Raw genomic sequence first — 144179 nt, 5'->3', positions numbered from 1 at the left:
TGCTAACAGTGTGGAGCCTGCTTGGGATTCTCTCCCTCCCTCCCTGTCTCCCCTTCACCTGATCATGTGCTCGCTCTCTCTCTCTCTCTCTCTCTCTCTCAATAAATAAACTTTTAAAAATAAATAAATAAAAAGTAAAAACAAGAAAATATCTTGGAACAATATGTACAAATAATTATTATAAATGGGTAACCTGTGTGCTAGAAAATATACACTTTATTTAAGGGATACAAGTATGTGTGACAAAAAGATAGGAACAATAAAAAATCATTCTACAATCCTATTGCACATGTACACTTGGCCCACTGAGTTCTTCTGATAATTTGGAACCCAGGTAAAAGCAATTCCCTCAACATATGGCTTAGAGAAGATAGTTAACCTCTTCAGTTCCTCTCCTTACACATTTGATTTTATAGGAAGTCACAAAACCATAAAGTATCAATCTCATTTGTAAATTGCATTTGTGATATTTATAATAATAAAAAACAATAGCCTCTACTCCTTTTGTAGCACAGAGATCCCCTAAAATATACGACATTTACCTTTTTTTTTAATTCTGTGGCATTAGTGCTGAGAAGCATCACATACATTCACATAACTGTGAATTAAGTGATGTCTCTTTTTTGTTGTTGTTGAAGCCACAGTTGTGCAAAACCACCATTCATCTCCAGAAATTCTTAGTCTTCCAAACTCAAACCATACCCATGAAACCATCACTCCTCATTTCCCCCTGCTACCAGCTCCACATTCTACTTTCTGTATTTACTAGTTTGCCTATGTTAAGTACCTCCTATAAATGGAAACACACAATATTTGTCCTTTTTCAACTTGCTTATTTCACATAGTAAATATCCCCCAATCTGTGTTAATCCATGTTATAGCATGTGTCAGAATATCATTCCTTTTTAAGGCAAAATTCTCTCCCATTGGATGCATAGACCACATTTTGTTGATCCACTGATATGTCATCAGCCATTTGGCTTATTTTTACCTTTCAGCTATTGCAAATTATGTTCCTAGGAACACAGGTGAGCAAATATCTCTTTGAGTTTCTGCTTCCAATACTTTTATACACAAAATGAAAGTATTGGATTATTAGTAATTTTATTTTCAATATCTGAAGAAACTACCATACTGTTTTTCACAGCAGCTATATAGTTTTACATTCCTACCAAAAGTTCACAAGCATTCCAATTTCAGCACTTCCTCACCAACACCTGTATATTCTGTTTTGTTTTGTTCTGTTTTTTTTTTTATAGCAACTTGCTAATGGGTATGAGTTGGCATCATATTATGGTTTTGATCTGTAGTACTGAACACCGTTCATGGGCTTATTGTCCGTTTGTGTGTATTCCCTGGAATAATATCTATTAAAGTCCTTAGCCCATTTTTAAAAATTTATTTTTAATTCCAGTATAATTAAAGTGCAATGTTACATTAGTTTCATTGCATAATATAGTGATTCAACAATTCTATGAATTACTCAGTGCTCATCAAGATAAGTGTGCTTTTAATCCCCTTCACCTATTTCATCCATCCCCTCACCCCCCTCTCCTCTGTTTATCATCTGTTTTCTGTAGAAGAGTCTGTTTTTTGGTTTATCTCTTTTTTGTTGTTGTTCACTTGTTTTGCTTCTTAAATTCCACATATGAGTGAAATCATATGGTATTTGTCTTTCTCTGACTTATTAATTTCATTTACTTTGGCCCATTTTTTAATGAAATTGTTTTTTTCCCCCTTAATTATACTTGTGTTGCAGGAATTCTGTGTTTTGGATACTAACCCCTTCTCAGGTATATGTTTTGCACATAGTTTTCCCCATTCCGTGGGTAGCATTTTCACTCTGCTTACTGTGCCCTTTACTACACAGAAAATTTTAACTTGATGTGATCCAATTGCCCATGCTTTCAGTCTCATGTTCAAGAATCATTACCAAATCTAATGTCATAAAGTGTTTCCCTGTTTTCTTCTAAGAGTTTTACAGTTTTAGTACTTACATTTAGGTTTTTAATCCATTTTGAGTTAATTTTTTTAAATGATTATTTTTGAGAGAATGAGAGAGTATGAGCAAGGGAGATGCAGAGAGAGAGGAAGAGAGAGAATCCCAAGCAGGCTCCACACTGTCAGCGCAGAGACAAACAAGGGGCTCAATCTCACCAAACGTGAGATTATGACCTGAGCTGAAATCAAGAGTTGGATGCTTAACCGACTGAGTCGCCCATGTGCCCCTTGAGTTCAATTTTTATATGGTATAAAGTCAGGGTACAACTTCATTCTTTGTCATTTGGATATTCAGTTTCCCCAGCACCATTTGTTGAAAACACTGTTTTCCCCATTAAATGGCTTGGGACTCTTTCTGAATATTATTTGACAATATATGTAAGGGTTTATTCTTGGGCTCTCTATCCTTTCCACTGGTCCATATGCTTGTCTTTATGCCAACACTACATGGCATTTATTACAGTATGTCCCTTGATTTTTATGAAACAGCCAAGCAGACCTCTTTGTTACCTGATTTTCCACACAGGTTTGACAAGGAAAAGGGAAGGAGTCAGGGTTGATGATAGCCACTCATGTTTCTTAGGGAAAACTCATAAATAGACTTTCTGGTTTCAATAAGAATGAGTCAGGGAAGGTTGACACATGATTCTGATCGTCCCTGAATATATTAGGTAATATGATTGAGAAATTAGTCTCATGCACAGCCATGCACAGCCTCTGTACAGAATATCAATATTCAAGTTCCCTTCGAACATTGGCCTGTTCATTACAAAGTAATCAATGCCACTTCTTTTTTTACCTATAGTTTCCCTCTACTCATCACTCATATCCCATAAAAAATGCATGTTGGGATTTTTAAAATAGATAAATCCAAAAGCCAACTTATTTCCAAAGAAAAATAAAAGGACAATAAATAGAAAAAATGGCAATAATCAAGTCACCTTCCTCTGCCAATATTATTTCCTCTGCCTGGTTGCCATCATTTCCAGCTGTGAGTGTGCATAAACAAGTTTAACTAACAATTGTTGTTGAGGATGTGTTGAAATTGGAGCCCTTGAGCCCTGTTGTTGGGAAAGTATAATGATGCAGTCACTGTGATAGGCAATATGCCAATTCCTCAAAACATTAAACATAGAACTAGCATATGATTCAGTAAGTCCACTTTCAGGTATTATTCCCAAAAGAATTGAAAACAGAGACTAGACTAGAGATTCACACAATCAAGTTCATAATAGCATCATTTATGATAGCAAAAAGGTGGAAGCAACCCAAGTGTCCATCAATGGATGAATGGATAAGCAAAAGGTGATGTGTACATACGATGGAATATAATTCCACCTTAAAAAGGAAGGAAATTCTGAGCCTTGCTATAACACGGATGAGCCTTGAAAACATGCTAAATGATATAAGCCAGTCACATAGGGACAAATACTGTAAGGTTCCACTTAGATGAGTGACCTGGAGAAGTCAAGTTCAACAGACAGAGAGTAGCATGGTGGTTTCCACGGGCTGGGAAAGAGTGGGATATGGAGAACCATTGTTTAAGGGATAGAGTCTCAATGTGAGAAGATGAAAAAAAAATCCTAAAGATGAATGATGGAGGTTACACAACAATGTGAATATACTTAATGCCATTAAACTTCACACTTAAAAATTATTTAAAAAATGGTAAATTTTCTGTTATGTATATTTTTTCACAATAAAGAAAGGAAAAGAAAAAATCTTAATCTAGCTTCTGTCTTCATACAGCAAATTGTGGAAGAAATCTTCCCCATTTTTTTTTTTTGGTTAGAACATCCATTTACTAAATTAACACTGTTCTCAACATAGAAACAAATAACTTCAGAAATTTTGTTTTTACAAGTATTTTTTAAATGTTTATTTATTTTTGAGAGAGACAGAGACAGAGTGTGAGCAGAGCAGAGGCGGAGAGAAAGGGAGACAAAATCCGGAGCAGGCTCCAAGCTCTGAGCAAGCTGTCAGCACAAAGCCTGACGCGGGGCTTGAACTCACAAACCGCGAGAACATGACCTGAGCCAAAGTTGGATACTTAACCAAATGAGCCACCTAGGGGCCCCTGTTTTTACAAATATTTTAAACATTGTATTACAAACATTACACAATGGTGTATACATCCATTCACTGAAATAACACTATTCTAATGGAGGGGAACATGCAGTACTTACAGTCTTTCCTTCAGCTTTATCGAGGTGTAATTGACATATAGCATTGTGTAAGTGTAAAGGGTACAACATAATGCTTCAATACATGTATATATTGCAAAAATGATTGATACAATATAAGAAGCCTATTTTAAGGTTAGAATTGTAACTTTTCTTTTGATAACTGACTTCATTTAACCCATTACATGTGTTCAATACAGATTTAATTAACTCATGTAAATCAGATATAGTTACCTACTGTTAATAAAATTAAAGTTTTATATCTTTAAGACCAGTCTATTTTCTCAGTGACTGTGGCTTTTTTGAGACAATGTTGTATAACCATGCTAATTTCTTTCAGTTAGCTCCTGTTCCCGAGCTAATGAAGGCATTAGCTGTCATGAAAAAATACAAGGTCTTGAATGAGGTCACATGGTGGTAGAACAAGCCTGCAAATCCACTTGCTATTTTACTGACATAAAATAGCTCATTGTTCACATACTATGTTGTGGAGATAGATGTTTATTGTGGAGATAGATATGTTTATCATATCTTTTACCTTATTTTTCCCCAGTAGCACTTACTGAATTTTGTTTAATTGGTACCTGAAAGCCTAATTTATAGTAATCAACAGGGCCTCAGTTTATTAACATCAATGTCATCTACTCCTCTCTTGATACAGCCTGAGCTAACACTGTTGCAACCTTTATTAATGCTAGAGCTAAAGATGGAGTTCAACATAACCTCATCAAATCGTGTGAGTTATAGCTGTTAAGGTTGACATGATTCAATGGATGGCATAACTGAAAACTTTTTAGTCACTTTTCATTTACTTCTCCTCACTTTTTCATTTACTTCTTTTTCAAATCAATCACTAAAGCGATCTACAAAAGAGTCTCATTACTTAATAATTAAGGCAAATATTACTTAATTGAAAGTGGTTTATATGTATCATGTATTCATTGTAACTTCCATAAACATATGAAAAGCAGGAATAAACAACATCGCACGTCCTTGATTTACAAATATTTGTTCAGCAGTGACTACAAAATATAATGCATATAGATGGGAGGTCATCCCTTCATGTCAAAGGAATCACAGAAGATATATGAACAATATGACCTAGTATTAAAAACAAATAAGTTCCAAAAGGTACACTAGAAATATAGGACTAGTGCCAGAGCAGCATAAAATGGATTCTGTTTAGAGACTTGGTAAGAGTACAACAAGTAGACTACAGGATATTAGGGATGTGACTGGTTCAGGAATGTGCAGCTAATTCACAGCCACTTGGTAAAAAAATATATATATATGTATGGATATATATACATATATATATATATATATATATATATATATATATATATATATATTTGTATAGAATCCCACATTTCTATCAAATTTGTATTCATTTTATAAAAATGTGAATGGCATGGTAAATAAATAAATAATTCTTTTTACCCTCATCAAAAATTAAAATTGACATTTTGTTGATTTTCTCAAAAATATTTGTGTCATGAGTACAGTTGAGATATAACATAAGAACGGGGTGCTTATGTGCAAGGAAGTGCCTAAGATAGTAATGAAATACTGTATTAGGTATAAAAGATAAGTAATATGCAGTCCCAAGGGGTGCCTGTGTGGCTCTGTTGATTGAACATCTGACTTCGGCTCAGGTCATGATCTCCCAGTTTGTGAGTTCGAGCCCTGCATCAGGCTCTGTGCTGACAGCTCAGAACCTGGAGCCTAGTTTGGATTCTATATCTCCCTCTCTCTCTCTGCCCCTTCCACGCTCATGCTCTGTCTCTCTCTTCTCTCAATAATAAATAAACATTAAAAAAATAAATAAAAATAATAACATGCAGTCCCAGGATATTCAGAGGGGAACAATGTCTAATGCTCATGAAGGGCAAGAGACAAATACAATTTGACCTACCACTCAAGGGAGAACTAAGCAAGTTATTAGAAAGTCAGGGAATCTCGTGTCCTGGGGGTGCAGCAGAGAGGGTGCTAGAAGACTTCAGGGACCACACACATCCAGTCAGTCAGGGCCATAAATGGATATCACTGCATGTGAGTAGGAGGCTTCGAGGCTGAAGAAAACAAAAGTCAGGACACCTAGTCGCAGGAGTACTGCCAGCCTATAAGACAGTGGAGTGTTTGGTTTGGATAAAGGGATGTAATCTAAGACAAGACTATAAACAAGATAGAAAGGAAGGTCTCATCCAAGGAGAGCCAGACACAATGCTGGTCTATATTTCTCAACAGTAGCTCAACAGAGACTCTTCTTGGCCTAAGTAACGAATAAGAGGGCCAAAATCTTCACAAAGGCTGAGGCTCCACATGCTCTTTGTGGATGGTAAATTGCCCTACAGCCCACACCCTAACCTGAGGCCCCAGTCTCTTGAATCAACACCATTACCAAGAACTTTCCTTAATGGAAAACTCTGCCCCAGAAAAGGAAAACAAAAATGACACAGCCAAACAAAACTCAAAACTAAAAGAGATAATCACAAATTTTAATGCTTCCTATTTCCCCTATGCTTCTCCTGTCCTGTTTCTGAGAACAAGGTCTATCTTGTCATTTTTTTTTATTATTTAAAAAAAAATTTTTTTTTAACATTTATTTATTTTTGAGACAGAGAGAGAACATGAACAGGGGAGGGTCAGAGAAAGAGGGAGACAAAGAATCTGAAACAGGCTCCAGGCTCTGAGCTGTCAGCACAGAGCCCGACGCAGGGCTCGAACCCACGGACCACGAGATCATGACCTGAGCCGAAGTTGGACTCTTAACCGACTGAGCCACCCGGGCACCCCAGTCTGTCCTGTTATTTAAACTGATTCATCATTGCAGAACATAACAAAATATCCCCTCACCCAAAAATGTAAACAAATACCACCCAAATTATAAACTTACCCTAAATAAAAGTCAACATCAACTTAAAGATCCTACTATAATATTGTACTACCCTAGGGTATTATAATCTCTTATGACCTATTTATAAAACGTCCTAATTCTGGGTGTTCTGGAAGTATTACACTCATTGTTATTCTCTTCTTGTGGTAGTACAAAGTCTTGAAACACAACAAATTGACCTGCTTTTCTACATGACCACTGATTAATAATTGTCATAAAAGGCCTACAACCAAAATTCTCATCCTTCAATTCTCCGATCAGATCATATAAACCTTTTTCCCTCATATCCATACAAATGAATCTAAAACTGGAAATACAAAAAGATTGAAAGTCATAAAAAATAAAACAGAAAAAAGAAACATAAAAAGGAATCTGTGAGTGGAACCACACAAGTACTCCAGACTTTGCTAAAGACAAAAAAAATTCACTTTGGTTTACAAAAGATTCAAGAATTTTCTAAAACATTCAAGAAATAATATGGCAATGCAAAAGAATGAAATTCTGCCATTTACAACAATGTGGATGGAACTGGAGGGTATTATGCTAAGTGAAATAAGTCAGTCAGAGAAAGACAGATATATGTTTTTACTCATATGTGGAACTTGAGAAACTTAACAGAAGATCACGGGGAAAGGGAAGGAGAAAAAGTATTTTCAAACATAGAGGGAGACAAAAACCATAAGAGACTCTTAAATACAAGAACAAACTGAGGACTGATGGGAGGGGTGTGGGGGAGAGGTGATGGGCATTGAGAAGGGCACTTGTTGGGATGAGCACTGGGTGTTGTAAGGGATGAATCATGGGAATCCACCCCTGAAACCAAGAGCACCTGTATACACTGTATGTTAGCTAAGTTTACAATAAATTATATTTAAAAATAAAAAACAAAAATAAATAAAACCAACATTTTCACACAAAAAAGAAAATCTTTAGAATATAATTTTTATTTTTAGAAGTTTGTAGTTCACATCTATGACCATACCATCCTGAACGCATCTGATCTTGTCTGATCTTGGAAGCTAAGCAGAGTCAGGCCTGGTTAGTACTTGGATGGGAGAAATTTATAGTTCACTAGCAATTTTTAAAAGGAGATTGATTGCTTTAAAATTTTTTTTTCAACGTTTTTTATTTATTTTTGGACAGAGAGAGACACAGCATGAACGGGGGAGGGGCAGAGAGAGAGGGAGACACAGAATCGGAAACAGGCTCCAGGCTCCGAGCCATCAGCCCAGAGCCTGACGCGGGGCTCGAACTCACGGACCGCGAGATCGTGACCTGGCTGAAGTCGGACGCTTAACCGACTGCGCCACCCAGGCGCCCCGAGATTGACTGCTTTATAAAAATAAGTATAATATTACTGAGAGATTAGTCTACTCTGATAATGAAATAAGTAACTACATTTGCTTATATTAATATAGATGATCTATCACCTCAGCACCCAGAACTCTGTACACACCATAGGTCAATATAGATTTCACATACATCATCAACAGGAAATTCAAATGAAACTAAACTGAACATGACTTCTTAAATGACTTATTAATGGACTAAATGATAGATTATATCTTGTGACTTACTTCAAAGTTTTTTTAACATCTCCAAAATTTAATAACCTATATTGAGATCTTCTCCCCACAGGGTTCTTGTTTCTCTAGGAAGATACACTCAGTCAGGCAGTCTTTCATAGACTTCCTGGATTTCTGAGTAGATGGTGTTTTCCAGGGTCTGGGTGGGAGGGTAATGAGGTGGTATTAGTCAAGGGGTACAAAATTTCAGTGTACAAAATGAATGAGTCCTAGGATCTACTATACACCATAGAGTTTATAGTTAATATTGTGTTATATACTTAAAAATGTGCTAAGAGGATAGATCTTATGTTAAATGTTCTTATCTCTCACACATGAAATAATAAATACAGAGAGCAGTAAGAAACTTTGGAGCTGATGGATATGCTTATGGCATAGATTATTGTGACGGTTACACAGATATATACTTATCTCTAAATTCATCAGGTTGTATACGTCAAATATGTACAGCTATTTGTATGTCAATCATACCTCCATTAAGTGGTTTTTTTAAAAAGAAAAAAAAAACTATAAAAAAAAAGACTTGCTGGAGAGGCAGTTAAGGGCTATCTGCACAAATAAAATCTAAAACACCTGGGCAAGAGAAATAGCAAAATATAGAATTGTGTGCACATATGTAAACATAGGTGAAAATTAATTCCAATAAAACAGAAATTTCAGGTTGACCTACATGTGGGGTGATATAGATAAGCATGGTGAAAGCATCAAGGGGGTTTCCCCATATAGGTCTTCTTCACATGCTGGCTAGACTTTTCTCCCATACCAACAACTATTAAGCATGACCCTCGCCCCTAAAAAATGCATACTTCCTGGTATGCACTGTCAACCTCTTCTACCACTAATATTATAATGAGAGATCAAGTTTTTCAATGTATTGGGTGATCAAGATTGGTCACTTAGGAGTGAATGGTAGTGTTGTCATATGTCTAATCTAATAGAAGATGTCATCAATTTTATAATACATATTTATTATATAGGTCAACAAAAGGAAAAACAATACTGCTGAATGTCTTCAATTCCAGGAGCATCCTGATTTCAGAGAAATTAAATTGTAAGAAAAGCATAATGTATTTAATATGCCTGATATCACTGCAAGTGTTCAAAATATTTCTGGAAGACCATGTCAAAACAATATAATTAAGATACGTGTAAGTAAAAAGATAAAAGTAAAAAAACCTGATTTAATTATGCTGAGATTAAATGATCCCTTAAGTCACGTGTATATTTTTTTTTCTTTGAGTTTCTATTTAAACTAAAGAAGTTTAGCAAGGAAGCCCAATGTAAGATCAATCTATTCCCATAAACAGTGTCTTTTTATATAGGCAATAAATACGAATAATATAGAAGTCAATTTATCATTTATAGCAATAAAAACTCTAAAAACTGTGACCATTATCATTAATCATCATGGGATTACAAATTGAAACGACAATGAGATATCACCTTACACCTGTAAGAATGGCTAAAATCATAAAGACAAGAAACAACAAGTGTTGGAAAGTATATAGAAAAAAAGGAACCCTTGCTGCAGTGTCAGTGGGAATATAAATTGGTGCAACCACTGTGGAAAACAGTGTGAAGTTTCCTCAAAAAATTGAAAATAGAAATACCATACAATCTAGTAATTCCACTACTGCATATTTACCCAAGGGAAACAAAAACACTAATTTGAAAACATATATGTACCTCTATGTTTATTGCAGCATTATTTACAATAGCCAAGATTCAGAAGCAACCTAAGTGTCTATGGATAGATGAATGTTTAAAGAAGATGTGATACATACATACAACGAAATATTACTCAGCCATAAAAAAGATGAGATCTTGCCATTTATGACAATATGGATGGGCCTAGAATGTGTTTTGGTTAAGTGAAGAAAGACAGAGATAGATAAATATCACATGATTTCACCTATATGTAGAATTTAAAAAACAAAACAAATAAACAAACAGATGAAAAGCAGAAATAGAGCCATAAATACAGTGAACAAACTGATGGTTGCCAGAGGGGTTGGGATGGGGAATGAGTAAAATAGATGAAGAGACCTGGGAGGCACAGGCTTCCAGTTATGGAATGAATAAGTCATGGGATTGAAAAGTACAGCATAGAGAATATATATAGTGACTGGTATTTTAGACAGAGGGTAGATACACCTGTGGTCAGCATAGCATAATGTATACAGTTGTCAAATCACTATGTGATATACCTAAAACAAATATAATATTGTGTATCTGCTTTCAATAAAAATTTTTTCAATAAAAAATAAATTAAAAAAATAAACTACAAACTGTTATAAAAGCTCCCTTGCCCAATATCTAGCCTACAGCTTCCATAAGATTACTGGTAAGGAATAAACACAATTTTTTTCAATTAGAAAGATATAAAACTGTGATCATTACTTATTTAGAAAATGAGTTTTACTAAGATTTTAAGTCATACTTAGCTTGCCAGATTCATTGCTTTGTTTTAGACTTAAATTGCTGCCTGGCAAAATAAACTTTCCCAGAGCTGTTTTTTTTTTCTTTTTTAAAAAAATAGCCACACTGAGATTAACATTCTGATATTTTTTAATGACTTAAAATACCTTTAACTCTTCTATTTACATTATATGTTAGCTAGAAATAAAAGTTTTTGTAAAAAATCATTTTTTGTTTATTTTGATAAATGGGATCTCGATAAGAATCTTTTCCCTTGTATTTCATCATCTTTTTCCATTCTAGAAACTTAAAAAAATATTTTCTTGGTGTGAATTCAGCATATTAAAACTAAATTTTAATTAAATTTTAAATATTAAAATTCAGTATATTATTTCTAGGATGTTTGTTTGTTTCCAATGTTGGCTATTCTGCATATCATGTTATGTCTTCTTTTAACCTGAGATCTTATGTCCTTATTCTATCATAGGATTTTTTTTCAAATGTTTTATCACCTTCATACATTTTCTCTCCCTTTATGACTTCTCTGTGATGGATACTGTCACTACTGTTAATTTTCCACACCCCTTGGCTTTGTCCTCACTCCTCTTCTTCTTCTTCTTTTCTAGTGCATTATGTCAATATTCTTCTACAAATGATCTGATCACTAATTCATTCTTTAGTTATATGTATTTCTATTTTATTAAACAGCCCATCCCCTTGAGTTTTGTATTTCAACTTTTTTTTTGTCTAATATGTTCCAGTGGTAATGCTTCCTACCTGCTTCATCATCCTTCATATTTCCACTCTTTTTATTTCCCTAAGGTTAGTTTCTCATTTATTTTAATCTTGTGTTGAATTCCCATTCGTTTGCCTCCTTAGATGCATAGTACTATTTGTTGCCTTTCTCTCATAATGTGGAAACTCCTCAGATATATTGAAATTTTCCCCTTATAAATGCTTTTGCTGCCTTGGTTACTAATGTCTTTGGGGTGAGCCAAATCTCAGGCACTAAGTTCACTTGTGTGTGTGTGTGTGTGTGTGTGTGTGTGTGTGTGTGTGTGTTGAAACTGGAAGAAAATATCAATTAAGAGAGTCTCCTATACTGCAGTGGATGATTCCCTGTTCCTTGTTCCTATTTATACCATGGATGTTATCTATACTCTAGGAAATATTATAGTTCATATACTTCAATACATTCTTCTTTCCCAGATTATCAGTTGAGAGATAGAAACTGCCACACCTAAACATAATTGTCCTTGGCTCCACACTTCACCTAGACAAACATTGGCCTTACATTACTCTACAACTGACACACTTAAAAATGTGGGGGGAGGAGAGATATTTAAAAGTAATCTTTAAGGTACTGGTTTCATGCTTCTTGTGCACATTTATTTTTTTTTCTTTTTTGCCTTTGTCTTTCTTTCTTTCTTTCTGTCTTTCTGTCTTTCTGTGTTTCTTTCTTTTTCTTTTTTGCTTGAACCTTTATTTTGCTGAGCTGTGAAACCAAAATTTCAAGACTGTCCAGCACTTATCCTATTAGATAGAATTCACAAGATGTACTCCTTCCAACTACTATTCCAATGAAGTCCATCCTGATTGTACTCACTGCTTTGATGTCAACAGGACACAAGGGAAAGGTGAATAGTGCAACAAAAATCCTCTACAGAAGCCTAGTCTCTCTCTCTCTCTCTCTCTCTCTGGGCTTTGGAATTCCAGAAGGCTAATTCTTCTCTACCACCCCTTCCCAAGAAAAGCAGGAATTCAAAAATCTTCAACTCTTCTAGGACTCCTGTAGGTTTTATAGTTGCTAAAGGAAATCTATCTAATCACTACTGGCATCCCAAGACCAGGAAGGGACACAGAATGAAAATCAATTGCGCACATTTCCATCTTGTACAGAGATTAGTGATGTGTGGTCACATTTTGAATGTATATATTCTTCAAAACTATTTCTATTATGATAGGATTTCAAAATCAATTTTCCTTGTCCCCTGCAGTATTCTAATAACTCCCAATTTCTCTAATTTGTGCTGGAGATACAAAAACACATTCTCATTATTTGTCTCTCCTTTGGCTAGAGCTTATGCAGACTACAGTAGTCTCCTTCCTCACCTGTATCTCTTCTCTATGTCAGTATCTTCAACATGTTATAATGGATGAAGCCCCAAGAAATATTACAAGGCAAACATTTTTATTACATTAAAAATCAATCAACTAGATGTAATTTTTTTAATTGCTAAATAGGTTTTATATTATGCAAATCACTACAGATTCATCACAACTATGATAAATCAGTGGTCTTAAGAGATAAAAAGCTTTGATGAAAATTCAGTAGATGATTGCTCAAGAAATACCACATGTTTTCATTTTCTATTAAAAATTTTGAGACAGCCAGACCAACACTAAACCTTCCTGCACACTTAGAAAGCTGATCTGAGGATTAACACAACAGTCTGCACAACCTGAACCACAGAATTCAGCAGGTACACATTGCTGAGAAGTGAGCTGGTGGAGACAGAAGCCACGGAGGGCAGGGAGCCACTTTTGTGTGTGGAGTTAGGACGGAAACGTGGAAGGGGGCGGGGGGGGGGGGGGCAGGGAGAATATGAGAAAAGCTTCCGCCGGAAAGCAGCTAGAGAGAAAGTGGAAAAGTGGAAACAGTTGCAAGGAATGAACTAAAAAAGGAGAAAGGAGAAAGGAGAGGGTTTAAATTCCATTAAGACTGTAAACCAGGGAGTGCAGAGTCTGAAACTCTGCAACACAATACCTGGTGGTGCTCTGGTGGGAAGGGCGAATCGCCAGGAGCAGAGTGGAGTCCAGGGTTCTTCAGGCCACATGGGGAGAGGCGGTCCCCTGCTGGGAGGACACCTGGTAGAGGCTGTGTGGGTCCCCCAAAGGCAAGGCTCCAGTGGACCCGAGAGAACAACCACATTTGCTGGTGCTGAAACAAGGTCATTAAGGGTGAAGCCTGGCGCCAGACGTGTGTTGTGATTTTTTCATAATCCCTGAAACGCTGCTGCTACACTATCTCGCGAACTTTTTCTGGAGCGGGCTGGCACTCAGCTTCAGTCTCTGGGCACCGGTAGCAGCATGGTCCTGCAAACATTCCTGAGTGCGGCCGGCACCCAGCCATTGTTCCGTGAGACTCTCCTGCAGAGGGGCAGAATGGGTCAAAGCCACAGTCCCTCAGAAGTAAGGGGTCAGGAAAAACAGCCGCATCTGAGACAAAACTCAGGAGGGAGGTGCTGCCTGGGGCTTGGTCACGGACTGTGCAAAAGCGGGAAGTGGACGGAAGCTGAAGACAAAGGATGGATGTGCAATTGCTGACTGGGGAGAACAGAGTTCTGAAAATGGAGAACTAGGCGAGAGCTGGGCGACTCCATGGAGAGATCCAATGGAGAGCTGGGCGACTCCAGTGTCACTGCTCCCGCGCATGCGCATACACACCTACAAGCACCACAATCATCCACCCCAGTAAGTTAAGCAGCGCCATCTAGTGGAGAATGGAGTTATTACACTAAGCCATGCCGAACTGGGCCAACCTCGCACTTCAGGAACACAAGTCTTTCCGCCTGGTTAGTTTATGGACTATAACATTCTTCATAGTTTGACTTCTAGGGGAAAATGAAGTAATTTCAGTCATATTTCAGTCTGTTCGCCAGTCCATCTATTCAATTTTCTTTCTGTTTTTTTCCCCATTTTTCTTGTCTCTCATTTTCTTTTCTTTTTCTGAATACAAAAAGAGAAAAAATTCATTTTTATTTTTAATTATTATTAAAAATATTTTTGTTTAATTTTTTTCTACTATATTTTTACTGTTGTGTAATTTTTTTCAAATTCTATTTTATTTCCATCATTTCATTTTAGTCTACTTCAGTGTATTCATTTTTTTCAAATTTTCAATCGATTTCCTTTTTCTTAATTTCCCCTTTTTTCTCTAATCTATTAAGCCATTTTGAACACCCAGATCAAAACACACAGGATCTAGCATCATTTATTCTATTTTTTTGCATATGTGTTTGTTTCTAATTTTTTAATTTATAATTTTTTTAATTTTAATATTTTTTTAATTTTCATTTTTTTACCACATTAATTCCTTTTCTCCCTTCAAAATGATGAAATGAAGGAATTCACCCCAAATAGAAGAGCAGGAAGAAAGGACAGCCAGGGACTTAACCAACACAGATACTAGCAAGATGTCTGAACCAGAATTTAGAATCACAATAATAAGAATACTAGCTGAAGTCAAATATAGATTAGAATCCCTTTCTGTGGAGATAAAAGAAGTAAAAGCTAGTCAGGATGAAATAAAAAATCCTGTGACTGAGCTATAATTTCAAATGAAGATCACGGAGGCAAGGATGGATGAGGCAGAACACAGAATCAGTGATATAAAGGACAAATTTATGCAGAATAATGAAGCAGAAAAAGGAGGGAGATGAAAGCAAAAGAGCACAATTTAAGAATTAGAGAAATCAGTGACTCATTAAAAGGAACAACATCAGAATCTTAGGGGTCCCAGAAGAGGAAGAGAGAGAAATTGGGGTAGAAGGGTTATGTGAGCAAATCATAGTGGAAAACTTTCCTAACCCAGGGAAAGACACAGACATCAAAATCCATGAAGCATAGAGGACTCCCATTTGATTCAACAAAAACCAGCCATCAACAAGGCATATCATAGTCAAATTCACAAAATACTCAGGCAAGGAGAGAATCATGAAAGCAGCAAGGGAAAAACAGTCCCTAACCTACCAGGGAAGACAGATCAGGTTTACAGCAGATCCATGCATGGAAACTTGGCAGGCCAGAAAAGAATGGCAGGATACATTCACTGTACTGAATCAGAAAAATATGCAGCCAATAATTCTTTATCCAGCAAAGCTGTCCTTCAAAATAGAAGGAGAGATAAAATGTTTCCCAGACAAATAAAAACTAAAGGAGTTTGTGACCACTAAACCAGACCTGCAAGAAATTTTAGGGGGACTCTCTGAGGGGAGAAAAGATGAAAACGCACGCGCACGCACACACACACACATACACACACAAATAAAAAAAGACCAAAAGCAACAAACACTAGAAAGGACCAGAGAACACCACCAGAAACTCCAACTCTACAAGCAACATAATGGCAATAAATTCATATCTTTCAGTACTCACTCTAAACATCAATGGACTCAATGCTCCAATCAAAAGACATAAGGTAATAGAATGGATAAGAAAACAAGAACCATCTATATGCTGTTTACAAGAGACCCACTTTAGACCTAAAGACACCTTCAGATTGGAAGTAAGGGGATGGAGAACCAGCCATCATGCTAATGATCAACAAAAGAAAGCCAGAGTAGCCATACTTATATCAGACAATCTAGACTTTAAAATAAAGACTGTATCAAGAAATGAAGAAGGGCCTTAAACCATAATTAAGGGGTCTATCCACCAAGAAGACCTAAAAATTGTAACCATTTATGTGCCAAATGTGAGAGCACCCAAATATGTAAATCAATTAATCACGAATATAAAGAAACTCATTGATAGTAATACCATAATAGTAGGGGACTGCAACACCCCACTCACAGCAATGGACAGATCATCTAATTAAAAAAATCAACAAGGAAACAATGGCTTTGAATGGCACACTGGACCAGATGGACTTAACAGATATATTCAGAACATTTCATCCTAAAGAGCAGAATATAAATTCTTCTCCAGTGCACATGGGACGTTCTCCAGAATACACCACATACATACTGGAACACAAATCAGCCCTCAGCAAGTACAAAAACATCGGAATCATACCGTGCATATTTTCAGACCACAACGCTATGAAACTCAAAATCAACCACAAGAAAAAATTTGGAAAGGTAACACATACTTGGAGACTAAAGAACACCCCACTAAAGAATGAATGAGCTAACCAAGAAGTTAAAGAGGAAATTAAAAGTTAATGGAAGCCAATTAAAATGATAACACCACAACCCAAAACCTCTGGAATGCATGAAATGTGGTCATAAGAGGAAAGTATATAGCAATCCAGGCCTTCCTAAAGAAGGAAGAAAGACCTCAAATACACAACCTAACCTTATGCCTTAAAGAACTGGAAAAAGAACAGCAAATAACACCCAAAACCAGTAGAAGACAGGAAATAATAAAGATTAGAGCAGAAATTAATGCTATTAAAACAAAAACAAAGCAAAACAAAACAGGATAACAGATTAATGAAACCAGATGCTGGTTCTTTGAAAGAATTAACAAAATTGATAAACCAGTAGCCAGTTTGATCAAAAAGAAAAGGAAAGGACCCAAATAAATAAAATCAAGAATGAAAGAGAGATCACAACCAACACAGCAGAAACAAAAATAATAATAAGAGAATATTATGAACAATTATACACCAATAAAATGGGCAATCTGGAAGAAATGGACAAATTCCTAGAAACATATACACTACCAAAACTGAAACAGAAAGAAATAGAAAATTTGAACAGACCCATAACCAGTAAAGAAATCGAATTAGTAATCAAAAATCTCGCCCCCCCACAAAACAAAACAAAACAAAACAAAACAAAACAAAAAAAACAAAACAAAACAGGAGTCCAAGGCCAGATGACTTTCCCCCTGAGGAATTCTACCAAACACTTAATGAAGAGTTAACGCCTATTCTCTTGAAGGTTTCCCAAAAATAGAAATGGAAGGAAAACTTCCATACTCTTTCTATGAAGCCATCATTAACTTGATTCCAAAACCAGACAGAGACCCCACTAAAAAGGAGAACTATAGACCAATTTCCTTGATGAACATGGATGCAAAAATCCTCAACAAGATATTAGCCAACCAGATCCAACAATACCTTAAAAAATTATTCACCACAACCAAGTCGGATTTATACCTGGGATGCAGGGCTGGTTCAATATCTGCAAAACAATCAATGTGATTCATCACATCAATGAAAGAAAGGACAAGAACCATATGATCCTCTCAATAGATGCAGAGAAAGCATTTGACAAAATACAGCATCCTTTCTTGATAAAAACCCTCAAGAAAGTAGGGATGGAAGGACCATAGCTCGAGATCATAAAAGCCATATATGAAAGACCAAACGCTAATATCATCCTCAATGGGGAAAAACTGAGAGCTTTCCCCCTAAGGTCAGGAACAGTACAGGGATGTCCACTCTCGCCACTGTTATTCAACATAGTATTGGAAGTCTTAGCCTCTGCAATCAGACAATGGAAAGAAATAAAAGGCATCCAAATCGGCCAGGAGGAGGTCAAACTTTTACTCTTTGCAGATGACATGATACTCTATATGGAAAACCCAAAATATTCCACCAAAAACTGCTAGAACTGATTCATGAATTCAGCAAAGTTGCAGGATATAATATCAATGCACAGAAATCGGTTGCATTCTTATACACCAACAATGAAGCAACAGGAGAAATCAAGGAATCAATCCCATTTACAATTGCACCAAAACCATAAAATACCTAGGAATAAATCTAACCAAAGAGGTGAAAACTACACTGAAAATTATAGAAAGCTTATGAAAGAAATTGAAGAACACACAAAAAAATGGAAAAAGATTCCATACTCCTGGGTAGGAAGAACACATATCATTACAATGTCAATACTACCCAAAGCAATCTACATATTTAATTCAATCCCTATCAAAATGACACCAGCATTCTTCACAGAACTAGAACAAATAATCCTAAAATTTGCATGGAACCCAAAAAGACCCCAAATAGCCAAAGCAATCTTGAAAAAGAAAAACAAAGCAGGAGGCATCACAATCCCAGACTTCAAGCTCTTCTACAAAGCTGTAATCATCAAGACAGTATGGTACTGGCACAAAAACAGACAGATCAATGGAACAGAATAGAGAACCCAGAAATGGACCCACAAATGTATGGCCAACTAATCTTTGACAAAGCAGGAAAGAATATCCAATTGGAATAAAGACAGTCTCTTCAGCAAGTGCTGCTGGGAAACTGGACAGTGACATGCAGAAGAATGAACCTCAACCACTTTCTTATGCCACTCACAAAAATAAACTCAAAATGGATGAAGGACCTAAATGTAAGACAAGAAGCCATCAAAATCCTCGAGGAGAAAGCAAGCAAAAACTTTTTTGATCTTGGTTGCAGCAACTTCTTACTCAACACATCTCCGGAAGCAAGGGAAACAAAAGCAAAAATGAACTATTGGGACCTCATCAAAATTAAAAGCTTCTGCACAGTGAAAGAAACAATCAACAAAACTAAAAGGCAATGGATAAAATGGGAGAAGATATTTTCAAACAACATATCCGATATCCAAAATCTATAAAGAACTTATCAAACTCAACACCCAAAAAGCAAATAATCCGATGAAATGGGCAAAAGACATGAGTAGACATTTCTCCAAAGAAGACATCCAGACGGCCAATGGACACATGAAAAAATGCTCAACATCACAACTCAGGCAACAACAAATGTTGGTGAGGATGCGGAGAAAGAGGATCTCTTTTGCATTGTTGGTGGGAATGCAAGCTGGTGCAGCCACTCTCGAAAACAGTCTGGAGGTTCCTCAAAACATTAAAAATAAAACTACCTTACGACCCAGGAATTGCACTACTAGGTATTTATCCAAGGGATACAGGTATGCTGTTTTGAAGGGACACGTGCATCCCAATATTTATAGCAGCACTATCAACAGTAACCAAAGTATGTAAAGAGCCCAAATATCCATCGATGGATGAATGGATAAAGAAGATGTGGTGTATATATGTACAATGAAGTATTACTTGGCAATCAAAAAAATGAAATCTTTCCATTTGCAACTACGTGGATGCTAAGCAAAATTAGTCACTCAGAGAAAGACAAACATCATATGACTTCACTCATATGAGGACTTTAAGACACAGAACAGATGAACATAAGGGAAAGGAAACAAAAATAATATCAAAACAGGGAGGGGGACAAAACAGAAGAAACTGTTAAATATGGAGAACAAACAGAGGGTTACTGGAGGGGTTGTGGGAGGGTGGATGGGCTAAATGGGTAAGGGGCATTAAGGAATCTACTCCTGAAATCACTGTTGCACTATATGCTAACTAATTTGGTTGTAAATTTAAAAAATAAAAATAAATTTTAAAATTTTGAGCTTTGCACTAATAAAATTTATCTAATAAGTTGAATCTTCTGAATGTGTGTATTTTAAGGCAAAGAAGCAGGTAGTTTGAAAATTTTTTTTGGTTATGATGAAATAACTCATTATTTTATTTTAGAATAAAAAATATGCTTAAAGCCAATTATTTTAAGTTTTTGAAATAGCTTTAGAAAAACAACTCCTATGTTATTAATAAGTTAAAAATAACTTGTTATTGTGAATTTAAACTCTCTAGCTTTTAATGTATTTCAATAAAATTTTAATTGATGTGTTCCTTTTTGCAGCATTTTTTAAAAATATAAGTTTCAGAATACAATTTTCTTGTTACATAGGATAACAGCATCTACAGTTTGGACTGTTCAGGGAAAATGAAACAAAATCTAAGTACCACATCAATCCTTTTTTAGAAATATTTTAGGGGCGCCTGGGTGGCGCAGTCGGTTAAGCGTCCGACTTCAGCCAGGTCACGATCTCGCGGTCTGTGAGTTCGAGCCCCGCGTCAGGCTCTGGGCTGATGGCTCGGAGTCTGGAGCCTGCTTCCGATTCTGTGTCTCCCTCTCTCTCTGCCCCTCCCCCGTTCATGCTCCGTCTCTCTCTGTCCCAAAAATAAATAAAAAACGTTGAAAAAAAATTTTTTTAAAAAAAAAGAAATATTTTAAACTGGTGATGATTTATCTTATTTATTTAGTATTTACAATGTCTTTATTTATAATGTCTTATTAATCTCATTGTAATTAAAGTTGCTATCTTAGCCCTCACATCAAGAATTTGTCTTATTAAGTGCTTTCCTCTATTGATGATTAAAACAAAAACAAAAACAGATCTGTAGGAATTCAGTGTGTGTGAGTTCTAAAAAAATTATCTGTTTGATATTTGGACAACTTGGCCATTTAATTTGGGGCATATTTGTGTGTGTCCTTTGTATGTTCTATTAAAAAAATTAGATTATAAAAACAAAATGCGAAATAGTAAACTTTACCTAATATTTATGTAATAGAATTATGTTAGAAGATAGATGAATAGATGGAGGAACAATAGGATAATATACAAAATAGTAAGAATATCCTTTAAAATCTATGTATTGGCTAATCTGTGCATGATGTAACCATGTGAATTACTTCAAACTAATTCTGCACTCTATACAAAGCTACATTGCATTGCACAGCCCCTACTTAACCTTTTAGAGTGATCCTAAGTGCTCTTGGACCTTTTTTAGAGTGCAAAAATAATAGTTTGCTGCTAGTATCAAAAGGAAATTTACTAATTCATAAATGTTTTTAAAATATTATTTAAAGGGGGATTGCTTTATTTTTAATTCATAAAAATCAGTGACTAAAGTAGTTTGCATGACTAGGTTATTGGTCAGGTCAGCACCAAAAACTCTGCATAACATAGTGGAATAGATAGATAGATAGATAGATAGATAGAGGTAGATATATAGATATATTTTTTAATGTTTATTTATTTATTTTGAGAGATAGAGAGATGGAGGGGGAGGGACAGAATGAGAGGGAGAAAGAATCCCAAGGAGGCTTGATGCTGCCAGCACGAGCCTGACACGAGGCTCCCTCTCAAGCAAGAACCATGGGATCATGACCTGAACCGAAATCATGAGTCGAATGCTTAACCAAACGAATCACCCAGGTACCCCTATATATTATATATTATATATTATATATTATATATTATATATTATACATTATATACTATATACTATATATTACATATTATATATATGAATATTACACATATATTATATATTTATATAAATCATATTTATATATTTGTATAATATATAAATATTAAATATATATTATATATCATATATATATCTATATATATATCTTTAAGATACTCACCCTCATTTAAACTTAGGAACAAGCAAATTAACACCAAACAGATATTACATATCAATAACCTGGCAAAAATTAGGCATAGTATCAAATGTAGGTGAAAGTCTGAAATGCTAGAAACACATATTTTGCTGCTATGAAAATTCTTATACTTTAATAGATCATTCAAAACTGTTTTTTTCCAGCAATTTCATTCTCTTTTCATATAGCAGCATAAACTGGTACAATCATTTTAGAAAACAGTTTACCATTATTCTACTAAAGTTGAAGATTGGCATACCCTAAAACCCAGCCATTTCATTCATAGGTATGTACCCTAGACTAAAGGACCTAGAGAAGTTCATGGACATATACATAATGTTCTTAGCAAGAGTATTAATAATAGCATCAAATTGTAAATAATCCAAACATCCATTAGCAGTAGAGTGAATACATAATTAGTGGTATGTTCACAAAATAGCATCCTATACTGTAATTGTATGAATATAAAGAAAAAGCAACACATAAAAATTATATACAGCATAACTTAATTTATATGAATTTCCAAAACAGGCAAAACTAAACTGTATCATTTAAATATGCATAAATATCTGAGAAAACTAAAGAAAACCAAGGAGAGGATTGTTATGAAAGTAAATTTTATGATTACTTCTGAATGAAGGGGATAGGTTACGACTGGGAAGGGGTACAAGGGAAGGCTTGTGAGGGTCCAGAAATGAACTTTCTTCAATTGAGTTTGGTTGAACAGTTGTTAACTTTACATCTGCTTGTTAAACTGTGCATGTTTTATATATTTATATTTATCTTGATAATCACACCAACCACATTCCACACTACACACACACACACACACACACGCAGCATATGTTGATCTTGCCATAAAAATTTTAGCTGTTATCTTTGAATAATAATTCCTTTCCCCCATTTTTACACTTTACAAAATTTCACTGAAAAGCAAATATTACTTTTAATAATGGGAGTAAATATCTTCTCCCAATAACATAATGAACCCTGCAGAAAAATTCTGGCAGCTTATGTTTAGTGAATTTCTTTTGTGCAACACAGTATACTATACTCTTCACACACCTTAACTCATTTAAGATTAAAAACAACCCTACAATGTAGTTATTAACAGTCTTTTTACAGAGGCAGGTGTCAATGTGCACATAATTATTAATGTGAGAGCTAATCTGCCCAAGTCTGACTGGAACTTTCCCCAGCATTCTATACAAATTCCAATAACGGAGAAAGTTTGTTAACTATCCATCTATTCACCTTCCCCTTATGATATTTTGTAAAATTTTCTTCATCTGATATTTAATTCATTCATTTATTCAATAAATATTTATTTAGTACCTATTACATTCCAGGTACAAGATATATATGAAGGGGCAGGGAGGGGGAAGGAGCAGGGAATTTTGTTTTTAAAAGATACACAAGGGCACCTGGGTGGCTCAGTCAGTGAAGCATCCGACTTAGGCTCAGGTCATGATCTTGTGGTCTGTGAGTGCAAGCTCCCCGTCCTGCTCTGTGATGACAGCTCAGAGCCTGGAGCTTGTTTCAGATTCTGTGTCTCCCTCTCTCTCTGCCCCTCCCCCGCTTGTGCTCTGTCTCTCTTGCTCTCAAAAATAAATAAAACATTAAAAAAATGAATGAAAATAAAAAAAAATTAAAAAGATACACAAAAATGAAAAGAAATGGCAAAGTCTAAGCTTACGTTTTAGTGGGGGAGACAGACAAATAATTTCAGATACTAATCAGTTCCATGAAGAAAAATAAACAATTGGACAGTGATTGGGGATAGTAGAAACATTTGGGCTGAGTTTTGAATGCTAAATAAGCCATGCAAACTAATGGAAGGGGTTCCAGACAGTGGCAGTTATAAACATCAAAGCCCTGAAAGGAGAATGAGCCTTCGTACATTCAATGAATAGAAGTAGAAGTAGAAGTCTATTCTATCTGTAGTACGGTGAGCAAAGAGGACAGAAGGTATATCTTGCAGAGCCAGGTCAGTCCAAGAAAAGAATTTAGAGTTCATTTTTGATACAATGGGAAGTTACTGGAGGTTTTTAAGCAAGGGAATGTCACAGTACAATTTATCTTAAAAACAAACAACAAAAAAAAAACAACTTAGGACCTATGTCAAGAAACAACTTTGAGGGAGAGAGGGTTGAGTTGAGAAACAGCAAAAGTAGAGGTGGGAAGACATTAGTTTTTAGTAAGAAATCTAGGGAGGAGATGAAGAAGCTTAAACTAGAGTGGTAGCAATCAAAATGGACAGAAGTGTTCAGCTTCCTGGTATTTTCGGCAGATGGATAAGATCAACTGAGTGTATATTTCATTAAACAACTCTTCATTGCATGCTGTAATACATCAGGCCCCATTCTAAGTGCTGGGGACATAGAACTGAACAGGACAGGTAGGATCCCTGAACTCAAGGAGCTTATCTATTACATATTGCAATGGGGGAAACAGACTTTACTAGGTAAATAAAAATATCTTATAATGTCAGCTAATAAGTGTTATGAAAAATAAAGGCAAGAGTGATAGAAGTGGGGTAACATTTTAGATAAATCAAGGAAAGACTTTACATAGCATGTGACACTTAAGCAAAGACTCCAAGTGAAGCACAAGCCACACAAATTTTGGGAGTAAAGGACTCTAGAGGACGGAACAGAAAAAAAAAGATCTTGAGGTGGGAATGCCAAAGAGGATTCTTGGGGTTTTGGCTCAAGGAACTGGAGAACTGAATATAAAGTTTACTGGGATGGAAGGAACTAGGGAGGAACAGGTTGGAGGACAGGAACCAAAAGTTAGTTTTTGAGAATTTATTGACTCAATTCTTAGGAGCCTGTATTGGTACAAATTTATTTCTCCTATGGGTATACTGCAGTAATACAATTTACCAGTATACACTAAGTGATAAACTCTAACCATAAAATTTCGTATGTTCTTAGCTTCAGACCAAGATGATTAATTTTATAAATTACAAAGAAAAAAGAATACAGGCCTCAATCTAATACATTAAAAAAATAAATTTTATCACAAGAACAAAGTCTTAGTAAATCTGATAGCAAACGAACTAGGAATCAGATCCTTTTCTATCATGGTTTCTTACTTCTCCCTCTTTTATTCCCTACCACCTAGAAGCTTGGTCACCAGTAAGTCCACAGAGTTAGCTATTCATTTTTGAAATAGAATTTATTTGTGTAATAAAGAATTAAAATATGGCTGTGAATGTAGAAAATAATATAGAATAAAATTTAAAATGTGCAATAGTAATTTTAGAGTAAAGGTAGTTAAGCACAGTTAAGCACTAGAGTTTTACGCTCAACTTCTACTTGAAAGATCAATCGTTATTTTATATATTATTAACTATAATGGAAAAAAATGTACTTACTTGCAATTTTAATTAGCAGTTATAATTCAAAACAGGTTTATTTATATACTGTGTCAGGCCCTTGCAAAAACAAGTACAAATCTTGAAGATACATTTTTTGAAGTTGGCTTCACATAATAGACTGATATATCTACTTTCCAAAAGTCATAAAAATTGCTTTTCTTACTAATCTACCCATATAATTAAATCAACATGGAGGAAATATGTATTTTCTGTATGAAACCAAAATGATGGTTGATTTTTGTTCATTAAATTTTTCATTACATTGGTATAAAAGCTGGTAAGCTCATGTATTCCCCAGAGCTTGGTTTCCATCACATGGGTCTTCAGATACCAAACACAAAATGAAGAAACATCTAATGAATTCTATCCATCCCTCCCCAAAAGCTTTACTTACAATGAAGATATAGGTATTGTTTATATGAAGAACATACAAAAAGAATTGGAAAATGTTTGGCTAGAAGGAAGATAACTCTTCAGAGACTACTGTTTGCAGTTTGCAGAACAAGATAATTTTCTCTAGGAAGAATAATGTCAATACAGCAGCGCTATATTCACCAGGAATCCAATGGATCTCTCATGTGGCAGGAAACCAGGCCTTCTGGCTGCTCACAACATCATTCAGCTTCCCTTTACTCTTCAGGAAGTGTCTCTTAAATGCCAATCCATCACCCTTAGAAAGCTGAAAGTCAACCAAGAACTTCTCAACCATTTGTACCAAATTCACTTTGAAAATCAGTTTATTGTTTCTCCTATCAGTTGATACAGTAACCTGACTCATACAACTCTTTTTCTACTGATAGTCTAACTTCTCACAAGTTTCTTTCAGGGGGTCTTGGGGGATCCTGGGGTGCCAAGTAACTATTTAGAAGCATACGATCAGAACATGTGGATGGGGAAAAACTGATCTCTTGTACCAGTTTATCAATATTATGAAGGGCCAGTGTCCCATAAGAAAAGACCTGTCCGTGATTCTTGCTGGGAGCTAGAGTACTTCATATTTTCTTCACTAGAAGCACTGCTTACCACAGAGAAGTCCAAACTGGATTGAATGTGTTTAGAAAATCCACTAGGAGACTTATGTACACCATCTGAAGTGACTCAGGGCCTTTTTACCCATTTCTTGAGTGGTTTGTTGTACCATCTATCTTTTTTGATGTCTGGGGTAGTAATTCTTACTGATGGATTCTCAACTAGGACTTTATGCAGCCAGGCTGGATAAACAGAATCAATTTTTTCCAAGAGTTGAGGTGTGTATTTTTCTTTCTTTCCAATCAGACTATTCCTGACAACCATCACTGGGCTGGTCCCATGGCAACATTGCCATAAGTACTATTCCATAGGACCAAACATCAATGAGTTCTACATGAAATCCTTTTCTCTTTAGAAGTTCTGGAGCAATGTAAGGTAAACACATCTTGTTCGATAAACACTCATGATCATTGTGCCAAAACACTGTTGCCATGCCAAAGTCAGAGATTTTGAGGTAATCCCTTTCATCCAAAAGGATATTTTCTGGCTTAATATCCCTGTGAGTTATCCCAATACCATGCAAATAAACCACCCTGCCATGATTTCATGGAAGAACCTCTGAGCATCTTCTTCAGGCATGCAGATGTCTGGCTCTATGCTGTCAAAAAGTTCTCTACCACTACAGTACTCCAATAATAGATACTGAATATTGCCTTCTCTCCTGTGACAGTAGAATTTCACTACACTCTCATAATTTAACACGCTATTGATACAGATCATTTTCTTAACATTTTCTAGACAGTCTATGACATGCTTCATGTCTACAATCCTGACTGCAACTACTCCTTTAATTCTTCTCTTCACAGCAAGTTGAACTTCTCCATAGACACCTTCTCCCAAGTCTGCACCAAGCCCCAGTCTTCCACAAAGGGCACTTCCATTACTTCATGGTGGACCATGCAGGCCATTCTTTGCCCGCCACCACAAGAATTCCAAATCTGGAATGTATATTCTAAGGTCAACAGAAAGGTAAAGTTAAGCTAAACTCCTCCACATTTTTCAAAAGTTTCTACTAGAGATATTAATGGATTATACCCATAATATGCATCAATTTTTATAGGATTTTTTTAATATCTCCAAAAGTTAATAATCGGTAATGAGATCTCTTCGCCCTAGAGTTCAATCAGCACTATGGGGAAAAGCAGTCATGCTAGCAGCAATTTAAGGACTTGCTAGAAAAATAGAGGATATTTGCATAAGGAAAACCAAGAAAACCTGCCCAAGAAAAGCAGGAAGATGTAAAGGTTTGTAAACACACATGAAAACTGGATTTTGTTAAGAAGACATTTCAGATTGACCTATAAGTGGGGTGATATATGCCATCAGGATTTTTAATTTTGGGAGAAAATATCCTCAGGGCTTGATCTCATTACATGAAGGAAAACAGGAGAGACAAAAAGCCCTTGTGATTTAGCTCAATGCAACATACACTGCAAGTTGTCCTTACAGAAAGATGCCAATACAGAACAGCATATTTCATCTTTTGGTCTTCAATACCTAAGAGTTACAACTAATATCTCTTACTACTCTGAACAATCAGAACCTATTTATCACTTTAATGACTGACGTTTATCAGTTATTTTATTGATCCGGGCAGCCTTTCACAGTAGGAGTTATTCCTGTTACACAGATGACTCATGCAAGAATTGACACTTTCATGTAATTTTCCAAATGAATGCAAAGCAACAAATTCAGGTCGCATAATTATAAAACATTTCCAAAAATAAATCCTGCACTGGTGAAGTGGTTTTGACAGAGAAGGTCATGTTTCATTATGGAGGGAAGTTTAGAAAGTAAATTTGGGAATGGGACAAAGAAATACTGTGTGAGAATGAAGGAACAAAAGTCACGGGCATCCCCTATGAGTCTCCTACACACTCTGGCTAGACTTTTCTCCTGTAAAAACAACTATTAACTTTGTCTCTAAAAATACAAACTCCTTGCTACGCACTGTTAACATCTTCCACAAATAAAACATGGAAAATTCAAGTGTTTCAAAGTGTAGGCTAATGAAGCATGATAACCTTGGAATGGATATCAATGGCTCGCTAAACCTCATCTAAGATGTACTGTTTTATAAGTCACTAAAAAGAAAACAAAACAAAAAGAAAACAACCATGAACCATACTGGTTCAATGTTAGACCCATACTGGTTTAGAAATAGTTAAATGCTAAAAAATAAAATGTGTCCAAATATTAAATACAATGAACTCTGTACTTTCTGACTCAAAATTTCCATTTATTCATAGCAGCTATTTATATTTACAATATTTTATTTTCCTTAAAAGCAAATCAACTTAAGACAATGATAGTTCAGTCTTCACCCTGCACTGCTTCCCTCTCTTTCAACCACTCCAGAAATAGGAGTCAAGCTTTCTGTTCCATACTTTTCCAGTGCAATTTTTCTTTGAGTTCCAGTTATAAATTCATTAGGCCTAAGTAAATAGACTGGATCCACTCCTTGCTTCTGAAACTTACATTTAAAGAGCACCAACTATATATCTTTCTCATAAAAATACAAACAACTATATTCAACTATGCAAGTCTTCCATATTTGCCCTTGGGATTTAAGTGTAGTTCTAGAAAATTACATAGCTGCACATACAAGTACTACTGTAAATTCTAAAATGTATTCCAAGCAACTTCAACTTAAATTTTTTTTGACAATACTCTTTTTATGGTCTTGTTCTTCACATGTAAATATAAATATTTAATGACTTCAGGAGAATTACTAATAACCAAAATAAACAACATTAAGAAGTTGTTTTGTTTTTTTTGAATTTTGTAATTTTTCAAATAAACAATAAAATTGAAGAACTTCACAGAAAATGACTGTATACACACCACCTAGATTTTATCATTGACATTTTACTACATGTTTTATCATGTATCCATCCACTTAGCCATCCTTCTACCCATGCATTACTCCAAGTTACTTTTGATGAATTTCAAAGTATTTTGCAGATTTTTGAGGATTTTTACAAACATATATGTGTAACTCAAACAATTATTAACATATAGAAATGTATTATCATTCCAGAAATTTCCTCATGTCTCCACTAAGTCCTCCTACTTCTACCCCAGAAGTAGTCACTCTTCTAATTTTTTGTTCATTATAATTTTTCTCTTTTATTTCATATAAATGAAATCATGCAATATGCACTCATTTACAGAAGAATTCTTTTAACACCACAATGCTTTTTGAGTTAAAGTCATATTAGTGTATTAACGGAGTTTATAAATATTATTTCTCTAAGTAGCATTCCAACTTATGACTATACCTGGAATATTTCACATTTTTTGGCTACTATGAACAAAGCTGCTATGAACATTCCCATACACCCCTTTTTGTCATCATATATTTTCAGTTATCTTGGATAAATATCTAAAATTATAACTGATGGGTCACAGGATTGATGTAGGATTTTTATAAATAACTGCCAGATCTTCTTTCAAAATGGTTGTATTCCACTAAGAATGTGAGAATCAGTTTCTCCACAATCTCACCAATGTTTGATGCTAATAATTTTTTTGATTTTACCGTTATTGTATGTAATAGTTTCTTATTGTGGCTTTAATTTTCATTTTCTTGATGGTTATTGAAATTAAGCACTTTCTCATGTCCTGACCAGATACATATATTACACACACACATACACACACACACACACACACACACACACACACACATCTTATTTGGGAAATGTCTGTTCAAATTTTTGCCTGTTTTTAAAGTTGGGATGTTTGTCTTTTATTTTTAAATTTTAAATGTATTTTATGTATCTTGGATAACACTGTCATTAGATTCATGTTTTATGAGTGTGTTTCTCCCAGTGTATGCTTGCCTATTCATTTTCTTGATGGTGAGTTTGATTTAGAATGTTTCTATTTTTTCCAAATTTTTTATGGCAAAATACATATAATGTAAAATTTACCATCTGAATAATTTTTAAGTGTACAGTTCAAATGATATTAAAATACATCCATCATTGTTGTATGACCTCCACCACCATCCATCTCCAGAACTCTTTTGTCTTGTAAAACTGAAACTTTGTACTCAGTAAACAATAATTCTCCATGCCTACCTTCTTTCAGTCTTTGGCAACCACCATTCTACCCTCTGTCTTTCTGATTCTGACTACCCTAAGCACCTCATATGAGTGAAACTATAAAATATTTGTCTTTTTATGACTCACTTTTTCACTTGGCAGAAAGTCCTCAAGTTTCATCCACGTTGTAGCTTGTGCAAGAATTTCATTCCTTTTTATTCCATTATATGTATATAACACATTGTATTAATCCACTTATCTGTCCATGGACATTTAGGTTGCTTCTATATTTTATTTTTTTTAATTTTTTTTAACGTTTATTCATTTTTGAGACAGAGAGAGACAGAGCATGAATGGGGGAGGGGCAGAGAGAGAGGGAGACACAGAATCAGAAGCAGGCTCCAGGCTCCGAGCCATCAGCCCAGAGCCCAGACGCGGGGCTTGAACTCACGGACCACAAGATAGTGACCTGAGTCGAAGTAAGATGCTTAACAGACTGAGCCACCCAGGCGCCCCTATATTTTAGCTATTGTGAATAATGTTACTATGAAAATAGATGTACAAATATCTCTTTGAGATGCCATTTTCAATTATCTTGGATAAGTACCCAGAAGAGGAATTACTAGATCATATAGTAATTATATGTTTAATTTTTAGAGGAAGCATCATACTATTTTGCACAGCAGGTGTGTCTTTTATATTCCCACCAACAGTGTGTAAAACTTCCACTGACTCTACATTGTTGCCAACACTTCTTCCCAGCCTCTCTCTCTTTCTTTCCTCCCTCCGTCCCTTCCTTTCTCCCTCCATCCCCTTCTCTTCTTTTCTCCCTTCCTTCCTTCCTTCCTTCCTTCCTCCCTCCCTCTCTTGCTTTCTTTCTTTTCTCTTTTCTTTTTTCTTTTCTCCATGAGGAGTAGCCCTCTTCATGGGCTCAGGTGCTATCTCACTTTAGTTTTGACTTACATTTTCCTAATGATTAATGATATTGAGCACCTTTTTAGGTGCTTATTAACAAAGTGGCTATTTAAGTCGTTTGACTATTTTTATAAAGTTGTTTTTCTGTTGTTGAGTTTTAGGAGTTCTATGTATATTCTGGATGCTTACCTCTTATTGGATACACAATTTGCGAATACTATCTATTTTGTGGGTTGCCTCTTTACTATGTTACTGTGTGATAGTGTTTTTTGATGCAAAACTCCTTTAATTTTCATGAAGTCTACTTTATTTTTTTTCTTTTGTTGCCTATGACTTCAGTGTCCTATCCAAGGAATTATTGCCAATGTAATATCATGATGCTTTTGCCCTATTTTTTTCCCTGTTTTATGGTTTAAAATTTTACATTTAGATCTTTGACTTGTTTTGAGGTATTTTTTGTATATGGTATTAGATAAGTGTATAACTTGATTCTCCTACAGGTGAATATTCAATTTTCCCAGTACCATTTGTTGAAAAGACTGTATTTTCCACATTTAATGGTCTTGATACTTTTGTTAAAAATGATTTGACCATATATGTGAGGATTTATTTCTGGGCTCTTTATTCTAGTCCATTGACCAGTATGTGTGTTTTTATGCCAATTCCACAGTGTTTAGGCAACAATAGCTTTGTGGTAAATTTGAAAGTAAGTCCAATTCCTGCAGCATCATTCTTTTCCAAAATTGTTCTGGTTGTCTGGGGTCTCTTTCAATCCCATATGAATTTAAGGATAGTTTTTTTCTATTTTTACAAAAATATCATTGAGAACGTGATAGGGATTGCTTTGAATATGTAGATAACTTTGGGTAGCATTGACATTTTAATGATACCAAGATTTGTAATCTAAGAACACATGATATATTTCCATTTACATTATTTATGTTTCTTAAATTTTTTTTTAATGTTTATTCATTTTTGAGAGAGAGAGAGAGAGAGAGTTAGCAGGGGAGGGACAGAGAGAGAGAGGGAGACACAGAATCCAAAGCAGGCTCCAGGCTCCAAGCTGTCAGCTCAGAGCCCAAGGCGGGGCTCAAACCCATGAACCGGAGATCATGACCTGAGCCGAAGTCAGATGCCCAACTGACTAAGACACCCAGGTGCCCCTATTTATGTCTTTTTAAATTTCTTTCAGTGATGTTTTTTAAAGGCTTACCTATTTTTGAGAGAGAGAGAGCGTGAAAGTGGGGAAGGGCAGAGAGAGAGGGGGACAGAAGATCTGAAGTGGGCTCTGTGCTGACAGCAGCAAGCCTGATTCAGGACTTGAACTCAAAAACCATGAGATCATGACCTGAGCCAAAGTCAGACGCTCAACTGACTGAGCCACCCAGGTGCCCCTGATAGTTTTTATTGTACAAGTCTTTTACCTCCTTGGTTAATTCTCAAGTATTTTATTCTTGCTATTATAAATGCAGTTGTTTTGCAATTTCTTTCTCAGATTGTTTATTATTAATGTATAAAAGTGCAACAGATTTTTAAGTGTTGACTCTGTATCCTGCTACTTTTTCTGAATTCATTTGTTCGTTCTAATAGATTTTTTTGGTGGAGTAGTGTTTTCTACATACAAAATGACACCATCTGGGGGCACCTGGGTGGCTCAGTCAGTTGAGCATCTGGCTTTGACTCAGATCATGATCTCATGGCTCATGAGTTCAAGACCCACGTCGGGCTCTGTGCTGACAGCTCAGAGCCTGGAACCTGCTTCAGATTCTGTGTCTCCCTCTCTCTCTCTCTGTCCTCCCCCAACTACCCCCCCATCAAAATATAAACATTTAAAAAAAATGACACCATCTGTAAACAGAGAGCATTATTCTTTGTCCGTTCCTATTTAGATAACTTTTATTTCTTTTTTTTTTTTTAGTATATGTGCTGCCGAAGCGAGCACAACTTTTATTTCTTTTTATTGCCTAAATTCTCTAGCTGGAACTTCCAGTGCTATAATAATCTTTGCCTTATTACTGATAATAGAGAGATGTTCCTGAGAAAAGAGAAAATATTCCTGATAATAGAGAGATGTTCTTGATAATAGAGAGATGTTCCTGATAATAGAGAAAAAGCAATCAGTCTTTCATTATGGAGTATGATGTTTGCCATGGATTTTTCACATATTGCTTTTATTATGTCAGGTAGTTTTCCTTCTATTCCTAGTTTGTTGACTGTTTTTATCATGAAAAGGTGACGGATTTTGTCAAATGTTTTTTTCTGCATCAACTGAGATGATGTGTTTTCTTTTCCTTGATTCTGCTAATGTGGTGTATTACATTGATTAATATTCATATATTGAACCATTCTTGCATTCCAGGAATAAATCCCACTTGGCCATGCTGTATAGTTCTTTTAATATGCTGCTTAATTCTGTTTGCTAGTAGTTGGTTGAGGAGTCTTGCTTCAATGTTCATAAGAGATGTTGATCATCAGGGGTTTTTTGTTGTTGTTTTTTTCTTAAGTTGCCTATGTCTGGTTTTGATATTAGAGTAATTCTGAGACCACAGAATGAGCTAGGATGTTCTTCCTCCTCTTCATTTTTCTTAAAAAAGTTAAAGAAGAATTGGTGTTTAGTTGCTTGTAAATGTTTGATAGAATTCATCTGTGAAGCCATCAGGTCTAGGGCTTTTCTTTGTAAAGAAATTTTTGATCATTGATTCTAGCAACTTACTAGTTATAAATCTATTCAGATCTTTTATTTCTTCATGATTCTGTCTTGGCAGCATATGTGTTTCTAGGAATTTGTCCATTTAACATAGCATATCTGATTTGTTGATAGGAAATTATTTATAGTACTTCCTTATAATCATTGTTCTTTCTGTAAAATCAATAGTAATGTCTCTACTTTCATTTCTGATTTTAGTAATTTGGATTTTTTTTTCTTAGTCCATTTTTTTAAAGTTTATTCATTTATTTTGGGGGGAAAGGGAAGAGAGAGAGGGAGAGAATCCCAAGCAGGCTGCACACTGTCAACACAATGCCTGACATAGGGCTTGAGCCCATGAACTGTGAGATCATGACCTGAGCAGAAATCAAGTCAGACACTTAACTGACTAGCCACCCAAATGCTCCCCCAGTTTTTATTTTATCGATTTTTTCTATTGTTTTTCTATTCCCAACTTCATTTACCTCTGTCCTAATCTTTATTATTTCTTTTCTTCTGCAACATATGAGTTTGCTTTCTTTTCTAGTTTCTTAAGTTGTAATCTTAGGTTGTTAATTTGAAATCTTATTATTTAACTTAAGCATTATAGCAAGAAAGTTCCACTTTAGAATTTCATTTTTTGTGTGTTCCATACATTTAATTATATTGTTTTTATTTTCATTCTTCTCTAAGCAATTTCTAATTTCTCTGTGATTTCTTCTTTTTTTAATTGGTTGTTTAAAGGTGTGTTAATGTCCACAAATTTATGAGTTTCCCAGTTTTTCTTTTGCTATTGATTTCTATCTTCATCTAGTTATGACCACAGAAGAACTTTATATATACTTTTTAAATCTATTCAGACTTAATTTGTGGCTTAATATGTGGTCTATCATGGAAAATGTCCTATTGCACTTGAGAAGAGTGTGTACATTCTTGTTGAGTAGGATGTTCTATGTAGTCTTTTAGATATAATTGGTTTATTGGATTGTCTTCTCTTTCCTTACTTATCTTCTATCTGGTTGTTCTATTCATTATTGAGAATGGGTTATTGAAATCTCTAGCTGTTGTTGGGGAACTGTCTATGTTTCCCTTTAATGATGCCAGTTTTAGCTTCATATATTTTGATGGTCTGTTAAATGTGCAAATGCTGATAATTTTTAGATTTTCTTGCTGTATTAAACCTTTTTAAAAAGTGTTTTTTATTTATTTTGACAGAGAAAGAGAGGGAACATGTATGCACATGCATGTGAATGGGAGAGGGGCAAAGAGAGAGAGTGAGAATCCCAATCAGTCTCTGTGGGCTGTCAGCTTAGAGCCCAATGCATGCAGGGCTTGAACTCATGAACCGTGAGATCATGACCTGAGCCAAAACTAAGAGTTGGAGCTTAACTGACTGAGCCACCCAGGTGCCCCTGAATTAAGCCCCTTTTATTAATATATATTGTCTTTGTTGTTTTAATCCTTTTGCATTTAAAGTCATTTTTTTTCCTAATTTTAGTATAGCTACTCCTGTTCTTTTTTGGTTACTATTTGCACGGAATATCTTTTTCCATCCTTCTACTTTCGATCAATTTTGCCTTTGGATCTAAGCTGAGTCTTTTGTAGACTGCATATAGTTGGATCATATTTAAAATATTTTAATGTTTATCCATTTTTGAAAGAGGACAGACAAAAGTGTGGGCAATGAGGGACAGAAAGAGAGGGAGACACAGAAACCAAAGTAGGCTCCAGGTTCCAAGCTGTCAGCACAGGGACCAAAGTGGGGCTCAAACTCATAAACTGCGGGATCATGATCTGAGCCAAAGTCGGTCAGTCACTTAATCAACTGAGCTACCCAAGTGCCCCTGGATCATATTTTTAAATTCATTCTGCCAATCTCTGTCTTTTAATTAGAGAGTTAAACCCATTTACAGTTAAGTAAGTACTGATAAGGAGGAAGTACTTCTGTCATTTGGCTGTTTTCTATATGCCTTATAACTTGTTTGCCCCTTATTTCCTGCATTACTGATTGTTTTTTTTTTCTTTTGTCTTTATTTAACTTTTGTAGTGAAATTTGGTTTTCATTTACTTTGTGTATATTCTATAACTATTTTTGTTGGTAGTTAGCAACTGAAATTATAACAGTCTAATTTGAATTTATACCAGCGTAACATCAATAACATACAAAAACACTGCCATTTTATAGCTCTGTCTCTCCTACTTTCAGTTATCACAAGACATAAACTATTAACTTTTTCAAGTGCACTAGTATCTTATATGATATAGAAAACAAAGTGTATAGAGTTATAAACCATAGTAACAGTAACAGTAGCTATGAGTTTAGTTATGGAATTTAATATAAGGGATTTGTCTTGGATTATCCATGCAAGCCCAACTTAATCAATGAGTTCTAGCCCACTGAATTTTTTTCTGGCTAAAAGTAGAAGAGACATACAACAGAAGTGAAAATCAGAGATTCCAAGAGTAAAAAGATAAACAAATTTATCAACGGAAGATTACATTTGTGTATGGTTCTTTTTGTCTTCAGCTTTATCAGTTAGAAACCTTTCTTCCAAAGTTACTTAAGTGATCTTTTTTATCCCCAACATTTTTAATGGTATTTGTCATCTATTGTAATAGTTTGGCTTATTTGTCAGTCTGCATTCCAACCTGAGATTTCTCAACATCCTAGTCCATTTTATTTTATTTACATTCACTAAAGTTCAGTCTCTATAATATATAATTCTATGGATTTTGACTTGTACTCAATACTGTAGTGCTATATAGAAAAGTTTTATCATACTAAAAATCTCAACTAATAATAGTTGACCTCCTCCATCTTCCTTTAATGCCTGACAACTACTGATATGCTTTCTATCCCTTTGTTTCATCTTTCTTCAAATGTCATGTGAATGGAATTTTACGAGGTCTACATACTTTTATGTCTGGCTTCTTTAGTTAGTAAAATACATTCAACTTGTATTCAGGATTTTGTGTAAGTAAATAGCATATTCCTTTTATTTGAGAATATTTCATTGCATGGATATATCTACAGTTTTATAGATGTGACCAATTGAAAAGCACTCAGTTTTTGGCAATTATGAATGAAGTTGATCTAAACATTTGCATACACAAGTTTGAAAGAGTATAGGTTTTCTGTGTACTTGAACAAAAACATACGAGTAGAATTGATGGCTTGTATTGTAAGTCTATGTTTATAAGAAACTGCCAAATTGTTTTCCAAAACCATGCTGTAGCATACCTCATTCTTCTTGGCAATAAATTTCTATTGCTATGCATCTTTGACAGCATGTATTATTGTCATAGTTTGGAATTTTAGCCATTGTAAGAGTATAATTTTATCATTGTAGTATATACCTAGGAGTGTAATTGCTGGGTTTTATGGTAACTCCATGTTTAATATTTTGAGGAAGTGTCAAACCTTTTTCCTAAAGTGGCTGCAGCATTTTGTATTCTTACCAGCAATATGTGAGGATTCCAATATCTCCACATCCCTGTCAACACTTGTTATTGTCTGCCTTGTTTTAAATTATAGCCATCCTACTGGATTATGCCTCAAACATATTTTTGTCAATAATATATGCTACGTTCAACTTATGGAAACTGCCATATCAACTAATTACAAAGCCAGTTTTTATTATTAAGCCTATCAGCCATATATTCTTTCCCCCAAAATTAAATCTCTTACTCATTTTCAATTCATATAGACATTTTCATCCTCATGAAAATCATTCCTCTTTTCAGCTCAATTTCTGATTCATACAGGTAATGAATCAAAAAGCCCCCCCCCCAAAAGAGGGCTTATCATAACTTTGTCATCTGAAAGAAAAGTCACTATCACCTGCAGTGTTTAACTGTTACCCTCTTTGTCTCATGGGATTATCCTAAAGAAGCCACCAAGCATTCTCTCACAGTTGTTTGAGAACAGAATAAGCAAGCTGATAAAAACAAATCATTCCCGCTTACGCTAGAATATACGTAAAGCCAATGGCTAACAACAAGCTAGACTGTTAACGGAAATATGTATCAAGGAAAAACAGAAGCATAATATGTTGCCTTGAATAAATAAGGATTTATAGACCCATCATTTCAACCCATCTCTTTATTTGGTACTGCAGTTTTTATATCTCAATATAATTAAGATTTGACATGGTCGAGGGTTTTTTCGTTGTTGTTTTGTTTTGTTTTTAAAAGAGCAAGAGTCAAAAGAGATGTGGAAAAAGAACGTGCAAGAGCCTTAGCAGAACTATTCTTATTCCAAGGTTTCTTCACTGCCCCAGCTCTCACTGCAAGCCAGCTACCAGTCACTACTCGGGGTTCGTGTTCAGCACCGGCAGTTTGACGCTTTACGGCAACACATTCCAAATCAAGAATGACAGCACCGTTAACCAATTGCAGAGCCAAGTTTCCCTCTCCCTAGTTCAATCACGCCTGCCCTGTGGGGGACTTAGTGATGAAAAGGAAGGGGCGGGCCAAGAGGAAAGCCGTTGGAAAGCATCACCCATCCAGCCTCCCGAGAGCAGTAAAGTGGTTCTTCAGCACTGGGATCCAGGTGTCCGCTTCTGTCTTTGTATTATCAAGATGTCTCTTTCTAAGAAGTTAACTTTGGACAGACTGGATGTTAAAGGGAAGCGAGTCATCATGAGAGTAGACTTCAATGTTCCCATGAAGAAGAACCAGATTACAAACAACCAGAGAATCAAAGCTTCCATCCCAAGCATCAAGTACTGCCTAGATAATGGAGCCAGGTCAGTAGTTCTTATGAGTCATTTAGGTCGACCTGATGGTGTTCCCATGCCTGATAAATACTCTTTAGAGCCAGTTGCTGCTGAGCTCAAATCCTTGCTGGGCAAGGATGTTCTGTTTCTAAAGGACTGTGTGGGCCCAGAAGTGGAGAAAGCCTGTGCCAACCCGGCTGCTGGTTCAGTCATCCTACTGGAGAACCTGCGCTTTCATGTGGAGGAAGAAGGAAAAGGCCAAGGTCCTTCTGGAAATAAGCTTATAGCTGAACCAGGTAAAATAGAAGCCTTTCGAGCATCACTCTCCAAACTAGGGGATGTATATGTCAATGATGCTTTTGGCACTGCTCACCGGGCCCACAGTTCGATGGTGGGAGTGAATCTTCCCCAGAAGGCATCTGGATTCCTGATGAAAAAGGAGCTAGAGTACTTTGCCAGAGCCTTAGAAAACCCAGAGAGACCCTTTCTGGCTATACTTGGTGGAGCCAAAGTGGCAGACAAAATCCAACTGATCAAAAATATGCTGGATAAGGTCAATGAGATGATAATTGGTGGTGGAATGGCTTATACCTTCCTTAAGGTACTCAACAACATGGAGATTGGTGCGTCCCTCTTTGATGAAGAGGGGGCCAAGATTGTCAAAGATATCATGGCTAAAGCTAGTAAGAATGGTGTGAACATTACCTTTCCTACTGACTTTGTCACTGCTGACAAGTTTGAGGAGAATGCTAAGGTTGGCCAAGCCACTGTAAAATCAGGCATACCTGCTGGCTGGATGGGTTTGGACTGTGGTCCTGAGACCAACAAGAAGTATGCTCAAGTTGTGGCTCACGCTAAGGTAATTGTGTGGAATGGACCTGTAGGGGTATTTGAATGGGACGCCTTTGCTAATGGAACAAAAGCCCTCATGGATGAAATTGTGAAGGCCACTTCCAGGGGCTGTATCACCATTATAGGAGGTGGAGACACTGCTACTTGCTGTGTCAAATGGAACACTGAAGATAAAATGAGCCACGTGAGCACTGGAGGAGGTGCTAGTCTGGAACTTCTGGAAGGTAAAGTCCTTCCTGGCGTGGAAGCTCTCAACAATCTATAGTTGACAATATTCCTGTCTACTATTTCCTGTCCATAGGCTTTAATTCAACTTAGTGCTTTACATTTCAACTTGACTTTTGTTAGTTAGCCCCAGATCAAGACCTATGCAATGACTAAGAGATTGGCTATCAGGAACTCTTAACATTAGTACAGCAATGCAACCCAGTTTGGCCATGCATTTGCCTGCTCTCTTCAAGATCTCATTTGAACTTTACCATTGTGATACACAGGAAGGACATAATCTCGCATTGCATATTAAAGTGAGTTGAATAAACTTAATCTCTCTCTCTCTCTTTTTTAATTTTACTACAGCTTTGTTACTGTTTCACTACTTGAAACATGGAAAACAAGAGAAAACCCAAACTGTTGAAGGTTGGGGTAGAAGCTAACAAACTTTTAAACAATAAAATAAATCAAGAAAAATAATTGTGTTTAAGAATTCATGGGTAACAAAGCTCAGCTAAAAGGAAATTTCTTACTAAATAAGAAAGAAGAGAAATAAAAGATATTTATTGAATTCAAGAAGTTAAAAAAGGGAAAGAAATGAAACCCAAGAAAGGAATTATGTCTGTATGTGTGGATGCACTATACTACATATATATGTCTGTGTACTATCATATGGGATCTACAAATTCAATCCACATTTTAAATAATTGCTTAATATGTAAAGCAGAATTGTTTTAATAAATACGTAATATATGTAATTGCTAAATCTTAAAACTAGATTTTTGAGATAAATATATTTATAGTCATGAGAAAAATAAGGATATAAAAAGTCTTCCCTGTTAGAAAATAGAATAAGAAAATACTGAGAAATGTAGAATAAATTAAAATACTTATTGGAAAATATTTTGCCTAACTCTATATACAAAGAGCTGTCACAAGGCAATACTGTTAAATTTAGAGTAAAAATGCAGAGTAACTTATCCCAGTTGTAATAGCCTACGGCCCATAGCACCAGGTCAATTCTATAAATTAACTTAATTAAAATAAACTAAAATTAATTAAATAATTAAACTTTTAATGTTAATATGCCCAAAACTTCAGCATATTCCTGAGGACGATATTCATAATGCCATGATAATCCCAGAGAAAATATAGGAGTTAAGATATAGATTTAAAAACAAGTAAAACAAAAACCCAAAATTATAGCAGTTGAAATAAGGTTATACCATATTGTTTTCTTTCATAAAAGTCCATGGCAAAAAGGTGGACTCTTCTCCATGAGGTCATCTAGGGAACCAACCTCGTGAAACAAATCTCTTACTCTCAATAAGTGAGTTACATTTCTGTGTGTGAGGTGTCAGTCTGCATTTTTACTGCTTGATACCCAGTCCAAAGGAAAAGTTAGTGAAAGGCAATGTGTTTCTTTTACACACATGTCCCCCAAAATTCAGGAATTTTTCTTTTATTGGCCATTTTTTGTTCTGCTGGTTATTAGTCGCATGATGGGGTCTATTTTGCAAGAGAGGCCTGGGAATGTATTCTCTGTAGCTGGACACCTTGTACTCAACTAAAGATCAACAGATTCTATTACTAAAAGGAAGTGGAGAGGCAATAAATACCAAGGGAAAAGTAAAGGCTCCTGATAGACTTTCACTCTGGCCACCCCAGTATCCATGTATGAGTATCCATGTATCCTTCTTCCTACATAAAGAAAATATCCTTTCTCCAAGAAACATAATGAAATGTCCAGTTACTGCATCCCACTCAAAACTGAGTTATCTCTGGGTGATACACAATCTTTTCGATATCCTGTGGGGAGCCCAACAGTCTGATGAACAGAAAAGTGCAGTCATTTATTTCTCTCTCACCTCCAGCACTCATACACACTCAATATACAATGGTGGCGAAGAAATAAGAAAGTACAAGTAACAACCCTCACCTAAAAAACTCATTGGTTCATTACGATTGGGAAATAAATAGTGCTGGCTCAGAATTTCAAAAGCTCCCACAGCCTGGCAGTAAAAGAACTTCGTGGTCAGACTGGTTTTCTTCTCTGGGAGGAAGTTTCTTATCCATTGTCCCTTTTTTGGCCCCAAGTTTGATCACCTGGGAAATTTTCCTTGTTTCCTAATCTTCTATGCCATCTTCTAAAGCTGATGTTGGAGAGTTGGGCCACATTGGGCCACCACATGGTTCTCATAGCTTCCTCTTTGATGCTGTGGTTTTAAGAAATCAAGGATTTCTTCATATCACACAGTTGAAAACCTTTCAAGGCCAGGTTAGTGACTTTTCAACTTAAGAATCAAGATCTCTGTGTGAAAGAAGCTCACCCAAAAATATCTTCTAGTTATGTTTCTTATTCTCCTGACTCTTGCTTTTAATTAATTGGTTGCTTTGCTGGGCTAACTTCCTTTTTCTTCATTTTAAGATTAGTTAACTTGTGGCCCTCCAAAAAAGTAGGCAGTGGGAAGGCAACACCTATCACCTGATATTTGCCTGTGGCCTCCTCATTATTTTTGGCTGAAGACTCCAAATGGGAGACCTTTGAGTAAAACTGACAGTCTTTCTTGTGTTGTTTGTGAGAGTGAGAATGTTAGCTTTTCCAACTCTGAGAGAACTTACTTTCCTGGTGTATTAGCCAATTTGGGTTGCAGGCAACAAAGAAATTGTCCAATATTTCCTGGATATGCTCATTTTGGGGGTTGCAGTATTTTGCTTAAGACAGCATGTAATAACCAAATGTACTGATATTCTGCCTCTTTCTAAACACTTTCTCTGTAGCTTTAAGCTCTACAGGAACATGTTGTGCCTACTACAGTTTTACCAAACGCCACAGCAGAAACATGATCAGCACCTCCCAGCCTTCCATGCCATTTTACTCTCTTCCTTCCACCTGACCTCTACGTGAATATTATGTTGTATGAGGTTTTTTTTTAAGGCAGCACCCCACCTACAGGTAACAATTTCTACATTAGTCTCTGCACTAGTGATTCTCACCCAGAGACAATTTTTCCTTGTAGAGGATATTAGCCAAAGAATGGAAACATTTTTGTTAGTCACAACTGGGATGAGAAGAGGAACTATAGGCATCTTGTTGCTGTGGCCAAGGATGCTACTAAACAACCTACAATACAAACACAGCCTTCACAAAAAAGAACAATCTAGCCCAAAATGTCAACACAGAGATTTCTTTCTTTCTCATGTGACATTCCCCAGGGTGATAATGGGTAAGTAGGCACTTCTTGAGCCGATCCAAAGATTCAGGCTAGGAAAATGGCTCTGTTAACACCTGCACCTGGCTTTCATCTCTAGGAGCAGAAAGATCAATTCAATTGTTGACATTTTCCAGCCAACAGGATAGAGAAAGAGGAATCCAGAGTAAGCACCATGTCTTTGAGAAAGAGAACAAGAAGTTCTTCTGGCCTGAACTTAGCAATGTGATCATATCTAGCTCACTGGGAATAAGGGCAGTGCATTCTTTGACTGAGTGATCATGGACTCAGTCGAAACTATTACTAAAAAAAAGAATTAAAGGTGAATTTAAAACAACATCAAATGGAAAGACTTATTAAAACTCTAGAAGACACTGAAAGATCTTAAAGATCATGTTTCTGTACATTTAGAGAATAAGCATACTTCATGGAAAAAAATTATGAAGGAAGTAAAATGAGTTAAGAAGGCACTATGAGACTGCAAATAAGCTGGCAAAAGGTAAAGGAGGTGACAAATTTAAGTATTGCTAATACAAAATATTAAATGGTGTTAGAACCATTACATAAAAGAATTAAAACTGCAAGGGAAAGAATCAGTGCCTTGAATTAGAAGATTGGGGGGAAAAAACAGAATTCAAGCAGACCTAGAAAGTAAGAAATATTTGTGTGTATGTGTGAATATATATACACATACTTACATACCACATACATACATGTATGATGTGAATATTTATGAATAATATATAGTATATAGTTGGAATTTTATTTCATTTTATTTTTATCTTTTTTTAAATTTTTTCAAGCTTTTATTCAAATTCCAGATAGTTAACATACAGCGTAATATTAGTTTCAGGTGTACAATATAGTGATTCAACATTTCTGTACATCACTGTTGCTCATCACAAAAAGTGCACTCCTTAATCCCCATCACTTCTTTAACCCAATTTTATACTTACATTTAATAATAATATACATTAAAAATAGTTTTTTACTTTTTAAAACCAATTTTTAAAAATTATTTTTAATGTTTATTTATTTTTTAGAGACAGAGTGTGAGTCAGGAGAGTCAGAGAGAGAGAGAGGGAGACACAGAATCTGAAACAGGCTCCAGGCTCTGAGCTGTCAGCACAGATCCCAATGCAGGGCTCAAACTCAGGAACCGGGAGATCATGACCTGAGCTGAAGCCAGATGCTCAACCGACTGAGCCACCCAGGTGCCCAAAACCAATTTTAAAAAGAAACTGAAAATTAAGGTGTTAACCACAGGATGGTGGAAGTTCTCTGGGTTTTGGGTTCAAACCAAAAGTGTGGGACTTACTTGTTTCCTCCAAGGTTGCAATTTGAATTATTTAACACATGCACTTGGAGGTTACCATTTACTTATTTTCTGTGCATTTTTTTTTTGAGAGAAAAAAGTGCAAGCAGAAAAGAGAAAGGGGGAGAGAGAGAGAGACAGAGAGAGAGAGGCAGAGAGAGAGAGAAAAAAAAATCTTAAGCAGGCTCCGCACTCAGTCAGGAGCCCAATGCAGGGCTTGATCCCACGACTGTGACATCATGACCTGAGCCAAAATCAAGAGTCAGACACTCAACTGACTGAGCCTCCCACGTGCCCCATTTTCTGTGCATTTTTTATTTAAAAATACTGTATTTAAATAGCTTATTTCAAGCAATGTTAGTTAATAAAGCTGTGAAGAAACTTTGTTTTAAAAATTAGGTGGCTATATTTCATGGATTTATGCTTCCATTAACTTTGCTTTTAAGTATTTCATATTTTAGTTAGTTATTAGACATCTCTTAGTGATCATAGCAAAGCTTGGCTTTCCTAATTCAATCCATGTTAATAATAAACCAAGAAAGGTGGGGATGTCTGATAAAAATTAAGAGTGAAATATTTGGAAAATGACAAATTAGAAAAGCATTTGAGTTTATATATAAAAGAGAATATTTTAGTTGGTTTATCCTTCCCTTAGAGACCCCAAGATTCCTTTCCTTACTTAGTGGCCTGACAGTAAACAGTGCAACTGTGGGCTTACCTTCTTTGTTTCTTCTCCCTTGAGTGTTGTTTCATAGATTTTGCCTGTTTTTCACTCGTTCAGATGAGATGGTGTATCTACTCCCTGCTATTCCACCTTAATCAGAAGTGAAAGCTGAATCATTTATTTTCAGAGTTTTACACTAATAATCTTTTAAAGATCCAGCTTTTAAATTTGTCATCCTTTCTTTTCTAATTTTGGTAAGATTTTTTTTTTCTTGGTCAGAGTCACTTGCTTTCTTGGGAGGGCATATTTTTTAGAGCAGTTTTAGGTTCATAGCAAATTGGAACAGGAAGTACAGAGTGTCCATGTTCCCCTGTCTCCATACACATATACAACCCCCATTATCAATGTTTAGCAACTGCCTGGTACATTTGTTGCAATCAATGAACCTATATTGGCACATTATCATTTCCAAACTTTATATTTTACATTAGGGTTCATTGTTGGTGTTGTACATTCGAAGGTTTTTGAAAAATGTGTTATGATATGTATCCATCATTATAGTATATCATACTGAATAGTTTCACTGCCCTAAAAATTCTCTGTGCTCTGACTATTCATCCCTCTGTGACCTTGACTTCTGGAACAGTTGACCTTTTTACTATCTCTGTAGGGTTTTTTTTTTATTTTTAATTTTTTTTTTATTTGAGAGAGAGCATGGGCACGAGCAGGGGAGAGGGGTAGAGGGAGAGAGAGAGAATCCCAAGAAGTCTCCACACTCAGTGTGGAGCCCAACACAGGGTTCAATCCCATGACCTGGGGATCATGACCTGAAATGAAATCAAGAGTCCAATACTCAACCTAATGAGCCACCCAGATGCCCCCTCTATCTCCATAGTTTTGCCTTTTCCAGAAGGTCATACAGGTAGAATCATGATGTGTTGGCTTCTTTCACTTATGGTATGCATTTAAGTTTCCTCCATATCTTTTCATGGCTTGATAGCTCCTTTCTCTTTAGGATGTATCACAGTTTATTTCTCCATTACCTGCTGACGCACATCCTAATTGCATCTCAGTTTTGGTAATTATGAACAAAACTGTTATAAGCATCTATGTGCAGATTTTTGTGTGGAAAGACAGACAGGATGTACTAAGTAAAAGGAACTGTGGTAAATAGACCTTCAGTAATACACTGGTAAGGTGTGGGCATAGAGGAATTATTTTATAGTCCTATGATTCAACGTCAGTCTTTTAGCAACTGTTGTTTTGTTTTCACCCCCTTTGGTGGTACAGGGAAGCTAGAGGGGGCTGGAGTTGGTATGCAACTTACCCTATGTGGAAGGCTAGAACAAGATAAGTTGGGTATTTTCCTTTCCCCAAGTCCGCTAGGCTCTGAAAAATCCCCAGCAAATTACACTCTGGTAAAACAGTTTCTCTTGAAGGCAGGTTTTGTTAAGCAGATCAGAATGCTCTGTCTTATTTTGAAATGGCTAGTTTCTTCCCACCTCAGAAGCCTGAGGGGATTTTTCTCTGATCTTTACTGCGAGGACTTGACAGACTTTCTGCAGTTAAAACACAAAAGTGAGTGTGGGGGACCAAGTAGCTAGGGGCTGAGATGAAGCATTCATCTCTCAGGCTTATCTACACTGAGCCTCTGTCAACTCCTCAGTTACAGTCCTAATTTTCCTATCATGGTGCTGGTTTCTGTGGAGTTCTTTGCTAGTGGATTTCCTCTCTGGTAGATTGTGATTATCTATATCTATGTGTCTGTCTTCTCTGCAGTTTTGGAGGCAGCAGTTGGTCCTGTGGCTCAACAGCTCTGACAGATCTAAGAAGAGCTTATTTTTCAGTTCATTCAACCTTACTTATATTAGTACACAATGATGACTTTGTAAGGTTCTTCCATGTTGGACAGCAAACTGAAGATTTGGTTTTGTTTTTATTTTTGTTTCAGACTCAAACATGTTCTTGATTTCTTAACATATTTTATAGATATTATGTTATGGAATCCATTATAATTAGGGCAATGAAATAATAGGTTTTAAGTTGGCTGAAATTATCCATTCTTCAAGCAAAACTCATCCACTAAAAATTTCTTGTATGGGATTGTTTTAGTCAGCAGATAGCTATCCCTCAGTCCAACATATAACTCAGCTTTGGAACCTTTTATATTTCTACAATGCAAGGTTGGCTTTGCATGTTAAATTTGATATATCACAGGTATTTTCCTTAATGGCAAGGGCTATATGAGTTTTCTCATGTGGAAATAAATCACTATATGTCCAAATGTTCATACTGAATCTTTAATTAAAACCATAGGCCATTTTTTTTTTTAGTAGGAATCTAAACCACTCAGTTTGTTTTCATTTTCGTTTTGCTTCTTGGTTGCTGTTGTCCTTGGTTTGTTTGTTTTGTTTGTTTTTAGTTTTGATAAATTAATTCATTATTTTGTCTTAGAATAACAAAAATATGCTTAAAATGAAACTGAAAAAGAGAACAAAAGGAAAGTATGTAAAAGGTATGGGTACACCAGGGTTAACAGAGTATTGGCAAACAACTGTGATAGACTTTCACCAATTTTTCTCAAGCAGTTTGAATTTATGACAATAGTTTTCAAGTGTTCTTCTGGGTTTTTACAAAAGCAGATTGGGGCACAGGGTGAGAAACAGTGGATTTGGCCACTGCTTACAAAATCAATTACATAAAAGCCTAGCATCACAGTTATGTTTGCAAAGCTAAATAGAACATCAATCTAAACCCTTTCTTTGGCCTCTTATATTATAGGCAATAAGATTTCCCAAAGGCTATAGTGTAATTTTAAATCACTACATGGAGGGGTACCTGAGTGGCTCAGTCAGTTAAATGTCCAACTTTGGCTCAGGTCATGATCTCATGCTTCATGAGATCGAAGCCCACCCCCCCCACACACTCCCCTCCCCGCCCCTCCTCCCCCCCAGGTCTGGCTCAGTGCTGACAGCTCAGAGCCTGCAGCCTGCTTCAGATCCTGTGTCTCCCTCTTTCTCTGCCCCTCCCCCACTCATGCTCTGTCCCTGTCTCTCAAATGTAAATAAACATTTAAAAAATTTAAATCACTACATGGACACACTTTTTTTTATGTTTATTTTTGAGAGACAGAGAGAGCCTGAGTGGAGAAGGAGCAGAGAGAGAGGCAGACACAGAATCCAAAGCAGTCTCCAGGCACAGAGACTGACGTGGGGTTTGAACCCAGGAACCCTGAGATCATGACTTGAGCTAAAGTCCGACACTCTACTGACTGAGCCACCCAGGCACCCCTACATGGATACACTTGGAAAAAAATTTTTTTTTAATTTTAATTTCCACTGTTTCCTTCAAGGGTCATACATGAAGTTCTGATGAGTTGTGTGGGGCCATGGGCAGCTTCAGGAGTGCTTAGATAATTGCACACGTGACTCAGATGGAATGAGAGGCTGAGCCACATTATGGAAGCCGTCTGTCATGCAAGAGGAAATCAAACCTGAATTCAAGGGACAAAAACAAACACATTGTCTATTAGGAGTAGACGTCACTGGTCTCATTATTTATATGAATACATTACATGTGGAATAACAAATTAAAAGAAAGACAGTTTTTCTCCTAAAGATTGAAACTGTGCACATCAAATGTGTCTTATAAATAATAATCTTGTTCTGAAGGTAGGTTAATTTACTCACACATTCAAGTATTCAGTACCAGTTCTTAATTTTATAATAAGATAGTCAATTCCTCTAATATTTCACAGACCTATGAGTGAAAGGAAAAAATAAGCAAATGCTTTTACTTCATTATGATAAGTACTACATAACATAGATGAAGTGTATTATTTGAGTTGACAAATAATGTGCTGATGACTTGTGACCCCATTCTTTATGGGATAATGTGGGCAACAGGTTTCCAAAAGACCTTATTCAATTTTAATAGAATCACACTTTGCTACTTCATTGTTCTCCATGTGAATTTTCTAATAAAGAAAAACTTCTATCACTGAGGTACTTCTCATACCTTTCATACTATATACACCATACACATCATTTAACATATTTGGTTTGCCAAAAGTTATAGGTGCGTGCTCCACACAAACCCTTTACTCTTGCAGTTTCTGCTCTGAATCTCCAGATTTTTTTTTCAATGCAGATAAACTGAGCTTTCAACCCAGAAGGAAACCTGAAGCCGGGCTCAATGTCACAGACGTATGACCTGTGCAGTCAGCCACACAGGGTTCCAGTCTCAGAAGAATTCCATTTTTGCTTTAATGTTCTACCATTTTGTAATTTTTTTAAACCTTATTTACTTATTTTGAGAGAGAGAGAGAGAGAGACAGAGACAGAGACAGAGAGAATCCCATCAGGCTCTGCACTGGCAGCACAGAGAATGACTTCGGGCTCAAAGTCACAAACCTGAGCCAAAACCAAGCACTGGACACTTAACCTACTGAGCCACCCAGGGGCCCTGACCATCTGTAATTCCTAATACTTTTGGACATGGAGCCTGACATTTTCATTTTGTGCTGAACCCACTGTCCCTCAAAACTCAGGTAGCCAAGCATGCTGAAGATGGCTCTGAGCCCAGAGTTAAGGAGACTAAGAAGCTGAGTCTTCAATGTCTCTCTCTGGATGCTTGCAGGTTTCTCTAATTCTTCAGAATCATACAGAGGTCTTCCTGAAGATGGATTGTAGATTCAAACCTCACAGAATGCTTCAGAAGACACAATCTCCCACCCCGCCAAAACAAAGCTTATTTCAAAACAAATCTCTACCCAAATATGACCTCTGAATATGTGTGTGTTTAAATGCTGAAGAAAAAAAAAGATCAGTTTTGGCTTCCATATTGGCTCCACCCCTGCTCTAAAATGTGCTCATGTTGTTCTTAGTTATCTTTACCAATAAAAGAAGAAAAAAGCAATTAAAAAGAACATGATGCCCTTCAATGTTCCCAAGATGGGTTACTATAAAATCTCATGACAATTCTTTATTTTTCATGTATTTTACAGATCTGTCCAGAGGTCAGCAGAACAGGTGGTTGATTTAGAATATTTCTGTCAGGGGAGGAGCCAAGGTGGAGGAACAGCATGGAAGTTTTTTGTGTGTCTCGTGTCCATGAAATACAGCCAGACCAACAATGAACCATCTTGCCTAGAAAACTGATCTGAGGATTAACACAATCTACACAACATGAACCACAGAACTCAACAGGTACACAGCATGGAGAGGTGAACTGGGGGGAGAGAGAAACAGTGGGGGGGGGGGCAGGAAGCCACTTTTGCATGCGGAGAGAGGACAGAGATGGGGTGGAGGGGAGAGTATGGGAAAAACACCCCCCAAAAAGCATCTGGAGAGAAAGTGGAAAAGTGGAAACAGCCTCAGGGACTGAACTAAAAAGGGAGAAAGGAGAAAGGAGAGGGTTTAGATTCCATTAAGACTGTAAACGGGGAGTGCAGAGTCTGAAACTCCGCAGCACAATTCCTGGCGGTGTTCTGGTGAGAAGGGTGAATCCCAGCAGCAGAGTGCAGTCTGGGGGTCTTCAGGCCAAATGGGGAGAGGCGGTTCCCCTGCTGGGAGGACACCTGGTAGAGGCTGTGTGGGTCCCCTAAAGGCAAGGCCCCAGTGGACCCAAGAGAACAACCACATTCACTGGTGCTGGAACAAGGTCATTAAGGGTGAAACCTGGTGCCAGACGTCTAGTGATTTTCCATAATCTCTGAAACGCTGCTGCTACACTATCTCGCGAACTTTTTCTGGAGCGGGCTGGCACCCGGCTACAGTCTCTGGGCACCGGTAGCACCACGGTCCTGCAAACATTCCTGAGTGCGGCCGGCACCTGGCCATTGTTCCGTGAGACCCTCCTGCAGAGGGACAGAATGGGTCAAAGCCACGGTCCCTCAGAAGTAAGGGGTCAGGAAAAACAGCCGCATCTGAGACAAAACTCAGGAGGGAGGTGCTGCCTGGGGCTTGGTCACAGACTGTGTAAAAGCGGGAAGTGGACAGAAGCTGAAGACACAGGACAGGTGCGCGATTGCTGATCAGGGAGAACAGAGTTCTGATACTAGAGACTGGGTAGCTGGGTAACGCCATTATCACCACTCCCGCGCATGCGCATACACACCTACAAGTGCCACAACAATCCACTCCAGAAAGTAAAGCCACGCCATCTAGTGGAGAACGGAGCCATTACACTAAGCCCCACCCAACTGGGCCAACCTTGCTCTTCAGGAACAGAAGTCTCTGCCTGCTTAGTTTATGAACTATGAAACACTTCATAGTTTGACCTATAGGGGAAAATGAAGTAATTTCAGTCATATTTCAGTTTGTTTGCCAGTACATCTATTCAATTTTCTTTCTTTCTTCTTTTTTCTTTTTTCTTTTTCATTTCTGTTCTTTTCTTGCATACAAAAAGAGAAAAAATTCATTTTTATTTTCAATTTTTATTAAAAATATTTTTATTTAATTTTTTCTACTATATTTTTTTACTTTTGTGTAAAGTTTTTCAAAATCTATTTTACTTCCATCATTTCATTTTAGTCAACTTCAGTGTATTTATTTTTTCAAATTTTCAAGTGATTTCCTTTTTTTTTCTTGCCCCTTTTTTATCTAATGTATCAAGCCCCTTTCAACACCCAGACCAAAACACACGTAGGATCTAGCATCATTTATTCGATTTTGTGTGTGTGTATGTGTTTGTTTTTAATTTTTTAATTTTAATATATTTTTAAGTTTAATTTTTTACTTCATTAATTCCTTTTCTCCCTTAAAAATGATGAAACGAAGTAATTCACCCCAAAAGAAAGAGCAAGAAGAAATGACAGCCAGGGACTTAAAAAACAGAGATACAAACAAGATGTCTGAACCAGAATTTAGAATCACTATAATAAGAATATTAGCTGGAGTCAAAAATAGATTAAAATCCCTTTCTGCAAAGATAAAAGAAATAAAAGCTAGCCAGGATGAAATAAAAAGTGCTGTAACTGAGCTGCAACTTTGAATGGCTGCCATAGCAGCAAGGATGAATGAGGCAGAATAGAGAATCAACGATATATAGGACAAACTTCTGGAGAATAATGAAGCAGAAAAAAAGAGGGAGATTAAGGCAAAAGAGCACAATTTACGAATTAGAGAAATCAGTGACTCATTAAAAAGGAACATCAGAATCTTAGGGGTCTCAGAAGAGGAAGAGAGAGAAATAGGGGTAGAAGGGTTATGTGAGCAAATCACAGGGGAAAGCTTTCCTAACCTGGGGAAAGACACAAACATAAAAATCCAGGAAGCACAGAGGACTCCCATTAGATTCAACAAAAACCAACCATCAACAAAGCATATCATAGTCAAATTCACAAAATACTCAGACAGGGAGAGAATCATGAAAGCAGCAAGGGAAAAACAGTCCCTAACCTACCAGGGAAGACAGATCAGGTTTGCAGCAGACCTATCCACAGAAACTTGGCAGGCCAGAAAGGAGTGGCAGGATATATTCAGTGTGCTGAATCAGAAAAATATGCAGCCAAGAATTCTTTATCCAGCAAGGCTGTCATAGAAGGAGAGATAAACAGTTTCCCAGACAAAGAAATTTTGCAAGAAATTTTAAGGGGGACTCTTTGAGGGGAGAAAAGATGAAAACGCACACGCGCGCGTGCACACACACACACACACACACAAATAAAAAAAGACCAAAATCAACAAAGACTAGAAAGGACCAGGGAACACCACCAGAAACTCCAACTCTACAAGCAACATAATGGCAATAAATTCATATATTTCAGTACTCACTCTAAACATCAATGGACTCAATGCTCCAATCAAAAGACATAGGGTAATGGAATGGATAAGAAAACAAGATCCATCTATATGCTGTTTACAAGAGACCCACTTTAGACCTAAAGACACCTTCAGATTGAAAGTAAGGGGATGGAGAACCAGCTATCATGCTAATGGTCAACAAAAGAAAGCCAGAGTAGCCATACTTATATCAGACAATCTAGACTTTAAAATAAAGACTGTATCAAGAGATGAAGGGCTTTATATCATAGTTAAGGGGTCTATCCACCAAGATGACCTAACAATTGTAAACATTTACATGCCAAATGTGCGATCACCCAAATATGTAAATCAATTAATCACAAATATAAAGAAACTCATTGATAGTAATACCATAATAGTAAGGGGACTTCAACACCCCACTCACAACAATGGACAGATCATCTAATAAAAAAATCAACAAGGAAACAATGGCTTTGAATGGCACACTGGACCAGATGGACTTAACAGATACATTCAGAACATTTCATCCTAAAGCAGTGGAATATACATTCTTCTCCAGTGCACATGGAACATTCTCCAGAATAGACCACATACTGGGACACAATTCAAGCCTCAACAAGTACAAAATGATCGAGATCATACCGTGTATATTTTCAGACCACAATGCTATGAAACTCAAAATCAACCACAGGAAAAAATTTGGAAAGGTAACAGAACATTTCTGCCAAAAATCCTGGTTAAATTTTGTCTAAATGTTAGGTGTGTTTTTTTTCTCTCTAAAAACATACATAATTCCTTTAATAGAAAGCAATTGGTATAAGTTTAATGTGTTATTTATAGCTGTTGATTATGAAATTGCATTTTTAGAAAAGCAGATATTACCTAATGATGCTAAACCATTTTTTTAAAAATGGAAGTTATATTTGCTCAAGGTATTTAACTTTTTCTTACTATATTCCTAAAACTCTGAAATTATTTAGACACTGATTTCTTTAGAAGGATTATTTTTGTCAGTTTGTACCTGAAGCAAGAGAAAAGAAAAAGTGTAACCACCGCAGGTTTGATGGAATACTTTTGGTATGGCCGCCTGAACTAAGGTAGTAAAAGAGAGTGGGGAAAGGAAGCTGGAGGCAGCAAGACCTAGCAGTGGTTGAGGAACTGTGACAAAATAATTCGCAGACACTATCAACCAGTTAGATAGTTATGGGGAAGTAAGCATGAGATGATGGAGAATAATTTTGATCAATAAAGAAAATGAGGGTAGTGTGATAAAAAAATATTCTATATTTTAAGAAGCATGCAGACATTAACTGGTCTATAATTAGATAATCAATTAATTGATCAGAAAATCTTCAGTTCTTAGACTGAGCCATTATCAAATAAAGACTTTAGGTACACTGCAGAAAGATATGTCTCATTGGGAGAAAAAAGGCAACATAGATTTGTAGTGAGAAATACCTAGTAGTAAGTTCTCAGAAGTTTAGGATTAACATTACTTACATGAAACTGACTAGAGGCCTCAAGATGCATGCTGTTAGAACGAGGTTCTCAATGTGTGCTTCGCAGCCCAGCAGCAGCACCACCCAGAGACTTGTTAGAAATGCAGATTACTGGGCATCCACAAGACCTACTGAATCACAAATGCTGGGGTTGGAATCCAGCAGTATGTGTTTTAATAAGTTCTTCAATGTTTCTATTTCATTTAAAATTTGAAAGCCACTGGTATAGAACAAAGATCACTTTTTTAGGAAACAGGAATTGTTCTATGTTCTAATGATAATCATATCACTATGTGGCTTTAAGTGAGGCAAAGCATTTCACTTTTGTAGGCTTTCTAATTTGAAAATTGATATGTAAACTATATATAATCTGAAGTTATTTCCACTGTCCAAATTCTATGTCCCTGAAACACTCTGAAACAAGTATACTTGAGAATATTGGCTACCATTTTAATCTAAATCTCTTGCCAAATAGGGGGAAATGGCCCAGGAGCTAATAGACAAATGACATAGAGGTCTAAATTGAGAGGAATAAAAATTAAAAAAAAAAGAAAAAAGAAAAATAAAAAAAACAAGAACACCAGAACTTTGGCCATCTCACTATAGATTCCTTTTGCAATTTGACTCTTTCTCCCTATATATGAAAGCAAATTTCCCCCAAACTACAGTGTCTGAGAACTTTTAATTGGTGCACTGATAACTTTTTCAATTAAGAAAATTTATCTACAGGGGCTTCTGGGTGGCTCAGTCGGTTGGGAGGCCGACTTTGGCTCAGGACATGATCTTGCAGTCTGTGAGTTTGAGCCCCATGTCGGGCGTTGTGCTGATAGCTCAGAGCCTAGAGCCTCCTTCTGATTCTGTGTCCCCCCCCCATCCCCGCCCCTGCTGCTTCCCCACTCACACTCTGCCTTGCTCTGTCTCTCAAAAATAAATGTTAAAAAAATAGAAAATTTATCTACAACTGAGAAGAAAGTGGACTTAACTGGATAGACCTAGATATTACCCCTGCAAGAAGTCTTACCCCAACCACCCCAATCCACATAATCTGATGAATGACTCACCTTTGGGGTGTTTTCTTCTTTGTGCAAACCTTTTGTTTGAAATTGAAAATTTTCGATAGAAAATTCAATAGAAAATTCAATTTCTATACAACTAGTGAGAAGTTATTATTGAAAGTCACCAGAAGTTGATAATAAATGTTCTGCAAACTTTAACAGAGGGAAGACACATGCATCCTTAATTACTTGTCTATAAAATGGAAATGATATTAGGATATATCAGGTGTGTTTGTGCGTGTGTGTGTGTGTGTGTGTGTGTGTGTGTGTGTGTGAAGACTACATGAGACAGTCTTTCTAAAGTGCTTGCCAGTGTTTGACAGAAATTCTAATTATGTAAACACTTATATTATTAACAGTAGGAGGATGCTTTACCTTCACTACCACTTCTAAGATTAAGAACATTTTCATAAGATCAAGTTCCATTGGAAAGAAGTATTTCAAGGAAACTGTATATATTAAATAAATTCAGTCCAGTCCCATAAAATGTGCCAAGCCCTTTGCTCACCTGTAGTCTTGGAATATCCTTGTCAAAGTTTGGGTTGGCTGTGTTCTGATATACACTGAAGTACACTCTCCTTGGTATCTGAAGTATTTAACACCTGCTCGGACTGTAAAGGGTTTAACACATCCTGTTCCCTAGTGATGAAATGGGCCAATATATCACACTGAAGTTTTGACATGCAGTCTTTTGTTTTGTTTTTGTCTTTTATATGATACCTGAAAGTATAGTACACCTTCCATTATTTTATAGCGAAGGGAAGAGCAAGGACTACTCTTGTCTAGTGGAGAGCTGCTTATGTTGTATCTTGCAGTACATTCTCTATTCTTACCTGGGTTTGCATGTATTCCATATAAATTTTTGAAGAAGGGACTACACCTTATTCGTTTGGGCATCTACAACACATAAAACCTTATCTGACACGCTGTAGAAGCTCAGCAAGTTCTTATTAAGTGAATAAGCTAATTAAATGACATTATAACTGCTCTTCCTTTTCACCTGGGTTAGTAATAGATTTAGCTTATTGAGAGCTTACTTTAACCCTGGACTAAGCACTTTGCCAATGGTTAAGTCATTTAATCCTTAGAACTGTACTACAAGGTAAAGTTATCCCATTTTATGAATAAAAAAAAACTTTAAGCAGAGAAAGAATGAACATCTTTTTCAGGGTTGAGTATTGGAGACTCTTTATACTCTAAGCTCTAACCATTAGGGATCACCATCCCATGGGATCTTTTTTTTTTAATTCAGGCAGGCTAAAACAATGATTCAGGAAGCATTTCAGAGATATTGAGAGAAAAAAATTAAGAAGCTATATTCTTGAAACTAATGTAACATTGTATGTCGACTATACTTAAGTAAAAAATACAACATAAAAAAGAAGCCATATTCATATATATATCTTGGTTTTTCCAATATGTTGCTATTAGTTTTGATAATAATTGATTTTTTTTTGTATGGTTCCATTGAAAGAACAGTTTTGTTTTTTTGTCCCAGGAAAAAAAGTTACTTTTTGAGATTGCTGTTACATTTACAATTTTTTGAGAATGGAGGCTTCCACTGTCTGTGAAAAATGTGTTTTTGTTAAAAAAATTTCACAGACCAGGCTCCTTTAGGTTAACAATATTTTTAACATGGCCTAACATAAGTGTGAGCAAGGAACCTGTGTGCAGGGTTTTTAATATAGAATTACCTGAAACTAATGTAACATTGAGTATCAATTATACTTCAGAAAAGTGTATATATATATTTTTTACAATTTGATAGTATTAACACTTGAGTGTAAATATTCAAGAAATTATAAAACTTTATCTCCACATTGTTCTTTGAATCAAAGATATCAAATATAGAACTTTCCACTTTCTCTGTGTTGAAATCATGTCAAACATTCAATCGAGGCACCAATGAATGAGAGCCCACAAAGCTCTTCCACCGAAAAGTGGTAAAAATGGACAAGGGAAAAATTCATTGCAAATCAATAATTCACAGCAGGCTTTTTAAAATAAGTGTTCTGTATTTAATTCTAAGATTACTATGTAGATGAGTAGATAAAAGTAGGAGGCTTGCTGTATTGTTTTCACCTAGACTTCAATATTTTTTACCAAAATGTTCATCGTTCTTAGAGGACTCACCTGAAACAGCATTGGCAATAGCAAAGAGGATAGAAGAAGGATAGAAGTCACCAAAGTTGGTTTCAAAATTGCTATCTTTCCCATTGCCTCCATTCCACAATATCTCAGAATTCAGGACACTGCAACTCAGCCTAAATATCTGCTTCTAACCCCATGGCTCACTGTTAACTGAATATGCATATTGCAAGGACAGATGTAAACAGTAACCCAGGGTTTTGGTGCCTTAATTAAAGAAGGATTTCCCTGATACCTAGAATTCAGATTGCCCTTTTACTGAGTCCTTAGAGGTTCTACATCTTGAGGCAACTCACCATTCAAGATGTGCAAGGGATGCTTTGCTTTTGTAAGGGGAAGCACACAGTGGTAAATAGAAAATCAGCACAAAGGTTCAGTCAGCACAAAATTAGCAAGAGACTATAGACACATTTCTCAGTAAGATTGTTTTTATGGAAGAGTCCACACATGGCTTTGAAGGATTCCCATAAAACTACCTGGGCCTACATTTCTCTCTAAACTGTTCTTGTAGCCCTGTTACATTTACTGCAGTTGGGAAAACACCATTGTAAATGGTCCAAACTGATCTGTCTATTTCCCACATGTGATTATATCCACATAGGTATCAATGAATGTTAACAAACCACTTGCTGAGCTTTAAGGATTTAGATGCATAAATGATTATGGAACAGCAGAGAAAAAACTATTTAGCAAACAGAGTAGTCTTAGACTTAGTGTTTAGTGGGGAGACTGACAATCCGTAGAACAGTTCCAAGTGGAACTAACTAAAGAGAACATTGTGCTCCTCAAATTATGCTTATAATAAAGCAAAGGATGGGAGAAAGTACTGTGAGTAGAACTACTGTGAGTAGAACTAGCCTAAAAGCCTAAATCAGAGAAAAAGCATAAGCCTTCTTAGAGGAAAAGGCAAAGGTCTCCTGACAAATTAGAATTATTCCCTAAAAACTGACATAAACTGTTGCTTCTTAATTTTTTGGAGTGCTAAAATACCCAAAGTAAATAACTAGCTGTTCCCTAGGAATGTGTCCCGTGGTTTTGAGAACTTTATGATGATTGAGATTTCCTAGAAATCTCATTAGGACTCACTAGAACACTAGAACTAATACAGGCTTGATTACAGGGTTAAGAGGACTAAGAATTTCAAAGCTGAAGGTGAGACTTAGCAGAAAATCTTGCCAACAAGACAGAAAAAAAAAATGAAAGGATGTGATCTAGAGGTTTTATTTTGCAGAAGGTATTACGAACAAAAATCCATGCTTACACATTATCCCACTCAGGGAGAGAGGTCAAACTGAGAAGGTGAATCAAACTTCATTAAATATAATGAGATACTACAGACAGAACAAAGATGTCAGTGGGAACAACATAACAAATACCTGGGAAACCTGAATGATATGACTAACAAGGAAAATAGAGCATTTACTTCTATTGTGTCAACATTTGAGTTGTGAACATCCTGGAGGCACCAGGTGGTGTTCTGAAGCTATTGTTACAGTAGCTTATAATAATATAAGCAATTGCTTCTTAGTTTATATTCCAAACTCTTGATACATGCATATTCATTATACTACATTGACAGTATATATAAAGTCAGTATTCATTATGCTATAATGACGGTATGTATAATGGCATATGTTTAAAGTCATTAATGTTGGTTTTATTTCATTTCATCTCTTAGGTATAGAGATAGCCTGTTTTTCAGCAGCATGATCTTAGTGGATCTTCAGTTAGTGGAACTAACTGAAGAAAACACTGTGTTCCTTTCTGCATCAACCACACTGTGTAAGTACTGGTAAAATGAATGATTCTTTTATAGGACCACAGTACTGCATCTGAAAACAAGGTTTATGTGAAACTGAAAATACCGTTTATACCTCCTTTCCTTCTTTCTGTATTATTTGCATTATATAACCAACGCTGCAATGCACTAGATAGTTTAATGTTAATTCCATAGTTTGAACCAATATTTCTGTCTGTAGAAATGTAGCTTACTTAAAGTTATAGGTGTTTGTCCCTTTCTTGTTTCTATCGAGACAGAAACAAGATAATCTAGAAAAGAAATGCCAGTAGTTATTTACAGGACATATCAAACTTGGAAAGTCCCAAAATACCTGAAAAATTCATCCAGAGTCACTAAACACATGAGAAATGCCAGAAGAAGATATAAAAGTGTATTTTTGGCAAGAATATGACAAACTATCATATGTTGTCAATAATTAATGATTATGATTCAAAGACTCACAATGCTTCCAGGCTGAAGGACATTCTCAACAAGAAAAATGAGACTAGGAAATATTTTCCTTATATAGAGAATCAAATCAGGCAATTATTTGTCTAGATCTTTATAAAGAGACTTTTATTACATTTATTTCCTCACAGAATTTTCAATAATTAGAAACTACACTTACCTAAAAGCAGAATAATTAATATCATGAAGAAAATCACATCCTGAAGGCAAAAATATCTTAATTTTTCTTTTGTGTTCTACCACTGGTTCTTAAGATATTTTCATTTGGATAAAAGTAAATCATGCAAATAACACCTTTTTTCTGATTTCAAAAATAATGTATATTTTTTTAAATGTGCAATGAGTACTGTATACTAATGACATGCTACTAATTAAACAGTTTTTTTTAACTTTTTTTAATGTTTATTTATTTTTGAGAAAGAGAGAGACTGAGGGCAGGGAGGGGCAGAGAGAGGGAGACTTAGAATCCAAAGCAGGCTCTAGGCTCTGAGCTGTCAGCTCAAAGCTAGACACAAGGCTCGAACTCATGAGCCATGAGATCATGACCTGAGCTGAAGTCGGACATTTAACCGACTGAGCCACCCAGGTGCCCCACTAATTAAACAGTTTTAAGGAAAGCTCAGGGTTTACAAGCAAAATATGAAATGATTTAGTAGATTGTGAATTAGGCATTCCTCGACTAAATGTCTGATTCTACTATCAACACAGGGCCAAACCGAACAAGAAAACTGGGAGATATTTCTATCTTTGCCCCAACTACTTCTATTTTAAAATGATTAGCTCCTGTCAACTTTTCAATACAACACAGGCAGTCTTGCTAGAGTCAGAGGTCATACTCCATCTTATTTGGATACCATCTCGAGCAATGTGTCGCACAAATTCTCTGTAGCCTCCTGAATTACTATTTTTTTAAAGTGTCCTGTAGTCCCCAACATCTCTTCAAGAATACGGTGTCCAAGATTATTTTTTAAAGTTTATTTTTTTTATTTATTTATTTTGAGAGAAAGAGAGAGCGCATGAGCAGAGGAAGAAGAGAGAGAGGGAGAGAGTGTATCCCAAGTAGGCTCCACGCTTAGTGCAGAGCTCAGGCAGGGCTCAATCTCAGGACCCTGAGATCACCACCTGAGCCAATATCAAGAGTTGGATACTTAACCAGATGAGCCTCCCAAGCACCACATAAACACTAGAGACAGAGTGTGCCTGGGTATGTGCTGGAATTTCAAGATAAGAGAAAAAATTATTGTGATTCTTTATCAATTCCATTGGACTTGGGTTGCACTGCACCCCAAAGCAGAGAATGGGTACTGGGGCCCACACAGGTACTAGTCTGTCTTGAGTACTCTTCCTAAATGACACTGCAGACTCTATTCCATTCTAGACCCTGGAAGGAGCCTTAGAACTTTTGCTTCAAAGCCCAGTGGCCCCCTGACATTCATATCATAGCACAGAGTTATTTTAACAGCATATTAATAAATAATGCTGAATTCACTTATAAAAGAAATTCTTACTTTTTTAATTTCTTCAGTTTCCCAGCTTTTAATTTGTCTTGCCATGTAATTCCAAATTCATCAAGGTTATTTACCTCTTTCTTTGATCAGTACAGATATATCTGGTTCCTAATTATCCTAACCCTATTTTTTCCGGTTTCCATCTATACATCTGTTCTTTCATTTCCTGTGCTTCTTGTACAGAATGGCTTATGACATTCTTATTCTTTTAACTACAAATGTATTCATTAAAAGAGGCTGAGATCATCTGACAATTTCATGAACTCTTCTGGCATAGTCTGGCACCAAAATTTTTGTATTGAAATATATGTAACTTATTATGAATGACTTTAATTTTATTTTCTTATTACATTATGCATGGGCATTATTAATAACAACCTTTCAAAAAATTGTGTGTAGACATAATTTATGTTTGATCCTATTCTTAGACATGGGCTCGCAGGGTTCCTGCCCCATGGATATGTCAAATTGGGCCTCAAAGGTGCTCATGTGCTTTGGAGTAACATCCTTGAAGATATCTAATATCCCAGAAGTATGGGCCCCAGTCCCTGTTACTCCATGTACACTGCTCCCCAACCCTAATCCCCATACATGGGATCTAGATGCCCCCAAAAGCAACACAATTGAACCTATAGGGTGCCTCAGGCTCCCTGGCAAGTCCTTAGTTCCAGGTGGGCTGTCTGGTAAGTAGATTGCATTGCTCTCTTTGGTTAGTGGAGTATTTTTTTTTACAGGATCAAATGGTATTGGGCCAATAGAATGGTATTTACATGCTAACTTTAGGTATGATAAATGGTTAATGAAGAAAAGGGTCCCACAAAAAGAATTTTCTCAGGGCTTCACATACACTAGAGGAAGCTCTGGGTATATTATTCCCTAAGTTTTTTTAGAACAGTAAAATAGATGTTAAAAAACATTGTGATAAAAGGGAAGCTCTGGGAACACAGGGTGTACATTTCTAGTTATAAATAAGTAATGGAGATGTAATGTACAACAAAGAAACAAACAAAAAGGGAACATTGAGTCCAATAGGGCTAAGAACCAATGTATCATACTATACGTCACTGAAATTTCTATAGGAAGGCTTTCCTTCTTATTTCTGCAACAGGGAAGGCCAGAGCATGAAGAAGAGGTTTCTGAGTGTAAAGTCTCTAAGGAGAATATAATCACTGCTTTTTGCTTCATACTGGGAATTCTAGCAATTACCTTGCAAATAGAGCCAAGTCATAGAAATGGGCCAAGAGTTCTCTCTACTGGGTACAGCACTGATGTCTTCCAGTACACTCTATTCTCCTGGTTGGGAACCTTTTTATTCCAAATGTAATTGCAAATTAGTGAAATTCATGAGCGAGATATACTTTGAAGCAATGTGAAGAGAGAAAATCAAACATAATTGTAGTAAAACAAATTAGGAAGAGTTACAAAACCCATACTGCATCAAATAGTAACAAGTGCAGAAAACTTCTTGACTGTGTTCACTGTAAAAGGACAGGAAGAACTGTGTGTTTACTCATGCTAAGGGGACTGGGTTACAACTCACATGATGGTTAATGTCCTTTCACTGAAATAGTATGGTTTTACTTAAGTTCTGATATATTTCAGTAAGAACCTTATTCTTTTGTAACTTATAGTTGCAAAACAAACCCAGAATCAGTTAGATAAATCCATTCCAGTAATTCCTGTTTAGGACTGACTGGAAACTCAGAAGAAAGGTGCCAAGGATAGAGGCACCTGAGGGGCTTGATCACTTAAGCGTCTGACTCTTGATTTTGGCTCAGGTCATGATCTCGCCATTCGTGAGTTCGAGCCCCACGTTGGGCTCTGCACTGAAGATGTGGAGTCTGTCTGGGATTCTCTCTCTCCCCCTCTCACTGCCCCAGCTCAGTCTCTCTCTCTCTCTCAAAATAAAGAAATAAACTTAAAAAAAAAGTTCCAAAGATCAAGTCACATTCACCCAAAGGTCTAAAGATGAAAAATAATTGAATATTAAAATAATTATGGGGTGCCTGGGTGGCTCAGTTGGTTGAGCGTCCGGCTTCGGCTCAGGTCATGATCTCACAGTCTGTGGGTTCGAGCGCCGCGTGGGGCTCTGTGCTGACAGCTCAGAGCCTGGAGCCTGCTTCGGATTCTATGTCCCCCCTCTCTCTCTGCCCCTCCCCCACTCATGGTCTGTCTCTGTCTCAGAAATAAATATATATATATACATAATTAAAGAAGAAGCCTCCTTTCGTGCAATCAATGATGGAAGTCCTGAAAAATTAACTACAGATAAAATAGTCACATATTTTGTGCTTTTAGTGTTTTCTCCAGAGGAAAAAAAAGTGTTTAGTAAACATGTAAAGTTATGCTAATAACAAAGATGACAGTAACCACATCTGCAGCTTTCATGCCTTAAGCAATGTTCTGAAAAAGCTTTACATATATAAACTAATTGAATTCTCACAACCATTCATGAAATGTATACATAATTAACCCCGGTTTTACAAAGAAAACTAAAGCATAGAATTAGCACTTGGTGATTCAACCAAGTAGAGGCAATACCAGAGCTGCACAAAGGGCTGAACACAGGGTTTTCTGCTGTAGGAAAGGTATTTGAATATCTGTGGAAGTGTTCAACTTGTGTTAATTGCCATTCACCTAATGTTGCTGATATTTCACCTACAAATCTCACAGTTTAAGTCAGGGGACTCCAACATGTCATGGGAGACAGATCATTAAATTTGGAGATGAGAATATAGTTTCATTTCCAGCTTTTCCTATTGATTACTCTAGGATCTTGAGATTTTATTTAACTTTGCCAAGTATCCATTCTTTCGAAATGGAGAGAACAACACTTCTCCATCACAGCTGTTCAGAAATTCAAATGATGTATGTAAGGTGCTTTGTGAGCTGCAAAGTGCTACACAAATGTGGAAAATCAATATCTATTTCTGGCCTTCTCATCTCATTCATACATTTCTGGTACTTTCAGCGTCTTTTCATTTTCTCAGATATGTCATTTATAATATCAGATTTGTCCAGTCACTTATCTAACTAATTTGTATTGAGCCTGTATGTGCAGAACACTCTAGGGGAATCAGGAGAGGCCTTTTTAAAAAACTAATATTTGGGCTAACATCTGAAAGATGAGAAAGCTTGTCATGAATCTATGAGGGTATAGGTTCAGGCTAGAGCCACCCAGGCAAAGATCCCAGAAGGCATAAGGTTTCTAGAGTGGAAATGAGCTTTCATCCAGAAGTGTTGGCAGGGCCATGTGGCTGGAGCATCATCAGGGAGAGGGAATGTGATTTCCATGGGAAGCACAATGTATTAGTAGAAGAGAACCCTTCTGAGTTTGGGGTTAATGGAGGAAAAGTCTAAAAGCAAAACAAAGCAAAACAGATGAGGCAATGAAATGAAAAGGAGCACTGGGTGAATTAAAAGTTGGCTCAGAACTAATCTTGAGAACCATGCATATGAAAGTAGTATCCTACTCAAGTGTTTTCCTAGGGTGAGGGTGGAGATGGAGGCAGTTATCCCTGAAGCAGTAAAATCACATGGATTAAGAATCACGAAGTGATGGAAACCCAACTCAAGACAAAGGGAAATTTAGAAAACTGGAGAACAGCATGTGGTAATTATATCTAAAATCTTGTCCAGCAGGCAGAAGAGAATTTCCCCTACCCCTTGTAAAATGGAAATTTGCCTAGGACAGTATCACTTGAGTAAATAGTGTAATCTGATACCACACAAAGGGAGTAGCACTAATTATTCATATGAATAAACCTGTAATTACAAATTGTTTCCTATTCCAAGACAGGGATCCCAAGGTCATAAAAACTTTTGTTTGTGCTTAGGATTAAAATGAAATGAACCTAGGTCATTACAATCTTGTGTAACTTGATAGAAATAATAAAATTTTAGCTAGAATTTAGCCTAATCAAGGCTGGATTGCTTTCACTCTGTGAGTATTCGGGAGATAACCAACAACCTGAAAAAGGAAGAAATAATAATACAGGCAGCTGTAATTAATCTATAAGCCTCATATTAAAGGCAGATGAGGCAGGGGCACCTGGGTGGCTCAGTCGGTAAAGTTCTGACTCTGGTCATGATCTTACAGTTATGAGATGGAGCTCCTCCTCCCACCCCAGATAGGGCTCCACACTAGGGGTGGAGCCTGCTTGAGATTCTCTCTCTCCCTCTTCCTCTGTTCTTTCCCCCTTGTACTCTCTCTCAAAAAATAAAATAAAATAAAATTTTAAAAAGTTAAAAAAAAAAAAGGCAGATAAGGTGTTTTCCTGAATGAGAGGCAAGAAATACAGTTTCACATACAGTCATAAGAATTGGAGTCTATGGAGTCATAGATGATCTTTGAACACCATCGCATTATTGAAAGTAAAATAAAAAGGTCACATGCCAAAGAGCAAGGAACTGGTGCCAGGTGTAGCAAACCCACATAAATCACTAAATGGATTTCTTTGTTCCTTGGACCTTAATTTAGGGGGTGATTAACGTTGGACAAAGAGCCACTTGCTTAGGGAACAATGAACCAGCAGGCCCAAGCAGCCACTAGTTGACCTTTGAGCTCAGGGAAAGTACATGCATAGAAAGATTAGTTAATGCCTAACACGGATTTGCATCCTTCTGGAACACAGATGATGACATTGTATGCAGTTGGAAACAAGCCCCAGAGAAGAACAAACTTCCAATTGTTACAAACGCAAGTCTATTGTGAGGAGAGAAAGCTTTAGATTTACTGGTTCCAGTAGTGTGGCTCTTAACTCCTCAAACTGTCTTTCAATGTGTTGGGAGAATTCTCTTCCTTCTCTATTATTCATTTACTAACCAAGTGTTACCATTCTCCACTCACCTATGCCCTCATTTCTCTTCCTGTGCCTTTGCTTTTTTTTTTGCCTCATTGGGAATGTGAATCACCCTCATCTATCTCCAAGCCACCATGTCCCTTACTCCTTCAAAGTTGAGCTGCAAATGTATCGCGTTCATGAACACCTCACCGCCTCACCGACTAATCTTAACTTTAAAAAATGTATGTATCCCTTCAAATGAGCACTTTATCCTTATTCTTTGTTACATGTCAATATATGTTGACATATACTCCATGCAGGAAAAGTGCTAAGAACTGGGGATAAATATATACAAAAATCCAAGGGTCAAGAATATTACTGTTTAGAAGGGAAATGAACATGTACATAAAAGGCCACATTTAAAAATTACTGAGTTATTGGGGCGCCTGGGTGGCGCAGTCGGTTAAGCGTCCGACTTCAGCCAGGTCACGATCTCGCGGTCTGTGAGTTCGAGCCCCGCGTCAGGCTCTGGGCCGATGGCTCGGAGCCTGGAGCCTGTTTCCGATTCTGTGTCTCCGTCTCTCTCTGCCCCTCCCCCGTTCATGCTCTGTCTCTCTCTGTCCCAAAAATAAATAAAAAATGTTGAAAAAAAAAAAAAAATTAAAAAAAAATTACTGAGTTATTGTGCAAGAGATATGTACAAAATAGAATATGAGCATAAGAAACATATTCAAATATACCTTCAGGACCTAAGGAAGACCATCATGAAAAAAAATATGATAAATCATGGGAATCTACCCCCAAAACCAAGACACACTGTTTACACTGTATGTTAGCTAACTTGACAATAAATTATATTTAAATATATATGTGTATATATATTAATCTTATTTTATTTTATTTATTATTTTTTTAGAAGGAGCACATGAGTGAGTGAGGGTCAGAGAGAAAGGGAGAGAGAGAATCCCATGAGGGACAAAGAGAGAGAGAGAGAAAGAGAGAGAGAGAGAGAGAGAGAGAGAGAGAGAGAGAGAGAGAGGGAATCCCAAACAGGGATCCATGAGCTCACCCAATGTGGGGCTCAAACTCATGAACCATGAGACCATGACCTGAGCCAAAGTCAGATGCATAACAGTCTGAGCCACCCAGGCACCCTAATAATATATATTAATTAAGTTGAAATGCAAACAATAAGTGAGATTTCAGGACGAAGGAAAGTAAGGAAAGCAGGTGCACAAGTGTGAAGACATGGGAGGAGATGTGGTTTTTCAGATCAGTAAAGCAGAAGGAGAGACCATGGAGCACATGGTATGGAGGAGACAAATCATGAAGAACTGCACACCATGGAAAGGAAATTATTCTAAGTGGAACACACAAATGTTTACCTATTAGAGCTCTTTCAAGACATAGCAGGGGAGCTGGGTCCTGGAGGACACTGCCATGCTAGCCCTAGCCTTGTTTGTCACCAGATTGCGGGAATGTCCCTGTGGGCTGTGAAGGCAGAGGCTGAGGTGGTTCTGCAGCAAGGCAAGAAGCACTTGAGAGGGTAAGAGCAGTGGCAGTTTGCTACCTGGTGTTTTTTTAAATTTTTTAAATGTTTATTTATTTTTGAGAGAGAAAGAGCATGAGTGAGAAAGGAGCAGAGAGAGCGAGGGAGACACAGAATCCGAAGCAGGCTCCAGGCTCTGAGCTCTCAGCACAGAGCCCAAAGTGGGGCTCGAACTGGGGATAGGTGAGATTACCACCTGAGCCAAAGTTGGATGCTCATCTGACTGAGCCACCCAGGTGCTGCTGCTACCTGGTATTTTTAGGCACTGGTTTGCTCTGGCTAAATAACTGTTCTTTTTACCACTGTGTATTTCCTTGTTCAAATCAATATTATTATGGTATGTATTTTATTGCTTATTCTGTTTATTATTATAGTTTAAATCATATAGAAACATTAACAAACTTCAAGCATGATAATACAATAATAATTTATGCATCATTACTCTGGCATCAGCTGGGGAGAAATAATGGAATAACAAAAACATGGAGAACAAGAGCAGTTAAAATCTAGACGATAAATGATGAGGGCTCCATCTAGAACAATGGTGCTGCAAATGTAACAGATGAGCTGGTAGAAGCAATAACTTGAACTGATACTCTGCTGTTCTAATTGGATATGAGTGGGGATAATATGGAGTCGACAGTCTAGGATACATTTCAAGACTTTTAGTCTGTCCTGGATTTTATATTCAAAACATGTGCCTTAGTATTCAGCTCTTCCTAGAAGAATAATACTTCTTGGTCTAGGAAGTCCCTGATATACATAGACTAGCCTTAACAATAATTTTAAATAGTGTCCTATTTCAACTTCAGAGGATCATAAATTAAGTGGTCATTTTAGCCAGCTTTAGAAAACTTTTCTTTTTTTTTTTTTTAAATTTTTTTTTCAACGTTTATTTATTTTGGGGACAGAGAGAGACAGAACATGAAAGGGGAGGGACAGAGAGAGAGGGAGACACAGAATCGGAAACAGGCTCCAGGCTCTGAGCCATCAGCCCAGAGCCTGACGCGGGGCTCGAACTCACAGACCGTGAGATCGTGACCTGGCTGAAGTCGGACGCTTAACCGACTGCGGCCACCCAGGCGCCCCTAGAAAACTTTTCAAGTGACCCCACACATGTATGGCTATTAGAAGAGTTTCCCAAATGTAAGAATCACCTAGGAAGCCTATCAAAATGCTGAAATCTGAGCTCCACTTTCAGTAATTCTGATTCTGTATGTTTAGGATGAAATAAAGCAAGACAAAACATAAAAAAATACAGAAATCTAAAAGCTTTTTTTTTAATCAAGTACCTTTGTTAATTTTGATTATATCATTAGGAATACTATATGAATATGTCCAAATGAATTGTCTACTATCTCTTCTCTTTCTCTCCACAGAAGACAGAATAAATTATACATACAATAGGTGCTCACTAAATCATATATTGCTTCTTTCTTAAAGTTTATTTATTTACTTTGAAAGAGAGAAGAGAGAGCATGCACATGTGGGGTAGGTAGAAAGAGAGAGTGAGAGAGAGAGAATCCCAAGCAGGTTCCAGGCTGTCAGCCCGGAACCAACATGGGGCTTGACCCCATGAACCAGAGCTCCACCTCACAAACTGTGAGATCATGACCTTGGCCCAAATCAAGAGTCGGACACTTTCCCAACTAAGCCACCCAGATGTCCCTCATATATTGCTTTTATTGCTCAAGTATATGTGTGTATATTGAGCAAAATAACCTAGAATTGAATAAATAGCCCTGAGTGTCCCTAGTGACAACTACTATGACCTTACCAACCATATAATGCCACATAGAAAACCTCAAGAACATTGTAATCATTCTCTTCTTATAGCTTGAGAAGATAAATAAGGACAATAGAAAGAATGACAAGATGGGGTGGGGGAAGCTCTAAGAGATGAAGAGATTTAATGGAGACCTTGGGAACTGTAGGCAATTCTACATGCATTTTTTTTTTTTTTGACGTGCAGAAATTGGCTGGAAAACAAAATTCTCCTTGGGGAAATATTTGAAGTTATTTTCATGTAATTGTTATAGAAATCCACATGGCTATGATTGTTCATTATTCTGTATGAATAAGCACTACCTGTGCTGACTAAATGGACTGGGGCCAGTGGAAATAACACAAGGTGTCTGGTCACCTGAGAACATTCTGAATATGACCACTCTTCCCCAGGAGATGTAATGAAGTGATATGCATCAGAGTCAAAGGAGCCAGACAGGGAAAAAGCAGAACATAGACTGTCAGCGACTGAAATCACAGAAGAGCCTCTATTGGCACTGAGGCAGTCTCAGAGTTTTAAATAAAGTTCGAGAGGCTCCTGAGAGCTATTAGTTATTGCAGTCTAAAGCTCTCTATTCTAACTTAGCATTCCACTTAGAATGACTCGGATTTAACTGCATCTGATAAGGCTAAGTAGAGGATAAATGTGGAGCCTTTCAGGCAGAAGTAGCTGAAAGGGCAAACACTGTCATGTTAGGATTCCACCCATTTTAATATAAATAAAAAGACTCACCTGCAGACAAAAGATCACTCTCCCCATAGGGTTTGCCATTCTACTTTTAGAGAAAAAATTAATTATCTGTAATTTTTATTCCTATGGAATCGTTTCTTACTAGGTAACACTGCTCAGTGGCACCTATCTTTTCTGATTTGAAATCATAATTTTATCAAATACCTACTTTCACACATCTTTTTTCTTAGTGTGATAACCTGTGAAATGAGGAATACTATTCATGGGTAAGCGACTTAACCAGTCAAAACCAAAAAATAAACATGGATTTAATCCAAAAATTTGATTCAGTCATCCCTCAATACATCTTTGACATCCATGCTCCACTAGTCTGTCCCCAATAGGATGACGGACAGTTGTGCTCTTTCTTAAGGGAATTTCAAACAAAAGGAATGTCAAGCATCAATAAGTTAATATATTAGACACACAGAGGCCCATTTAGTTTTTCTGAGCACTTCTGAAATCTCACTATCCAAAAAGTTTACTATGAAATTAGGACAATCACAAAAGTCTTTATAAATTATTTGATTACTATGACCTATGAGTATTTATTAAAAGAAGTATGCCTCAGCAATGGGAAGCCCATATATGCTAGTGAAGAGGGTAGAAGATGAACAAGCTGTTTTTCTTTCCTTCCTCACTCTCTTACTCATCCTGTACACCAGTAAGACCTTTTTTTGGTATTCAGTTTGTTTATTTGTCTCCCTCAACATCTTCTAAGACAAAGGAAAGAGTCACTATAGACGATTAGCTGCTATTTGCAACGTGTCTTTATTTATGAGATAATGCTAATTTTAAAATGCACCTAAGTCTATGGCCCTCAATTTCTTGGCAAGGACACAGAGATGGTCATTCATTTTCCTAAGGTCACACTGATATTCTTTAATAGAATTGGGCCTTTAACACTTGAACTTCTGTTTAAATTATACTGATCCTTTCCCATGACATCTAAAACAAGAAACTGATCTTATGAGAAACACTGCATTCAACCAAACAAAAATGCACTTATGGAAATATTTTATGTGTTCAACAAATAGCAGGCTTGGGAAAAGACAATAAAAAAGTTTATAGTATTTTGGGGATGCAAGCTGGTGCAGCCACTCTGGAAAACAGTATGGAGGTTACTCAAAAGACTAAAAATAGAATTACCCTACAACCCACAAATTGCACTACTAGGTATTTATCCAAGGGATACAGGTGTGCTGTTTTGAAGGGACACATGCACCCCCATGTTTATAGCAGCACTATCAACAATAGCCAAAGTATGGAAAGAACCCAAATGTCCATCGATGGATGAATGGATAAAGAAGATGTAGTATATATATATACAATGGAGTATTACTTGGCAATCAAAAAGAATGAAATCTTGCCATTTGCAACTACGTGGATGGAACTGGAGGGTAAGATGCTAAGTGAAATTAGTCAGTCAGAAAGACAAAAATCATATGACTTCACTCATATGAAGAATTTAAGAGAGAAAACAGATGAACATAAGGGAAGGGAAACAAAAATAATATGAAAACAGGGAGGGGGACAAAACAGAAGAGACTCATAAATATGGAGAACAAACTGAGGGTTATGGGAGGGGTTGTGGGGGGGGATGGACTAAATGGGTAAGGGGCATTAAGGAATATACTCTTGAAATCATTGTTTGATTATATGCCAACTAATTTGGATGTAAATTTTAAAAAATAAAAAATAAAATTAAAGAAAACTTTATTGTATTTGTTATCACATATCAGGTATCATCTTAAAAGTTTTATGTTTACTATACAATTTTTAGTCATCAAAGCAAACCTATTATTTTTTTTAAATTTTTTTTTTTATTTTTGAGAGAGAGGGAGAGACAGAGCGTAAGCAGGGGAGGGGCAGAGAGAGAGGGAGACACAGAATCCGAAGTAGGCTCCAGGCTCTTGAGCTGTCAGCACAGAGCTTGATGCGGGGCTCGAACTCACAAATCGCGAGATCATGACCTGAGCTGATGTCGGATGCTCAGCCGACTGAGCCACCCAGGCGCCCCAAAGCAAACCTATTAGATGAAGATATACATTTTACAGAAGAGAAAAGCTGAGGCTTGGAGAGGATTTCCTAAACCTGACAGTTTGCAAAGATTATGCTTTCAGCCAGTAAGCTATAGGCAGTTGGTAACTGGGAAGTGAAAGTCCTAGAAAGCTGGGCCATGAGAGATCAGCTTCAAGGCAGAGATCCTATTCATCTTTGCAGTAACTAGTTAGTTTTGAGTGATCAGCACAGAAATGACAACAGGCAGCAAGCATACAGTTGTTACTATGTCTAAGATAAGAGGAGAGCTGGTCAGGGAAGGAGGGACTTATTTGACATTTCTGTTTTATTTATTTTATGTTATAGCCAATCTGGTTAGAGTATACTAGGTAAACCCAAGAAGAGAACACTAATTTTAAGAATAAATGTGGGGTACCCGGTTACTCAGTGGGTTGAGCATCTGACTCCTGATTTTGGCTCAGGTGATAATCTCATGGTCTGTGAGATCAAGGCCCATGTCTGGTTCTGTATTGACTATGTGGAGCCTGCTTGGGATTCTCGCTCTCTCTCTCTGCCCCTCCCTTGCTTGGGGTATCTTTCTCAAAATAAATACATAAATCTTAAAAAATTTTAATAAAAAAGAGAAGTAAGAAATGCAACATTCTCTAAACAAGATGCAGTGTTTAATAGCAATGGTCACTGAGATACTCAGTTACAAGTTCCACTAAAAGTGTTGGAATGCACAAACCAAAAATATGGTGGCCCTGACCCTCTCCTTTTCTTGCCACATGAGTTATTTTATTTAAATACTCAAAGAAAAAAAAACAGTTGGAATGGAGTTAAAATATAGACATAGGAGCAAATGACTTGCCCTTTTAACATAAAGTTTGGATATGCAAATGAGAAAAAGATGAAAGATACTCACTGATAAAGTTGGGAGGGATGCATCCTAAAGGGCCAACAATGACAATGGTGGATGTAAATACAGAAAAAGACAAACTAATCACGGCAGGTGAGGGAACAAGTGTGGTTGCAAACAACCATTTTAGAAGATTATGGTCAATTTGTCAATCCAATATGTTTATGGTATTTTGTGACCCAAAGTCACAATATGTTTTTACATTTGTTTAACTTAATAATAGGGATGCTAATATTTGACAAGAAAAAACCTTATATATCATGGGGCATTTATGATTATGTAGTCATAACAATGAATATAAAGTTGGAGGACATCTATTAAGTGTTAATTATGAGTCAAAAATATTTTTTTCCTTTTTATGCCATTTTCTATACAATTACTATGGTAATTTCTCACATAACTACCTATACCTTGGTAAATCAAACCACCTTTCAAAAAATTCAAATACAATCCCACAGCTTAAAGTATTAGGGACAGGTTTCTCCAGACACAGAGGGAAAAAAATCACATAAAATGGGAGGAAACTAACACTTTAGAAATTCTTACACATGTAATCTCATTTTATCACAACCAAATAAAATAATAATACTATTCCTATTTTGCAATGGGAAAACTTACTGATAGTGAAAACTTACAGGCAGAAAAACAATGTCTCAATATACATTGGCATAGAAATGTAACCTCTGTCCATCAGATCATAAATCTCAAGCTCTTAACAATATTCTATACCATTAAGTAGAGAAGAGAATGGGCTCTGGGTGCTTCTGGATATGGTCTTCCCCGTGAAACACATTCTCCCATAGAAAATGGTTGCACAGAGGATGATTCCAAGGTGACTTTGTCCAAGTGGCTGATTCAGCTTATTGAGAACTCTCACCTCAAATACACATAAAATAAAATACATTTAAGCGATTAACTGGACACATGGCAGCTGAGTGTTTAACAGGGTTTTGCTTTAAATTTTACAGTACAATCTACCTTGATTTCTAAGCTCTTTTTTATAAAAAAAAAAAAAAGTTTAGAGTAATATCTAATTATTTGACTTATTAATTAATTGCAATTAAATATTATATCTGTTAAGCAGGCACTATTCAGTTCTAGTATATGTTTACCACATAACTCATAAAGCCAGTACAGACATGAAAGTGAACAGAAAATACTGAATTACCACATTGTGCAATCTACATGCTAACATGAGCACCCAGAAATTCCTGCCAGTGCTATGTATGTGATTTATTCGTTTATACTCCCTCATTTATAAAAATTCAGTATTTGGAATCATTACATTTTGGAGGTAGAGGGAACCTGAAATTATTAGTCTAACTCTCTTAATTTTTGAGATATGGAAATAAGCCTGGGACAATTAAGTAAAGCCTTCCACAGATGAACAGAATCAAATGATGATAATTTAGTATGTAATGTAGATCACTGTTATACTGAATTTTATACAACCAGAAAATAAAAGTTAATACCATAAGAACTTGGAACTTAAAAATACTAATGAGTTATGGGGTCTTTTGTCATTATGTTATATGCTATGTACTTCCATTTAAAAATATCACTATTGAATATTTTAACTCTCTATAGTTCACAAAACTAAGCTTAGCTTTACTATTACATAAGTAATCTTGAAAAGCCTCAAGTTGCAAACAGAATAATTTGGTTAAGATTTATCCAAGTATTGGGCACCTGGGTGGCTCAGTCAGTTAAGCGTCTGACTCTTGTTTTGGCTCAGGTCATGATCTCTTGTTTCATGGGATGGATCGAGCCCCGTGTCAGACTCTGTGCTGACAGCGAGGATCCTGCCTGGGATTCTCTCTCTCCCTCTCTTGCTGCCCACTCTCTCTCTCTCTCTCTCTCAAAAATAAATAACCATTTAAAAAAATGACTCGTGAAAGTATTGACTGTCAAACATGTGGATAAATTATAACAGCAAAATAGCTCCAAAGAATAAATATACAAGCGCTAAATCTGAAATAGCAATTTTATTTTGATATCCACATGCACAATTTGAACAATCTTGAGAAGACATCTTGTACACAGGAAGTGTGTCTTTTCTGTCACCAGGAGGATTCCACGGGCAGGAGGCTACTCTGGGTTTAACAGTGGGAACAGATGTGCCGGCTGGGATGATTGACTCCCCATTTTTTGTGTGCCTTTCCCTTTCCCCCTCCAGGCTTGTCAGTCAGGTGTGAACCTAGGCCCTCTTACCTGGCCCAACTATGGCCAGAAGCAACATGAGCAAAGAATTTTTCAATCCATCATCCAGGGAAATGAGAGAATGCCACCCTCTACAGGGCCCTCCTGTCAGCAGTCTGGATCCCAGTGGAGTCCATTAGTCACAGGGAGTTGCCCATTGAAACCACTGTGGGAAGGGGACCTAACAGAGAAGTGTAGACAGAACTCAGAGACAGGTGGCTGTTACAAAAGAAAGCCATCCCTGGGCCCACATGCCCTGCCATGTGACCTTGGATAAGTCCCATAACTCTGTGTGCCTTGTTTCTCATCTGCAAAATGGGGTAACAGGACTGCTCACCTTATGTGGTTGTGAAGAGGGCTTAATGAGTCATTCCACACACAAATTTATGACTATCGCCAAAATTGTAGCTACATTTTAAACATGAAGAGGACAGTTTCAAAAGTTTGGATTCTAAATGTTTCTAGAGAAGAAAAAGGCAATCCTGTGAATTATACAAAAGCATAACCCTCCCCAAACTAACAGAGCCAAGTGGACAGATTCTCTACTTGAATCTTCCATTAAGAAAGGATCCACTTTTGGAGAAAGGGAGATTGTGAAAAGATTTCTATGATAGATTCCCAAGGCATAGGTCACAATGTACCAAGCCTGGAAGAGAAGGAAACATGGTCAATGACATGCTTTTACCATGTGTCACCCTGAACCAATCTCTTGTTTTAACATTCCAGTAACTCTTGAATTTTCCCTTGTTTTCCCTGAATTTAAAGGCCTACAACTTACTCTAGTATTGAGGTTATAACAAGCAACAAAGTATAGCAAACATCAGAGCTGACAGTTTATCTCAAACTACTTTGTCAGTCTTGACGGTGAACAAGACTGGACCCAAATAGCAAACGTCTCCATTTGTCCAGTTAGCTGCACATAATACCTGAGACCACCACCTCCCCATCAGGAATGTAGCAGAAAAGGAGGATTTTCTCAAAACCATATGCCTGGATGGGGCTGCACCACTGGACAGGTATGGCCTGGACACTGAGGAACACTGGTATACACCCCTGGTCCCGAAGCCCTGCCTTAGCTTTGGCCATCTGAGCCAGAGTACAGGATCTGAGCCATTGCTTGAGATACATTGGCTGGGGTGCCTGGGTGGCTCAGTCAGCTAAGCATCTGACTCTTGGTTTTCAGCTCAGGTCATGATCTCACGATTTGTAAGTTTGAGCCCCACATCGGGCTCAGTGCTGACAGCCTGGAGCCTGCTTGGGATTCTCTGTATCCCTCTCCCCGGCTCGCTCAAAATAAATAAGCTTAAAAAAATTAAAATAAAAAAGATACACTGGCTGATATTCCTTCTGGGTGGGCCCCTCACATCACCATGTACTTTGTCAGGACTTCTAATATTATTTGCTAAGAAGAAATCCAGAACTGGAAAATCAGGAAATCGAGAACGAGGTTTAAAAAATGTTTTGGAGCCAAACTCTCCTGAGGACATGCAGAGAAATGGGGACACCCGCACAACATCTACATACAACACACAGTTACAACTAAACTCATTTTTTAAAAGCAGCAAGTTTATCCAATTAGAATTAGAATGCATTTCATTATCCATTTTAAAGGACTAAAACTTTTCAGACAAAAGAGATAAAATCTTTCTGCCTTAAAATTTTTCAAGTCAGAAAACGACAAACTACATGTGACAAATTGGTTTAATGTTGACCTAGCTTCATGTTCCAGGGCCAGGCCTGACGGGCATAAATTCGCTTTATAAGACAGTAAAATGAAGCTGTGTGAGGCACCCCCTCCATCCCTTCCTTCACTCCCTAAATCAAGTTTTCTAGGTCATTCTTTCCATTAGAGAATAGACCAAGTTCTGATATATATCCAATAAACAAATTAAACACTCTAAAAATAATTACAGTAAATCCAATATTAACTTTAGATATCCTGTACAAATCAAGTCCTGCCAATAAACTAAAGAATGACCTCCTAGCCCTCCCACTGAACAATGTTAGGTTTACTTGCAGAAATGCATGCATAAGAACATGTATCTACATTCAGTTTATGTAAGCATTTCCCACAGTACTGGACACATCACAGCTCCCAGTAAGCAAATGTGTCAGCTTATGGACTCATCCAGCATCCTGGGAAATATCTGGAAGAAAGGCATTTGCTTTTGCAAATGTTTTTGCATTTCCCAGCTCCATAGAAGAAAAAGCTGTGCATAAGCTCTTCAACCTGCCTACCTCTGGACATATGGAAACATTAAATAACCTCCACCCAAGGTCTACAGAGAATTCACTTCTAGGAACTAAACAGGCACTGAGAATAAATGCACACCAAAGGAGACATCTAAGGACATCACCTGAGCTGAAGAAAAGCCATTCAAAAAAAAAAAAGCCATGTGGAGAATGACAAGATATTGCCAAAACTTCAGTTAAACAATCAGCAGTGAAATTTGAAACTATTGGTATGACAAATCCTGTTTCAGACCTGTTGACTTAGATTCACTTGCGCAACCGTAATTGGCCCAAAACAGGAAATAAGTGTAATGTATATATACTGCTCTAACCTCTTTTTCTCCACCTTCCTTCTTCCTACAGATAAAGCAGATGTTTCAGCCAGCTCTGAGAATCAGCAGTAAGTAATGTATTTATTTTAAGGTGAACATTTTATGATGCAAATACATTGATGCTTTTTCAGTGGTAAATCATATATTGTAAAAGAATCTATGATTTTTCAAAACTTAATCACTTTTATTGAGAGTAATGGGCTTAATTTTTATACTCTTTCTTAAGCTGAGAAAATACTATGTAGCTCTATTATTCTAAAAGCACTTTTAGCGAATTTAATATTTAAATTAAATTTTACTTTTCATTCTAAAATAGGTAATATAATTTCCATGTTTATGACTTTTGGAAACAATTATACCAGAACTTCCTTTCAAGGAAAAATGAATAACTAAAGAGATATGTGTCACATGCTTCCATATTAATAATTTCACTCATATTCACATATATGGCTATGTCATTGGTACAGACTATATTAAAGTAAGGATCAGAAGCTATTGCTAATAATTTTAAATCTATCAAAACAAAATTATAGCACTGACATAGAGATAAAAAAATATCCTGAATGATTATCAGCATAATATACAATTTCCCTCATGAAATTCCCTCAAATCAAAAAGAAAACAAAAGACTTTCAAATCAAAAAGAAAACAAAAGACTTATAAGTTTTCTGATCAAAAGTTAATGACAAATCCTGTTTCAGACCTGTTGACTTATATTTGCTTACATAAGCAAATATAGTATCTGCTGTGTATATTTTATATAAGAAAGCAGTTTCAACAAAGAACTTTTTCTGGCAAATAAGAAATGGTACCTAATCACAACATTCAAGGAGTTATTCACCCTGCAGAGCTAAGATTTTATTTGCAAAAATATTTTATTAATGTTCTCCTCTATGGCTAAACTGCCATCCAGGGAGTTTAGGAAGGATTTATACTGTTGCCAGAGAAGATCCGGTGTTGCATCTTTTGTCAATTAAAACCAAAATCTACACCTGCTTCTGTGTGACTCACCTTCTGGAGGAGCATCAAAGGAAATTAAACCGATGACAAGTTGCAAATGCAGGAACTACTCTATAATGATGCGTCGTGAGGTCATTTGGAACCCCTGAATAGAGCTCAGACTTGTAAGAGGAAGAGGCAAATTAGAAGAAAGGGTGTCAGACCTCTAAAGTAATGTCTAAATCAGATAGTGGTAATAATTCCAGTGATGCTGTTTAGTAAGTTCAAGTAAGGGAAAGGAAAAAATGTGGAAACGAAAAAAAAAAACCTTTCTTTTGGGAACTGTCAAGGCGGCTATTATTATTTAGGTATCTTTGCAGATTTCCTAGATGATGATGTCTAGAAGTTTGGCAAACTTTGTACGGTGTCATAGGCTGCTTTCTGTAGTGCAGACAAGTGGCTGAGATAAAGAAAGTGACCAGAATGAAGATTAAATGTGACATCTAAAGTTCAAAAAGATTGCATCAAATACTTTCTGTGCTGTGACTGGTATGCAGATGTGTCTGTACCCACAAAGCACACATTATACATATGTGTGTTGATGCTTTTAATGACATTTTTTTCTGGTCTAAATGTTTGAAACATTTTCATCCCCTCCTTTCATGAGCTGGGGCTTTGAGGCCAAACTGTCTGCACTTACCCTCTGGTTGTTTTGCATGCAAGCATATGGCATTTGATTATTAATCTCTGATCCTGGGACTGAAGATCTGTAAACTAGGGTATTGAGTCATGTAATCTACTATCTAGACTGTTAGGAGTTTTAACGGGCCCATAAAGAGTGACACAGTGCTTCACACAAAACACAGGTCACCATATAATGGCATGATCATATAGTTCACTTAAGGCAAAGGGATATGGTCTTGAAAACATGCATGTAAAACATTTCATCTATTTATAAATTTAACCCCTCTGTATTTACTTTCATAGGTAATGATTAATAAGGATCTGGTTTTTTTGCTTCTTTAAAATTTTCCCCATATAGCAAGGTAATTTCCCCAAAGTCACATGCTAGATAATCTGTTCTTCCTCTAATGCTTTTCTATGCTACTTTGTTTTGTCTGTCTCTTAAATTTTCTATTCACTTTCATTGGCCCATTTTTCTCTTCCTAATACAACATCCAAATTTTGTCAAGACAAGTTTGGAGCCTATTTTAATAACTAGTATGAAAAGATTACCAAATTAATTCTTCTTATTAAAAAGTATATTCAGTTATTCATAGGCCAATTAGAATTTTTACTAGGATTACAAACAATTTTCATATTAATTTAATTAGGATTGATAACTTTATTATATTAACACATACCATAATAGAATGAAAATCTCTTAACTTATGCATATCTTCTTTTGTGTCCTTTACTAGAGTTTAAAAGTAGTCTCCAAACATTTTTTTTTCTAATTCTTGGTTATATCATAAATTAGCTTTATATTTTTTGTACTTTTTTTTTTAAGTTTATTTATTTATTTTGAGGTGAGAGAGAACACGAGCAGGGGAGGGCAGGTAGAGAGTAAGAGAGAGAATTCCAAGCCAGCTCCACACTGTCAGTGAAGAGCCCCATGTGGGACTCGATCTCATGAACTGTGAGACCATGACCTAAATCAAAGCTGGACACTTAACAGACTGAGCCACCCAGGAGCCCCTATTTTTCGTGCTATGAGTTGTATGTTTCTTTTTAATCTTATTTTCTAGTTGAGTGTTGCCAGTTTATGGCAATGGTATTTTTTATAGGTTGACTATTACATCTTACAAACTTTTCATTATGGTGCATTCTCCAGATAATTGGCCATATCATTTAAAAATAATACTAATATTACCTCTTCCTTTCAAGACTTACAAATATGTACTTTTTTTCTTATGACTTTGATAAGGACCTCTCTAATATGATGTTGAACAATACCAATGACATTAGTCATTCTTTTTTGTTGTTGTTGTTCTCAATATTAAATGAATGCACCTAGAGTTTCTCCAATAACTACAATATTTGCTAGAGATATTTAGCAATATTTCCATTACCAAATTAATAATCTCTCATCTTCTTTGTTCTTATTTTTAACTATAACTAGGGGTTGAATTTAATAACATATTTTGCCACATGATTTTTCTTTAGTCCATTAATGTGATGAATTTGACCAATATATTTTCTAATTTTGAATTATTCTTTTTATAATTTTTAATTATTCTTACAGTCCTGATATAAAACTTACTTGATCATGGATTTTTTTGAAATTTGTTTTTATTTGAGTATAGTTGATACACAATGTTATATTAGTCTCAGATGTACAACTTAATGATTTGACAAGATTATATATTATATTATGTTTACCTCAAGTATAAGCTACCATGTGTCCCATTACATCACTCTTACAGTATCACTGACTATATTCCTTATGCTTTGCTTTTTATTCCCATGACTTACTCATTCTGTAACAAGAGACCTGTATTTCCCTCTCCCCTTCACCCATTTTGCCCCCTCTGCATCCCTTCCCTTTGGCAACCATCAGTTTGTTCTCTATGTTTATAGTTCTGATTTTGCTGTTTGTTTCTTCTTCGTCGTCTTCTTCTTTTAAATTCCACTTATGAGTAGACTGTCTCCCTCAGTCTGACTTATTTCACTTAGTATCGTACTGTCTAGATGCATCCATGTTGTCTCAAATGGCACCAGATTTTCTCACTATATCGTTTCTTCCATCATTCCTCCAGAGTTCATGTCAGGGTGATAATACGAAGCCTGCCTATTTTTACAGCCTAACTAGAATAGAAGCCTAAATGCTTACTTTATTTATTTATTCATTCATTCATTCATTCATACATACATAATTTTATTTTATTTTTAAAAATTTTTTTAATTGTCTTGAGAGAGAGAGAGAGTGCATGTGTGAATGGGGGAGGGACAGAGAAAGAAGGAGACAGAATCCCAAGCAGGCTCCGCACTGTCAGCTCAGAGCCCAATGCAGGGCTCCAACTCACAAACCATGAGACTGTGACCTGAGTTGAAGTCAGACACTTAATCTACTGAGCCACCCAATTGACCCTATACATAATTTTAGGGAGAAATAGAATGCCAGTGGGGGAGAGGTGCATAGAAAGAGAGAGCTAGAGACAGAGAGAGAGAGAGAGAGAGAGAGAGAGAGAGAGAGAATCCTAAGCAGGCTCCAGGCTCCATGCTCAGCAAGAAGCCTGATACAGGGCTCAATCCCACATGACCTGAGCCAAAATCAAGAGTCAGATGCTCAATCTACTGAGCCACACAAGCACCCTGAAAAGTTTGCTTGTTAAATCAACCCTTTTATGAATTCTTCTCTTAGGAATTAAACAAATTCTCCCTAGTGTCTAATTTGAAAATCCTTATTTCCATAAAATGGGCTTTTAAAGCAAGGTATGGCTATATAATTTTTGTAAGTTTATGTTTTTCATTAATTAGTAAGCAGTGATATCATGTCATTAGAGAAAACGACTTATTTTTTTCAAGTGAGTATTTCAAACTTAGGGGTGCTCCTAACACCAATATAAAGAAGAAGCTATATGCTATAATTTAATTGTGTATATAAATTTATGCTTTAGAAAGACACAATTTGCTCCACTGTATATAGTTAGCAGTAAATCATCAACACTTAGATTTGTAAATCTTTGAATCCCTTTGACTTTTCCCTAGTCACACTCTTGAGAAATTACTGATCTCTTGAAAAGGAAAATTATGAATGGAAGAGCAGAAAACTGTATAAGAAGAGAGACTTGGTGACTTGCATGTAGCAAAATAACTCTTTTGAGGGCAACGATTTAGAAAGAATCTAAAGTTTGTTCCCAAGGAAATAGTCGAGGAGATATATCATGACGCACATTTAAAAATTGTCTATATGCAAGTGAATAACAAGAAGACTCTATTACTTTCCTAATTTTTTTTAAAAATCTTTGCTTACTTTTGAGAGAAAGAGAGAGACAGAGTGTGAGCAGGGGAGGGGCAGGGAGAGAGGGAGACACAGATTCTTGAAGCAGGTTCCAGGCTTTAAACTGATAGCATAGAGCCCAAAGCATGGCTGAAACTCACAGATAGTGAAATCATGACCTGAGCCAAAGTCAGAGGCTTAACTGACTGAGCCACCTAGGCACCCCTCCTAATTCTTTCTAATGTTTTCTGTATGACTCTACCAAATGGAAATGCAAATAAGACGTATCCTATCTGCACCTGCTATTTAGGGAGGCCCCTGGGGGCAAGAGGTGAGGTGGAGCTAAATGCATTGGTCTTACAATATATCTGAATATCTGAATACAAAACATCTGAAATATTTATTTCCAGAGCCTTGCTCTATGCTAGATTCTTCCCTTTCCTTCTCCAAAAGTCCCAAAATGGGTCTAGGCAAAAGACAATAAAACTTTACCTTTCACTTTTGCACACATGGGAAAGTCCAACCAGCTCACACTGAGGGCATTAGAATTATGGGCTCCCCTAACAACATGCTAAGACAGGGCTGGCAAGAATCCTGTCCTTTTTCCTTGACCATGCTCAACAATATCTAGCATGCTATCATGGATAGAATGTGGAATAACTGATTGCCATTGACTTGAAAAAAAAAAAAGGGAGGGTCTATTTTCCTCTTTTGCTTTCAAATTTTCTAGGAGGCCCACCTGAGGCCATGACAAAGGGATGTGCATGGCCCAAGGACACTAGTGTAAGAGTGAGTCCCCTGGAGACTTTGTAAGCTTCTGCAGCTCCCTCTCTGACCAAATACAGAGTGAACCATCTTTTGCCATAGCTACTCACAATGTAGATATGGGGGGAAAGTCAAATGTAAAGAAATTGAGAGAAAATAGAATATTAATATAAATCAGAAAAACTGAATAAAATACAAATTGACTGGGTGGGCTTTAAATGTTCCCATCCAGAGACAAGATCGGTGTTTTTGGAGTTAGCCTGTGAGTTTCTTTGGAAAGAAGAACTTAGAAATGTTCCCATTCTTGAAGGATATGGTTAAAATTCAGGTTAAGAATTAACATGACCAAAGACATAAAGGGCATATGATCAAAGGATAAAGAGGTATAAACAAGGAACCCCTCATAAGGAGAGTTATGAGAAAAAGATTATCTAATGAATAATGTACCTACCAGGTTGGGTTCCCCAGGTAATGGTAACAAAATCTGAGACACAGGAGGTCAAAAAATACATTTGGGATCAATTCCCTATGAAGGGAGGGAAGGGAAGCAAGATTGCTCCAAGATAGGGGTCAAACTGTGGTGTAGTCTAATCGGAGGCTTCAGCCAATTAATTGAAGTGCCAACAAGCTGAGAGATTTCTGCTGGGTACACCTCCACCTGAGGGCACAGGCATCCTTTACTCTAACATTACTTATCTCCCTATTAACAAGAACCATATGAAGTGATCCTATGTCACCATAGTCCAACTTGAAAAAGATTCTCAATTTCATATAACACTAGTTACAACAGGATTAATGACAATAAACCCCAGACTTCTTAACATCTATAGTGCACCCTTTCCATTATCACAATACCAGATGCCAACTTTAGGTGTTCAGGTTTGTTCAGTAGGGACCAGGTATCGCTGAGAAATGAACAATGTTTTTTTGGACACTAAGTTTATGTATTTGCTTTATACAGAATTTAAGTTAATTTTTCTTTCCATAATCTTTCTTTTCTGTCTTCAAATTTTCATTTTATTCTCCTACCTCTTCCTCTGTTCCACCTAATAATTACAGTATAAACAAAATCAACTTTTTCTTACTTCTGTAAGTGATATTTTAATGGGATAGAAGAGTTTACATTTCCAAAAATCTGTAGGAACACCTGCATAATTTGTATCCCTCATAGAACTCTCTTGCAGGAATATGCTGCTAATTTTGTGATTTTCATTCTAATTCTCTCCCTTCCTGTTCTAATTATTTAAAAAATATTATTAAATAAATACTTCATTAAATAAAAAAATACTTCATTAAAATGCCAACAAACTTCTCCATTATTTTAACAAAGTTACATATCTAAAGGTTATCACAATGAGGCATATTTTCAACACGAGATGCATATCCTAAGAAAATTGATAGATGCATATCTTAAGAAAATTACTTGAGCTCTTTAAGTTTTAGGAGTTTTATTTCATATTTGAGGGACAATAGTAGAGGATTAACTTGTTAATATTGTGTATTTTTTTCTAATCTTTTCAAATGTGTTTAGTAATCCACCAGCTATTTAACAGCCAGGAAAAGCTTTATAGTAACGCACGAATATTTTTTGTCAAGGCAGAAGATTCATTAAATCTTAATATAAAGGTTTTTATCCTTATAAATATTAATGTAATAAAAATGTATGCCTAAAGTTTTTCCAGTATACATTATTATTTCTTCAGGATTCCAAGAAGTTAAATTAGTGAGGCAAAGGATGTGAACCTATTAAGGGCATCAGTACAGATTGTAATTTAATCTTAAAAGTGAGAAATCTACCTTGTGTTTTTAGATACAGAAGGAGAATGTTGCCTTTTTTAGAATTTGAGTCATTGTAATAGTGAAAGGTTTGAATGGGAATGAATGAGGACACTGGCTACATTGGTGTAGTTGAAAGTATTAAAGAAAAGCACTTCCTTCTCAGTGGATTTACCTAGGGTTCTAGTAATGTCAAATACATGAGCCAGACTCATGGCAGGAAAGAAATGGCACATGATAACTAGTAATTTGAAGAGATCTTAATGAGGGTATATTTATGAAGGATTAAGAAGAATTTAAGGAAACCAGCAAGGACTATTCCAGTGGTATCCCAGTATTGCTAACAGTTGGGAGCTAATACTTCTCCTCAGTAGGCAATGTGAAGAAGCCATTCCTAGAATCTGAAGGGAAGAGCTACATAGACAAGACTGTGGAACTAGGGTAAAATAGGGTAGTATGTAGATGCACTTCACATTTATAGGTGTACTTCAAAGGCTTCAACCGAGTACCTCCTTTTGTTCTTTACATCCTATGAAGGGCTGCTTCTGGGTGAATCCATTATCATTCTATTGGCATCTTGTAACAAATCTTCTCTTGTTATATTATTAATGAACGTGGAATAACTGAGATCATTACATTGTTTTATTTTGTTTTGTTTTGTTTTCCTATATTCCTCAGAAGTTCATGCACTAAACATTCTAATGCAGGTCTTTGTTCCCTTTGTGTTTTTTTTTTTTCTTTTTTTCCTCCCCCAGCCATGGCCTTATTCCTGGAGTTGCTGTTCCTGGCTCTTGTGTTGCTTCCATTCTTTCCTGCAAATGGACAGGTACGGTCAAGGTTAAAAATATTTTCAGAATGATTGAAGCAACTCTGAGGAATAGCAAGCTATTAGATCAGTTTGCAAAACTGAAAAGTACTACAGTGTCTGGTACATCACAAAGTACTCATCCGTTGCTCGAGTACTTAACACAGTTAATTTTAAGGCTGTGATGACGAGCTGTAGCCTCTAGCCACGTGAGGGTATTGAACACTAGAAATACAGATGATCGGGACTGAGATATGCATAAACACATGGAGAATTCAATACTTAGTAAAAAAAAAAAGTCAAAATATTTCATTAATAATTTTAAAATTGATTGCATGATGAAAGCATAATATTTTGAATCTATTAAATAAATATATTATTTGATCTGTTTATTTTTTTCCTTTTCAAAGTGGCCACCCAGAAATTAAAATTACGTTTGATACAGGGCATCTGGGTGGGTCAGTCAGTTAAGTGGTTGACTGCGTTTCAGCTCAGGTCATGATCTCATAGTCATGAAATCAAGCCCTGCATCGGGCTCCATCATGAGCATGAAGCCACTTAAGACTTTCTCTCCTTCTCTCTCCCTCTGGCCCTCTCCCTCTCTCTTTCTCTCTCTCTCTTAAAACATTTTTTTGGGTGTGCCTGGGTGGCTCAACCAGTTAAGCATCCAACTCTTGGTTTCAGCTCAGGTCATGATCTCACCACAGTTCATGAGTTCAAGCCCTGCGTTGGTCTCTGAGCTGACAGAGCAGAGCCTGCTTGGGATTTTTTGTCTCCCTCTCTCTCTGCCCCTCCTCTGCTCACTCTCTCTCTCAACATAAACAAACAAAAAAAATTTTTTGTATAAGTTTGATACTGTAATTATATTTCTATTGACAGCAATGATCCACAGGTTTAAAAACTGTCCAAATATCTTTTTTGATTTCCTTTTATTTAATTCATTACAATGTGATTTTCACATAAAATTAACAATATATTTATATATTATATAATCTCAGATTAGCAAAACTTCTTCACATACTTCACCACATTTATTTTCATAGTTACTGTATGATAATAATTATACCTATTTTTAAATTTAAAAAAAGAAACTTTACTAGTGATATTAAGTATTTGGATTTCTTTCATGGTCTTAAATTAGTACGTAAAGATTAAGATGCTCTAATTATTCCTTTAAAAATTTTTTTCATCTTCCTTTTTTTAATATAATTTATTGTCAAATGTTTATTTATTTAAGAGAGAGAAAGACAGAGTATGAGCAGCCGAGAGGCAGAGAGAGGGAGACACAGAATCTGAAGAAGGCTCCAGGCTCTGAGCTGTCAGCACAGAGCCCAATGCAGGGCTCGAGCCTACAAACCGCGAGATCATGACCTGAGCCAAAGTCAGATGCTCAACTGACTGAGCCACCCAGGCACCCCTAAGCTGCTCTAATTATTTCTAATACACTGATGCCCTTTAATAATCCTAAGAACAGGATGAATCATTCTCTTAAGTACTTAGCCTGTAGGTGCTTATACAATGTGTCTATCTTCTGATCAGAAAAAGTCTGTCACTGCTGTTTGTGCATTCTTTGTTAACTCTGAGCATACGAGAACAGCTAGAGATCCTCAGATCAAAGAGTTCAGACACTAGGTCAAAACTCACATGGCATTCAGAAATACAGTCATTATATTACCACAATTAATTTTCAGTCTGAAGATAATTTGCTCATCACCTCGGTCTTCAGTCAAAAAGTTTGCTTTCTCCCCAGTCTCTTTCTTAAAGATTTTTTCATGGTCCTTACTGCTCCTCTGTTATCTCTCTGGTCCATCTCCTGGTCTTCATTTTTGAAATTATTTAAAGGAGAGATATTTTGCTCTTTTGCACCACTAACCGTTAGCTAATCAGATTCTCTACATACTTTCTGCCCCTTCTCAAGAATGCTAGAAAACACTAATCATCCTTTATAACCCCAATCCAGACCATCTTTTACAAAGTTTTCCTAGCCTCAATCAAGAATTCACCCTTTGTTTTTTTGTATATCTAGCAGAATCCACCTATCATTTTAGTTACAATGTAACTGAAATATATGTAATTATTTTATTATTTATGTCATATAGTCTATCAAAATAAACTTTTTAAGGATCAATACATAGATACCATGTTAAATCTATTTTATGTTCAACACTCTTCATATTTCCTGTTACCTAATAAAAGCTCTCTTGAAACTCATTTAAAAACAACAACGACAAAGACACGTCTTCAGTAGGATTTATATCTATACAAAGCAATATAGGATATGAAGGAGGAAATAATGACTTCTTTCTCAGGGGCCAAATTTTTATGTATTTTCAAATGAAATTCTCTTAAGCAGATTTTTGAGGGTCAATAGGAAATATCCAAGGTGTTTTGAAATGAAATTCTCTTAAGCAGGTTTTTAAGGGTCAATAGGAAATATCCAAGGATGTTATTTTATGCTTTTGTGTAAAGCAGAGGTTGGTCACTGTTAATATTTCACATGCGCATCCTTTCTAGCTTAGGAGTTAGTAGCTGCGAATCTGCCACATCTGTGGGTACAATGGCATTCACTATTGGTTCCTGCCTTAGGAACATACAAGCAAGCAGGGGAAATGGATGCATAAATAAATAGTGGCGATAAACGTGGCTAAACCTAAACTTATATTATTTGGAGGGTTTTGAGGGAACTCATTATTGGGGTAGGAGAGAATAACTTACCCCAGTGTGTCAGGTAAAATCAACAAAGGGCCCTGTCTGTTTAGACTTTGACTTCAAACTCTTGCTCATATTCATACAACAAAACACTCATGTATTAATTTAAGTCATCAATTATCTTAACCTGTGGGAACAACTCACCTACCCTAGGCTAGACACAGCCCCACACACACATACACACGTACAATGATAAAATATACCAAAAATTTCAGCAGCTGATATAATACTTTATTCTGTTACTAAAAAGGAACAGAATCAGCAATGGCCCATTAATTAGATGACTTTACTCCCTCTAAATGGCCTTGGAAATTTTTTGATGTTGCAAAATTATCTTTTGAGTGACCCCATGAAATCAGATCATAATAAAGTAGATCATAATACATATCATAACAGGAAGAATGATTTTACTAGAGTATTTTAAGTACTTTAAAATTTTTTTAACTTAAAAAATTTTTAAGTTTATTTATTTTGAGAGAGAGAGAGAGACCAGGTGCAAGAGCTTAAGCAGGGGAGGGGTGGAAAGGGAGAGAGAAAGAAAATCTTAAGAAGGCTCTGCATTGTCATTGCTGAGCCCAAAGATGTAGGACTTGAAACCACAAACCATGAGATCATGAGCTGAGCTGAAATCAACAGTTGGTGGCTTAACCAACTGAGCCACCCAGTCACCCCTTACTAGAATATTGAATAAACTTTGAATCTGAACATTCTTTCTCCAAATACATTCTAAATACATTATTTCTCTAAATACAGGACATGTCAGGTCAAAATTTCCTTAAAGTCTAGGATGAATCTTGAGCTCCACTCTCATCCCACCTGCTGCAGCCTGATCAAATGTGAATCAAGGTGTCTTAATGTTTCCATTGTGTACCTTTATGGTTATAAAATATTATCACTCATATGGATAGAAGCAGCACATTAAGAGTTCCCTTGAAACTAGAAATTGACATCTGTGGCCTCAGAGAATATTCTAATTTGTCATGCTCCGAACTCCATTACTATTCTCAAAGCTTTAGACTGCTTTTTCTTATTTGTCACAGTTTTGGCTCAGGTTCATTGGCAATGCTTAGTAACTACTATTGGCTTGAACTGAATGCTTCTAAAGTGATCATTGTTCCCTGGAATTAATATTTACTCTTAAATGCAATTTTTTAAAAGTAAAATACAACAAAATGTTTAACAAGCAAATTCATCTTAGGAAATATGAAATCGCCACATAGAGGAAAGGGAGGAGGCCACTGGGCTGGGGTGCCGGTCAGGGAGACTAAGGACAGAAGCAACTACATAAGAAACGGAGGAGGGTAGGCACCGGGGAGAGAACCAGAGGCCAAGAGAATGGGGGCTGTGGACCTAGTTAGGGAGAAGGCAGGGCACTGGGGGTTGGACAAAAAAATATCAAAATAGTTTGGCTATGTGGGGTGCCTAGAGTGTCCAACTTTGGTTCAAGTCATGATCTCACAGTTGGTGGGTTCAAGCCCAGCGTAGGGTTCTGTGCTGACAGCTTGGAGCCTGGATCCTGCTTCAGATTCTGTGTCTCCCTCTCTCTCTGCCCCTCTCCTGCTCATGCTCTCTCTCTCTCTCTCTCTCTCAAAAATAAATAAACATGTAAAAAAAAAGTTTATCAAAATAGTTTGGCCATAAATCATAAACACACTATGTTTCTACAGTGGGGAAAGGGAGAAAGACAGTAAAAGGGAGGAGAGGCTGTTATGAGGAGGGGCTATGGGGGTCCTACCGCCCTGCAGTGAACCCCCTCCCCATCCTAACCCCTTCCCTCTATGTCTGTGAATGCATGTGTCTGTGTGGGCCTGTGTGCAGACTTCCCTATTCCCCTCCCCACCCACACCTCACCCCCACCCTAATTGCTGCCACTTAAGTTGCTAGCTGTCATTCAGCTAGCTGTCATTCAGCTTCACTCCTCTGCCCAACTTCTTCAGAGGGGGAAAGGGGAGGAGTGGAGGGGGAGCAGCCCCCAGACAGCCCTGCCCCCACCCTCCCCCTCCATTTCTACCAGAAGTCCTGGGGAGGGGGGGAGGTGGTAGGAGTCAGGGTCACAGTATTTTGTGACAACCGCTCTGTTGGCAAACTTGCGACCCTTCAGGCCCTGCATGGCTTTCTGGCAGTCAAACAGGGAGGTGAACTCCAGGAAAAGCCTTCCGCAGCTGGGCACCTCAAAGCTGTCCAAGGGCTGAGGGACCAATTTTAACAAATGTTAAAATGGTAACCATAATTTTATTTCTCTTTAGGATCCATCCTTTGCTGCTTTGTCAACTACTCGAACACAAGTCCAAAAAGAGATTGTAGATAAACACAATGAACTAAGGAGATCAGTCTCTCCACCTGCCAGCAACATGCTAAAGATGGTAAGAGGCAGTGATAAAGGCTAGTGATGTGAAAAGTCACGATAAGAGCAGGGAGCTGGTAACTGACATCTCTTAAGTACCTTGTGCTTACATAATTTTGCTTCTATTTTGCTATTTCATTTGAGCTGTGTTATGGACAGGACAGAAATTAATTTTCCTTTATACGGTTAAATAATTTGTCAAGGGCTATTAGGTTGGGAAGGCAAAATTAGAAGCCAAATCTTCAGACATCAAATGTGAAGCCATTACACTTTTTGTTCACTGTCTTCCCTAGTCTAAAATAAAGGAGTCCCCTTTCCTTCAAAATCAGTGCCATTAAGAGTAAATAACAGTCCACTTTCCAAGGCATAATCCGTAAAAGCTAGATCTCTCCCATTTGAATGCAATGGGCTGTAAGTGGAGTTGGGAATAATCTAGGCCAGTTTATTACTATTGAAGTATAATTTAAATGCTTCAATATATTTGATGAGTATTTAGAGTGGCACTATTACTAAAAATCCTAGGTGTGTTTCCTCTCCAATCATAAATTGTCAGTGTTATTGTATTAGGTATTTCTCTCACTAGACACATCATTTATGAACTTCTTTTCACGTGGAAATTGGCACTGGGGCCCATAAACACACACACACAACTAACAAAAAGATCCTTCATACCAAAGACAATTACATAATATATCTATAGAAGCTTTTAAAATAGTGCAAATTAGTCTACCAATCAGACTATAAAGCATATGCTCTATTGGAGTTGAATCTCTAAGTGCATTTTTTTTTCTTGTGACATTTAGGAATGGAGCAGAGAAGCAGCAGCAAATGCCCAAAAATGGGCAAACAAGTGCACTTTAGAACACAGCAATGCAAAGGACCGAAAAACCAGTATGTAAATGAGCAAATATCTGTGGAATAAATGAATAATAAAATAATATTAGAAAAATCAAATAGAATGGGACATTCAGGGATGCTGAAAGAAGACTTAGTGAATAAATGTTGCTCTTTTTAAAATCAAAGTATCTGTATAGGGAGGGATCATTATAGATACCATTTTGGGCTTGTTGATTGCATTATGCCAAGAATTTCTGAAGCAATACTTCATGTATCACTCTGAACCAGCTCATGAATAAACAGGTCATGAATCATCATTTCTCCAATTTTAGAAATTATAAGATAAGGACAGGGGAGGAATGACTTCCCCAAGACACAATCTGAAGTGTCCTTACTGGAGAGTTTCATGCTTTGGGCAGGCTTATTGATCTCGGATCCACTGCCCTTTTTTGTGATATTGTGTAGCTGTTTGGTGTTTTGATATGTCCTCATTTTGTATTCATAAAATATACAGGATTATGTTGAACTTTTCCTGAATTTTGCTGTAAACATACCTAAACTTTTTAAATCATGATTAATATTTTGTGTATGTTGATTCAGTTTTTAGTTTTTGATAGTCAAGTACTTTATATAGACTGTGTACCTGTAATGCATAGAATAATGTTATATGCAAAAATATATATAACTTTCAAGAATTAGAAAAACTATTGGAGAAAACTTCTGTGCATAAACTGTACATAAAATATTTATTTACATTATTAAGCATGCAGGCAAACCCAATTGGAAAGTAGTGAATAATTACTTGTAACTTCAGTAGAACTACTGTTATTTATATTGCTGATGCCAAAATTATAATGAAATTAGGTAACTACATTCAGTAGAAGCTTAAAACAAATGGTCTTAACATCAAGTTCTGTTAAATTCTTAGTTTCTTTCCTTCCATATTAAAGAAAATTCCCAAGAATATTTTACACTCTCTTTAAGCAGCATGTAAACATTATATTTTAATCCACCAAAATGTAAATATTAAGTGAGGCCTGAAATGATAGGAAAATGTTTCTGGGCTTCAAGGCATTTCATTCTTTTTCTAAATTAATTTTATTACAGCAACAGTGCTTTTTTAAAAATTCTATTGTAGTAAGAACACTTAACATGAGACCTACATTCTTGACAAATTTTTAAGTGTACTGTACAATGCTGTTGACTTCAGGTACAATGTTGTACAGCAGATAGCTAGAATTTATTCACCTTGCTTACCTGAAATTTATTGATTAGTAACTTCCCATTTCTCTTTTCCCTCATCCCCAGCCACTACCATTGCACTCTTTAATTCTATGAATTTGACTCTTTTAGACACTTCATATAAATGTATTCATGCTTGTAGTTGTCTATCTGTGACTGCATATTTCACTTAGCATAATGTCCTCAAGGTTCACCCATGTTATCACATGTTGCAAAACGTCTTCCTTTTTTAAAGATGAATGATATTCCATTGTATGTATATATCTCATCTTGTCATCCATTCCTTTGTCCATGGACATTTAGATTGTTTCCAAATATTGGCTATTGTAAATAGTGTTGCAATGAACATGAGTGTGCTAATATCTCTTCAAGATCCTGATTTCAATTCTTTAATACTCAAGAAGTGGTGTTGCTGGATCATTTTGTAGTTCTACATTCAATTTTTTGAGGAACCTTCATATTGTTTTCCACAGCAACCACACTATTTTTCATTCTCACCAGCAGTGTTTATGATTCCACTTTCTCTACATCCCTACCATTACTTGCTGTCTTTTGTTTTTTTGATAATAGACATTCTGACAGATGTAAGGTGATATCTCATGATTTTGATTTACATTTTTGTGATGATTAGTAATGTTGAACACCTTTTCACATACATGTTAGTCATCTGTATGCCTTCTTTGGAGAAAAGTCTGTTCATGTCTTCTGCTCAAAAAATGGGCAGAAAACATGAAGAGACACTTTTCCAAAGAAGACATACAGATGGCCAACAGACACATGAAAAGATGCTCAACATCACTCATCATCAGAGAAATGCAAGACATCACCTCACACCCATCAGAATAGCTAAAATAAAAAACACAAGAAACAACAAGTGTTGGAGAGGATGTGGGAAAAAGTAAACCCTGTGCACTGTTGGGAATGCAAAGTAGTGCAGCCACTGTGGAAAACAGTATGAAAGTTCCTTGAAAGTTAAAAATAAAACTACTTTGCAATCCAGTAATTGCACTACTGGCTGTTTACCTAAAAATTACAAAAACGCTAATTCAAAGGGATACATACATTCCTATGTTTATAGCAGCATTATTTACAATAGTCAAATTATGGAAGCAGCCCAAGTGTCCATTGATAGATGAATGTGCAAAGAAAAGAAAAAAAAATATATATATATATATAATTCGGCCATAAAAAAGTTTTGCCATTTGCAACAACATGGATGGGGCTAAAGAGTATAATGCTAAGCAAAATCAGTCCCAAAGAGACAAATACTATATGATTTCACTCATATGTGGAATTTAAGAAACAAAACAAACAAGTAAAAAGAGAAAAGGAAAAAAGAGAGAGAGACGAACTAAGAAAACGATTCTTAAAGAAAGAAAGTTTTCTCTAAAGAGAAAAAACTAATGGTTACCGTGGGGTGGAGATGTGGAATGGGTGAAACAAGGGATAAGGAATAAGGAGGGCACTTGTCTTGATGAGCACAGGGTTATGTATGGACTTGTTGAATCAGTATATTGTACACCTGAAACTAATATAACACTATATGTTAACTATATTGGAAAAATTAATTAATTAATTAATTAATTAAAATAAAATAAAATGCTAAATGAAAAATGATAAAAAATATACAGAAAACAAAACAAAACAAAAACAAATCTTCTGTCCATTTTTAAATTGGGTTAATTTTTGCTATTGGGTTATATGAGTTCTTTATATATTTGAAAGTTAACTCCTTATCAGTTATATGCTATGCAAATGTTTTCACTGTTTCCACAGGTTGCTTTTTCACTTTGTTGATTGTTTCTTTTATTTTGCAGAGCTTTTTCGTTTTGTGCAGTTCTACTTATTTATTTTAGCTTTTGTTGGTTATATTTTTAGTGTCACATTCAGGAATTCATTGCTAAGATCAATGTCAAAGAGCTTTTTCCCTATATTTTCTTCTAGGAGTTTTACTATTTCAGGTCATATGTTTAAGTCTTTAATCTATTTTGAGGTAATTTTTGTGTGTGGTGTAATTTAGGTGTCCAAAGTTACTCTTCTCCATGTGGCTGTCCAATTTTCTCATCATCACTTCTTGAAGAGAGTGGGTTTTTTTGCCCATTGAGAAGAATTAATATTGTTAAAATATCTATGTTACCCAAAGTCATTTATATACCTGTTGGCTGGTTGTACATATTCCTTGGAGAAATGTCTGCTCAAATTGACTGTGTTCAGAAAAGATCTTTAGTCAGTTCCTCAGGCAGCCCCCATAAAAGATGGAGATTTAGTCATCCCATCCAATTCTTGCTTTCTCATGGAAAGGCTAGGAGCTAGGGTTTTTTATCTGCTCACTCTGTGCTGAACCAAGAGAGTCTATGGCTACTGCCAGCCCAAACCTCTATCTATTCTCATTTGCCCCAGGGAACTAGATTATGCTAGGTCTAGTTCGCATTCTCAGAGACACAAGTCAGAAGCCAGGCTTTGGGGCAGCCTCTGGAAAGTTTGTGGCATTGGATACCCAGACCAACTCTTCCCCCACCCCTACCCCCAGGGAGAACCAGGTAGCTGTGGTGTTTGTTCGCTTGCTCTTTTCTGAGCTGAAGAGGAGCCATGGCATCTACCAATACAAAACACCATCTGTGTTCTCCCTCCAGGGGGGCAACACTGTGCCAAAGCCATCAGAGCTCCAAGACTGGCAAGAGAGATGTCAGCTTTTTGGGAAGCCCTGGGGAAATAGCATTGGACACACCAATCAACTCTTTGCTTCCTCAGGAAAAAGAAGCTGAGAGCTAAGATTTTTCATTTGCTTGCTCTGTGCTAAGCCATGGGGAGGAGATGTGGTATCTACCAGTCCCAACCACCATCTCCATTTTCCTCCAGATGGCTAGCCTGTATCTGACAATCAGAGCTACAAGACTAGCAAAACAGAAGCCAACCATCTGGGAGTTTTCCTTAAGGAAAGGTTGGGGGGCTGGACAAATGAACCAACTCTTTCCTTCCCCTGGGGGAAGCTGGGAGATATGGGATCTCTTCCTGATCATATGGCAGAAACTGTGCTGAGGGTAGGCATTCTAGCAAGAAGGTGTCCTAATTTCCCTACAGGCTTCAGTTTGTCTGGGTTCATATTCTCCCAGGGTATAGAAGCCTTGCAATTAGTTTTGGATTTCTCACAAGGGCAATTTGTTTGGGAATTGTTGCTGAATCAGTGTGTTTGTCGGGGGAAGGAGAATCCAGGGCTTCCTACTGCACCATCTTGCTGATGTGACCCTCTGCAAGGCTCTTCTTACCTACTTCTCTGAGGAAGATTTGGTCTGATGACATTCTGATATATTAAGGGAGGATCCAAAAACTTTGAAAACTGCCATCTCCCCTGATGTCAGTTGCCTTTAATTGGGACTCTTAAAGACTGCCTGTAGAACATTTTTTCCAAGTTCACACAAAAATCATACCATAAACATTTACTCAGGGTCCAATATATGAAAAATATCTGGCGAGAGTGGGCATGAAGAACTAAAAATAGAATAAAAGTTGGTCACTACCCTTTGCATGCTTACAATACAAAGCTGAGACTACAGGAAACATTACACATGTGAAGAATTTTGCATGGAAAAGAATGCATCTCTGACACCCCAAAAGGGGAAGGGTTTTTAAAGCATAAGATCTTCTCAACCTATTCAAAATTTTGCATGTTCGGGCCAGCCTCAATATGGTAGACAGATTTGTCTTCTATTCAGCTTAATAGTTGGTAAGGACAGAAGCTGTTTTATTACGTGTTAAGAGTTGGCAAGCATAGGCACTGTTTGAAAGGCAACATCTTTGTGTTCATTTAGTTGATTTCTTTTGCCATGGCATGCTTTATTGCTTCATTGTGATCTGGTTCTCCTTAGGTACAAACTGTGGTGAGAATCTCTATATGTCATCTCACCCTAAGTCATGGTCAGCCCCAATCCAAAACTGGTATGATGAGAAGGACAATTTTATCTATGGTAAGGGAGCAAAGACTGCTGGTGCAGTTGTTGGACATTATACCCAGGTAAGGAAAACAAATTAAAATACTTCTGCCACAAATGTTCTAATGTAGAAAGCTCCTCCAAATTATGACCAACCCGTGTTCAATTTGCGTGAGAATGTGAGTAGACCTAGTAGCCTTGGTGTTGGCCAGTACTTCATCTAAAGCTGTCATTTATTCCTTGGCTGGCAGAACTCTTCATAGGGAAGCACACTGTATTTTCCCAACATTGTAGATGCATAAAGTGAGGAATGTATATGAAAATTCAGCATTTTAAAATGTGTGATTTGCTTCAATAATTGAACTAAATATTTCCACAAGGCAATACCATAATGGTAACATTTTTTTTTTCACTTTTACAATTGCTACTATTTGTTTTTCAATATTTTCCCTCTTTCATGTACTCTCCTATGTTCCCTTCCGGATTTGTAGGTTGTCTGGTACTCCTCTTACCACGTTGGATGTGGAGTTGCCTATTGCCCCAATCAAGATATTCTGAAATACTACTATGTTTGCCAATATTGTCCTGCGTAAGTATATGCTTTAGAGCTGAATGCCAATAATCCCATCTGCAATTTAATATTTTGAAATTTTCGTATATTGAACAAACTACAATACAAAGAATATTTCAATAAAAAGAAGGAATTGTGTCTTTGGAAATGCCTTTTAAGTTGAGATACATTCAATTTATCAGAGAAGACACCAGGTTTTCAGTTCCAAGTGTAAAATCTGAAACTCTATTTCCCCCAATTACAGAGTGACATCTTTTCTCTCAGTCGCCTTTCCCTTGGGCTCACAGCTATTCAGTGAGCATGGGTAGTGTGCATTTCTGTAGATTTGATGTCATTAGTTCTCATTAACTTCATACTCTAGGAAGGTGGCAGCTTGATGGTTAAGCAAGGGATGGTAGTGGACTGGGAAACTGGGAATGGCTGATTGTGATTTCAGCTCTTGCTGCTAAAATGTTCCCACCCCTGCTTATCTAAAACGCTGCCTATGTTATTACCATCACAGGTGACTCATTCATTGGCTCTCAAAGTTTTCAAGAGGTCTTTAATGTATTTCAGAGTCCAGGAGAGAACAACATCCTTAATCCTTGTTTTTCAGAAGTTTGCACAAAATCTCCATAATGAACCATCCTTTAAGGTCTTGACTTGCAGCAGGAAATGTGTTCTTTCATCAAAGATTATGTTTGAACTTACCCAGAATAAATTCTGTGGATATACTGAAGATCTAATCTCAACATATCTGTTAACCTTAATTTCTTTAAATGTTTGAAATTTCTTGCCATCGGGGACAGGGGGACCCCTAAAACCAAGCTATCTTCAGGCTTTATTTTGAGACTGTCGATAACCCAAGTATATGGATCTCCCGCTTGAGAAGTATGACTCCCAATGTCATTTTCCTGCAAGCACCTATGAGGGTTTAGTAGAAAGAATTGAAAATTTCCTAGTAGAATGCATCTAAAGTCACTGTCTGGCCATAAGTAAGGAGGATCTGACGCCAGGTATCTGAAATGAGAGTTGGAGTGAATAATGAGGGAAAGCAGGGGTGAGAGAACTTCCAGAACATATTTGTGTCTATTTCATATTTTCCCAGGGGCTCACACACGTTCGGGTATATTCTGAGCAGGGGCTGAGATTTAGATGCATGGCCTTGTGTTGTCCGCCTACTTGGAGCGATCGAGATTTTGACTGTCTTGTATTTTCAGATAATAACGGCCAATCGAATAATATTCACCAACGAGGGGTAGACTAGTTACTGTAAGACCAATATACCTTAGCGATTAGTGTTAATAAAACCATTTTTCTAACATTCCCTCTTTTTTAAGTATTAAAATCTTACACACAAAACCTCTAGACATTCAAAAATCTTCCTGTCACCCCTACTCCCAAATACAACACACCAAAAATCACTTGAAAATCATCACCCCCATCTAGAGGCCAAAAGTATCCTGGGCTTTACCTTCTCTAGTTCATATTTAAAAATTATCATATTTTCTTTTTTAAATGTAAAATTACATGTAACTTTAAACATTTTCCCTATGGCAACCCTTTCTTTCCCAGGAACTTGCTGTCTCTCTAAGAAATATGTTTTATCACCAGCCAGCACCTTGGGATACATTGCTTTAGCAATTGACCACATCTTCTGGGTGAGAAAGAATGTTGCCATGTTGAAATATACTCCAAAAATTTTAGACCCCATTTATCCCATTTCAGTGTCTCAGGCTGGGAGATTATGGTCAAGGAAGTAAGTGAATGTGTGAGTTATTTTCTTACTTTACATTGGTATCTGAGTACATTTTGGGAATTTTAGTTTTTCAGTTATTTGACATGATTAAAAACACTGAATAAATACTCAGGTATTTGTGCTGATAGGTGCCACCCTAGTAGCATAAACTAAACTGAAAAATGAAAAATGTTTGACACTTTGTCTTTCAAATTTCAGTGGTAATCATCTTAACAAGATAAATACACCCTACCTAGAAGGAAAGCCTTGTGCCAGCTGCCCTTATGACTGTGACAATGGACTATGCAGTAAGTTTGAAGTCATTAACTTGCTAGTACATCTAATAAAATGGACTGACTTTTTTTTTTTAATAATTAGGAAATTTCAGGCACCTGAATGGCTCTGTCAGTTAAGCATCTGACTCTTGATTTTGGCTCAGGTGATGATCTCAGGTCAAGCCCCATGCCAGGCTGACAGCGTGGATCCTGCTCAGGTTTCTCTCTCTCTCTCTTTCTCTGTCTCTCTCTGTCTCTCCCTCAAAATAAATAAATAAACATGAAAAAAAGAATTAGAAAATCTTCTGATTGTAAACCAACTTAAGCAATTCCCTCATGCAAAAGACAAAAAATATTCAACAGAGGGTGTTTAATCAAAAAATGTACACAACCCAGTATCTATATTTATTTGTAACTAAAACCCTGTAACCATATATAACCTAAAGAAATATCTACCATCAATGTATATTTGTGCTTATGTTGGACTCATTACCTATTGGCATATATAAAAATGTTTCTGTGAAAATATTCATTGTAATTGAATATTTTTCCTGTCAAAATTAATGTAATTGTAGCAAAATTTCATTATTGCATTTTAAAAAGAGAAAATATGTACAAACATAAAGGTATGAGATCACAGATATGGTTCAGTCCAGACACCAAACATTTCTTATACACCAATGAGTTCATTATACTAAATTCATTTTTCCCATAGTATAGTTAGAATAATCAAGTTTAATTTAATAACCATTTGCACTTGTGTTAGTAATTTTTATATATTTTTAAAATGTCGATCAAATCCTTGTATAGCAATATTAACTCACAGAAGTCCAAAAAATATTTTGGCAAAAAGGACTACATTTAGTGTCATATATCTCATTTTCAGTGTTGTTATGAATATAAATACTAAGAGTTGGTATTTTTGTTTGGTTGGGATATGTCATTAAATTACTATGAATAGTATAATTGACCCATTACCTGAGATTTTTACCTTTCAGATGCATTCACCAGACGAAACTGTAGCATTCTCAGTATACTAAACTGTATACATTCTCAATTGTATAGCTCCAATTCAGCATATTGATGATATCAAAGCTATACATCAATTAAATAAAATACTTACACAGCTGATGAATACTATTTGTTAATGGGTTTGGAATTTATCCTGTTAGTAATGAACAACCAACTGAAAGATTTTTAAACAGAAGAGTGATGAAGTCAGAATTGTGTTTTATCAAGATCTGGCAGTAGTATGGAGAAACAAGTGGATTCAAGCCAGCTTGGAGACTGTTGAAAACATGGGTTCAAAAGCCAAATGGATGTTTTTACTGCATTAGGACAAAATGAATGAAGAGAAATGGACAGTAATGAATGACAGGAAAGAAGTAGGATGGCTACTGTTTGTTACTTGCATTTGTTGAGTGCTGATAAAAAGTAGAGAGCCATGAGTTCATATTGATTTCCAGTATCTGGTTTGAATTATTTAGTAGTTACGTTTCATTTCTCTGATACTGGGGGAGTTGAGTTGGGAGTTGGGGAGGGACTCCAAAGGAATGCCAAGTTTGCAGGTAAAGTGATGAATTTAGTTTGAGAATTAATTGAGTTTGTGGCCACTGAGGGACTTCAAAGTGGAAATGTCACATAATTGTAGTAAAATTCCCTCCCATTTTTATATCCACATCTTCTCATAATGGTTTATTATTCTTGAAAGAAAAACTAGTGGCTCTAGCATCTAGATGGAGCAACAGTGCCTAATATAACTTTTTGCAATGATGGAAATGTTCAATCTTTGCACTGTCCTGTAAAGTAGCCACTAGTCAGATTGGTCATGGAGCACTGGGAATGTAACATGTGTCACTGATAACCTGAAAATGTATTTTCTTAATTTTATTTAATTTTAATTAATTTAAGTTTAAATTTAAACAACCTCATGGCTAAAGGCTACAATTTTGGACAGTGCAATTTTAGAGACTCATTTACATTTATTTTACTTTGTTTTCTGAGGAAGAAAAGTAGGTCAATTCATCTTAGAAACATTTCAAAAAGCTCAAATTTTAAAAGAAGTGGTGGATTAATGTGTCCCTTGACATCATAGTGTAATGATGCCAACTTGTTTTTTCAATTGTGTTCTCCCCACTTGCATTGAATGTATTGTTTGCGTTGCTGCTATAGAGGAAAATTCTAATGAACTGACTAATTTCTTTGTTTTTATTTCAGCCAATGTTTGCAAGTATGAAGATAAATATCAAAACTGTAATGATTTGAAGAAAATACTAACCTGTGCCCATAGTCTTCCCAAGGACAATTGCAAGGCTTCCTGCTATTGTAAAGATAAAATTTATTAAATACCCAATACAGACTGAGGGGGGCTAAGTAGAGAAGGGCCACGCTATCTACTTAGATGTGACATTAGCAAAGATATTGTCAGCATGTTGGCTACAAACTTGATTCCAAGTAATAAGGAGTCTTTTTCTCTTGGATCTACTTTTTATTTTACAGAAATTTCTTTCATCAAAGGATTAAAAAATTACATAATCTATGATTATCTGTTGCTCATGTAAAAATTATGAGCGATAAGGAAATTCTGAGAAACCATTACAGACAAGAGGAGACTAAGAAAACATGAGAACTAAATGGAACGTGGTCTCTCAGATCAGATTCTGGAACACAAAAAGGTCATTAATGGAAAAAGTGGTGAAATCTGAATAGGGTCTGAATTGTTTTTGATAGTAATGTCTCTTTCTTATTCTTGACAAATGTACTAGGGTTATACAAGATGATAACATGAGGGGAAACTGAAACTGGGTGAAGAGTATATAGGAATTCTCTGCACTATCTTAGCAAAATGTCTATAAATCTAAAAATACTCCAAAATAAAAAGTGCATTAAAAAAACCACTTTTCTTGGCTCCATAATGCTTGGAAAATTCTCCTCTTGATTATCCGGTTATTCTTTCTCAGACACCCCTCCCCCAGTGTCTCTACTCCATTGCTAAATGTTTGATTTTATTTTTTTCATGGACGTTCCAGATAATACCAATGATTGGACTGTCAAATTAGACTCATAACCTTATCCAGTGTCAAGATTCACTATTTTAAGGACAGGAATAGTCATGGGGTAAACAGAAAATAGGGAGAGGTTCAAGATCATCAATGCAGTTCCTGAATGTTATTTAAATTTTTTTAACACTTATTTTTGAGAGAGAAATAGAGAATGAGCAGGAAAGAGGTAGGGAGAGAGGAAGACACAGAATCCAAAGCAGGCTGCAGGCTCTGAGCTGTTAGCACAAAGCCCAACTCAGGGATCAAACTCAAGAACCATGAGATCATGACCTGAGCCAAAGTCTGATACTCAACTGACTGAGCCACTCAGGTGCCCCTTGAATGATATATTTGCAGTACATTCCTTAATATCTAAAGTGAAAGTCTTCTTAGTCTACTTTCAAAATCTTTCCATTGACTTCTTAAGTACTTAGGATAACACTCTTAAACTGCTCTGCAAGAAGTTGAATTTTTTTTATACTTTCCCTTTTAACCTCACTTCATTCCTCTCTCCTTTATTTCTTATGCTCTAAGTACAATGATCTTATCAAATTCTTTCAAGCTCCGCAGGATTTTCCATACCTAAGGGCATTTTTATTTGCTATAGCTCTGTCTGAAAGAGTCATCCTTCTAGTATTTGCTAGAATAACTCCTTCACATTAAATGCCACCTTACCCAAGAGATTCCTTTGAGTATTTAATCTGAAGAACTCCCCCCATTTTCTCTCATAGCTCCTTGTATTTCTTTTACAATAATCATTGCAATGTATAATAATTAATTCCTGTATTCAATAAATATTTATTGAAAAATGTCTCTGGTATTTACTTAGGTACTTTGAAATAGGGTGATTAACAAGAGAGACCAAGTTCCAAACTTCATGGAGTTCAGACTTTCATACAGGAAAGAGGAAGGAAATTATTTGCAAATAAATACTTAAGATATTGGAGGTGGTAAGTGCTATGAACTAAAATGGGCAACACAATAGAGAATAAAGAGGACAGACTAGGAAAATGTTAATAGGAGAGTCAGGTACATCCTTTCTGAGGATGGGTTAGAATCATAACAGAAGTGAGAGAACAATGGATAAGAATTTGATTGAAACAAAAACAGAATGGTGAGTATAAAGTTGTTAAGGTAGGAATAAAGTTAGCATATTTGAGGAAAGGCAAGAAGACTAGAATGACTGAAGTGGAATGAGCAAGATAAAGATCATTTTGAAAGCAGGTCAGAGAATTGGGCAGAAACTTAGTCCCATGGTATGCCCTAGGGCACATAAAGAATTAGGATATTGTTGTAAGCGAGATAGCAAGCCATGAGAGTATACTGAAGAAGAGAGTGAGATGATGAGGTACAGACTGTAAGAGAATAAGAGTGGGAGCAAAAACCCAGTTAAGATACTATTGACTAGAAGAGAGATTAAGTTAAACTGCACTAGATTATAGATATACCATGTATACAGTGCATATTGTGCAATTTCAGGATTATTTTTGTTTATGTCATGACAGAAAACAGGAGAACTATTTCCCAACTCAGGCTAGCATTACCTTATGCCAAAGGCAGACAAAGATATCACAAAAGAATAGAAAACTACATACTATTATTTCTCATGAACATAGATACAACATTTAAAAAGGATTATACACCATAAGAAAGTGAAGTTATTGAAGGAATAAAGTGTTATTTCAACATTTATAAATCAATTAATGTCGTATACCATTTTAAAATAAAGGTATCATATATTTAGATATGCAAAAATGCATAAAAAGATGCAAAAAATACACTTGACAAAATTCAGCACCTTTAATGAAAACAATTTTCAGAAAACTGGGAATAGAAGGTATCTTCCTCATCTTAATAAGAAATATTTTACAAAATCCTCCAGCTAGCCTTATATGTAGTAGTAAACGACTGAATTCTTTCTTTATATTATAGGTGAAAACAATATTAAAGTATTTTTTGATCTGGACTCCCCTAACAGTAATAAAGCAAAGCTATCAGTTTGCACCACTTTGTTCACATTGCAAGTGAACTGCCAATGCAGTAAAATAAAGAAGAAGAAAATAAAAGCATACAGAGTGGAAAAGGGCACTGGGTAGGTGTCCAGAGACCAAGTTTCCAATCTTGCTCTCCCTGGACTACCTACATGTAACCTTGGGGGAAGATGGCAGAGTAGAAGGACCCTAAGCTCACCTTGTCCCACAGATACAACTAGATAACATTCACATCAGTGTAAATAATCCAGAAAATGATCCAGAGACTGCAGAACAAACCTCACAACTAAAAGTAGGGGGGGATGCCACATCAAAAAAAGTTAAGAAGGGAGAAGACACGGTTTGGGAGTGAAATGGACCGTGGCCATCCACAGTGGGGAGAGAACCAGTGGCATGAAGAAAGGCAAAAAACAGACTTTCATACTGGGGAGCCCACAAACAGTGAAGACAAATCCCTGTAACATTTGCCTTTGAAAGGGGGCTGAATTTTGTGAATTCTTACAGCCAGGATCAAGACTTAAAGCATACAGTTTTAAAAATCAGTGGGCTCTGTCTCTAGGAGAGCCCAGAGGGCAAGAGGAAGGTGAATCCTTGCCCTGAAAGAGCACAACAAACAGCCCATTCAGATACAGCACAGAACCAGCAGTTTAAAAAACGCTGGTGGCAGATGGGAGGGAGACTGATTTGTTCATCTCAGAGTGCCGCCTGGAGAGAGATAAATCATGGGAAGACCCCTTTAGGAACAAAGGACCTGGCAAGTGCCATTTCCTTCTCCTGCCCCCCAGCATAAACAATGGCCACCTGTGGGAAATAAGCACCAACACTCTTACCTAACTTGCTTGCACCAAGCTTGCCCACCCCCTGTATCAGTGGATCCACCCTTCCCAGTCATGCTTGTCTCATTCCTAGCATTGTGTGCCCCCTTCCCCTCCCAGAAGACCACCACAAACTCTGTCAACACCACATCTCCCAACCCTTGTGTTTTGTTGGACCTCAGTTCCTGCAGCAGTGAGGGCAAGTATCATTTCCATGGATGCAGAAAAGGCATTTGACAAAGTACAACATCCATTCATTATAAAAAGCCTCTCCTAAGTAGGTCTAGAGGGAATATACCTCAACATAATAAAGGCCTTCGGGAAAAACTCAGAGCTTTTCCCCTTAGGTCAGGAACAAGACAAGGATGTCCATTCTCAATCACTTTATTCAACATAGTAATGCAAGTCCTAGCCAAAGAAATTAGACAACATAAAGAAATGAAAGGCATCCAAATTGGTAAGGAAGAAGTAAAACTCTCACTATTTGCACATGACAGAATACAATATATTTTTTAAAAAAAAGACTCCACCAGAAAACTACTAGAACTGATAGGTCAATTTAAGAAATTCACTGGATACAAAACCAATATACAAAAATCTGTTGCATTCCTATACACTAATAATGAAGCACCAGAAAATGAAATTAAGAAAATAATCTCATTTACAGTTGCACCAAAAACATAAAATATTTAGGAATAACCTAAACTAAAAACATGAAAGATCTGTACTCTGAAAACCATAAAACACTCATGAAAGAAATTCAAGAAGACACCAATAAATGGAAAGACATTCCATGCTCATGGGTTCAAAGAACAAATATTATTAAAATGTCTATATTACCCAAAGCAACCCACATATTTCATGCAAGCCCTATCAAAATACCAACAGCATTTTTCACAGAGCTAGAACAAGGCCCCTAAAATTTGTATGGAACCACAAAAGACCTCAAATAGCCAAGCAATCTTGAAAAAGAAAAGCAAAACTGGAGGTATCACAATTTCAGACTTTAAGTTACATTACAAAACTGTAGCAATTAAAACAGTATGGTACTGGCATAAAAATAGACACAGTGATCATCAGAATAGAACAGAAAACCCAGCAATAAACCCACAACTGATGGTCAATTAATCTTCAACAAAGGAGGAATGAATATACAATGGGAAAAAGACAGTCTCTTCAACAACAGTTATTGGGAAAACTGGACAGCCACATGAAAAGAATGAAACTGGACCACTTTCTTTCACTATACACAAAATTATAAAGTCAGAACAGATTAAAGACCCAAATGTGACACCTGAAACCGTAAAAATACTACAAGAGAGCACAGGAGCTCTGACATCAGCTATAGGGACACTTTTCTAGATCTGTCTCCTGAGGCAAAGGAAGTAAAAGCAAAAATGAACTATTGGGACTACATCAAAACAAAAAGCTTCTGAACAATGAAGGAAACAACAACTAAAAGGCAGCACACAGAATGGAAGAAGACATTTGCAAATGACACATCTGATAAAGGGCTAGTATCCAAAATGTATAAAGAATTGATTATAACTCAACATGCCAAAAACAAATAATCCAATTAAAAATGGACAGAAGACATGAACAGACATTTCTCCAAAGAAGACATACCAATGGTCAACAGACATGTGAAAAGATGTTCATCATCACTCATCATCAAGGAAATGCAAATCAAAACTACAGTGAGATATCACTTCACAACTGTCAGAATGGCTAAAATAGAAAACAAGAGAAACAAGAGGTGTTGAAGAGGTTTTTTGGGAAAAAAAAAAAAAGGAACCCTTGTGCACTGTTTGTGGGAATGCAAACCCGTGCAGCCATTGTGGAAGACAGTATGGAGGTTTCCAAAAAATTAAAATTAGAATTATCATATGACCCAGTAATTTCATTACTAGGTGTTTACCCATAAAACACTAATTAGAAAATATATACGCACCCCTATATTTTTGCACCATTATTTACAATAGCCAAACTATGGAAGCAGCCCAAGTTTCCACTAATAGATGAATGGATAAAGAAGTGATAAACACACACACACACACACACACACACACACACACACACACACACACCAGAATATTATTCAGCCATAAATAGAATGAAATCTTGCCATTTGCAGCAACAAGGATAGGGCTAGAGAGCTTAATGCTAAGCAAAATAAGTCAGTCAGAGAGAGACAAATAACATACGGTTTCATTCATATGTGGAATTTAATGAGCAAAGGGGAAAAAAAGAGAGACAAACCAAGAAATAGACTCTTAAGTATGGAGAACAAATTGATGGTTATCTGAGAAAAGGTGGGTGTGAAGAATGGGTGAAATAGGTGATGGGGATTAAAGAGTTCACTGACCAAGATGAAAAAATAAATGAAGTGAATAATAATTTTTAAAAAACGAAGAGAAAGGAAAGGTAGAAACTGTCCTTATTTGCAAATTAAAATGATTTTTGTAGAAAACCAAAGGAATCTATAAAATAGCTGTAAGAACTAATAAGCAAGTTTAGCAAGGTCACTTGTTTACAGGGTGGAGGGGGAGGAGAGTATATTACATGTAAAGGAATAAGGTAAGAATTACAGTGGATTTCTCTGCAAAGTTCATGCAAGATGCTGCCCCCAGCTCTCAGGCACTTTCAACACTGCTCCTTTGAGCTCAGCACACTGTTAACTTTTGATTTTACTTGAATATTTAGAGGCACTTGTACTATTCCTTTCAATAGTGGAGTTGTATTTTCAAGTGCCTCGAAACCTACAAGGTTTCTTCTGTTCTGAATTTGCCCTCCATACCAAATTCATCATCAACACTGCTCTTTTAATCTCTTCACATCCCAACCATTTGTTCTATTTCTACTGCTCTAAAACTAATATGGGAAAATGTCACCATCTTCTTATTTTTTCTGTCACCAATTTCTCCACTCTGTGAATCACCCTGCACAACGTTATTAGGTACCTTTTTAAAAAAGTTTTTATTTAAATTCCTAATTTACTAAATTTACTAAATTCCTAAATTCCTAAATTTATTTCGTTAACACACAGTGTAATATTAGCTTCATGTGTATAATATAATGATTCAACACTCCCATACATTCATTATACAGTGCTCATCACAAGAAGTGCACTCCTTCATCCCCATCACCTCTTTAACCCAGTCCCCACCCACCTCCCCTCTGGTAACCATCAGTCTATTCCCTGTAGTTGAGAGTCCATTTCTTTGTTTGCCTCTCTTTTTTTTTCCCCTGTGCTCATTTTTTTTTCCTTAAATTCAACATATGAGTGAAATCATATAGTATTTTTTCCTCTGATTTATTTCACTTAGCATAATACTCTCTAGCTCCATTCATGTCATTGCAAATGGCAACATTTCTTTCCTTTTTTGTGGTTGAGTAATATTCCATTCTGAAGCTTTTATAAAATAATATTTGATCATGAAATTTCCCAACACTCAGTGAAAGTACATCCCATGTTATATAAAGAAGCAAATCTTGTTAGACTTCTACACAAAGTTATGCCAACATTTGCACCAGCCTATCATTCTGACTTATATACACCTTATGATACATTGATTTGTCTGTTTCTGCCCTTCCAAACAAGTGTTCTAAACTTTTTTTTTCTAATCCAGCCATGCACATTTTTCAAAGAAGTTCAAGTGTCACTCCACCATCTAATTTTTATCCAGATTGTATCAGCTCAAAATTCCTAATTATTGTAGATATTTCCTATTCCAGCTACTTAGAACTAAACCAGACTACCTGGTAACGTTCATGTGTATGTATTTTTCCTACAGTACTATATGTCTTAGAGGAAAGTGTGCCTTTTTCTCTGAATTCCCTAAGAATCTAGGCCAAGTCAATATATTTATTTTCTCAACAAATATTTATAAATTATTACTCAGGTAACTGGTATCATGCTAGTCTTGACATACAGCAATAATCTATAGAGATACAGTCCATTTTTCAAATACATATTTACTCACAATATCTATCACTACCACACTCAAGTTGCTCTCATTTTGACATCATCAATGGGAACAGGTAATAATTATAGGTATGCTGTCTCCCACAATGAAAAATAGGATATTCACAGTAAATTATAGACTGTTATAGGATAACAGTGAATTGTGTTGTACTAATAAAAAAACAAATGGGCTAAGCAATTCTATTTATAAATAAATGAGTAGCAACTATGTGGATATAAGTAATTGAATTGTTAAATTAATAATCTAAGCAAGACACAATGAAAACATGAATATAACAGTGAGAAAGATAGATCCGGGGCTGGATTTTGTAAACATTCAGAAGGGCAAACTGTCAGGAGTTAACTTTGATTGAACGTAACCATAAGAGTAAATCAGGCTAGGATGACTTCTAAATTCTGAAGTTTTTAGTTAGTGGTACTTGAACTAAAAGAGCAGTACAAGAGAGTTAAAATAACGTCTGTGCATTGGGCACTTGGAATTTTAACACTGCCAGGGGAAAATGACACTCAGCACTATGAGACATGGCAGTTTGCTATAGTCTCAAAGGTTGGAATGAGAAATTTCAAGCCTCTTCGCAGGGGGTACAGAGAACTAACATGTGATGCACATTGATCCTTGGTTTATCATCTTTTGACCAAATGTATTCTTGGTGTGATGAATTCATTCATTCCTTTAAATCTTGAAAACAACTAAGCATTGAAGAAAATGCATCTATTACTCATCTGCCATCTGTGAAGACAGACAATAAATACATCTTCAACCAAGGCCAGATATGCCTGCTGCACTTGAAGCCACCGGTCTTGGATCAGGAATTCTGGGCATTTTCCTAAGACCTGTTCCTGTTACTCTTGTTGAATTTCTTCACTACAAACCATTTTGGCAGGGAAGAAGAGAAGGAACACTAAGTTTGTTTAACTAAACTAAGTTTGAACACTAGGTTTGTTTATAAGCAAACCTGCAAAAGGTCCTCTTTATGTAACCCTGAATACACTATTGTACCAGACTGGTATCGCACTGAAAACTTAAGGTATCTATGGCCGTTACCAATCTGCTCTTTAAATGCTGACTTGTGTTAATTCAGGAACTCTTGTATGAAAAGGAGCGCCTCCTTTTTCAGTCACCCCTTGCATTTTGAATCCTGGTATTATTTCCATCTTTTTCCTAGGGTTCAATTGTGGGAGCAGACATTTCCCTTCCTCAAGGGAAGGTGTGCAAGATTTTTTCCGCGCGCCATTGGAAGGGAGGCCGGTTGTAGGAATTCAGTAAACTGACGACTGCGCTGAGGGCACAAAGCCCGTGACGTAGCTCCTCGCTCCCACCTGCTTGGATGAGTATCTTACTCTCGCTGTCCAAGCAGCGAGCAGCAGCCTCTCTCTGGCTCCGTCCACCTTGCAGGAAGATCTGGGCTCTGGAGCCAGGGTAAGACTTGCAGCAGTCTGGGAAAGGCAATGATCAGGGCCCGGGAGGTGGGGTGAAGACGAGAGAGAAAGATCTGTGGGGTGATGAGTCTTCTGGTCCTCCGCGCCTCTTCTGGGACTCTGGTGGGCACATCGGCTGATCAGTGCAGATGCACGCAGAGTTTCGGTTTTGTTGCATATCTCTGATCCACCGAAGACTTTCAACATGCCTCTTGATGTTTATCCAGTTGGAACTCTTTACCTGTCTTAAAAGATGAATCATTCCATTTACATGAAATGCTCTGATTCATAGCTGAAGCCTGAAGTCATTTGTAAATCAGGCCTTTCATGAGATCAAATTAAGAACTTCAGTTTTTTATTTCTGTTTTGAATGCACTGTTATTAGGAACTATATATTGCAGGCAATTAGAATGATGGCTGTTGACTCTTCTGGACTACATGTCATCTACTGGCTTCCAGGAAAAGACATGAAGACATGTAGGTGTGACCCCAAATCCATGTAGTAAAAGGTTACTCTGCGGGTGACTACTTATAGAAATTATCTTCCAAAGAGTGTATAAGGATTTGGGAATCTGGAAAATATACTGTGATATTCCAAGGAAGTCAGTCAGTCAATAGTTAATCGAACTTGTTTAAGAAGCCCACTTCTTTGCTACTGTTTGAAGGAAATACCAAGATATCAAAATATAATCTGATCTCAGAAGGATTCTTGATGGGTAAGATCAAATAAATTAAAATTACTAATATTAGTAATACTAAACACAGTTAAGCTTTAGGTTTGTGACAGAGATGATTAATACTACTTATTTATGCTTTCCATCTTTATTTTAAATATTGTCTTTTTTCCCCTATTCTTGGATTATGAAACTGAACATCATGCTCTTCCTACAGACACCGTAGAACGATGTCATCCCAGTCTTAAAACACCTGCAAGAAAGGGGACAGTACTTTTCCATTAGTAAGTAGCAAGGGGGAAATGGCAGCCAACTTTTCAGCTCTGTATGAATGTGGATTTTGCCATTGCTTTCATTGATGCAACAAAGATGATTATAGGTTGGGTAAGTGACGGGGAGGGAACAGGAGAGTGGTAGGGAGGAATATGTGGCATCATAGTCTGTTGAATTATGGAATTGTGGATCATCTAATATAATCCCATTGAATGATTGAGCTATATAAAATTACCCAGCTAATGTGTATATGTATCAATGAGCTGATGAGGATGCAACAGTCCAGATGTTAGAACATTTTTTTTAAAGTTACAAGATTCCTAGTAGACCTGGGCCTTGAACATTTGACTCTCCAATGAGATTATGTTGATTTTTTTTCCTATGATACCCAGATGTAAAAACAGATCTTATGACACTTCTAAAATTAGAAATTGAGTCAAACAACATGCATTTATGGAAAGATCTTACAATCTCAGCAAACTATCACACATTGTAGAGGATCATCATAAAAATATTAATAATTTCCATTTACTGAGTATTATATTGCAGACACAATGTTAGGTGCTTTATGTATGTTGTGCCACACCCTTTGCAAACCAAAGCTGTTGATGTGATAGTCCCCATTTTACAGCAGAGAACCTTGATGCTCAGGATTTCTGAGAACTGATGGTTTCTAAAAAAAATTTTTTTTTAACGTTTATTTATTTTTGAGACAGAGAGAGACAGAGCATGAATGGGGGAGGGGCAGAGAGAGAGGGAGACAGAATCGGAAGCAGGCTCCAGGCCCTGAGCCATCAGCCCAGAGCCCCACGCGGGGCTCGAACTCACGGACCATGAGATCGTGACCCGGGCTGAAGTCAGACGCTCAACCGACTGAGCCACCCAGGAGCCCCGAGAACTGATGGTTTCTAAAGACTATGTTTAATAAGCCATAGAAAGTTGCTAATTGGGAATTAAAAGAAAGCTGAGCCACAGAAGTTCAACTGTAAGGTAGGACGCTGGTTACCTTCACAATGATTAACCAGTCACCAGTGGTTATTATAAAAATACTAGGTCAAAAAAGCAGCATCTAAAAGAGGGGACGGGGCTGGTTAGGGAGGGAAGGCATGCTGTATTAACTTGTGTTAAAAGCTGTATGGAAACTAAATAATATCAAGAGCAATGCCAGACAACTAGCAATGAAATTTGAATATATGGGTGTGAAAAATTCTGTTTCAGAAATCTATTCATTTAGGTTTACTTGCACAACCAGAATTTGCTAAAATATAAATAGACGTAACATGTATTGTGCTCTAAGGTTCTCTCCACCTCCCTTCTTTCTACAGATAAAGCAAATACTTCATCCTGCTCTGAGAACCAACAGTAAGTGATAACTCATTTATTTTAATGTGAACATTTATGTGTCAGTCATCTTTGTTTTTCCAGTGGTAAAAATAGTATATTTAATACGTTTATCTATGATTTTCAAAACGTTATGGATAAATTTTTATTAAGAGAATCAAGTTAATTTTACTCTTTACTCATTTTATCAAGTTGAAACCCAAATTAATTCTTTACACTTCAGCTTAAAATAGATAATAGAATTCTCGTGTTTGACTTCGAAACAATTATTCTAGAACCATCTTAACTAGAAGAAATGTAAATATGGCAAATTGCATATATTATATACTTCCATATTGATAATTTTTGCTATGAACATGTATTGTTATGTATTAATACAGGTATTGTTAAAATAGGGATGAGTGCCTCCAGTGTGCTACAAAATGATTGCTTTTCTCAGGTGAAAACAATGTTCCTGTCAATGTGCATTGGCTTTGACCTTACTTGGTTGAAGGTTAATTTCTGAAGTTACTTAAGAACTTACCATTGGCATAGATAAATTAGCCTAATCTTCAATTTCTTCATCTGTAAAATATAGTCATACTCACCAAGGTATGATAGTGAAATTAGACATCAAGTTTTGCATTGCACTGTCAATAAATGTTCATTTCTCTCCTTTTTGTGAGCACATTATTGAGGATAAAGGGAATGCAGGGAACAGGTATCAGTTGTCTACTATTTACCCATCAATAAGTCCTGAGAAGTACCACAGATAAATTGTTCAGAGTTTTCTTTCTCTTCAAGAATTTGGGAGTACCAATCTCACATGAAGAACACAAATCAATGTAGCATTCCCTTAGTTTACAAAGTTAGTAATTTATATGACTAACTGCCAGAAGATCAGTGCTTATTTAAGCTTAGTGGGTTTGTTGCTTTGCCTAAAGGACCAAGAATATTTTTTGACATACTGAGAAAGGACAACATGGGCCACCCAATGTTGAATGCCTTTTAAAAAGTTAGTGAATATATTAAACAACTTTTATACCAAATCATGAGTTCAGCAAATTTGGACAGGCTAGATTTTCAATATATTATTTGTATTTTATTTTTTATACAGGTAAATTTGAGATATAGACAAGTATAAGGAATAAAATCAAAATAATTTCTAATCCCTCTGCTGGGGAAATAACCACTAATAAAGTGTACATTTATTTCTGTATAATAATCTTGGAATCTTGATTAAAGTCATATGTCAATAAAAGAACAAACAGTTCTGGTTTTTATAGAACACCAAGAGATGGTGCACATTGAAAATAAACTTTCCCCAAAGATTGGGATTATTAATCAATACAGTATCAATTAACTCTGAAGAAATCTGGTTTTCCATATTTTTAATGGATTTTAATGGAGCAATAGAGCTGAGCAGAAACATGGGGATATATTCCTAACCTTTATAGGTATACTTCAAGAGCGTCAGACAAGTGTTTCAATTTATTTTTTATTGTCCCTATCAGTGACAAAGTTGATTCCACTATGATTTTGCTTGCACCAGATGAAATCTTGTTACATTTCTCATGAATTTGGGAATTACAGTTCCATTAAATAGCCAAGATCATTACATTGTTTTTTTCCTCATAGTCAGAGGTCTATGTACTACATATTTTAATGCAGAACTTTGCTCTCTTTGATTTACTTTCCAGCAATGGCTGTATTCCCGATAGTGTTGTTTCTGGCTGCTGTGCTGCTTCCATCTTTACCCACAGAAGCAAAGGTAAAGTTAAATTGTAAAATCTTTCTAAAGCTATCCAGGTATCTTTTGGGATGGCTAGGTCCTTTGAGAGTAGAAGGGGCAAGAGTGGACATCACAAAGTACTGATTGGTAGCTCAGATCCCTTAACACAATTATCTAGATGACATTCTAAGGCTGAGCTCTCCAATACAGCAGCCACTAGTCTTATGTGGCTAATGAACACAATGTGGCTTGTCCAAAACAAGATATACTGTAAGTATAAAATACACACTAGATTTTAAAGATGTAGTACTGAAAAAGAAGGAGGAGGAGGAGGAGGGGGAGAAAATATATTCAATAACTAACTTAGATATTCAATACTTGATGGAATTATATTTTAGATAATTAAATAATGTATTAGGTCTAAGGGTTGTTGTAAGAAATAAATGCAAGCTATGTGGCTTAGAACAACAGAAATTTATTCTGTCACAGTTCTGGAGACCAGAAGCTTAAAATTTAGATGTCGGCAGGGCCACACTCCCTCTGGAGGATCGAGACGGAAATCTGTTGTCTGTTTTTCTTTTAGCTTCAGGTGGCTTCCACCAGTCACTGGGATTACTAGGCTTGTGGCTATATCACTTATTCTCTACCTTCCCGTCTCCTTTCTGTGTCTCTTATAAGGGTACTTGTCATTCGATTTAGACCCTACTTGAATAATAATAATCTTGAATAATCCAGGATGATTTAATATTGAGATCCTAAACTTAATTATATCTACAAAGACTCTTATCTAGATAAGGTCACATGGACAGAATCTGGGGATTAGGACGTAGACATACAATTTTTGTAGACTTCTAGTCAACTTATTACAAATAAAATTTATTATTTAAAATAATGTGAATACATTAAAAAACCATACACCACAATAAAGTAGCATTTATTTCCAGGATGCAAGTGTGGTTCAATATTTGCAAAACAATCAATGTGAATCATCATGTGATTAAGAGAAAGGATAAAAAATATACAATAATTTCAATAATTCTAAAAAAAAATTTGACGAAGTACAACATCCTTTTATGACAAAAAGCCTTTGGAAAGTAAGTCTGGAGAGAACACAAGATAATAAAGGCCTTATGTGAAAACTCACAGCAACATCATACTCAATGGTGAAAAAATGAGAGCTTTTCCCCTTAGGTCAGGAATAAGATAAGAATGCCCTCTATCACCACTTTTTATTCCACATAGTAGTGCAAGTCCTCACCACAGAAATTAGACAACATAAAGAAATGAAAGGCATCCAAATTGGTGAGGAAGAAGTAAAACTCTCACTATTTGCACATGACAGAATACTATATATAGAAAACCTGAAAGACTCCACCAAAAAACTACTAGAACTGATAGGTCAATTCAGGAAAGTCACAAGATACAAAATCAATATACAGAAATCTGTTGCATTCCTATACATTAATAATGAAGCATCAGAACGTGAAATTGAAAAAACAATCTCGTTTACAGTTGCACCAAAAACAATAAAATATTTAGGAATAAACTTAGCCAAAGACATGAAAGACCCATACTCTGAAAACTATAAAATGCTGATGAAAGAAATTCAAGAGGACACTAACAAATGGAAAGACATTCCATGCTCATGGGTTGGAAGAACAAATATTATTAAAATGTCTATATTACCCAAAGCAATCCACAGATTTCATGCAAGCCCTATCAAAATATCAACAGCATTTTTCACAGAGCTAGAACAAGGCCCCTAAAATTTGTATAGAACCACAAAAGACCTCAAATAGCCAAGCAATCTTGAAAAAGAAAAGCAAAACTGGAGGTATCACAATTTCAGACTTTAAGTTACATTACAAAGCTGTAGTAATTAAAACAGTATGGCAATGACATAACAATAGACACATTGATCAACAGAACAGAAAACCCAGCAATAAACCCACAACTGATGGTCAATTAATTTTCAACAAAGGAGGAATGAATACACAATGGGAAAAAGACAGTCTCTTCAACAACTGTTGTTGGGAAAACTGGACAGTCACATGAAAAAGTATGAAACTGGACCACTTTCTTTCACCATACACAAAATTATAAACTCGAAATGGATTAAGGACCCAAATGTGACACCTGAAACCATAAAAATACTACAAGAGAGCACAGGAGGTAATGCCTCTGACATCAGCTGTAGGGACACTTTTCTAGATCTGTCTCCTGAGGTAAAGAAAGTAAAAGCAAAAATGAACTATTGGGACTACATCAAAACAAAAAGCTTCTGAACAGTGAAGGAATCAACACAACTAAAAGGCAGCCTAGAGAATGGGAGAAGACATTTGCAAATGACATATCTGATAAAGGGTTAGTATCCAAAATATATAAAGAACTGATACAACTCAACATGCCAAAAACAAATAATCCAGGGGCGCCTGGGTGACTCAGTTGGTTAAGCATCTGACTTCAGCTCAGGTCCTGATCTCACTGTCTTTGAGTTTGAGTCCCACCTCCGGTTCTGTGCTGACAGCTGAGTCTGCTTCAGATTCTGTGTCTCCCTCACTGCCCCTCCCCAACTCACACTCTGTGTCTCTCACACTCAAAAATGAATAAATGTTTAAAACAATTTTTTTAATAATAATCCAATTGAAAATGGACAGAAGAGGAGTGCTTGGGTTGTGCAGTCAGTTAAGTGTCCAACTTTGGCTCAGGGCATGATCTCTCAGTTCGTGGGTTCAAGCCTTGCATCAGGCTCTGTGCTGACAGCTCAAGCCTGGAGCCTGCTTCTGATCCTGCATCTCCTTCTCTCTCTGCCCCTCCCTCATTCATACACAGTTTCTCTCTGTCTCAAAAAATAAGTAAACATTAAAAAAAATTTTTTAAATGGATAGAAGACATGAACAGACATGTCTATAAAAAAGACATACCAATGGTCAACAGACACATGAGAAGATGTTCAACATCACTCATGATCAGAGAAATGCAAATCAAGGCTGCAATGAGATACCACCTGACACCAGTCAGAATGGCTAAAATAAAAAAACACAAGAAACAAGTGTTGGAGAGGTTTTTGAGAAAAAGGAACCCTTGTGTACTGTTGATGTGAATGCAGACTGGTGCAGACACTGTGGAAAACAGTATGGAGGTTTCCAAAAAATTAGAATTACCATGTGACTCAGTAATTTCACTACTGGATATTTACCCATAGAATATGAAAACACTAATTAGAAAATATATATGCACCGCTGCATATATCATTATTTACAATAGTCAAACTATGAAAGCAGCCCAAGTGTCCACTGATAAATGAATGGATAAAGAAGGTGTGGCATATATATATACATATATATACATATATATATATATATATATATGTATATATATATATATTCAGCCATAAAAAAAGTATTAAATTTTACCATTTGCAGTAACAGGGATAGATCTAGGGAGTATAATGCTAAGTGAAATAAGTCAGTCAGAGAAAGACAAATACCATATGATTTCACTCACGTGGAATTTAAGAAACAAAACAAATGAACAAAGGAAAAAAGAGTGAGCAAGCGAGAGAGAGAGAGAGAAACCAAGAAACAGACTCTTAACTATACAGAACAGATGGTTACCAGAGGGGAGGTGGGTGAGGAAATGAGGAAAATAGGTGATGGGAATTAAAGAGTACACTTATTGGGGCAGTTGGGTGGTTTAGTCAGCTAAGCATCTGACGCTTGATTTCAGCTCAGGTCATGATCCCAGTTTGTGAGATAAAGCTCCCCTTTGGGCTCAATGCTGACAATGCAAAACTTGCTTCGAATTCTCTCTCTTCCTCTCTCTCTCTCCCCTCCCCCTGTTTGCATGTTCTAAATAAATAAATAAATAAATAAATAAATAAATAAATAAACAAACATTTAAAGAGTACATTTATCATGGTGAATAAGATATAAATATATATATAAAATAAATTAATATTATCTGCTTCTTATTTTACTTTTTTTTAAATGTGACCACCAAAAAGTTAAAATTACATATTATGCTTGAATTGTTTTTCTAATGGACCCATGGTCTATGATTTAAAAAGTAAATGATAGTCTTCTCCCCACAAGCTCTTTTCTTATTTACTTTTTTAAATTCATATCAGTGTGATCTCAAAAAGAAATTAACAATACCATAACCCTAAATTAACACAACTTCATGTATCACCATGTTTAATTTTTATCATTACTGTATGGTAAAAATATACCAATTTTTTACATTAAAAAAATGTACAACCTCTTGGGGCACCTGGGTGGCTCAGTCGGTTGAGCGTCCAACTTCAGCTCAGGTCATGATCTCACGGTCCGTGAGTTCAAGCCCCACATTGGGCTCTGTGCTGTCAGTTCAGAGCCTGGAGCCTGCTTTGGATTCTGTGTCTCCCTCTTTCTCTGCCCCTCCCCACTCACGCTCTGTCTCTCTCTATCAAAAAATGAATAAACATTAAAAAAAAATTTTTTTAAATGTAAAACCTCTAAAGGTCTTAGTGTTTGTTTTGCTTTGTTATTCATGCTCATAGACTTGGTATGTGAGAGCCCTACTCTTGAACTCAACTCTTACAATTAGAATAAGCTACTTTGAAGAAGTGGTATATATATACAATGAAGTTTTACTCAGCAATCAAAAAGAATGAAATCTTGCCATTTGCAACTACGTGGATAGAACTAGAGGGTATTATGCTAAACAAAATTAGTCATAGAAAGACAAATATCATATGACTTCACTCATATGAGGACTTTAAGACACAGAACAGATGAACACAAGGGAAGGGAAGCAAAAATAATATAAAAACAGGGAGGGAGACAAAACATAAGAGACTTAAATATGGAGAACAAACAGAGGGTTACTGGAGGAGTTATGGGAGGGGGGATAGGCTAAATGGGTAAGGGAAATTAAGGAATCTACCCCTGAAATTATTGTTGCACTATATGCTAACTAACTTGGATGTAAATTAAAAAAAATAAGATATAATAAGCTAATTTGCTTAAATAATCCCAAGAACAAAATCCATCATCCTTTTCAATGATTAGAGGGTATGTGTCCATATAAAGTGTCTATCTCTTGATCAGAAAATCTCTGAATGTGAGAAGCTCTGGTCATTGCTATTTCCCCACCTTTCTTTAACCCTTCTCTTATAAGAGGACATCCAAGGACCACAGAATGCTAGGACTAGAACTCATCAGACCAGAGAATCCTGACACTGCGTCAAAACTCATTTGGCATTCCGTAATACAGATTTTAAGATTCCTTTAAACTCCAAGATGAACCTTGAGCTCCACCCTTATCCTATCTGCTGCAGCCTGATCGAATATGAATGGATGTGTCTTAATGTTCCTATTGTGTGCCTTTGTGGTTATAAAATATTATCACTTATATGTCTATAAAAAGCATAGAGAAGGTGAAGAAAACCATATGGGGCAGAAGGTATGTAAAGAATCTTATTAGTAAACATTTAGTGATTCAAAAGAGCAAAATATATCTCTCTTTTAAATAATTTTGTAAATGAAGACCAGGAAATGACCAGAGATATAACAAAGGATTGGGAAGGACCATAAAGGAGAAAAAGCACATTAAGAGTTCCTTGAAACTAGAAATTGGCGTCTGTGGCCTCAGAGGAGATTTTAAGTTATCATGCCATGAATTTTATTCTCATTCTTGAAGCTTCAAGTTACTTCTTTTCTATTTGTCACAGCTTTGGCTCAGGTCCATTGGCAATTCTTAACAACTACTATGAGCCTGAACAGAATGCTCTTTAAAGTGATCTTTGTTCCTTCAAATTAACTTAGCCCCCACCATACGCAATTTTAACAAGTGTTAAAAAGATAACCTTAATTTTATTTCTCTTTAGGATCCATCCTTTACTGCCTTGTTAACCACTCAAACTCAAATCCAAAAAGAGATTGTAAATAAACATAATGAATTAAGGAAATCAGTTTCTCCACCTGCCAGCAACATGCTGAAGATGGTAAGAAGCAGTGATAAAGCCTAGTGGTATGAATCAGTGGTGGTAAGAGCAGGGAGCTGGTACTGGCATTTCTTAAGAACCTTGTGACTTACAAAGTTTTATGTCTGTTTTGCTATTTAATTTGAACTGCACTATGAGCAAAATAGAAATTAATTTTCCTTTGTAATGGTTAAATGATTTGTCAACATTATAGGGCTTATTAAGTTGGGAAGGGCAAAAACTAGAAGCCAAATCTTCAGACATCAAATGTGAAGCCATTTTGTTCACTATCCACTTTAGTCTAAGATAATGGAGTCCCCTTTCCCTCATATATTTTATTTTTTGTAAGTAATCTCTATGCCCATGTGGGGCTCAAACTCAGGACTCCAAGATCAAGAGTCATATGCTCTACCAACTGAGCCAGCCTGGCACCCCCTAGGAGTCCCCTTTCCTTCAAAATCAGTGCCATTTAGGGTAGATAACAGCCACTTTCCAGGGAATAGTCCAAAAAAGCTAGATATCTCCCATTTGAATGTAATGGGCTATGATTGAAATTGGGAACAATCTAGGCCTATTCATTACTAAGGAAATATAATTCAAGACTTCACATGTTGAGTATTTAGAGTAGCCCCATTACTAAAAATCCTATGTGTGGTTCCTATACAATCATAAATTGCCAGATATTATTTTATGAGATATTTCTCTTAGTAGACACTTCATTTATAAACTTCTTTTCATGTAGAAATTGGCACTGGAGCAGATACACACACACACACACACACACACACACACACACACACACACACACCTAACAAACAGGTCTTCTGATACCACTGACAATTAGATAATATACCTAGGGAAGTTTAAAGTAGTGCAAATCAACCGACCAAGTATGTTATAAAGCATATGCTTCTTTGGAGTTGAATCTCTAAGTGTATTTTTTTCTTGTGACATTTAGGAATGGAACAGAGAAACAGCAGCAAATGCCCAAAAATGGGCAAACAAGTGCACTTTAGAACACAGCAATGCAGAAGACCGAAAAACCAGTACGTAAATGAGCAAATATCTGTTAAATAAGTGAACAAATAAAATAATATTGCAAAATATTATGGAACATCAAATAGAATGGAACATTCTGGGACCTTGTAAGAAGATCTAGTAAATAAATGTTGCTTATACTGCTCTTCTTAAAATCAAAGTGTCTGTATAGAGAGACATCCTTATAAGTACCATTTTGTGCTTTTGATTTTTTACATTATGCAAATAATTTCTTTATTTATTTATTTATTTTTTAATATATGAAATTTACTGTCAAATTGGTTTCCATACAACACCCAGTGCTCATCCAAAAGGTGCCCTCCTCAATACCCATCACCCACCCTGCCCTCCCTCCCACCCCCCATATGCAAATAATTTCTGAAGCAACACTTCATTTGTTCCTCTCAACCAGCTCATGAGTCAACAGTCAACAGTCATCATTTCTCTAACTTTAAAGATTAGGGACATGGGAGAAATGACCTAAGAGCACATTCTGAAGTTGTATAGCCAGGCTTATTGATTTCTAATCCACTGCCCTTTTTGTGATATTGTGTAAGTGTTTGGCATTTTCATATCTCTTCTTTTATATTTATAAAATATACTAAATTGTTATTTTTTCTCTGAATTTTACTCTGAAAATACTTAAAGCTTTTAAAATCATGATGAATACTTTGCATATATTGATTAAGTTTTCAAGTTTTGCTAACTACGTTGTATGGACTGTGGGCTTATTTGCATAGATAATATATTATACTCAAAAACTATACAATATCTTATCAAGGGTTATAAAAACTATGAAAGAAAAATACTTTTATGCATAAATCTTACATAAAATAATTATTTACATTATCAAACATAATACATTTAGGCAACTCAGTTTGAAAGTAATGAATTTTTACCTGTATTTTCATTATAATTATCACTTATATTGTTGATGCTAATCTGTTAAAAATTGTGAAGAGAATGATGGTTTTCAGTAGAAGATGAAAACAAATGGTCTTAATGATGCAAATCTACATGGTTAGAGTCTTAGTTTATTTTTTCCATATTGAAGGTGATAGCCAAGAATATCTTATACTTGCTTTAAGCAGTATGTGGACCTTATATTTCAAGCTACCAAAATGTAAATATTATTTGAGATCTTGAAAAGATAGAGAAGGGGCACCTGGGTGGCTCAGTTGGTTAAGCATCCGACTTCGGCTCAGGTCATGATCTCACAGTTAGTGAGTTCGACCCCCGAGTCAGGCTCTGTGATGACACCTCAGAGCCTGGAGCCTGCTTCGGATTCTGTCTCATTCTCTCTCTGCCCCTCCCCCACTTGTGCTCTGTCTCTCTCTGTCTCTCAAAAATAAGTAAAAATGTAAAAAAAAAATGTAAAAAAAAGAAAAGATAGAGAAAATTTCTGGGCAGCAAGACACTTCTTTCTTTTAATTTTATAATGGTAAGAATACTTAACAAATAGTTAAATGTACTATACAATATTGTTGTCTAGGTAAAATGTTGCATAGAAGAATTTATTCATCTGAAATTATTCATCTTATTTATCTGAAACTTTATGCCCATTGATTGGTGACTTCTCATTTCTCCTTTCCCCCATCCCTGGCTACCACTATTCTACTCTTTGATTCTATGAATTTGACTACTTTAGGTACTTCTTGTAAATGGAATCATGTAGTAGTTGTCTGTCTATGACTGGCTTATTTCAGTTAACATTTTCAAGATTCATCCATATTGTCTCACCCAAATGTAGAATTTCCTTCCTTTGTAAGGATGAGTGACATCCATTGTATGTATATGTGTCTTTTTGTTCATCCATTCATCTGTCCATGGATTTTAGGTTGTTTCCACATGGTGGCTATTGTGAATGGTGCTGCAATGAACATGAGAATGCTAATATCTCTTTAAGAACCTGATTCCAGTTATTTTTGATAAGTACTCAGAAGTGGTATTACTGGATCATTTGGTAATTCTAGTTTTAATTTTTTGAAGAACCCGTGTACTTTTTTCCATAGCACCTATACCATTTTTATTTCCACCAAAAGTGTACACCATTCCGATTTCTCCACATTCTTCACTCATTGTCCTTTCTCCACCCATCATAAACATCCTTACCGATATAAGGTGATATCTCATTATTTTGATTTGCATTTCCCTGATGATTAGCAACATTGAGCACCTTTTCATATACCTGTTGGTCATTTGTATATCTTTGGAGAATGTCTATTCAAATTGTGGTCAGAAAAGATCCATAGTCAATTCCTCAGGCAGGCCCCTGAAAACAAAGGATCTTTGGGCATTCCAGCCAACTCTTTCCCTATCCAGGAAGAGGCTAGAAGCTTGCGATTTTTATCTCCTCACTCTATGCTGAACAAGGAGGGAAGCTATGGCAAATCTTTATTCTCATGAGCCCCACATCTTGTTATGTGAGGTTTGTTAACATTCTCAGAGAGGCAAGTCAGAAGTCAGTCCTTCGAGCAGCATCTGGAAAATTTGTGGCCCTGGATGCCCAGACCAACTCTTTCCCACCTTTGGGAGAAACAGGCTCTGTTTCTGAGAAAGGGAGAGGAGCCATGGCATCTACCAATCCAAACCACCATCTCTATTATCCCCAGGGGGCAAGACTGTGACTGCGCCAAACCTGTCAGAGCTCCAAGAATACCAAGACATATGTCAGTTCTTTGGGCAACCTTGGAGAAATTCAGGCATTAGACACACCAATCAACACTTTGTTTCCCAAGGAGGAAACTGAGAACTATAATTTTTCATATGTTTGCTCTGTGCTGAGCCAGGGAGAGGAGATATGATATCTACCATCCCCAGACACTATCTCCATTCTCCTCCAGGTGGCTAGCCTGTGCCTGACTACCAGAGCTCCAAGACTAACAAGACAGAAGCCACCCATCTGGGAAGTTTTCTTTGGGAAAGGTTGGGTGGCTGGACACATAAACCAATTCTTTCCTTCCCCTGGGAGAAGCCGGGAGACATGGGATTTCTTCCTGATCATATGGCAGGCACTGTGCTGAGGGTAGGCATTCTAGCAAGAGGGTATCCCAATTTCCCTACAGGCTTCAGTGAGTCTGGGCTCATATTTTTCCAGAGTATATAAGCCTTTCCATTAGTTTGGGAATTCTCACAAGGGCAATTTGTTTGGGAATTGTTGCTGAATCAGTGTGTTTGTTAGGGGAAGGAGAATCCGGGCTTCCTATCCTGCCATCTTGCTGATGTCACCCTGCAAGGTTTTTCTTACCAAATCTTCTGAGGAAGATTTGGCCTTATGACATTCTGATTCATTGATTAAGGGAGGATCCAAAAACTTTCAAAACTTCCATTCCCCCCTGATGTCAGTTGCCTCTTAACTGGTGCTCTTAAAATCACTTCTAGATCTTTTTATCCAAGTTCACACAAAATCATAATCATAATCATAATCATAGTCATAATCATTTACTCAGAGTCCAGTATATGAAAAATCTATGGTGAGGGTGAACAAGAAGAGGAAAAGAATAAAAGTTGGTCACTGCTTTTTGCAAATTTACAATACAAAGCTGAGAGCATAGAAGATATTACACATGTGAATTTAGCATGAAAAAGAATGCATTTTTGGCAATCCAGAGGATTTTTAAAGCATACGGTCTTCTCAACCTACTCAAAGTTGTACATGTTGAAGCCAGCCTTAGCATGCTAGATAGATCTGTCTTCTATTCAACTTTATAGCTGATAAGGACAGAAGTCCTTTTATTATGTATTAACAGTTAGCAAGTATAGGCACTATGTTTGAAAGGCAACATCCTTGTGTTCATATAGTTGGTTGCTTTTGCCATTGCATAGTTTATTGCTTCCTCATGAATGATGTTTCTCTTTAGGTACAAAATGTGGTGAGAATCTCTATATGTCAAGTGACCCTGCTTCCTGGTCAAATGCGATCCAAAACTGGTATGAGGAACGCAATAATTTTGTCTATGGTGTAGGACCTAAGAGTTCCAGTTCAGTTGTTGGACATTACACCCAGGTAAGAGAAACAAATGAAAACACTTTTGCCACAAATGCTCTAATATAGAAAGCATCTTTAAATTATGACCAAGCCCTGGGGTGCCAGGTGGCTCAATCAGTTAAGTGTCTGACTCTTGATTTCGGTTCAGGTTCATGAGATCGAGCCCCATGTAGGGCTCTGAGCTGACAGCATGGTGACTGCTTGGGATTCTCTCTCGTCCCTCTGTCTACCCCTTCCCCACTTGTGTATGTTCTCTCTCTCTCTCTCTCTCTCTCTCTCTCTCTCTCTCCCTCAAAATAATTACATAAATTTTAAATTATGACCAAGTCCAATATTTAATTTGGGTAAGAGCCTGACTAGACAGAATAGTCCTAGCATTAGCTGGTACTTCATCTAGAGCTTTTTTCCCCATAGTTTGCAAAACTCTTGGTAAGAAAGCATACTCCATACTTTTTCTAAATTAGGATTGGATAAAATAGTGAATGTATGTTAAAATTTAATATTTTAAGATTTGTGACTTGTTTCAATAATTGAACTAAATATTTCCATAAGGTACTTGGCTACAAACTATAATAGTACCATGTTTTCAGTTTTACATTTGTTATTATTATTTTTTCAATATTTTCTATCTTCTTTAATGTACTCTCCCATATTCCTTTTTGGATTTGTAGCTTGTCTGGTACTCCTCTTTCCACGTTGGATGTGGAATTGCCTATTGTCCCAATCAAGAAAGTTTAAAATACTACTATGTTTGCCAATATTGTCCTGCGTAAGTATATACTTTAGAGTTTAACACAATAATCCTATGTGCAGTTTAATATTTTGAAATTCTTACGGAATAAACAAACGGGGATATAAAACACATTTCAGTAAAGGGAATGAAGGAATTTTTTTTTCATTTTTTAAAATTCATGCATAGTTGATCCACAATGTCATATTAGTTTTAGGTATATAACATAGTGACAAGTCTATACCTTATGCCATGCTCACAAGTGTAGCTATCATCAGTCACCATGCTATTACATGCTATTACGATACAATTGACTATAGTCCCTATGCTGTACCTTCTATCCCCATCACTTATTTATTCCATAACTGGAAGTTCATACCTCCCACTCCTCTTTACCCATTTTACCCATCCCCCACCCCCTTGTACCTATGGTCTGTTTCTGCTTTTTGCTTATTTGCCTGATTCGTTTTTTAGAATCCACATACAAGTGAATCATGTGCTATCTGTCTTTCTCTGTCTAACTTATTTCACTTAGCATAATACTCTCTAGGCCTATCCAAAAGGGATAAATCTTTAGAAATGACTTTTAAGTCATGATACATTCAATTATCAGCGAAGAGACCATATTCTAAATTCCAAGTGTAAAATCTGAAACTCTCTTTCCTTAATGTGACATCTTTTCTCTCAGTGACCTTTCCCTTAGGCTCACAGCTATAATGAGGGAAAGCATGGGTAGTGTGCATTTCTGTAAATTTGATGTCATTAGTTCTCACTAACTTCATACTCTAGAAGGGTGGCAGCTTGATGATTAAGCAAGGGATGGTACTGGACTGGGAAACTGGGAATGGCTGATTGTGATTTCAGGTCTTTCTGCTAAAATGTTCCCACCCCTGCTTATCTAAAACGCTGCCTATGTTATTACCATCACAGATGACTCATTCATTGGCTCTCAAAGGTGTTTTCAAGAGATCTTTAATGTATTTTGGAGTCCAGGAGAGAACATCCTTAATCCTTGTTTTTCAGAAGTTTGCACAAAATCTCCATAATGAACCATTCTTTAAGGTCCTGACTTGCAGCAGGAAATGTGTTCTTTCATCAAAGATTATGTTTGAACTTACCCAGAATAAATTCTGTGGATATACTGAAGATCTAATCTCAGCATATCTGTTAACCCTAATTTCTTTAAATGTTTGAAATTCTTTGCCACCAGGGACAGGAGACCCCTAAAACCAAGCTTCCTTCAGGTTTTATTTTGAGACTGTCGATAACCCAAGTATATAGATCTCCCGTTTGAGAAGTATGACTTCCAATGCCATCTTCCTGCAAGCACCTATGAGGGTTTAGTAGAAAAAATTGAAAAGTTCTTAGGAGAATGCATCCAAATTCACTGTCTGGCTATAAGAGAGGAGGGTCTGACGCCAGGTATCTGAAGTGAGAGCTGGAGTGAATAATGAGGGAAAGCAGGGGTGAGAGCACTTTCGGAACATATTTGTGTCTAGTTCACATTTTTCCAGGGGCTCACACACATTCAGATATATCCTGTGTAGGGCCTGAGATTCAAATGCATGGGCTTGTGTCTTTGTCCCACTTGACACTATTGATATTTGGACTCCCTTGTATTTCAAATGAATTAAATGGCCAATAGGTAATGATCACAAGCGAGTTATAAGTTAGTCACTATAATGTGATTACACTCTGGATATTCATGCTTCTCAAAACTTTTTTTAGTTAACGTTCCCTTTTTAGTAAACATAAAAATCTTTCACATACCGCCTCTAGAAATTCACAAACCTTCTTTTCCTTCCCTGTCTGACAAGCACACACACCTCTAACTACTCAAATTCTAAAAGTAAAATGTATATGTGTGTGTGTGTGTGTGTGTGTGTGTGTGTGTGTGTGAAATTTGGTATTTTATTATGTTTCAAATAAAAATGATATTGTAATATTAAATATTCTTTTCCAAACTATAATCCCTATGTCCCAGAGGCTCTTTTGTCTCTCTTGGGGGATATGCTCTATTCCCTAGCACTCACATTGGGTGTACTGTCTTAACAAATTTGACCATGTCTAGTGGGAGATGAAAAGTGTTGCCACATTGAAATATACTCTGAAAACTTTACACTCCCATTAATGTGATTTAGTTGCTCAGACTGAAAAATTATAGTCAAGGACATGGGTCAATATGTGAAGTATTTTCTTAATTTGAATGTTACTCACTGGGAATTATAATTTTTCAGTTTTGTTAACATACCTAAAAGCATTTAATAGTCATGCATATTTGGTAATTTATACTGCTTTTGGGGAGTATAAACTAAACTGTAAAGTGAAGTTATTTGACATTATGTATTTTAAATTCCAGCGGTAACAATGTGAGTAAAAAGAATACCCCTTACCAGCAAGGAACACCTTGTGCCAGTTGCCCTGGTAACTGTGAGGATGGACTATGCAGTAAGTTTGAAGTGATTACCTTGCTATTATAAGAAACAGTTGATGTTTTATTTTATTTTTATGGGTTAAGAAATCTCCTAAAGGAACCAATTTAAATAGTATCCTTATGCAAAAGACAAATATGTTACTTAACAGACTGTGTTTATGTAAATATTTTACACAGTTTATTTAGTAACCTACACATTACTTGCAGTGAAAATATTACCACATGTAAGATAATGAAAGATCTACCATCAATGTGTTTTTGTGACTATGCAAAGCTCATTAATATTAACTATACATATTTCTGGTAAATAGTTCATTTCCTCAAAGTTAGTATCATTATACCAAAAGTCTTATTTTGAAATGTAAATCTATGGGTGTAAGATCACATTATAGCTCAATCTAGACAGGCAAATGAAATATTTTTGTGTGCTAATGAGTTCATCATGCTGATTTCCTCTTTTTTCTGTAGTATAATTGAAATCACAGTGTTTAACTTAATAATTACTCTCCCTGTGTTTTGATAGTAGTTTACTGCATATTTTTAATGGCAAAATCAAATCTGTATGTAGCACTGACTCATAGACCCACAAAAATATTGTTGCAACAGGAGAGAATTTAAAAAAATATCATATATATGATTTCTAAAGTTGTAATGAAGTAAAAATAGCTGTTAGCTCTTTATAGTTGGGATGCTTGGATTAAAATTATTATGAATAATAGAGTTGAATAAATATCATTTGTTGAGATTTTTACCTTTCAAGTACATTCACCTTTAGTTAGCATTCTTACTGACTGAATTATATAGGTATAATTCATAATATTGATTGTCTTCAAGCTATAAATCAACTAATGAAGAAAAAAGGGTTACATATTACCAACTCTTCTGAATGCTATTTGCTAAGAAGCATGGAATTTATCATGTTATCAATAAGCACTCAACTGAAAGGTTTTAAACAGAAGAGTGACAGGGCCAGAACCTTGTTTTATAAAGAGCTTCCTAACAATAGTATGTAGAAACAATTGGATGGAAGCCAGCTAGAAAAGTGTTGAAAACTATGGGTTAAAAAAAAAAAAAAAAAAGATGTCTTTACTGCATTGCTGACAAAATGAGTGAGAAAATTGGACAGGGATGGAAAACAAGGAATAGAATAGCCAGGGTTTGTTACCTGTCCTGGTTGAATGCTGGTCTGAAGTAGGAAAGATGAAGTTCCGACTGATCCAGTCTCGGCCTAAATTACTGAGTAGTCAGAGAGCCATCTCTCTGAGATTGTGGGAGGGGTACAAGGAGACCATACCCAAGAATTGTCAACCTTGTGAGCAGTATGATGAGTAGCTTGAAATTTGTTGAGTTTGGGGAGAATCCAAGAAATACCAGAAGGAAAGAGTGCATATTATCATTGTTTTGCATCTTTATCTTCCCATAGATACCTGTTTCTCCAGAAAGAAAGCTTTGGGGTCTGAAACAGTGCTATTGAAGAGTATGAAATGAAGGAAATATTCTCTATCAGCATATGTCTTACAAGTAGTCATTAGTCACATGTGACCTTTGAACACTTGAAATGTGGCTAGTAAGATTAAGGGACTAAATTTTTTACTTTAGTTTAGAATAATTTAAATTTCAATAGCTACATGTGACTAGTAGCCCCTATATTAGGCTGCAGGTGTAGAGAGATTTATTTATATTCATATTACTCTTTTGGCTAAGGGAGAAAAGTAGGTCAATTCATTTACAAACATGACCAAATTCAAAATAAAAAAGTGTTAGATTGATCAGTGAGCTTGACTAAGGCACCTGATATGTCCCTTAAGAAAGGAAAAGCCCATCATTGTGTAAGTGATGTTGACTTGTTTTGTCCAGTCTCCTACCCATCTCATGCACTTTGAATGTGTGGATTGTTTTGCTGCTGCTAAGGAATATGATAATGAGGTAAATAATTTGTTTTTGCCACAGCCAATAGTTGCGAGTATGAAGATCTCCTTAGTAACTGTGATTCCTTGAAGACAACAGCCGGCTGTGGACATGAATTGCTTCAGGAAAAGTGCAAGGCTACTTGCCTGTGTGAAAACAAAATTTACTGAGATGCCCAGTGTGCATTGCAAGACTAAGTGAAGAGGGCTGCATCATTTAGTTAATACATATCGCAGGGGATTTTAGGCATGTTAGTTACAAATATGGTTCCACACAGTAGTGCATTTGTTTCTCCTGGATCTTTATAGAAATCTCTTTCATACAGTGATTTACAAAAGCAGCATAGTCTATGATGACAACTTCGGACTTTGATAGCAATTTGGTACTTTAAACTTAATGAATTGAATCAAGTTGAGAATTTTGAAAGTTGTATAATCATAGACTTTTGGTCACTGAAACGGGATCAGAATGGAGAAGTACATTTCTTGAAACATCATGCAAAAAAAAAAAAAAAAAAACTATAACATCATTGCCATTCCTACTACATGAATTTTTACTTGAATAAAGTTTAAATTCAAAGATTGACATGTACCTTTGTCTTATGGCCTCTCCTCTTTAAACAAAAGTAATCACATTTTAGAATAAAAAAATGATCCTTGCACAATATTTTTGAGTATTCATAGTTCACGCCAGCTAGACTCAGCCCAGATAAATGATTATACAGTGCAAAATTTCCAAAATATTTGCCTATAAAATTTTAACAAAAGTGGAAATCAGCTCTGTTCTTACTTATTCTTTGGTATTTTGATCTCCCTACAGGTTTAGTTGATAAGTTAAAAGAAAACATTATCTGAGAGCATATATAAAGATAGCCTTCCAAGAAAAAAAAATATTTCAGAGAGATTTATCATTTATAAGTTTGCATACATTCTCATTTAATATTGATGACAAAAACATGATGAATTAGACCCATTTTATAGGTGAGAAAACATACACAAGAAATCTAAAAACGGTTAAGTAGGCTGAGGTGCCTGGGTGGCTCAGTTGGTTAAAGCTCTGACTCTTGGTTTTGGCTCAGGTCATGATCTCACGGTTTGTGGTTCAAGCCCCATATCAGGCTCTACACTGCTAGAGTGGAGCTTCTTAGGATTCTCTCTCTCCCTCCTGCTCTCTCTCTCTCTCTCTCAAAATAAATAAGTAAACTTTAAAAGAAAGAATAAGCATTTTATGAAACCTAGTATCCAATCCTGATGAAACTCTCAGCAAAACAAGAAGGGAAGTTTCTCAGCTTGATAAAGAAAAGCTATAAACAAATGTATAGCTAACACTGTATTTAATGGTGAAAGACTGAATTTTTGCCCCTAAGTTCAGAAAATAGGCAAAGATGTGACTCTCATCACTAAGCATTATACTAGTTCTGGCCAGTGAATCAGATAAGACAAAAAAAACATCTAATTAGAAATGAAGGAGTAAAACTGTCTTATGGATAGAAGTGATGACACACATAATCACCAATTGGGAAATAGACCTACATATACAGTTGACCTTTGAAACACAGGGGTTGGGGGACTGATGCTCTACACAGTCAAAAATCTGTGTATAACTCTTGACTTTCCAAAAACTTAACTACTAATAGCCTACTGTTGAACAGAAGCCTTGCTGAGAACATAAATAGCTGATTAACACATTTTTGGTATGTTATATGTATTGTACACTGTGTTCTTACAATAGAGTAAGCTAGAAAAAATATTATTAAAATAATTTCTGTACAGTACTTTACTCTGCAGTACTATAAATGTATTTATCCAAAAAAAATCCATAAATGGACTCATACAGTTCAAAACTATGTTGTTCAAGGGTCGGCTGTATGGGGACAGTGGATTTTTGGCAGTGGTAGAGAGGAAACTCAATGGAGAAAGAAGAGTCTTATCAATAGGTGGTGGGAAAATTGACATCTGTATGTTTAAAAAAATGAGTTTGAGCCATACTTTGCACTGTATACAAAAATTTATCATAGACCCAAATAAAGAAATTAGAAAATGTTTAGAAGATGTAAGAGAAAATATTTGTGACTTCCGGTTAGGCAAATATTTCTTATATACAAAGTCATCTATAAAAGTACAAACTGATAAATTGGGCTTCATCAAAATGAAAAAATTATTTTCATCAAAAACACTCATAAGAGAATGAAAGTACCAGTCACAGGCCATGAGAAATTGTTTACAAATCATCCATCTGAGAAAGGACTTGTATCAGGAATATATGATGACTCTCAAAACTCAGTACTGATGAACACAGGCAACCCAATAAAAATGGGCCAAAGATGTGAACAAACACTTCATCAAAAAACATGTACAGATGGCAAATAAGAATATGAAAAGATGGTCAACATCACCACTTGTTAAAAAATGCAAATTAAAACGACTATGAGAGACCACTACCCAAGTATCAGACCGAATAAAATGAAAAACACTCACTATACAAAGTGCTGGTGAAGTTGTAGGGGACCTGGATCCTTCATATACTCCTCCCGGGGATATAAAATGGTGCAATTACTTTAGAAAATATGTATTCAGGTTCTTAAAAAGCTATATACCTACCATACGCTCTAGCCTTTCCATTTCTATGTGCCCATGAGAAAAGAAAACATAGATCTCTTCAAGACCTGTCCCTGAGCATTCATAGCAGGTTTACTTGTAATAGCAAAAAGTTAGAAACAATCCAAATGCCTACTAACATGTAAATGGATTAACCAACAACTCGGATGAGTCTCAACGTAGTCTGAGTGAAAGAAGACATACATACTGTGTGATTCTATTTGTATGAAACTAGAAAATGCAAACTATAGTGACAAAGCAGATCAGACTTAAAGTTCCTCTTTTATAAAATGACTATAATAATTCTATGTTTCTCATAAGGATATTTGGTAAAAATTTAATGATATAGGTAAACATTTAAAGTTTCATAGTGTTGGGGAGCGTGGGTGGCTCGGTTGGCTAAGTGTCTGACTTAGGTTCAGGTCATGAGCTCATGAGTTCAAGCCCTGATCAGGCTCTGTAGTGACAGCTCAGAGCCTGGAACTTGCTTTCAGATTCTGTCTCCCTCTCTCTCTGCCCCTCCCCCACTCATTCTCTCTTTTTCTCTCTCTCTCATAAATAAATATTAAAAAACATTTTTTAAATAAAATGTCATAGTGTTGGGGTGCCTGGGTGGCTCAGTCAGTTAAGCATCTGACTCTTGGTCTCAGCTCAGGTCATGATCTCATGAGTTTGTGAGATCAAGCCCCATGTTGGGCTCTGGGCTGAGAGCATGAAGCTTGCTTAGGATTCTCTCTCTCTCTCTCTCTCTCTCTCTCTCTCTCTCTCTCTCTCTTTCTGTATGCTCCTCCCCTGTTTTTTTTTTTCTCTCTCTCTCTCAAAATAAATAAAATAAATAAATTAATTAAAATTTTTAAAAAATGTCATAGAATTGGTTGCAGGGTGATGTCAGCAAATGGCAGCATAGGAATTTCTAGCACTTATCCCCCACCCAAAAACATCATTCACAAAAATACTTTCACAAGAGCCAGGGATTCTAAGTGAGGGATACAGCAATTGAGTGAAGCACTGAAACAAGAAAAGATTCACACTCACCTGATCCTTCACCCACCCCAGACCTAGGCAACCCAGTGTGGACTTTGGGGAAGTAGAGTGCAGTGAGCACCTGACTTCACCACAGACCTCAGAGCTGGCCTACCTTGGCACCAGACAACTTCCTGCAGCCCTCAGAGGCTCCCTGCAGACTTGCAAATCCAGCCCCCAGCTTACCCCAGTGCTACTGGCTCCAGAGGCCCCAGGTAGATCTCTAATGCTTCAGGCAGCTTACTTGGGTCCAGGATCCCAGGGGGCCCTCATGAACCTCGTCTGCTGATCTACCCTGGATTATGTTGGCTTCCACAACTCCAGGCATCTCCTGTGGCCCCAGAATCCTGACAGGCTCCTTCAAACTTAAGCAGCTCCCATGTCACCAAACTTCCAGGGCGATCCCATGAATTTAGCCTCCCAGCTTATCCGAGCAGCAGCTTCTCCTGAGGTTGGAGCACCTCCCTTGGTACCAGGTTCCCTGTCAGCCTGGCCAACCCAGGCTCCAGGCCTTGTCTTCAGGAAGTTCACATTCTAGTGGGACCTTGCCTCTCTTGTTTTTGTCACAGCTGTATTTCCAGCACTCAGCAGAGTGTTTCACACATAGGCCCTCAACAACTGTTTGTACCATAAATAAATTATATCAGTGAATAGGCCAACAAGTCAATCATATATTGTACAAGTGTCATAAAGAATACAAGCAGGAGCATGTAACAAAAAGAGAGAGAGAGAAGAGGAGACCTATTTAAATATCATTCTGGGGAGCCTGGGTGGCTCAGCTGGTTAAGCGTCCAACTGACTTCAGCTCAAGTCATGATCTCATGATTTGGTTCCTGTGTTTAAGCCTTGTGTGGGATTCTCTCTCTTGGGATTCTCTTGGGATTCTCTCTCTGTATCTCTCTCTCCATCCTTCCCCTGCTGTCTCTTTCCTTCTCTCTCTCTCTCTCAAAATAAATAAACTTAAAAATAAATAAATAGATAAATAAATGAATAAATAGATAAATAATAAAAATTATCATTTTGTCTTTGGACGCTTAAGAAGCAGTACTAGGCTTCATAACTTCCTATGCAGGATGCGTATACTCCATGCACACTCTAGCTACCTATACTGTCATCCTACCAGATACTAAAACTGAGATCATTGAGAATGAGGGTGAAAGATGAGTGTTAAATTTTAAGTTTACTTATGAATTTTGTGGAAATTAATGGACTATGTAGGCATATAATGAGAATATTGGAAGTACGAAAATGGATTAAATATGCAAAATATATAAATATATAAAATATTTTATCTGATTTAGTACAGTTATTTAAATGAAAAATTTCCCAAAGGCATAAAACTGAACTCACTGAGTATAATTAAAAAACAAAACAAAAATATTACACTGATGGTTTGGGGATGGGGCTGGGGGGATGGGTGAAATAGGTGATGGTGATTAAGGAGTGCACTTGTGATTAGCACTAGGTGTTACATGGTAGTGTTGAATCATGCTACTGCATACCTGAAACTAATATAACACTCTATGTTAACTAACTAGAATTAAAATAAAATTTTTAAAAATAATAAAAAAAAATTTAAACTGTTTTAAGGAACCAATGGCTCTAAATGACACTGGACTGGATGGACTTAACAGATATATTCAGAAATTTTCATTCTAAAGCAGAATACACATTCTCCTCAAGTGCACCTGGAACATTATCCAGAATAGATCACATACGGGAACACAAATCAGTTCTCAACAAGGAGAAAAATATCAAGATCATACCGTGCATATTTTCAGAGCATGACACTATGAAACTTGAAATCAACCACAAGAAAAAATTTGGAAAGACATTAAATATTTGGAGAATAAAGAACATCCTACTAAAATAACGAATGGGTTAACCAAGAAGTTAAAGAGGAAATTAAAAAGTACATGGAAACCAATGAAAGTGATAACACCACAACCCAAAACCTCTGGGATACAGCAAAGGTGGTCATAAGAAGGAAGTATATAGCAATCCAGGCCTTCCTAAAGAAGGAAGAAAGGTCTCAGATATACAACCTAATGTTACACCTAAGAGAGCTGGAAAAAGAACAGCAAATAAAACCCAAAAACAGAAGAAGGCAGGAAATAATAAATATTAAAGCAGAAATCAATGCTATAAAAAAAAGCAACATTTGAACAGATCAATGAAATCAGGAACTGGTTCTTTGAAAGATTAACAAAATTGATAACCCCCTAGCCAGTCCGATCAAAAAGAAAAAGAAAAGGACCCAAATAAATAAAATCAAGAATGAAAGAGGAGAGATCACAACCAACACTGCAGAAATACAAGAAATAATAAGACAACATTATGAGCAATTATAGGAAAAAAAAAAAAAAAAGGACAATCTAGAAAAAATGGACAGATTTTTAGAAACATATAAACTACCAAAACCAAAACAGGAAGAAATAGAAAATTTGAACAAACCCATAACCGGTAAAGAAATTGAACTAGTTATCAAAAACCTCCCAAAAATATAAGAGTCTAGGGCCAGATGGCTTTCCAGGGAAATTCTACCAAACATTAAAGAGGAGTTAATACCTATTCTTTTGAAGCTGTTCCCAAAAAAATAGAAATGGAAGGAAAACTTCCAAACTCATTCTATGAGACCAACATTACTTTGATTCCAAAACTCTACAAAGACCCCACTAAAAAGGAGAACTACAGACCAATTTCCCTGATGAACATGGATACAAAAATTCTCAACAAGATAATACCCAACCAGATCCAGCAATACGTTAAAAGAATTATTCACCACGATCAAATGGGATTTATACCTGGGATGCAAGGCTGGCTTAATATCTGTAAATCAATCAATGTGATACATCACATTAATAAAAGGACCAGAACCACATGATCCTCTCAACAGATGCAGAGAAAGCATTTGACAAAATACAGCATCCTTTCTTGGTGAAAAAAAAAAAAAAAACTCAAGAAAGTAGGGATAGAAAAATCATAAGATCATAAAAGATCATAAAAGCCATATATGAAAGACCCACTGGTAATATCATCCTCAACAGGGAAAAACTGAGAGCTTTCCCCCTAAGGTCAGGAACATGACAGGGATGTCCACTCTCTCCAAGTTATTCAACATAATATTGGAAGTCTTAGCCTCGGCAATCAGACAACACAAAAGAATAAAAGACATCCAAATTGGGAAGGAGGAAGTCAAACTTTCACTCCTCGCATACAACATGATACCCTATATGGAAAACCCAAAATATTCCACCAAAAAAAAAACTGCTAGAACTGACCCAGGAATTCAGCAACTTAGCAGAATATAAAATCAATGCACAGAAATTGATTGCATTTCTATACACCAACAGTGAAACAACAGAAAGAAAAATCAAGGAATCGATCCCATTTACAACTGCACCAAAAACCATAAAATACCTAGGAATAAACCTAACAAGAGAATTGAGAAATCTATACACTGAAAACTATAGACTGCTTATGAAAGAAATTGAAGAAGACACAAAAAAATGGAAAAAGATTCCATGTTTATGGATTGGAAGAAGAAATATTGTTAAAATGTTGATACTAATCAAAGCAATGCACATATTTAATACAATCCCTATAGAGATAACACCAGCATTCTTCACAGAGTTAGAACAAAGAATCCTAAAATTTGTATGGAACTAGAAAGACCCCAAATAGCCAAAGCAAACCTGAAAAAGAAAACCAAAGCTGGAGGCATCACAATCTCAGACTTCAAGATGTATTATAAAGCTGTAATCATCAAGAATAGAAAACCCTGAAATGGACCCACAAATGTATGGCCAAGTAACCTTTGACAAAGCAGAAAAGAATATCCAATGGAATAAAGACAGTCTCTTTAACAAATGGTGTTGGGAAAACTGGACAGCGATGTACAGAAGAATGAACCTGGAGCACTTTCTTACACCATACACAAAAACAAACTCAAAATGTATGAAAGACCTAAATGTAAGACAGGAAGCCATCAAAATCCTCGAGGAGAAAGCAGGCCTCTGATCTTGGCTGCGACAACTTCTTACTCAACACATCTCTGGAGGCAAGGGAAACAAAAGCAAAAATGAACTACTGGGACCTCATTAAAAAAAAAAAAAAAAAAGTTTATGCACAGCAAAGGAAACAATCAGCAAAACTAAAAGGCAACTGACGGAATGGGAGAAGATATTTGCAAACGACATATGAGATAAAGGGTTAATATCCAAAATCTATTAAAGAACTTACCAAACTCAACACCCAAAAAACAAATAATCCAGTGAAGAAATGGGCAAAAGACATGAATAGACACTTCTCCAAAGAAGACATCCAGATGGCCAACCGACACATGAAAAGATGCTCAACGTCACTCATCATCTGGGAAACACAAATCAAAACTACAATGAGATACCACCTCACACCTGTCAGAATGGCTAACATTAACAACTCAGGCAACAACAGATGTTGGTGAGGATGTGAAGAAAGGGAAACTCTTGTGCACTGTTGGTGGGAATGAAAACTGGTGCAGCCAGTCTGGAAAACAGTATGGAGGTTCCTCAAAAAATTAAAAATAGAACTACCTATGACCCAGTAATTGCACTACTAGGTATTTACCCAAATGATGCAGGTATGTTGTTTCAAAAGGACACATGCACCCCAATGTTTATAGAAGCACTGTCGACAATAACCAAAGTATGGAAGGAACCCAAATGTCCATCAACTGATGAATGGATAAAGAAGATGTGGTATATATATACAATGGAGTATCACTAGGCAATCAAAAAGAAGGAAATCTTGCCATTTGCAACTACGTGGATAGAACTAGAGAGTATTATGCTAAGCAAAATTAGAGAAAGACAAATATCATGACTTCACTTCTATGTGGAATTTAAGATACAAAACAGATGAACATTAGGGAAGGGAAGCAAAATTAATATAAAGACAAGAATAGGACAAAACATAAGAGACTCTTAAATATAGAGAACAAACTAAGGATTGCTGGAAGGGTTGTGGGCGGGAGGATGGGCCAAATGGGCAAGGGGCATTGAAGAAGATACTTGTTGGGATGAGCACTGGGTGTTATACATAGGGGATGAATCACTGAAATCATTATTGCACTATATGCTAACTAACTTGGATGTAAATAAAACACACACACACACACACGTAAAACATACTGGTGATGGGGACACCCAGGTGGCTCAGTTGGTTAAGTACCTGGCTCTTTATTTCAGGTCAGATCATAATCTCACGGTTCATGGGACTGAGCCCTGTGTTAGGCTGTGTGCTGTCAGCTTGAGATTCTCTCTCTCCCTCTCTCTCTCTGCCCCTCCCCCACTAGTTTTCTCTCTCTCTCTCTCTCTCTCTCTCTCTCTCTCTCAAAAAAATAAACATTTATTTTTTTATTTAAAAAAAATTTTTTTAATGTTTATTTATTTTTGAGACAGAGCATGGACAGGGGAGGGGCAGAGAAAGAGGGAGACACAGAATCTGAAACGGGCTCCAGGCTCTGAGCCATTAGCACAGAGCCCGACATGGGGCTCAAACTCACGGACCGTGAGATCATGACCTGAGCTGAAGTCGGAGGCTTAACTGACTGAGCCACCCAGGCGCCCCAAAAATAAACATTTTAAAAAAAAAGAGAGAGAGATAGCAGTAATGCTTAAAAAGTTCTATATTTCTTTTGTTTCCCCTTAGCGTACCAAAGTTAATTAGAAAATATACTACATTCCAAGTGCTATGCTGAATTTTTATATGCATTTTTGCATTTTATCCTCACAAAAGTCCTTTGTCTACATTTCACAGAAAAGTAAACAGGGATAGGATGGTTAAGTACCTTTTCCAGATATAAACAGCCAGCTAAGGTCAGACTGTGAACTCCACCTGAATATAATAGCCTGATGAAAGCCTAATGCTTTTAAGTATTGCACAATGCTGTTTCCTGATCTACTAAAATTAATTTACACTGGGTGTTAAAATCTATTTACCTGAAAAAAAATTTTTCTTTATATAAAGTTCTAAGACTGCTTGTTCTATATGCATAAACATGGTTTTTTTTTTGACAATGTGACATTTAAGACTTGTAGTTACATAATATTCAGGCATAGAATACCTTCTATAACTTCATAAAATTACACAGTGACTCAATCCTACTGACTTGCATTTCTATTCATTTAAGTACCTGTTCTGTAATTATAAAAAAGGTGACAAGAGATAGACTAGACCTGGAAGCATACTGATAGATGAAGGCATGAGGGAGTACCCTGGAGTGCTGCTTACATAGCTAAATACACATGAAAAAGTTAAATTGGTTATATATCCTTAATATTCTGTGCACCATATTGTATATAAGTTGTGCCTTAATTTAAACAGACACAGATGGGGTGCCTGAGTGGCTTAGTCAGTTAAGCGCCAGACTTTGGCTTAGGTCCTGATCTCACCATTTGTGAGTTTGAGCCCCGCATCAGGCTCTGCTGTCAACACAGAGCCTGCTTAGGATCTTCTGTCCCCCTCTCTCTCTGCCCCTCCCCAGTTCACATGTGCTTGTGTCCACTCTCTCTCTCTCTCTTTCAAAAATAAATAAATATTAAAAAAATTTAAAAAATAAACAGTTTCAGAAAAGAAGGAAAGGAGAGGGGAGGAGAGGAGAGGAGAGGAGAAGAAAGGAAAGGAAAGGAAAGGAAAGGAAAGGAAAGGAAAGGAAAGGAAAGGAAAGGAAAGGAAAGGAAAGGAAAGATTATTGTGATATGACAAGGAGGCACAGGTTTGGGTAGAAAATCAGGTGTTGAGTTTGAGGCAAATTACAGGTGGAGGTATCAAGTGACAATCGAGTACATGAATCTGGGATTCAGTCTAGAATGGAAATAAAAATTTGGGAATCATCACAGCATAGATGATACTTAAAGTCATGACGCAAAGTCCGCCAACTGATGAATGGATAAAGAAAATGTGTTATACACACACACACACACACACACACACACACACACACACAATGGAATACCATTCAGCAATCAAAAAGAATGAAATCTTGCTGTTTGCAGCACCATGGATGGAACTAGAGGGTATTATACAAAGCAAAATAAGTCGGTCAGAGAAGACAGATATCCTATGATTTCACTTCATATGTGGAATTTGAGAAACTCAACAGATGAACATAGGGGGAGGGAAGGAAAAATAAAATAAAAACAGAAACGGAGGCAAACCATAACAGACTCTTAAATACAGAGAACAAACAGGTTTGACAGATGGAGCTGGGTGGGGGGATGGGCTCAACGGGTGATGGGCATTAAGGAGGACACTTGTTGGAATGAGCACTGGGTGTTGTATGAACAGATGAATCACCGAGTTCTACTCCTGAAGCCGAGACAACACCACTTTAACTAAGTTGAATTTAAATTAAAAAAAGAAAATATGTGTATTTCAAAAACTAGAAAATATTTATATTTCAAATTAAAACTAATAGAATTTAAAAAATAAAGTCATGATGCTACATTAGATTCCTAGGGAGTGAGTGAAGTAATATGTGAAATCCCAGAATATGCTGAAGCTTGTGAAAATAAGATATAAAGGTCCACCAAAAGTGTCAAAAACAGAAGAATTAGAAAGGATTAAAGAACATAATACAGAGTATAGTGTAAATGAATGCCACAAAGACAGATTACTAATTACTATTTTATTTTTATTTCTTCTATCAAGGGATGAATCTTTAAACTCTATAGCTCAGTATGCAATTATCTGAAGGAAAGAAAAGAACAACTTAATCTGTGAGGAGAGAGTAACAAATCATCTAATGCTTGGGGGATATTGAAAAGTTTTTCCAAGTAATCATAGTATCACTATAAGTTAGCCTTGAAAAATGCTGAAGAAGAACAATATAAGGTGACTGACATGACAAGTGCAAGGGACAGACAAAAAAACTTGAAAGCTTAAGACTAACCTGCTGGAAATTCTTATTATTTAAAATTTTTTCTTTTATATTTTAGCATCTTGAACCATGGTTTCACATATAAAGTAGAGTAATAAACAAACTTGCCTCTAAAAAATGTTTTGCAAAACTCAATGTTTCTCTTTTTGATAGTTTATGCATATAAATCAAGATTGATCTCATTTTATAAAACTATGTGTGTGTGCCTACTGTTCATCTAAATGTTCAGTAGAATTTCATTAAATTCTTATTAAAGCATGGGGACTCTTTGCAAATACTATTATGGATATTTGGAAATGGTTGAAAATGCTAATTAGAGGGAAAATATCAAAGTCTAGTTCTCTCTACTTGTTTAGCACAAGATTCTGACCTTGACTGGGTGCTACTAATTAATGTTTCCAGTAACTTCTGTGCAATCAGGCAATTAGGCTGTGCATTGGGTCAGAAATGACCAATCTCTGAGAAATTTATGAATATAATTTTATTTCTTAGTTAAACCAAGTGAACTTAGTTAAACCAAAATAAAACAATTTCAGTTGAAATGTTTGGGAAGTCCCAAAACTCCAGTGAGGGTAACCTAGATTTACTCTCTTAAAATAAGATTGGAATGTAATTATAATTTATTAAATTGCAACTTAATAAGGAAAGACTATATAATTAAACAGGGTAGGTCACTGTAAGGCAGTGGCCCTTAATTAGTCATTCCCGCAACCAGGAGCATCAACTTCACTCGGAAATTGTGAACTGTATTTTCTGACACTGACGTAGATATTTCAAGAAGGAGGTATTGCCAAAGAAATCCTTAATGCATTTCCTGTTCTATGCAAAAGAACACTACCTTTATCAAAAATAAAGAAAAGAGTAGTTGACATCTCCACCTCTTTGGTAAACATGGAACATCGCTTCTATTTCTGTGAGGAGGAAGGAATAAGAGCCAACTTCCCTTTGAGACATAATAAATACAAGGAAGAAAATTATTTAAAGGAATCATGAAAGTTTAGTTGATTCTGAAGTTCTTCCACTCTCTTTAATACCACGGTTATTATTTAAAATCGTAAGTTGATATATTGGTTGTTTGGTGCACGTACAATTGGAGGAAAAAGTAAAAGTATCTAAATGTTTCGTGTAAAGAAACATAGTACAGTATATTTGATGGAATAAGAACATTGAAAGTAAAAAGCAACCATAGGCATTGATATATATCAAGTTATACTTATAATGTAGTACCTACTGGGTATCCAGCACCATTGTTATATGTCTGGCAAGCAAGTGCTAGTCTTCCGTTCAAATATATATATATTGATAAATTATATTTATATTTATATTGAGGATTTACCATTTCACATGTGCTGATTAGTTGCATTGGGAAATCCTGACATCATGGAAAGTATAGATCTCCTTCATCACCTTAAAATAATGCAGGTAGATTTTATATTATTTTCTAAATATAAAGAACTCCATTACTGTAGGTCATTTGATTCAACTTTTTTATTGGCAACTTGGAGTTATGAGTCAAGGTGCTGACTTGCCAAATTCAGGTTGAACTACATCTTGCAAGGATAAAGAATAAGCTGAAAGTCAA

At 36.4% G+C, this 144179-nt stretch overlaps 3 protein-coding genes, 2 long non-coding RNA genes and 1 pseudogene across 5 annotated transcripts; 3 read left to right on the top strand and 3 right to left on the bottom strand.

Moving 5' to 3' along the window:
• Positions 1-25866: 25866 nt before the first annotated feature.
• Positions 25867-27396, bottom strand: LOC131513444 (serine/threonine-protein kinase Chk1-like; annotated as a pseudogene).
• An 11231-nt stretch (positions 27397-38627) lies between these two features.
• Positions 38628-40278, top strand: PGK2 (phosphoglycerate kinase 2). The gene has a single exon (XM_058734222.1). It carries the CDS (start codon positions 38747-38749, stop codon positions 39998-40000), a length of 1254 nt encoding a protein of 417 aa, XP_058590205.1. The 5' UTR covers positions 38628-38746; the 3' UTR covers positions 40001-40278.
• A 4919-nt stretch (positions 40279-45197) lies between these two features.
• LOC131514332 (uncharacterized) lies at positions 45198-48900 on the bottom strand. The gene is made up of 3 exons (XR_009263028.1): positions 48826-48900; positions 48497-48629; positions 45198-45286 (listed from the first exon to the last, which is right to left on the bottom strand). It is a non-coding gene; the product is annotated as an uncharacterized LOC131514332 (long non-coding RNA).
• A 28978-nt stretch (positions 48901-77878) lies between these two features.
• LOC131514329 (cysteine-rich secretory protein 2-like) lies at positions 77879-103593 on the top strand. The gene is made up of 8 exons (XM_058734219.1): positions 77879-77959; positions 86070-86140; positions 91075-91191; positions 91976-92063; positions 97118-97263; positions 97672-97769; positions 99688-99776; positions 101961-103593. Exons 1-8 carry the CDS (start codon positions 77932-77934, stop codon positions 102086-102088), a joined length of 765 nt encoding a protein of 254 aa, XP_058590202.1. The 5' UTR covers positions 77879-77931; the 3' UTR covers positions 102089-103593.
• Positions 85560-110882, bottom strand: LOC131514331 (uncharacterized). The gene is made up of 2 exons (XR_009263027.1): positions 110644-110882; positions 85560-86126 (listed from the first exon to the last, which is right to left on the bottom strand). It is a non-coding gene; the product is annotated as an uncharacterized LOC131514331 (long non-coding RNA).
• A 967-nt stretch (positions 110883-111849) lies between these two features.
• On the top strand, positions 111850-131647 carry CRISP2 (cysteine rich secretory protein 2). The gene is made up of 9 exons (XM_058734220.1): positions 111850-111952; positions 113267-113303; positions 114962-115032; positions 120863-120979; positions 121917-122004; positions 125857-126002; positions 126656-126753; positions 129074-129162; positions 131099-131647. The coding sequence occupies exons 3-9, from the start codon at positions 114964-114966 to the stop codon at positions 131224-131226; spliced, it is 735 nt and encodes a 244-aa protein (XP_058590203.1). The 5' UTR covers positions 111850-111952; positions 113267-113303; positions 114962-114963; the 3' UTR covers positions 131227-131647.
• The last annotated feature ends 12532 nt before the right edge of the window (positions 131648-144179 follow it).

Source organism: Neofelis nebulosa, chromosome 6 (assembly GCF_028018385.1).
Source record: "Neofelis nebulosa isolate mNeoNeb1 chromosome 6, mNeoNeb1.pri, whole genome shotgun sequence".
NCBI lineage: Eukaryota > Metazoa > Chordata > Mammalia > Carnivora > Felidae > Neofelis > Neofelis nebulosa.
This window is presented reverse-complemented; position numbering and strand designations above follow the sequence as displayed.

Coding starts and splice junctions, on each gene's coding strand:
- PGK2 (XM_058734222.1), top strand. CDS start 38,747: ATGTCTCTTTCTAAGAAGTTAACTTTGGACAGACTGGATGTTAAAGGG.
- CRISP2 (XM_058734220.1), top strand. CDS start 114,964: ATGGCTGTATTCCCGATAGTGTTGTTTCTGGCTGCTGTGCTGCTTCCA. Junction 126,754..129,073: donor GTTTGCCAATATTGTCCTGC/GTAAGTATATAC, acceptor TTTAAATTCCAG/CGGTAACAATGTGAGTAAAA. Junction 129,163..131,098: donor CTGTGAGGATGGACTATGCA/GTAAGTTTGAAG, acceptor TTTTTGCCACAG/CCAATAGTTGCGAGTATGAA.
- LOC131514329 (XM_058734219.1), top strand. CDS start 77,932: ATGTTTCAGCCAGCTCTGAGAATCAGCA. Junction 77,960..86,069: donor GCCAGCTCTGAGAATCAGCA/GTAAGTAATGTA, acceptor TTCCTCCCCCAG/CCATGGCCTTATTCCTGGAG. Junction 86,141..91,074: donor TCTTTCCTGCAAATGGACAG/GTACGGTCAAGG, acceptor ATTTCTCTTTAG/GATCCATCCTTTGCTGCTTT.